Raw genomic sequence first — 144,179 nt, 5'->3', positions numbered from 1 at the left:
CTATCCACCCACGACTTCAAAATGCATTTCTTAACAAGCATGGTGGCAACCAAAATGAACTTGCACTGCGCCTCTCCCAACCCCTGCTTTTTAAGTGAGACTATACTACCCAAAAGCACACAGAATATGACCACTCAAATGTACACTGTACAACGCTTTCTATGGCCTGCAAAGCGCCTGTCCAGAGTGCTGACAATGTGGGACACTCCAAGAAGGAATGTAGGAAAGTTCCCACATGCGCTTGGCATTTAACACAGACGTCATCAGACCACAGTCCCATTACTTTCCCCTTTTTTGCCTAGTAATATGTACTCTATGCAAAACACAAAATTCGATATCCTGCAGCGCCACATTAGGCGTCACCGAATGAAGCTCCCCAAACACAACCCCTAGGGACTCCTGCGTCACAGGGTCACTTGTGTCCCTACTCCAAACTTCCGCTAGCTGCTGCAGATATGTAGACTTCTTATTGGAAATTGGGAACCTTCCATGCACGCCAGACTTGCTCAAAGGAAGGGAAATTCTCTCCGCCCAACTGCCTGAGATGTCCTATATACCTGCACCCACTCCCCCCCCCCCCCCCCCCACCGTCTGAACACGGATGCCCCCATTCCAGCTGGGAAATCCTTATTACCCGTCAAAGTTGAGAAGGGTCCCACCCCTTCAAATGCACCTCCTAAATCTCTCCACCATCTCCAAGCACTTCTCAGCGCCAATAGGTAAGGGTTCCCCCTAGACTCTCCCAAACTTCTAGTACCCCTAGACTCTAACATAGCAAAGGGGTCATAAGGCCCACACCAACTTGCCCAAAAACCAGCCGGAGAGAAAAACACAGCCCCAGTATGAATCTCATGGATCCAGCGCCAGGGGTGTAGCCAGACAGCAGATTTTGGGTGGGCCTAGGCAAGAAGTGGGTGGGCACCAAATGTTTTCTCCCCCACCCCCACATTAAAAAAATATCTCAGCTGGTAGGAAAATGCTTCTATCCAGTCTCCACCTTGGTAGTCTGCAGCAGGCATGCGCTGAAAACTGAGCATGCGAAGGTGCCAGTATTGTGGAGAGCAGCATTTTCATTACCATGTGCTACTGTTGAATGGGCCTGAGCCCTAAGTGGGTGGGCCCCGGCCCACCTAGGCCCACCTGTGGCTACGCCACTGTCCAGCGCATAGTTTTATTGCCTTCCTTAAGTGAAATGCAACCTGGAACATGTTCTATCTCATTTCTGCATCCTAGCAACCAATCACCAAGGTTCTCTGCACCTGGAGGAGGGGAAGTGGCTACCCTTGCCTCACTACTGAAGGAGGACACCTTGAGGTTCCTGAAAGTCTATGAGGCCATCACTATGTCACCTGCTTTGTGATGTAATTTGACTGCATTATATATAGCTCCTTGAGACTAGGACACACACATACCTCTTGTCAACTAGGCTGCTGCTTTTGCCTCTGCCATCGGCATAACTTATACATCTTTGCAAGCAGGTAAGCTTTAAAATATTTGCAACTTATCATGTCATTAATCTTGCTTTAAAACAATGGTTATGATCTCTGATAAAAATATATGGGTCAATATTCAAAGCACTTATCCAGATAACAGTACCTGCTATCCAAAGAAGTGCTGCTGATCAGGATATTCAGAGGAACTATCCCCTCTGCATGGGAAGTGGATGGAGCCATGGTGGTTCTGGAACTTATCCCAGATAGCAGCAACATTCAGTCTGATATCCACATAACCTAGGACAGATAGAAGTTTGTCCTAAGGTATTTAGGTGGCAGACTGAATATTGTCACTATCCAGGTAAGTTCCGGCACCAAATATCTTATTTGGATTTCAGCACCAGCCACTAACCAGATAGTGGCACTGAACATCCAGATATTTTTGGACTGCCACAGCTAGTGCTTTAAAAAATGCTGACTGCGGTAGCTGTATACTAACCCAACAAATGCTGACATTCTGGAATGCAACTTGAAAATGCCTCTTAACAATTAATGGGCTCCTCTGAAATGCCATTTATCACTCATCTAAATTTTGTTCAGTCTAAAGGTTTGATTTAGCAAGGATGTTCTTCTTATTGTATGTCTAAGGGAAGAAAAGCTAAGTAAATTGGGCTCTGAATCTGATAATCCTCACTAAACCACTATAAAACTGTGAAGAGACAGTTCAGTAATGACGAAGAAAATATAAAACATAAGGGGTGAGAGAAAAAAGAAGAAATCATGAGACAACAGAAAAGGTAGAGGAAAGAAGGGTGAGAATATATTGAGACCTGTTTAAAGAAGATTTTTTTATATATATAGGGAGAGAGTAAGAAAAAAGCTCTTTCTGAATTATGGCTATTGGAGTCATAACAAATAAAGACTTGCAGGCCAATCTTGAATCAGGTGACCTTAGAAACATAGAAACATAGAAATATGACGGCAGATAAAGGCCAAATAGCCCATCCAGTCTGCAATCCTCCATAACCCTTAACTCCTCCTTTTCCTAAGGGATCCCACCCACATGCTTGTCCCATGATTTCTTATACTCTGACACAATCCTCGTCTCCACAATCTCCATCAGGAGGACATTCCACGCTTCCACCACCCTTTCCATACTTTCTTAGATTCCTCCTAAGCCTATTTCCTCTTAACTTCATCGTATGCCCCATATTCCAGAGTTTTCCTTCATTTGAAAAAGGCTCTCTTCCTGTACATTAATGTCCTTCCTCTCTTCCAGCGTATACATGTTAAGGTTTATATGCCTGTCCTTATATATTTTATGTCCAAGACTGCTTACCAATTTTGTAGCCTCCTTCTGGACCAACTCCATCCTGTTTATATCTTTCCATAGGTGCGGTCTCCAGAATTGCACACAGTACTCTAAATGGGGCCTCACCAGAGATTTATACAAGGGCACCATCAACTCTTTCATCCTGCTGGTCATCCCTCTTCTTATGCACCCAAGCACCCTTCTGGCTTTGACCATCACTTTTTCTACCTGTTTGGCCACTTTAACCTCATCGGACACAAACACCTCCAAGTCCTGCTCTTCCTTTGTACCCAGATGCACTATATTGTACTGTTCCCTCGGATTCTTGTGAACCCAAGTGCATGACCCTGCATTTTTTAGCATTAAATCTTAGTTGCCAAATATTGGACCGTTCCTCAAGCTTTGCTAGGTCCTTTCTCATATCATCCACACCCTCCAGGGTGTCCACCCTGTTGCAGAGTTTGGTATCATCCGCAAAGAGACAAACCTTACCAGACAGCCCTTCCGCAATATCGCTCACAAAGATGTTAAAAACAGCTAACCCTAGGACTGATCCCTGCGGTACTCCACTGATAACATCCTTATCTTCAGAGCAAGCTCCATTTACCACTACCCTCTGTCTCCTTCAGTTCAAACAATTTTTAACCCTGTCAGTTACTCTAGGTCCCATACTGAGGGAACTCAGTTTATTTATGAGTCGCCAGTTCAGACCCGTGTCAAAGGCCTTGCTGAAATCCAAATACACCACATCCAGAGCCCCTCCCATGTCCACCTGTTTGGTCACCCTGTCGAAAAATCAGTCAGATTCGTCTGACACGACCTGCCTCTAGTGAAGCCATGCTGCTCTCTGTTTTAGAACTGTTATACATAAGTACATAAGTAATGCCACACTGGGAAATGACCAAGGGTCCATCGAGCCCAGCATCCTGTCCACGACAGCGGCCAATCCAGGCCAAGGGCACCTGGCAAGCTTCCCAAATGTACAAACATTCTATACATGTTATTCCTGGAATTGTGGATTTTTCCCAAGACCATTTAGTAGTGGGTTAATGAAGTTGTTTTTTAGGAAACCGTCTAACCCCTTTTTAAACTCTGCTAAGCTAACCGCCTTCACCACGTTCTCCGGCAACGAATTCCAGAGTTTAATTACGCGGTGGGTGAAGAAATATTTTCTCCGATTTGTTTTAAATTTATTACACTGTAGTTTCATCGCATGCCCCTTAGTCCTAGTATTTTTGGAAAGCGTGATCAGACGCTTCACATCCACCTGTTCCACTCCACTCATTATTTTATATATTTCTATCATGTCTCCCCTCAGCCGTCTCTTCTCCAAGCTGAAAAGCCCTAGCCTCCTTAGTCTTTCTTCATAGGAAAGTCGTCCCATCCCCGCTATCATTTTAGTCACCCTTCGCTGCACCTTTTCCAATTCTACTATATCCTTCTTGAGATGCGGCGACCAGAATTGAACACAATACTCAAGGTGCGGTTGCACCATGGAGTGATACAACGGCATTATAACATCCTCACACCTGTTTTCCATACCTTTCCTAATAATACCCAACATTCTATTCGCTTTCCTAGCCGCAGCAGCACACTGAGCAGAAGGTTTCAGTGTATTATAGACAACACCCAGATCCCTTTCTTGGTCCGTAACTCCTAACGTGGAACCTTGCATGATGTAGCTATAATTTGGGTTCTTTTTTCCCACATGCATCACCTTGCACTTGCTCACATTAAACGTCATCTGCCATCTAGCCGCCCAGTCTCCCAGTCTCGTAAGGTCCTTCTGTAATTTTTCACAATCCTGTCGCGAGTTAACGACTTTCCTGTGTCATCAGCAAATTTAATTACCTCGCTAGTTACTCCCATCTCTAAATCATTTATAAATATATTAAAAAGCAGCGGTCCTAGCACAGACCCCTGAGGAACCCCACTAACTACCCTTCTCCATTGTGAATACTGCCCATTTAACCCCACTCTCTGTTTCCTATCCTTCAACCAGTTTTTAATCCACAATAGGACATTTCCTCCTATCCCATGACCCTTCGATTTCCTCTGTAGCCTTTCATGAGGTACCTTGTCAAATGCCTTTTGAAAATCCAGATACACGATATCAACTGGCTCCCCTTTGTCCACATGTTTGTTTACTCCTTCAAAGAATTGAAGTAAATTGGTCAGGCAAGATTTCCTCACACAAAAGCCGTGCTGACTTGGTCTAAGTAATCCATGTCCTTGGATGTGCTCTGTAATTTTGTTTTTGATAATAGCCTCTACCATTTTCCCCCGCACCGATGTCAGACTCACCGGTCTATAATTTCCGGGATTACCCCTGGAACCTTTTTTAAAAATCGGCGTTACATTGGCCACCCTCCAATCTTCCGGTACCACGCTCGATTTTAAGGATAAATTGCATATCACTATCAGTAGCTCCGCAAGCTCATTTTTCAGTTCTATCAGTACTCTAGGATGAATGCCATCCGGTCCAGGAGATTTGCTACTCTTCAGTTTGCTGAACTGCCCAATTACGCCCTCCAGGTTTATCATGAAGTCAGTACGTTTCTCCGACTCGTCCTCTTGAAATTTCCGACACCACTATCCCACCCAAATCTTTCTCGATGAAGACCGAAGCAAAGAATTCATTCAATCTCTCCGCTACGTCTTTATCTTCCTTGATCGCCCCTTTTACCCCTCTGTCATCCAGCGGCCCAACTGATTCTTTTGCCGGCTTCCTGCTTTTAATATACCGAAAAAAAATTTTTGGAATGTTTTTTTGCATCTAATGCTATCTTTTTTTCATAATCCCTTCTTTATCTGCGCCTTGCATTTGCTTTGACACTCCTTATTCTGTTTCTTGTTATTTTCAGACGGTTCCTTCTTCCATTTTCTGAAGGCGTTTCTTTTGGCCCTAATAGCTTCCTTCACCTCACTTTTCAACCACGCCGGCTGTCTTTTGGACTTCCGCCTTTCTTTTCTAATTCGCGAAATATGTTTGGCCTGGACCTCCAGGATGGTATTTTTGAACAGCATCCATGCCTGTTGTACAGTTTTTACCCTCTCAGTTGCCCCCCTAAGTTTTTTTTAACCGTTCTTCTCATTTTATCATAGTCTCCTTTTTTAAAGTTAAACGCTAACGTATTTGACTTCCTGTGTATAGTTACTTCAAGGTTGATATCAAAACTGATCATATTATGATCACTGTTATCAAGCGGCCCCAGTACCATAACGTCCCTCACCAGATCATGCGCTCCACTAAGGACCAAGTCTAGAATTTTTCCTTCTCTCGTCGGCTCCTGCACCAGCTGCTCCATAAAGCTTCCATTAGTTTACTCACCACCAAGGTCAGAATGACAGGTCTGTAATTCCCAACTGCCTCCTTCCACTCTCATGCAAAGGGACCACATCCGCCCTTCTCCAGTCCTCCGGGACCACATCAGACTCTAAGGAAGCATTGAAGAGGTCAGTCAGCGGAGCCTCCAGAACTTCTCCAAGTTCCTTTAGCACCCTCAGATGTATCCCATCAGGCCCCAACACTTTGTCTACTTATAGTTTAGCTAGCTTCTCACAAACACTGTCCTCTGAGAATGGGTCTTGGTCTATCATACATCCATCCCCTTTTGCATTTGTTTTCTTCGGTCCTACCCCCCGGGGGCCTTTCATCAGTGAACACAGAACAGTCAGCAAAATTTTCAGATCTGCCTAAATAAAAGTGATCACAATGTGATCAGATTTGTCATCACAGGAGGGAAGACACTTTAAAACTACTGCTGTAGTACTTAATTTTCAGAAAAGATACTATGATAAATTGAAGAAATTAGGAAAAAAGGAGCTAAAAGCAGTTGCCAGCATAGGAGCCAACTTTTCAAAATTTTCAATATTGTATCGACACGGGTGTTATCTACAGATCTCCGGCACAAATGGAGAAGATGGGCAAGGACCTGATAGAACATATTCATAAGCTTGGTATGAAAGGGGAGGTGAATTGGAATGTCCCGTTGGCAGAATCGGAAAGAAGTAGAGAGATCGTGGATGCCTGTCAAAGTGCCTTGCTCAGACAACTGGTGACAGAACCCACAAGGGAAGGGTCAAGTACTCACAAATGGAGGAAGTGTTTCCAATACCTGTAAGGGTGCCTACCTAGGTAATAGTTATCATCACACAATATGGTTTGATGTAAAAGCAAGAGTGGAGTGAGGATGCACAAAACTCAAAGTACTGGATTTCAAATGTACTGATTTTGGTAAAATGGGGGAATACTTGAAGAAGGAGCTGATGGCATGGGTAGGAATTGGAGAAGTGGAAGTGCAGTGGTCCAACCTAAAAATCGCAATTAAAGTAAACAAAAACAAGAGAAACAGGAAGCTTATATAGTTCTCCAAACAAGTGGCTGAAAAAATTAGGGCAAAAGAAGCTTCATTCAAGAAATACAGAATAACACAAAGAGAGGATCACAGAAAAGATTACAAGATTAAGCTTAAAAAGAAGTGAAGAGGAAAATACGGCTAGCAAAAGCACAGGCAGAAGAAAACATGGCTAAGGATGTAAAGAGAGGTGACAAGATCTTTTTTAGGCATATTGGGGAAAGGAGGAAAATAGGAATGGAATTGTAAGACTGAAAGATACTGAGCATTCACTGCTCACTTGCCCTGTCCTTTTATCCTCACCTCTTTATTCCCTTACCCTTAATTGTTCTGTCTGTCTGCCTGTCTTATCTAGATTGTAAGCTCTTTGAGCAAGGACTGTCTTTTTGTGTGGTGTGCAGCGCTGCGTATGCCTTGTAGCGCTATAGAAATGATAAGTAGTAGTAGTAGAATAGCTATGTCGAGAGTGATGAGGATAAAGCGAACATGCTAAACAATTACTTTTCTTCAGTGTTCAAGGACTAGGGGGCATGCGATGAAACTACAGTGTAGTAAATTTAAAACAAATCGGAGAAAATTTTCCTTCACCCAACGTGTAATTAAACTCTGGAATTCGTTGCCGGAGAAAGTGGTGAAGGCGGTTAGCTTAGCAGAGTTTAAAAAGGGGTAGGACGGTTTCCTAAAGGACAAGTCCATAAACCGCTACTAAACGGACTTGGAAAAATCCAAAATTCCAGGAATAACATGTATAGAATGTTTGTACATTTGGGAAGCTTGCCAGGTGCCCTTGGCCTGGATTGGCCGCTGTCGTGGACAGGATGCTGGGCTCGATGGACCCTTGGTCTTTTCCCAGTATGGCATTACTTATGTACTTATGAAGAAAATCCTGGGGAAGGACCGCGGTCGGCTGCTGAGGGAATATCTGGGAATGGAGTGGATATTGTGCCTTTCATGGAAGAAAGCATTTATAAACAGCTTGAGAATCTGAAAGTGGACAAAGCTATGGGGCTGGATGGGATACATCCCAGGATACTCAGAGAGCTCAGAGAAGTCCTGGCGGGACCTCTTAAGGATTTATTTAATAGTTCCTTAGAGACGGGAGAGGTTCTGAGGGATTGGAGCCAAGTTGATGTGGTTCCTCTTCACAAAAGCAGAGACAAGGAAGAATTAGGAAACTAAAGGCCAGTAAGCCTCACAAATCTACTTGGATTTCAGCAAAGCCTTTGATACGGTCCCTCACAGAAGACTCATGAATAAGCTGAGAGGGCCAAATGGGGAAGGTGAGTAGTGGAGTGCCTCCGGGGTTGGTGCTGGGGCAAATGCTGTTTAATACATTTGTGCAAGACATTGCTGAAGGGTTAGAAAGAAAAGTTTGCATTTTTGTGGATGACACGAAGATAGCTATATGGATAGAGCGGATATCCTGGATGGTGTAGAAACCATGAGAAGGAATCTCCAAATGCTAGAAGAATGGTTGAGGGGCTGGTAGTTGAAATTTAATGCCAAGAAGTGCAGAGTGATGCACTTGGGATGAAGAATTACAAATGAGATGTACCGGATAGGAGGGGAGAGATTGGTAACCTCGGCTCAGGAGAGGGACCTTGATGGTGTCTGAAGATCTCAAAGTGATGAAACAGAGCAACAAGGCAGCGGCCGCAGCCAGAAGAATGCTAAGCTGCATAGAGAGGGGTATAACCAGCAGAAGAAAGGAGGTGTTGATGCCCCAATACAAGTCATTGGTAAGGCCCCACTTGGCGTTGTGTTGTTCAGTTTACATCGTGCTAAGGATGTAAAAAGACTTGAAGTGGTTCAGAGAAAAGTGACGAAAATGATAGGGGGTTTACGTTGCAAGACATACATGGAGAAACTTGTGACCTAAACATGTATACCCTGGAGGAAAGGAGAAACAGGGATGATATGATACAGACATTCAAATATTTGAAAGGTATTAATCCGCAAACAAACCTTTTCCAGAGACGGGAAGTTGGTAGAACTAGAGGTCATGATTTGAAGTTGAGAGGGGTCGACTCAGGAATAATGTCAGGAAGTATTTTTTCATTGAGAGGTTGATGGATACCTGGATTGCCCTCCCGCGGGAGGTGGTAGAGATGAAAACCGTAACGGAATTCAAAAAGACATGGGACAAACACAAAGGAATCCTGTTTAGAAGGATTGTATCCAAAGAAGCTTGGAGAAATTAGGTAGGAAAGATGGTGTTGGGTAGACTCTGTGGTCTGTGCCCTGATTGAGGCTGAATAGATTTGAATGGGCTGGAGTGGAGCTTTTCAAGGGCTATGACAACAACTTCAGAAATTTTAGAACAAGATCAGTGCTGGGCAGACTTCTATGGTCTATGTCCTAAAAAAGGCAAGGATAAATCAAGATCAGATATACATTTGATGTCTCACTTCATAGTGGAGGAGTAGCCTAGTGATTAGTGCAGTGGACTTTGATCCTTGGGAACTGAGTTCAATTCCCTGCTGCAACTCCTTCTGACTCTGGGCAAGTCACTTAACCCTATTGTCCCTGGTACAAAATAAGTACCTGAATATATGTAAACCGCTTTGAATGTAGTTGCAAAAAAACCTCAGAAAGGCAGTATATCAAGTCCCATTTCCCTTTCATATCATATATGATGAGTTTATCTTGTTGGGCAGACTGGATGGACCATACTGGTCTTTATCTGTTGCCACCTACTTTGTTACTATTTTTTTGTGGCCCAGGTCAGTCAGAACTGAGCTGGTCAGTGAGACCTGTGTTAAATAAGGATAAGTACAAGCACTAGCAAATTAAATGTAAAAAAGTAATACAGATCAAGAGAGACTTTTAAAAGAACCTTTATATAGATGCAAGAACCAATACCAAAAATGTTTTCAAGTACAGTATGATTCCGATTATTCGGACTATCCTCAGCAAGGATACTCTATATGCTATTTTATTAATAAATCTTGTTTCCATTTACCACTGATCTGCTTCGTTGTTTTCTACCTTGGAGTTTGCGGATCATTTGCCTTGCTGTTTCCTTGGACCCACCCGTATGTACTCCATAGGGTGCTGATCCAGATAATTGGACATCCGGTTAATCAGCATTCGGAAAATCAGCATCGTACTGTATATCTGAAGCAAAAAGCCTATGAAAAGAGTTGATTAGACTGCAGGACAACAACATGGTAAAAGGAATGTTCAGGGAGTACAAGTTAATAGCAGAAAACCAAAGGGCCCTTTTACTTAAATGTGCTGAAATCTGGGCTTAGCGCATTTTAACCCAGGATTTTTCCCCTTGCTAAGTCTAGATTTAACTCGGCACTTTTTAAGGGCTTTTTTCTTTTATTGTAGGTTGTGTGCTATTGTCATTAGCACATAAGACCTGCCAAAAAGTGGATTTGTGATGAGATCGCTTGGGTATTACTCTGAAAAAGACACTCAAAGATCCAATATAGCAGTGAATAGTGCAGGAGTGGAGGAGTAGCCTGTTGTTAGTGCAGTGGCCTTTGATCCTGGGAAACTGGGTTCAATTCCCACTGCAGCTTCTTGTGACTCTGGGCAAGTCTCTTAACCCTACATTTCCCTAGGTACCTGTATATACTTTGTAAACTGATTTGAATGTGATTGCAAAACCCATAGAAAGGCAGTATATCAAGTTCTATTTCCCCTAAAGGTTCTGCCTCTGCCATTGCAGACTGTGAGGTACATGATTGTGGAACTCAGATTAACATACTAGTCATTTATGGTTACATTACTGAATTCTGTTTGGAAGCATTTTTATAGATTCCCCCTAATTCTATAAACTTGCATGCAGAATTGTACACTTAGTGCCTGATAAATGGAAAAAAAATAGGCACAGAGAATTTGCTCCGGACTCAGCACTCTTTATAGAATAGCACTTAGCTTATATTTCGGCGCCAACTTTGGATGCAAGGACTTAAGCCAACTAAAATCTGGTGTAAATTCTGGTGCGCAACTTTGGTGCACAGCCCCCACATTCTGTAATGTAGAACTGCACTGCCTCCATTGTATGGTGAATAGACCTCATGCATATTCAGAAATCCTGAAAACCTGACTGGGCTGCAGCTCTCAAGAACCAAGGTTTCCCACCCCTGTTCTAGACTTCCAGTAATGTGCTATAGTTTCTCCAAATCAGAACCATCAAAGAAGGTTTGCAATGTGGGTATGGCCTAAACATCCTCCTCAGTAAACATCGAGGTAAAGAAATTAGAGCATAAGAACATAGAACATAAGAGTAGCCATACTAGGCCAGACCAATGGTCCGTCTAGCCCAGTAGCCTGTTTTCCAAACAGTGGCCAAGCCAGGTCACAAGTACCTGGCAGAAACCCAAATCGTGGCAGCACTCGAATACTACAAATTATAAAGAAGCCACTTTTACTAAAGGGTGTTAAGCCCTTAACACAGCTTTAGCATGAGAAAATAGGCTACTGCAAAATACATTAAAGTGTTTTCCAGTATTTTGCATGTTTTCATGCACTAATCCCCAGATTCTATATATGGCACCCAAAATTGTGTGTTCAAATTTGGGTGTGCGCCCAATTCTTATGTGCAGTTTAATTGAGTAATGAGCTGATAACTAGCAATAAGTGGGTACTAACAACCAATTATTGCAGTTATTTGAATATCACCCTCTTGATAGGCATTTCAAGTGTTTTATGAAAATCAAATTCAACTTTGTCATTTTTATTTCAGAATGTCTAAGCAGCCCTGGGGTACCATTATACCTGCTCCTTTCCCATTGGGTTACCAGACTCTATCTCGCCAAGAAATTCAACAAGCTGTGAATCGACTACATTCAACATCAAGGTGCACCAAGTGTGGGACAAGGACAACTAATCTAATTAGACTGCCTAAAAGCCCAAAATCCCTGAATTCACAAATTCTAGTTAATCTCCTGGAAAAGATTTCCCCTCACCAAAAAGGCAAAGCATCAGATCAGAAAAAAACTGAAAAAGAAAATGAAATGGGCACCGGTGATCGCCTGTGATATTTTTTTCATCTTTCTCATTGCAGCAGGAGAATAAAGCTTGTGGCTGCTAGAGCTCACATAGCCTGTGAGTCTTTTTTTCTAGAAAATACTAATTTTAGACACACAAAAATGACAGATAGACACAAGGCTGAAATCTAGCTATTTTCAAAACATTTAGGAGGAGCTGATTCACTACATTTCATGGGTGCTTACTAGAGTGAAAATACTATTTGTGTCAGCATAAAATACTATTCTATTCACTAAGGGTGCTGTTTACTAAGTTGCATTAATCAGCTAACATGTAGGGGCATAATTGAACGGCGCCGGCCATCTATATGGCCATCTATTTGGCTGGCGCCGTAAAGCGGCGCCCTGACCATATTATCGAAAAAAGATAGCCGGCTATCTTTCTTTTCGATAATACAGTTGGAGCTGGCCAAATCTCAGCATTTGGGCTGGCTTTAGAGATGGCCGGCATTGTTTTCCGGCGATAATGGAAACTAATGCCAGCGATCTCAAACCCGGCCAAATCCAAGGTATTTGGTCGTAAGAGGAGCCATCATTTGTAGTGCACTGGTCCCCCTCACATGCCAGGACACCAACCGGGCACCCTAGGGGGCACTGCAGTGGATTTCAAAAATAGCTCCCTGGTGCATAGCTCCCTTACCTTTGTTGCTGAGCCCCCCAAATCCCCCCCAAAACCCACTCCCCACAACTCTACACCACTACCATAGCCCTAAGGGGTGAAGGGGGCATCTACATGTGGGTACAGTGGGTTTTGGGGGGGTTGGAGGGCTCCCATTTACCACCACAAGTGTAATAGGTAGGGGGGATGTGCCTGGATCCACCTGCCTGAAGTGCACTGCACCCACAAAAAACTGCTCCAGGGACCTGCATACTGCTGTCAGGGAGCTGGGTATGACATTTAAGGCTGGCATAGAGGCTGGCAAAAAATGTTTTTTAAATTTTTTTGGGGGGTGGGAGGGGGTTAGTGACCACTGGGGGAGTAAAGGGAGGTGATCCCTGATTCCCTCCGGTGGTCATCTGGTCAGTTGGGGCACTTTTTTGAGGCTTGGTCCTGAAAATAAATGGACCAAGTGAAGCCGGCCAAATGCTCTTTTTTCCATTATCAGCCAAAGGCGGCCATCTCATAACCACGCCCCTGTCCTGCCTCCCATACCCTTCTGAAACACCCTCTTTAACTTTGGCCGGCTCTGCGACGGAAAGCAGTTGGAGCTGGACAAAATTGGCTTTCCATTATACCGATTTGGCCTGCCATCTCCCGATTTGTTTTGGAAGATGGCCGGCAATCTCTTTCGAAAATAAGCAGGATGGACTCCCAGGTCTACTTCTCCAGGTGCTGTGCGCCAAAATATTTTCTCTCTACAGGTTTTATTTTCTTTCTGCTATTCCCAATAACTCCAGTATAATTTCTCTTCTTGTTATTGTCCCTTCCCAATCTCTATCTCCATCTGAAACCACTGTATAACTCAGGTCTACATTGCCCACCATGTGCTTTCATCACCTCACCATCCCTTTTGTCTTCTTCCTTCTCAGCTCTCAAGCTTCAACATTTTCTTCCATTTATTCAAACATCTCCATTCTGTCTTAGTGCATCTCATCTTGGTTGCTGTCGTCATGCCTCTCCTACTCTTCTCCTTTCTCTCTTGTTCCTCCTCCTGCTCTCTGCTGGGGATATCAGTCCCAATTCTGGTCCTCCAAATCAGCTCTCACCCTACTCATGCAGGTCACACCACAATGTCTCCAATCTAATGTCTGTTCCTCTCCTCTCCCCTTCTTTTCTGCCTTTCTCATGTGCCCTGTGGAATGCCCGCTCTGTCTCCAACAAGCTTTCCTACATCCAAGACCTCTTTAGGTCTCGTACTCTCCATCTACTTGCACTAACTGCAGAGAGCAGGAGGAGGAAGGCTGACAGTCGCTCAAAAGAGCATGGTTCGGGATAAGGTATCTTTCAAAGATATCACCATAACAGGGAAGATAGAGTATCCTGATAGTGAGGTTGCAAAAGAGATTGTAGTAGATCGGGTATCTTTAAATAACAATAAAAATCAGACAAAAGATTGCCAATTAATACTGTCAAGTACTAAGCATGATGTACTTAGGAACAACAAACATAGTTTGAAATGTCTATATGCGAATGCCAGGAGCCTAAGAAATAAGATGGGGGAGTTGGAATATATTGCACTAAATGAAAAATTAGATATAATAGGCATCTCTGAGACCTGGTGGAAGGAGGATAACCAGTGGGACACTGTCATACCGGGGTACAAATTATATCGTAGTGATAGGGTGAATCGGATTGGTGGAGGGGTAGCATTGTATATTAACGAGAGCCTTGAATCAAATAGATTGAAAATTCTGCAGGAAACAAAACACTCCTTGGAATCACTGTGGATTGAAATTCCATGTGCAAAGGGGAAAAGGATAGTGATAGGAGTGTACTACCGTCTGCCTGGCCAGGACGAACAGACGGATGCGGAAATGTTAAAGGAAATCAGGGACGCAAACAAACTGGGCAACACAATAATAATGGGGGATTTCAATTACCCGCATATAGACTGGGTTAATGTAACATCTGTACACGCAAGGGACATAAGATTTCTTGATGAAATCAAGGACAGCTTCATGGAACAGCTAGTTCAGGAGCCGACAAGAGAAGGAAAAGTACTAGACTTAGTCCTTAGTGGTGCTCATGATCTAGTGCAGGGGGTAACGATACGAGGGCCGCTTGATAACAGTGATCATAATATGATCGGTTTTGATATTGGCATTGAAGGAAGTGAAACTAGGAAATCAAGTACGCTAGCGTTTAACTATAGAAAAGGTGATTACGACAAAATGAGAAAAATGGTGAAAAAAAGACTGAAAGGAGCAGCTCGCAGAGTAAAAAACTTGCATCAGGCGTGGATGCTGTTTAAAAACACCATCCTGGAGGTTCAGGACAAATATATTCCACGTATTAGAAAAAAGGGAAAACAGACTAAACGTCAGCCGGCGTGGCTAAACAGTAAGATAAAGGAAATCATTAGAGCCAAAAAACAATCCTTCAGAAAGTGGAGAAGAGAACCAACTGAAAGTAACAGGATAGATCATAAGGAATGCCAAGCCAAATGCAAAGCGGAGATAAGGAGGGCAAAAAAGGACTTTGAGAAGAAATTAGCGTTGGAAGCAAAAATACATAGTAAAAATTTTTTTAGATACATTAAAAGCAGGAAACCGGCCAAAGAGTCGGTTGGGCCGCTGGACGAAAATGGTGTTAAAGGGGCGATCAAGGAGGACAAAGCCGTAGCGGAGAAATTAAATGAATTCTTTGCTTCGGTCTTCACCGAGGAGGATTTGGGGGGGACACCGGTGCCGGAAAGAATATTTGAAGCGGGGGAGTCGGAGAAACTAAACAAATTCTCTGTAACCTTGGAGGATGTAATGGGTCAGTTCAGCAAGCTGAAGAGTAGTAAATCACCGGGACCTGATGGTATTCATCCCAGAGTATTAATAGAACTAAAAAATGAACTTGCGGAGCTACTGTTAGAAATATGCAATCTGTCCCTAAAATCGAGTGTAGTACCGGAAGACTGGAGGGTAGCCAATGTTACTCCGATTTTTAAGAAGGGTTCCAGAGGAGATCCGGGAAATTATAGACCGGTGAGTCTGACGTCGGTGCCGGGCAAGATGGTGGAGGCTATTATTAAGAATAAAATTGCAGAGCATATACAAAAACATGGACTGATGAGACAAAGTCAGCACGGATTTAGTGAAGGGAAGTCTTGCCTCACCAATCTAATGCATTTTTTTGAGGGGGTAAGCAAACATGTGGACAATGGGGAGCCGGTTGATATTGTATATCTGGATTTTCAGAAGGCGTTTGACAAAGTGCCGCACGAAAGACTCCTGAAGAAATTGCAGAGTCATGGAATCGGAGGTAGGGTATTATTATGGATTAAGAACTGGTTGAAAGATAGGAAGCAGAGAGTAGGATTGCGTGGCCAGTATTCTCAGTGGAGGAGGGTAGTTAGTGGGGTCCCGCAGGGGTCTGTGCTGGGTCCGTTGCTTTTAATGTATTTATAAATGACCTAGAGATGGGAATAACTAGTGAGGTAATTAAATTCGCCGATGACACAAAATTATTCAGGGTCGTCAAGTCGCAGGAGGAATGTGAACGATTACAGGAGGACCTTGCGAGACTGGGAGAATGGGCGTGCAAGTGGCAGATGAAGTTCAATGTTGACAAGTGCAAAGTGATGCATGTGGGTAAGAGGAACCCGAATTATAGCTACGTCTTGCAAGGTTCCGCGTTAGGAGTTACGGATCAAGAAAGGGATCTGGGTGTCGTCGTCGATGATACGCTGAAACCTTCTGCTCAGTGTGCTGCTGCGGCTAGGAAAGCGAATAGAATGTTGGGTGTTATTAGGAAGGGTATGGAGTCCAGGTGTGCGGATGTTATAATGCCGTTGTATCGCTCCATGGTGCGACCGCACCTGGAGTATTGTGTTCAGTACTGGTCTCCGTATCTCAAAAAAGATATAGTAGAATTGGAAAAGGTACAGCGAAGGGCGACGAAAATGATAGTGGGGATGGGACGACTTTCCTATGAAGAGAGGCTGAGAAGGCTAGGGCTTTTCAGCTTGGAGAAGAGACGGCTGAGGGGAGATATGATAGAAGTGTATAAAATAATGAGTGGAATGGATCGGGTGGATGTGAAGCGACTGTTCACGCTATCCAAAAATACTAGGACTAGAGGGCATGAGTTGAAGCTACAGTGTGGTAAATTTAAAACGAATCGGAGAAAATTTTTCTTCACCCAACGTGTAATTAGACTCTGGAATTCATTGCCGGAGAACGTGGTACGGGCGGTTAGCTTGACGGAGTTTAAAAAGCGGTTAGATAGATTCCTAAAGGACAAGTCCATAGACCGCTATTAAATGGACTTGGAAAAATTCCGCCTTTTTAGGTATAACTTGTCTGGAATGTTTTTACGTTTGGGGAGCGTGCCAGGTGCCCTTGACCTGGATTGGCCACTGTCGGTGACAGGATGCTGGGCTAGATGGACCTTTGGTCTTTCCCAGTATGGCACTACTTATGTACTTATGTACTTATGTACTTATGTACTAACTGGGACTTGGCTTTGCCCTGAAGACTCTGCTTCAGCTGCTGCCCTGTGTCATGGAGGTAACCTTTTCTAACATACATAGTAGCATAGTAAATGACGGCAGATAAAGACCTGAATAGTCCATCCAGTCTGCCCAACAAGGTAAACTCATTTTACATGGTATGTGATACTTTATATGTATACCCGAGTTTGATTTGTCCTTGCCATTCTCAGGGCACAGACTGTAGAAGTCTGCTCAGCACTGTTCTTGTACAAAAGTTCTGAAGCTAATGTCAAAAACCCTTAAAATTTACACTCCAGCCCACCCCTATCTATTCAGTTACAATCAGTGTGTAGACCATAGAAGTCTGCCCAGCACTGATTTTGCTTCCCAATTACCGGTGTTGCCACCCAATGTCCGCTAAGATTCCGTAGATCCATTCCTTCTAAACAGGACTCCTTTGTGTTTATCCCATGCATGTTTGAATTCCATTACCGTTTTCATCTCCACCACCTTTTATCTCCGTATGCCTCGTTTGGTTGGCTGCGGAAGTGGTGTAGGGCTACTACTCGCACCCTCTTGTAGATTTAAACCTCTTCTTCCACCTCAGTGTCACTGCTTTTCTTCCTTCGAAGTCTACTCCATTTGTCTATTCACTCCTCTACCTCTCTGAGAAGCAGTTATTTATCGACCCCCTAATAAGTCCCTTTCTTTCTATTTCACTGACTTTGATCTCTGGCTTTCCTTCTTTCTCGAACCCTCATCTCCTTCCCTCATTCTTGGGGATTTTAACTTTCATGCTAATGATCCCTCTGACTCATGCCTCTCAGTTTCTTGCTTTAACATCCTCCTTCAATCTTCATCTGTGCTCCACTACCCCTACACACCAGCATGGCCACTGTCTTGATGCTGTCTTCTTTTCCAACTGTTCACTCTCCAGTTTTTGCACCTCAGTTCTTCCCCTCTCTGACCATCATCTGATAACTTTCACACTTACAGTTCCATCCAGTCTCCAACTATACATTCACAATCTTCAGGCTATTGACTCTTGCACTGTCACCACCAGTGTTTCATCCCTTTTCTCAATCACTATGTTATCTAAGTCTGTCAATGAGGCTATCTCTTCCTATAATACTCCTCTGCTGTGGATACTCTTGCTTCTCCCATTTTCTGTTCTGTAAGGCATACCAAACTCCAGCCTTGGCTGATCTCTAGAATCAACTATTTACGTTCCTGTGCCCAATCTGTTGAACGCCTTTGGCTGACATCCCATGGCCATGCTGACTTCATCATTTCATATGCTTGCTGTCCTCCTTCCAGTCTGCACTTTCACTTGCCAAACAGAACTACTACATCCACTTCACAAACTCTCTTGGCTCAAACCCTTGGCCTCTCTTTGCCACACTGAACTCTCTCCTTAAAGTGCCTTCACCTTCACCCCCTTCTTCACTTTCTCCCCAGACTATAGCAGAATACTTTCATGATAAGGTTCGAAAGATTAACTTTGAGTTCTCAACCAAGTCACCTCAACTTCTTCTTTCCCCAGTCCATTCTGTCAACCCTCCTTCAACGCCTGCCTCCTTTTCTTCCTCTTCTGAAATCACTAACGAGGAAACTGCACATTTTTTCCGCTTCCAAACTGACTACCTGTTCCTCTGATCCTATTCCCACCCATCTACTCAGCACTATCTCTCTTGCTGTCATTCCTTCTATCTGTCATATCCTAAATCTTTCACTTTCCAGTGCAACTGGATACCTGTTCCTGATGCTTTCAATCATAACATAGTTACACTACTCCACAAAAACCTTCATTGGACCCTACTTGCCTTCCAATTATCACCTCATCTCCCTCCTCCCTTTCCTATCCATGATACGTGAGCATGTTGTTCACCTCCATTGTCTTTACTTTCTTTCATCTCAAGCTATTCTTGATCCACTTCAATCTGGCTTTTGTCCTCCCCTTGCTAAAGTCTCCAATGACCTGTTCCTGGCCAGATCCAAAGGTCTTTATTCTATCCTCATCCTTCTTGATCTATCTGCTACTTTTGACACTGTTCTTCACCTCCTACTCCTTGATAACACTTTCCTCACTTGGATTTCAGGGCTTTTTTCTTTCTTAGTTTTCTTCTTATCTCTCTAACTACAGTTTTAATGTGTGCTCTGGTGGATCCTCCTCCACTTCTTTCCCACTATCAGTTTGTGTACCTCAGGGCTTTGTCTTGGGACCTCTTCTTTTCTCCATCTATATATCTTCTCAATGTACTCTGATCTCCTCCCACGGTTATCAGTATCACCTTTATGCTGATGACTCCCAGATCTACCTCTCCACACCAGAAATTTCAGCAAAACTCCAGGCCTGTCTCAGCCTGCCTGTCTAACATTGCTGCCTGGATGTCTCACTGCCATCTGAAACTAAACATGGCCAAGACTGAGCTGCCTGTCCTTTACCCTAAACCCACCTCTCCTCTTCCCCCATTCTCTATTTCTGTGGATAACACTCTCATCCTCCCTGTCTCGTCAGCTCATAACCTTGGGATCACCTTTGACCCCTCTCTCTCTTTCTCTGCACATATCCAACAGACTGCTAAAATCTGTCATTTCTTTCTCTATAATAGCACCAAAATTCATCCCTTTCTTTCTGAGCACACTACCAACACCCTTATCCACACACTTACCACCTCTCGCTTAGACTACTGCAACTTGCTTCTCACAGGTCTCCCACTAAGCCCTCTCTCTCCCCTTCAAACTGTTCAAAATTCTGCTGCATGGCTTATATTCAACCAGTGTCGCCAAGCTCATATTAGCCCTCTCCTCAAGTCACTTCATTGGCTCCCTATCCATTTCCGCATACAATTCAAACTCCTCTTACTAACTTAAAAGTGCATTCACTCTGCTCAGTACCTCTCCTCTCTTATCTCTCCCTACACTTCTCCTCTGGAACTCTGTTCATGAGGTAAATTTCTCTTATCTGTACCCTTCTCCTCTACTGCCAGCTCCAGACTCCATTCCTTTTATCTTGCTGCAACATATGCCTGGAATAGACTTCCTGAATCAGTACAGTAAGCTCCAGCTCTGACCATCTTCAAATCTAGGCTAAAAGCCCACCTTTTTGAAGCTGCTTTTAACTCCTAACTCCTATTCACTTGTTCAGTACCCATGTATGTTTTATCATTTCCATCTTAAGTAATTCCCTTATCCCTTTTTTGTCCTGTTTGTCTATCTTGATCAGATTGAAAGCTCTATCAAGCAGGGACTGTCTCTTACATGTTCAGTGTACAGCACTGCATTTGTCTAGTAGCACTATAGAAATGATAAGTAGTAGTCGTAGTAGTAGTAGTAGGAATTGGTGTATGGTAACTGTAAGTTTATACTGCCGCTAACAGTTCATGCAACGGCTTGTCAGCTAACATGCACTAATTTCTGTGTTTACTGACATGTAGAACGGGGCAGAGAATGGGCAGAAATGGGTAGGGACTGTGCCTTACATTTGGGGGTCCTTTTATTAAGGCACGGTAGGGCTAATGCACTAAAAAAAAGGCACTACTGCAGGACATGCTGAGGCATCCCATGGTAGTTTTCTGTTCAGCGTGCATTAATCCCACACTAGAAAATATTTTTTATTTTCCAGCGCAGAAGGCGTGACCATGGCGAAAACTAGACAAGCCTGTTCTGAATGGGTAGCACAGGCACATTACTGCACACTACCCAATTAACGCGACAACCTTTATCATCTCCTAAATAGGTGGCAATAAGGGCTCCCGCAGTAATGGCCATACGCTAAGCAGGGGCGTAGCCAGACAGCAGATTTTGGGTGGGCCTAGGCAAGAAGTGGGTGGGCACCAAGTGTTCTCCTCCACCATCAAAAAAAATATCCAAGCTGGCGGGAAAATGCTTCTTTCTCTCCACCTTGGCAGTCTGCAGCAGGCTTGCGCTGAAAACAGAACATGCGCAGGTGCCAGTATCGTGGAGAGCAGCATTTTGGTTACCCTCAGGGGGAAGCCTTCAGCTGGCAGAGCTTGGGATCCCCAACAGCTACCGCTAAACGTGTGCTACTGTTGGGTGGACCTGAGCCCTAACTAGGTGGGCCTCGACCCACCCAGGCCCACCTGTGGCTACACCACTGCACTAATGGGGAAATTAGCGTGCAGCCATTACAAGAAAATATGGCAAGGCAGCAATTTTACTCTTCCGCAGCATGCAGAAAGCCCATGCGCTGACACTGGCCACTTTTTAGTGCGGCTTGGCAAAAGGACCCCTTAATGAACACGTGTTAACTGTTAATGCAGCAGTTATTTTAATATCTTAGTTTAACGCCGAACATTTAATGCCACATCAGTAGGTGGTGTAAAGTGCATATGTGTTATCTTCATGCAGTTAACACACACTTGTCTACATTAACTGCATGGACAGACGCTGAAAATGGCCCCAGGAGTTTATTTTATTTATTTATTTGTAGCATTTGTATCCCACATTTTCCCACCAATTTGCAGGCTCAATGTGGCTTACATTTGCCGTAATAATGGTTGCCATTTCCGGGTAACATAATTACAGATGGTATTGTGTTAAGGTGCATACATACATGGAGGCATACATGGAACATAATATATATGGAACAGATCATGTTAATGCAAATGCTTTGCAGGTGGCCACACAGTAACTGCAAAATGTTATTGCGGTGTTTTAAATACTCAACATGGGAGCAAAGAATCATGCAAAGTGAAGCATTGTTACTTTACCACAGATGACCCTCCTATTCCACCCCATGGCCCTAGAAGGAGGCACTTTCCTAGTTTGCCCATGCTTTGATGTGGCCCTCGAATACAGATGAGTAGACCTGAGTACTTTGTTTAATTACTCATATGTGCTCTGCTTATTTGTAATATGAGCTGGAGTTAAGGACAGTCCTAGAGATTATTCTCATCCACAACAGACAAGAACCCCTGCACTGAACTCATGTTTAAAAGTGAGTTGTGGCTTTGTAGTCATTGATGTCTGTCTCTCCAGCAGCATGCCATTTTCCTCACTGTTAAGGTAGTTTCTGTGCTTTAGTGGTGATAAGGAAGGAGAAGCAGGAGATTCTGTAGCCAGGTGTGATATCTATGGCCTTTAGGTCATCTGGGAGAGCCATCTGACAAAATACATGCTTTATTTCATTTTTCCCTCCCCCTATTGTCCTTCACTGATGTTTTGTCTGCCCCTTTTTAATGTTTATTACTGTCCTCCTGACATAAGAGTTGCCCTACTGGATCACAGTGACCAGAGGAGAGCTTTTGTGTCATCTTGATTTACCATGGGAGTCAGCAACCCACACTATAACAGTCCTGCAGATTGCTGATTACCATGGTAAAAGAATAACTCAGCTTGTGAACCACCTCACAAGCAACATTATTCCAGCAGCCCAGGAGCATCAGGCCTCAAAGCTGCAGCCTGAAGCTCCCAGGCCAAAGTCTTCAGGGCCTGTACCATCTCCCCAACCCCTGATCAAGCCCCACCGCATCTCAAAAAAATATAGTGGAATTAGAAAAGGTACAGAGAAGGGCGGCAAAAATGATAAAGGGGATGGGATGACTTCCCTATGAGGAAAGGCTAAAACAGCTAGGTCTCTTCAGCTTGGTCAACTTCTGAAAATGGCCGCGCTTGCGAGAGAGAGATTGTACAACACTTCGAGGGAGCACCGACCGACGTCTATCTCCGCTCCAGGTCATCGCGAAATGGGCAGAAATGGCCGACCTCCGCCGCACGTTGTTAAAACAATTGGCCAATCGGCCGGCCATCCGAGCATCCAGAAAGGAGAGGTGCAGGGGCGCCGAACGCGAGACGGCAGGTTGGAGAAGAACAGACGAAAGAGGTGGCTCTTGGCGGTGTGAGAGCAGGAGCTGCATCCATTGATTGTAGACTACATGCGCCGGGGTCGCAGCCACCGCCAGATCATCGCTGGATGGGCAGAGACTGCCCCGACCTCCGCCGCACTATAGGATGGAGCCGATTGATCGGACGCCCACTCATGCTGTGGGAGAGCTGAGGTACAAGAGCGTCAAACGCGAGGTGCCAGCGACGAAGGAGAGCGGATGAACGAGGCAGCTCCTGGTGGAGTGGAGAACAGGAATTGCCTCCGAGGACGCTGACCATCTAGTCAGGATCGACTTCAGCATAAATATCAGTCTCTTGTCATTGAAATAATCAGAAATTGCCTTATGTGGAAAAATGTAGGACAGATCTCCTGCTTATTTTACATGGTGTGAGATGTTATGCCATTGCTTAGATCCAGTTTACCTTGAAGTCTGTATCAAGTGCTCTTACACAAAACATCAAGTGGGCAATAGCAGTTTAACACTAACACTTCAAGGATAAAGGTGAAGTACAATAATGCAGGTGAGAACCTGAATCCTCAACCAAAAAGCTCAATCAATGGGGTGCCTGAGGCAACAAGAATAACAAGGATAGTTCTAGACAATAGATGGACTCCCAGCCTATTTCTCTACAAGAGATTCTGATCTTATTTTCATTCTAATTTTAGCTATGTAGAGATTTGCACAGCTTGCATCCCAAATTGAGCATTCAACTGCCTCATTTATCCCGCTCCTGAATACTAATTGTACATGTGGCTTTATTTCTACACTCTTCTCCTTTGAGTCATATTGACCCCTCCTTCCCCTCCCCCATTTGCTAACACACCCATTTTACCTTTAGTACCTTTGAGGAAGGGAGGGGGTTATAGGCAACAAGTGCCCTCACAGACTTATTGCTGAACTTTGATTTCAAACAGACACAACAAAATGATTATCCCCAAACTAATTCTAATAACCTACACACTATCCCTAATTCACCAAACACTAACCACCCCCCTCACAAACACCAACAATATACCCACAATACTTAACCTCTTCAGATTACCCAGGCACAACACACCTCACCAAAACAACAATAATCAAAACAATGAAAAAACCACCCCACGGGGACAAACATATCACAAAGGAAAGAAAGAACATAATAAACCTACACAACAAGAGAACAGACAACTTAAGAAAATCATCACAACTACGAACATAAAAGACCCCTACCAAACAATTCAAGTGGGATACATAAACGCCAGATCAGTAGTAAATAAAGCAACAACAGTAACTGACAGGATTACGGCAGACAATCTTGACCTAGTACTCATCAGCGAAACCTGAATCCACGATCACAAGGACCCCATAATCCTAGAACTCTGCCCCCCCCCCCCCAGGCTACAAAATTACACACTGGACAAGGAAAGAAAAAAGAGGAGGTGGAATAGCACTAATCTATAGATCCCACTTTACCGTAACAACAACTGCTGAGTCTATAACACCAAAACTCGAAATTGCATCAGTTAGAATCCACCATGCTACCCTGCTAGACCATCTAAACGTGGTCCTGTTTTATAGACCACCAGAAAACTGGCAAGAATGCCAGTCAAACTGTATGGATTTTATATCGAATACATGTATATCCAACTCCAACTTACTCATAATAGGTGACATAAACCTACACCTGGAAGACCCTAATACTACTACTTAACATTTCTAAAGCGCTACTAGGGTTACGCAGCGCTGTACAGTTTAACAACAAAAAGGATAGTCCCTGCTCAAAGGAGCTTAAAATCTAAAGGGCGAAATGTCAAGTTGGTGCAGTCTAGATTCTTGAATAGAGGTCTGGTGGTTAGGTGCCGAAGGCGACATTGAAGAGGTGGGCTTTGAGCAAGGCTTTGAAGATGGGCAGGGAGGGGGCCTGGCATATGGGCTCAGGGAGTTTATTCAGGCATAGGGTGAGGCGAGGCAGAAAGGACGGAGCTTGGAGTTGGCAGTGGTGGAGAAGGGTACTGAAAGGAGGGATTTGTCTTGAGAGCGGAAGTTACGGGTAGGAATGTAAGGGGAGATGAGGGTAGAGAGGTAAGGAGGGGCTGCAGATCGAGTGCATTTGTAGGTTACTAAGAGAACCCTAATGCAACCAATACATGGGATTGCAAAGACTTCCTACAATTATGGGACCTTAACTTGCCTAACATGCAAGCTACACATGTCAAAGGACACACAATTGACCTCATCACCTACAAACTATCCTTAGACTCAAACCTTATACTAACAGACACAAAATGGACGTCCATACCATGGTCAGACCACCATAAATTAAACGTAGCCCTACAATGGCGGAAAAAAGACACGCAACCCAAGCAAGAATGCACAACCTACACCACTAGAGGACAGATTGATCCTGTTACATTCTGGCAACAGATCTACAAAAATGAATGGATAGCACAGACAGACTCCAAACACTATCTCCAAAATTGGGACGACAGGTGCAGGAACATACTAGACGAAATTGCACCACTACAAACAAGAACCACATGAAGACACAGCTCAATACCTTGGTTCAACGAAGAATTGAAAAAACTAAAAACACAAGTCAGGAGACTCGAACGCGCATGGCAAAAAACGAACATACACTCAAAGCCTGGAAACAAATGCAAAGAAAATACAAATATACAATAAGACAAACCAAAAGAGCATACTACAAAACCAAAATAGGACCAGACTACAAAGACGCACATAAACTCTACCAACTCGTAAATAAACTAATAGACACCACACCGGTTACCACAGCCAGCACAGACACCCCATCGGCAGACCAACTTGACAAATACTTCAATGAGAAAATCACAAAACTTCGATCCACACTACCACTCAATACCACTGATCACAAAAAATTTATGGATTGCCTGGACCCTACTCCCGGTGAATACCCAGCAGACCGAACCTGGAATAACTTCGATCTGCTAACCGAAGAAACCATCACTCAAGCACTCAACAAATTCTCCAAAACCCATTCCAAACTGGATATCTGCCCCAGTAGTCTAATAAGGTTCGCCCCCAAATGCTTCATAACAGACCTTACGTCACACCTGAACCACATGCTACAACACGGACTTTTCACCAAGGACAAAGGAAATATATTACTTACACCCATACCCAAAGACTTAAAGAAAAAATTAAATGACACAACCAACTATCAACCAGTAGCATCCATCCCCCTGATAGTAAAATTAATGGAAAGTATGGTAACCAAACAACTCACCAATTACCTAAACAAATTCACAATACTACATGAATCACAGTCAGGATTTCGATCCAACCATAGTACTGAAACAGTGCTAACCACTCTCATAACAAAATTTAAACAACTAATTGCAACTGGAAACAATGTGCTACTCCTACAATTTGATATGTCCAGTGCGTTCAACATGGTCAGCCACCAAATACTCCCGAACATCCTAGACTACTTCGGGATTGGAGAAAACATACTAAGATGGTTTAAAGGCTTCTTAACAGCAAGATCCTATCAAGTGATCTCAAACTCAAAAACGTCAACACCATGGAAACCTGAATGTGGTGTACCACAAGGATCACCGCTCTCACCAACCCTCTTCAACTTAATGATGACACCTTTAGCCAAATCGCTATCCAACCAAGGACTTAACCCGTACATCTATGCTGACGATGTCACGATATACATCCCGTTCAAAGAAGACATAACCGAAATCACAAATGAAATCACACACAGCCTCCAAATAATGAACTCATGGGCGGACGCATTCCAACTAAAGCTAAACGCAGAAAAAACACAATGTCTCATCCTGTCCTCACAATACAACACAAACAAACCCAATACCATAAACACTCCAGACTACACACTTCCGGTCTCAGACAGCCTGAAAATTCTGGGAGTCATAATTGACCAAAACCTCACACTCGAAGACCATGTGAAAAATACAGCAAAGAAAATGTTCTACTCAATGTGGAAACTCAAAAGAATCAAACCTTTCTTCCCAAGGGAAGTATTCCGCAGCCTAGTACAATCAATGGTGCTAAGTCATCTAGACTATTGCAATGCCATCTATGCCAGATGCAAAGAACAAATCATCAAGAAGCTTGAATCCGCTCAAAACACAGCAGCCAGACTCATATTTCAGAAAGTGAAATACGAAAGCGCCAAACCCCTAAGAGAAAAACTACAATGGCTCCCACTAAAAGAACAAATTATGTTCAAAGTTTGCACCTTGGTCCACAAAATCGTCTACGGGGAAGTCCCTACCTACATGTCAGACCTTATAGACCTGCCTACTAGGAACGCAAAAAGATCATCACGCACATTCCTCAATCTCCACTATCCTAACTGTAAAGGGCTAAAATTCAAATCCACATACGCGACCAGTTTCTCATACATCTGCACGCAGCTATGGAATGCTCTACCGAAAGGCCATAAAAACAACGCAAGACCTAACCATCTTCTGAAGGCTACTGAAAACAGATCTTTTCAAGAAGGCATACCATCAACATCCATCTTAAATACTAAATAATAACATTATACGCGATCTATACAAAACCGAACTTTTATCGCCTGACTGCTTAACCTCTTTGCTATTAATGATCAAGCACTACCACTTTAAACCTTATGTCAAATAGGGTTTCTCTATAGTCGATGACCTAATGTATGTTACAACCCAATTTATTACTCGGGAACCTTGTTGCAATACCATAATGTATTCTTCTTTACCATGTATGTACGCACATGGTATATATATATATATATATATATATATATATATATATATATATATATACCATGATCTGTTCCATATATATTATGTTCCATGTATGTTACCATAAATGTATGCACCTTAACGCAATGCCATCTGTAATCCTGTTAACCGGAAATGGCAACTGCAATTAGGGCAAATGTAAGCCACATTGAGCCTGCAAATTGGTGGGAAAATCTGGGATACAAATGCTACAAATAAATAAATAAATAAATAAATATGCTAGAGGTTTATAAAATAATGAGTGGAGTGGAATGGGAAGACATGAATCGCTTGTTTACTCTCTCCAAAAATACTAGAACTAGGAGGCACACAATGAAGCTAAAAAGTAATAAATTTAAAACGAATCGGAGAAAATATTTCTTCAATGTGTAATTAAACTCTGGAATTCTGTGTAATTAAACTCTGTAGTAAAAGCGGTTAGCTTAGCGGGGTTTTAAAAAGGTTTGGATGGCTTCCTAAAGGAAAAGTCCATAGACCATTATTAAAATGACCTTGGGAAAAATCCACTGCTTATTTCTAGGATAAGCAGCATATAATGTATTGTACTGTTTTGAGTTCTTGCCAGGTGTTTGCGACCTGGTATTGGCCACTGTTGGAAACAGGATGCTGGGCTTGATGGACCTTTGGTCTGTCCCAGTATGGCAATACTTATGTACAGTGAGGCACCTTGCCTTATAGAATAGCACACAGCCAGATGCACTTGCAAATTTTAATGGGTGCCAATTAATGTAAATAATTGGTTTTTAGCACCCAATTATTGTTGTTAATTGGCTCATTAGCCAATTAATTTGTCCACACATCTCAGGAGCACACCCACATTTTGGCATGCAAATGTAGGTGCCATATAAACAGTCCGTCGGGACCTCTACCTAGGACTTAAAAAAAATTTGCAGAACAAGAAAATTGACGATCATTTGAAGTTCTTTTTATGCCTGCAACTTAAGCTAAGTAGCAATTTTTACTCTATCTAGTTGTTGGTAGAAACTTATTGTGAAATAAAGTTTTAGAGAGTTTTGTCTACTCAGCAACTGTGGAGGTTTTTGCAGACCAATGATGACTTATTTGACCAATCCCACATGCAGGAAGCTATAAGCTCTGTGGTCTTAATGAGGTCTTTTCCTCTTAATTTTTGAGAATTAGGCATTTTTGAGAAACAAGAAAACTTGCTCTATATTTCCTACATATATACCATGTTGTATGTTTATAGAGGCACTCTACTATTTTGATATATGGTATTTAGATCCCTATAATTATTTGTGGTTCACACTTATTATCTTAAACTCTAGAACTCCCTTTACCTTCAAAAAAGAAATGTAATTAAGATGGTTCATACAACAGATCCTTATGGTTATCTAAAGAAATAATACATTTACATGGACATATCTCAATTGAAATTTAGCACCTAAATATGACTCGTGCATAGTAAACAAGGTAATTTTTTCTTCTAGTTTAGAGACATCAGGGAAAAGTTTTACTGATGCAATTGCCTATTGCTCATGTTTGATCTATTCTTACTGTACACCGCCTTGAGTGAATTCCTTCAAAAAGGCGGTAAATAAATCCTAATAATAAATAATAAATAAAATAGAAATCTTTACCTTTAGGAAAATACATTCAGTGCATGGCGCTGCCCAATTATCACTGGGCACACCTCCGGAAATAACGTACAGGAAAACTGGAACTACCACCAGGCTCCTGGGCAAACCCAGTGGTAGGACCGATTTGCCAGACACCAAGCCGACAGTAGCCCTACCCCCCTTTGGTAAAAGGGCCCCATAGATATCTGCAGTGGAGGAAGACCTGTATCCGTATACTTTAAATTATTCTTCAGAAACCTATAAAATAGCTTTTAGGTGTAAGTTAATAATTGAGGAAAATTCAAGGGAGTCGATATTCAATGCGATTTAACCAGCCAGAAATAGCTCATAGCTGTTTGGGGCTAACCGGTCATTTTCAGTGGCACTTAACTGTTTAGCGCTCCTGAAAATAACCTAACACCGACCTCAAAACTGGCTAGGGGCATTCTGGGGGCATAGTCAGCACTTCATCAGTTAAGTGCTGATATTCAGAATTAACTGGCCAAATTAACCCCATAAATAGGACCACATAAAAGCCAGTCCAATCTTAATATGGTAACCCATAGTCAGTTAAGTACACGCTGAATGCTATTCCATTTTGAGTTGGACGCTATTTATAGAATAGTGAGTAGCACCAGGATCTGTGCCCAACTTTGGGTGTGATGATTTACACCAACTGAAACCTGGCGTAAATCCTCACACATAAATTAGGTGTGAATTACCCAAATTCTATAATACTGTATACATGCTTAATGAGTGCCCATGACCCACCCATGCCCCTTCTATGACCACATCCCTTTTCAGTTGTGTATTAAAAGATTTACGCATGCATCTTTATAGAATAACACTTAGCAAAATGCACACACAAATCCAAATTGTTGCCAATTAGCACTAATAATTGTTTGCACCCAATTTTGGCACTAATTGACTTATTACTCAATTAAATTGTGCACGCCATATATAGAATCTGGAGGAATATGTGTTCTTTTACAGCACTTGACAGCACTCTACAATAACAAACCAACCAATGATAATAAAATGTGTGTTCTTTTATAGCACTTTACAAACAGGCTGCATGATTCTTATTGAGGGGTCCTTTTACTAAGGTGCACTGAAAAAATGGCTTCCGGTAGTGTAGGCACGGGTTTTGGGTGTGCACCAATCCATTTTTCAGTGTGACTGTAAAAAAGGCCTTTTTAAAATTTTTGCTGAAAATGGATGTGCAGCAAAATGAAAATTGACACGCGTCCAATTTGCGTCTGAGACCTTACCGCCAGCCATTGACCTAGAGGTAAAGTCTCACGTAGTAACCGGGCGGTTATGACCTACACACGCCAAATGCCACTTGGCGTGCATAGCTGACGTGCGCCAGAAAATAAAAAATATTTTTCAGGCTTGCGTAGCAGACGTGCACCAAAAATGAAATTACTGCAAGGGTCACATGGTAGCCGTGTGGTAACTCCATTTTGGTGCATGTTGGGCACGTGTACACGCCTACATGCCTTAGTAAAAGGGTCCCTGAAAGACTGTATCAACTATGGAAGCATTTAAACCTTCAAAGCCTAAGTCCACACAGATATTACAGGAGATGCCTTGGCTTGGAGAGAAGACCCTTGGCATTGGTTTATCCCAAACTTCCATAGCCACAATTCCACCATGATACCATGTGCATTGTATGTTAATATTGTGCAGAAAAACATAGTGGACCTTTTATTCCCAAATGCTGGAATCGTGCATGATAAGCACTTGCATGACTTTTTATTGGAAATAGTCTTGTACTGAAAGACAGAATTATGTTGGTTTATTTTGATCTTAAGGGAACACTCAAGAGGTAGGTAAAAAATAGAAGACGGATATATCCTTATTACCATAATGCAGCAGTAAAGACTTGCAAACTCAAACACTGGCTCAATTTGATAGGCCAATCATGTTGTTTCAATTTGCATAGATTTGCTGATATCACCCCAGGGATTAAAGTGAAGCTACATTTAAACAGTGGCATAAACTAGTACACCCTCCTTTCCCTCAGAAATTTAATGTGTTTTGCAATTCAGAATTTTCACATTGATCAGATCATATTTTTTAATTGTTTCTTTGATTTTTTTTTGCTTATATTTTTTTCTGGGGTGCACCAGCACAGATCTGTAGACTGGAGCAACAAGATGAATTTTTTCTTACTGGCTCCACTGAAACTATAAAACTTTTCACAAACTTCAGACATTAAAATGTGTATTAATACCTTCACATTTACATTAAAAATATGGAAATACCAAAATCTTTTCTTAAAAAAAGGTTCTCTTTCACATTGTGCTAACCTGTACGCCATACACTTAAACTAAATATTTTCCTTTAGAATTAATGAGCAAAGGGTTAGACGCATAAAGGTTTTTTTTCTCATCCACTGGCTAAAAAATAGATTGATAAATTAGACCTTAAATATCATTAAACACTGATATTAATTCCATGGGACATTCAAAAAGGACTGCATGTATTTTTTGTCTAGAGAGCAGATCTCAACCCAGTCCTCAGGACACACCAAGCCAGTTGGGTTTTCAAGATATCCAAAATGAATATGAATGAGATAAATTTGCATGAATTGCCTCCATGGTATGCAAATCTATGTCATGCATATTTATCATGGGTATCCCGAAAACCTGGGCTGGGTGTGTCCCGAGGACTGGGTTGAGAATCCCTGCTACAGAGTAATTTCTGAATAAGTCTTATTAATGTCCTGCCACCCAGTTAACCTTTCTCCAGACAACTTCTTATCTGGCAAAATTTAGCCAGTTAAGTACAGTAGGGGTGAAAGGTGTGCTGGGGCATGGTTTTAATTTAACTGGATAGTGCAAATATGAAATGTTTTCTGGTTAAAGGTAAGTGGTTGTCTGGTCAGGTGATCAGGGCAAACACCAGTCCTAAAGTTAATTGATATATTTAACACCAATGTCTTAGGAGTCCTTTTACTAAACTGTGTTAGGCATTAATATGTGTTTAATACAGCTTAAAATAGTGTGCTGTGGGACACGCTCATGTATCCTGCAGAAACTGCCAATGTACACATGCTAACTGCACACTAAAAAATACTTTTTATTTTGATGGGGTATGACAGGGGGCAGAGAGTAGGCATTCTTTTGATAATCAGTAAGCACAGCTCCATTATTGCACGCTAACTGGTTAGCATACAGATAGTGCATGAGCCCTTATCACCTACAAAACAAGTGGCAGTAAGAGAACACAGTAATTTTTCAAAATGGCCACATGCTAATGGAATATTAGTACATGGCCATCTTGGAAGCCTTTGAGCCTCTGAAGCAGCTTATTGCGAAACAGGGAACCCATGTTGGGTGGGTGTATGCTGAATAGCCTCTACATTTTATTGTTGATGTTGAAGATACATACTGCTGGTTTACGAGATGGACAGCGTCTTCACTTTAGGAGAAGTACATATTGTTTGTGCTGCATAAACAATATGTTCTGATTATATGGGATGTTGAAGCACTGCTATTTTCAGTTTTTTTTTGTATATTTACATTATTGTTATTTTGTGAGAAAATTGCTTAAGTGGAGTTTTTTAAGAGAGTCCTGTGATAGTTGTTTTAATATGAGGTTGTTTTTCAACCCATGTTCAGCTGAGGACTCTTCCCCCCCCCCCCCCCCCCCCCCCCCCACTTATTTTGGTGAAGGCGTGGCATTGTTCTTTCATTTACCATTTATATTTTGTTATTTTTTCCTTTTTTTGTTTTTGAGTTTTGACTGCTTCAATCAAATTTCACTAATGAACATTAATGCATCAACCCCTTATCTCTCTTGCCTGAACTGAACTGTCTATCCAATTCACTTTATAATTTTCTTCTACATTTATGTATTTAATGTATGTTGTATTTCTCATTCTGGAAATGGCGATTGTCATTACGGCATAATGTAAGCCACATTGAGCCTGCAAAGAGGTGGGAAAACGTGGGATATAAATACAACAAATTAATTAATTAATACAAAAAAGTCATTTTTACAGCTGTAGTAAAAATGGCCTTAGTGCTTGGGAAAGACCTGCATAAGGGTGTACTAAGGCCTCTTTTTACCACAGCCGAGTAAAAATTTCCCCTTAAAAGCTATCTTTTTGAATGTATCGATAAATTTTAATGGGATACGTTATCCAGTTAACTCTAACCGGATAAGCTCCCTGAATATGAGCCCCATTGAGGGCGATTTTATAATAGGATGCCTGGGTCTGGAAATGAAGAAGGCTTCTGTGTGTCTTTATAACACACCCAGATTGAAAGTGCAGACATTATACAGTCTGTCAAACAGGCATAAATATTAGCACATACCTTACACATGCATGTGCATATTTTATAAAATGCTCACGTGAATCTTAAATTTGGCCATGCTCCACCCAAACTCTGACCTGATCACGCCCACTGTACGAGTACGCTGTGGTTCTTACCATGCATACTTTTAGATGTGACCTAACTTGGGGGCCCTTCTACTAAGCTGTACTAGTAAATGGGCTGAGTGCATCCTTATGCGGGACTTTCCCACCTGCTAAGCCCATTCCTAGTGAGGCTGTAAAAGAGGCACTTTTCTATTTCTTGAACAAATGGCTGTGCACTAATGTTACTAATGTTAGCATTAGCACAGCCATTTTAAAAAATGTTTACACAGGAACAGTTACCACCTCTTATTTAACGGCCAGTAAAGGCTCCCGCGTTATGGATGCACTAACCAGTTAGTACAGGGTAATGTCAGCGCACTAGCAGATTAGCACATCCACACCCATTCTCCACCTGTGACACGCTCCCTTCAAAAAATAAGAAAAATAAATACTACGAGCTTAGCACTGTTTAAATGGCAAAACTAACACAGAATGTTTTAGTGCAAACTGTGTTAGGCCATTTTTTGCTGTGTTAGGCGCGAACTAGCACCTACAGTAACACAGCTTAGTAAAAGGGCCCCTTTGCAACTGCTCATTTACTCATGTAAATTGACATTTTACATGTGAAAATGGTTTGTAAAACTGCCGTTACGGTGGTTGCGGTGCCTATTTTAAGCCTATTCTATAAAGAAAAGTAGGTCATCTTGCATTGCTGCTGGTGGAAATGTGCTACTTTCCTAGACCAGGCAACATGAGTAAAATAACCACTATATACACTATATAATGAGAAATAACTGATGGGAAAATAGCCTAGAAATGCACAGTTTCAGTAGAGTACCAAGGGCGGGGCAGTGGGGGTGGTCTGCCCCAGGTGCAGGCAGCAAGGGGGTGCATGGAGCAGTCACACGGCTGTCAGCTCCGTTGGTTCCTTGCCCCCTCTGACGTTACTTCCTGTTCTGGGGCAAGGGACCAGCAGAGCTGACAGCTGCACAACTGCTCCTTGCACCCCCAGGTGGTGAGGATGATACACTTCCATGGGAGAGGTGGGTGATGCACTTTGGGGGGAGGGGTTGATGTGCCAGGAGCATAGCAGCAACCCTCCATGTGTGGCAGCCAACCTAGATATGCCACTGCACAGTTTTGCCATGGATTACCTCCGGAACCAATTTGCAAACTGCACAAGCAGTTTTAGTGCGCATAGATTTCTTGAATTTTGAAAGGGAAAGTACCCACATATTTCCCTCTGAAAATAGGCACATTTAAACTGCCTGTGTACTGGCATCTAAGAGGCTGCAACTAGTCCATGTACTTTTGAAAATGTCATGCATTTATTTATTTAGATTTTGCTCACACCTTTTTCAGTAGTAGCTCAAGGTGAGTTACATTCAGGTACACTGGGTATTTCTCTGTCCCAGGAGGGCTCACAATCTAAGTTTGTACCTAAAGTAATGGAGAGTTAAGTGACTTGCCCAAGATCACAAGGAACAACAGCGGGATTTGAACCGACCACCTCTGGATTGCAAGACCAGTGCTCTAACCACTAGGCCACTCCTCCATGCATGGTGTTTTTCTCCCCTGACTTAGGGGTCCTTTTACAAAAGTGCTGGAAAATGTGGCATTAGTGTGCCCTTGTTGCACGTGCTACTGCCAATTTCTGCTGCTGCAGTAACATGGCTGATTCCCTATTTTTCTAATTAAAGGCCATGCACTAATGTTGCCATTAAGGGGTCCGTTAAAACAAATCAGAGCGTGAGAGAGTGAGCACCTATTTTGTAAGTGATAAGTGCTCACGCACTCATGCTCTAATCAACACACAGCGCACTACCAGATCAGTGCTGGCACACCCACTCTCTGCCCCGACACGCCCCCTCTGTGATAAACCAGAAAGTGATCTTTAGAGCGTCATGTGCATGCGCTAACAGACTTACCACAGGACCTCCTGCAGTAAGGCCTTTTACCTACAGTAAGTGCGCACTAGTGTTTACCACAGCTTTAGTAAAAGGACCTCTTAACGTAGCTAGGATTATGCAGTTTGTGACCCTTATATGTATTTTTAGCCAAATCAAGGAAGGGCTGTTTTCAGATATGCCAATTTGTCCAAGCCGCAGTAAATGGGGCCCTGTGCTAGAAGTGGCGGCCATTTTTGCTGTGCACCAGGGCCCCTTTTACCGCAGCGGATAAAAATAGCCAAAAATGAACTTGCTGCATGACCATTTCGGGGGGGAGCACTTACCGCCACCCATTGAGGTGGTGGTAAGGGCTCCCATGCTAACCTGGTGGTAACCAGGCAGCGTGCGACACTGCCTGATTACTGCCAGGTAACCCCCTGAAGAAATATTTTGTCAATATTTCTGCTAGCACCGAAAATGATGTATACTTGGGGTAGAGCTACCGCTGGCACCTGTATTGGGCCTACGGTAGCTCTGGGTTGCCAAGTGGCAAGCCCACTGCCACGTGGCAACCCTTTAGTAAAAGGGCCCCTTAGAAAATTATCCCCAGACACCTATGTAAAATTATCAACTTCACAACCAAAGAACAAAATAGCTATTGCTCCATGTTGCAACTTTACATTGAGTACTGTGTGCAATTCTGGTCACTGTATCTCAAAAATGATATAGCAGAATTAGAAAAGGTTCAAAGAAGGGCAACCAAAATGATTAAGAGAACAGAACTGATATGAGAAAAAAGCTAAAGAGATTAAGGCTCTTCTGCTTGGAAAAGAGATGGCCTGGGGGAGGGGGATATGACATAGGTCTACAAAATTCTGAGTGGTGTATTTCAAATACAAAGTTACATGATAATACTTTTAAAACAGACAGGAGGAAATACTTCTTCACTCAATGAATAGTTAAGCTCTGAAACTCATTTCTGGAGAATGTGGTAACAGCAGTTAGCATATCTGGGTTTAAAAAAGATTTGGGCAAGTTCATGGAGGAAAGGTCCATAGTCTGCTACTAAGATAAACATGGGGAAGCCAATGCTTGCCCTGGGATCAGTGACGATCCTAGGTTGGCTGCCACCCGGGGCGGATCGCCGATGCGCACCCCCCCCCCCCCCCCCAGGTGCAACACGACCCGCCTGGCGAAATGACACCCCCCCCGGCGCATCAACCCCCCCCCCCAAACCGAGTGCATCTTTACCTGCAGGGAGCAGCCGTGCGGCTCTCGGCTCCACTGGCTCCCTGCTCCCTCTGCCACGGAACAGGAAGTAACCTGTTCCGGGGCAGAGGGAGCAGGGAACCAGCGGAGCCGACAGGCACGCAGCACCTCCCGAGTAGCGTGTACCCGGGGCGGATTGCCCCCACCGCGCCACCCTTGGTACGCCACTGCCTGGGATTGGTAGCATGGAATGTTGCTACTAATTGGGTTTCTGCCAGGTACTTGTGACCTGGATTGGCCACTGTTGGAAACAGGATACTCGGCTAGATGCACACCTAACTAGTTGGATTTTCAGGATCACCACAATGCATATGCATGAGATAGATTTGCATATAATGGGTCACTGCAATATAGAAAATTGTCTCATACATATGCATTGTGGTAACCCTGAAAACCCAACTGGCAAGGTGTGCCTCAAGGAAAGGGGTGAGAAGCACTGCTCTAGTATATGCCTCTTTAGATCCTCACGTCTCATATATTTCTTTTGGTTCAGACCCTGCACCATTTTGGCCTTTTTCTAGACCACTTCCAGCCCTATAGATTATTCCCCAGAACTAGGCACAAGTAGGTGAGATTTACATGCACTGCCTTCTTGGTATGTAAATATCTCTCATGGGATTGGTAACAGTAGAAACTTGTTACTATGTGGGATTCTATCAAGTACTTGTGACCTGGATTGGCCACTGTTAGAAACAGGATACTGGGCTAGATGGACCATTGGTCTGACCCAGTATGGCTGTTCTTGTGTTCTTATTTCTTGCCCTGTTTTTGAGATAATGGGATAAACATCAGCTATGTCACCTCCTGGACTTGTGCTGCTTCCTTCTCAGAAAGTGATAGTGCTGTAACCCGGAAGGTTTGCTCTCTTTGAAGGGCAGGAACAGATGGCTACTCTAAAGAACTCTCCTCCTCCTTTGTGTATTTTGTTTTGTTTCTGCTAAGACCTTGGGGAGGCTCAGCACAAGTTGCTAAGAGCACTCTCATAAACATTTCATCAGAAGTCTAGGGAAAGGCAGCACATCCCGAAGTCTGGTGAGACTGGCAGCAATGTAAGGTTTGTGAAATGTTTTCTTTTTCCAACAGGTCAGTTATAATTATGAACATTATTGTTTGCACCTAAAAATGCTGCTCATCCATAGGTGTAATTTGGGGGAGGGGGCAATAGGGGACATTGCTTCCCCCAAGTCCTATAGGCAAGAAAAGATGGAGTAGCCTAATGGTTAGTGCAGTGGGCTTTGATCTTGGCATCATGGAGTTGATTCCCACTGCAGAACCTTGGGCAAGTCACTTAACCCTCCATTGCCCCAGATTCAAAAACAGATTCTGAGCCTTCTAGGGACAAAGTACCTGCACGTAATGTGTACAGTGCTGTGTACATCTAGTAGTGCTATAAATATGATTAGTAGTACTAGTAGTAAGATGCAATACAATACAGACTTGTTATAATGCCTTTCCAGAAAGTCATCAAACACCACAACAGCATGCAGGTGAATGGGCTATGTTGGCATTACCGCTCGGCTTTGTAAAGATGGGGGGGGGGGTGTAAGTTGGCTTATTGTAATTAGGCATATTCTGCAAGATTCTATATATTGCGCCTTAAGTTCTTTATGTAAATCTATAACAATGTGCATAACTTGTTTAACTAGCTAATCAGCGTTGTCTATTGGATGTTAACAAGCAATTATCAGTACTAATTGGCATTAATTAAGATTTATGCATACAACTTGCTAAATATATTCTATATATTGCACAGACATTTAAACTTATTCTATATAATTTAGGTGTACTTTAGAGAATACACCCCATTTTTTTCCACGCGGAATTTTCAGGCACCATATATAGAATCTAGCCCATTATGAGGGTAGGAAGGACAGACAGACAAGCACAACAACAAGGGCCACTGGGACTCAGAGGATGCACACTGCTCTTGATCTCGTGAACCACACCTCCACTTTGAAACAGGAAGTGCATGGGTAGCAGGAGGAAGGGGGCTGACTAACTGTATCTTTGTGTATGCATGCTGAATCCCTACTGTATGGGCAGAATGGCGAAAGCGAGTAATGCTAATGAAAGGAGAAGGAAGGGGGAGTTATGGGATGAAGAAATGGGGGAGGGGATCAATGGGGGTGGGAAAGACTGCAATACGAGAGCTGAGGGGAAGGTAATAGAGATGGAGGGGCTGAAGAATGGGAGAAAGGAAGAGGAGAAGATAAAAGATGGCAGAGGAGCAGAAAGGAAAGAGATGGGGAAGGGGACAGAAGAGGAAGGTGGAGAGGAGAGATGGAGAAAGGCAAGAGGACAGAGAGGGGAAGAGGGTGGAAAGGGGGAGAAAGATGATTAAAGAAGGGTGGAAAGAAGGTATGGGTGGAAGGGGTATAGTGGGGGAGAAAAGAGTGATAAGTGGGAAGGGGTAGCATTGATGAGAGAGGATAAAGTAGGGAGGTATAGAGGAGAGAGATAAGGACAGAAGGATAGAAGAAAAGATAAGGAAAATAAATGTGTAATAGCAGAAGAAAAGCAATATGTGACATGTAGGAAAGGGTGAGTGCATGAGGTCAGGGCCGGTCTTAGGCAGAGGCGACCGAGGCGGCCGCATAGGGCCCCGCGCCTAAGGGGGCCCCGAGCGGCGCGCCTCAATTCTGCCTCGCCTCACACCTCCGACCTCCACCGCTGGACCGCCGCTGCTCTCCGCATAATCATCATCACCAGGTCCACCATCAGCTCCCAAGAGACTGAGTCCCTGCCTCCCCCGACTAACTGCAGCGAATCCAGCGATGCTAGCGAGCCAGGCCCAGCCCAGGCAGCGACGGCCCCGCCCCCGACAGCGGCGACGATGACTAGGACAGACAGATGGCTCACCTCAGGCTCCAGCTTCCCGCTCAATGTCCCGCCTTCTGAAGTTCTGATAACGTATTTCCTGTTTCTGGACCGCGAGGGCGGGAGTCACTGAGCGGGAAAAGCTGGAGGTGGTGAGGTGAGCCATCGTCGCTGACGCCGCCCATCTCTACTGAGTGCTGTGTGAAGAAGGCTGCTGCCTCTGCTGCTGCTGCTGGAGTGCTGGTAGGTGACTTGAGATTGATTTTTGTGATGATGGGATTGGGATATTAGAAAGAAGAGGCAGGCAGTAAAGAGAGAGTGGAGATGGCTGGGGCTTGAGGAGAAAAAGACCTGATGTGATCATGGACCTTTGGGTTGGCAGGTCAGGTGATTGCACTGATTGGTAAAGAGGTAAAAAGGGAATTGTGAAGGGGTGGGGGAGAAAAATGTGATGGCAGGAGGAGAGAAAAAAGGAACCAAGGTTTGAGGGTAAGGGGAAATGGAATGGGCACTAGGAATTGACAGGGAGAAGAGAAACCTGAGGGTGAGCGGATCAGCAGGGACTCAGGGACTCAGGGACATCTCATCCTGCCTCCAAAGTGAATAGAAAAACTAAATAATCAGACAACAAAGGTAGAAAAAAACTATTTTATTCAGGATTTATTAATTGGAATATGTCAGTTTTTGGAAATCTTTTCATTTCATTTTTATTTTATTCAGTGGCGTACCAGGGGGGGGGGCGGTGGGGGCGGTCCGCCCCGGGTGCACGCCGCTGGGGGGTGCCGCGGCGCGTGCCTGCTCCGAGTTCGCTAAATTTCTTTGCTCGTTCGCTGCAGCTCCCTCTGCCCCGGAACAGGTCACTTCCTGTTCCGGGGTAGAGGGAGCTGCAGTGAAATAGCAAAGAAGTTTAGCAAACTCGGAGCAGGCGCGCGCCGCGGCACCCCCCCCCCCCAGCGGCATGCACCCGGGGGGGGTCATTTCGCCGGAGGGGGGGGTGTAATTTAGTGGGGGGCGCATCGGCGCTCCGCCCCGGGTGCCATCCAGGCAAGGAACGCCACTGATTTTATTGCATATATCTATATTATTTTTGCTTTTATGCTGCTGGATAAACATTTAATTTTATATTGACTACTGTATCAAATTTTCTGTTTAGTTACAAATTAGAAGTAACCCTGCCTTCCTTATGTCCTTCAGCAAATAAGGAGCATATTATGAGTCAAACACAGCGAGCTCGAGATGCCGGCAGGAAATACCTAAGTGATGTGTTGTGGTTTTGTCTTTAATGGGAACCTTGCACTTACTTACCTCTTTTTTGGCTATTTGCCTCTCTGGTTTGATGGGTTACAGAGTAATAGGGGAATTTGAAAGTACTGGATCTTTTCTTAATATTTTTCCTTTATTCTCCTTTGTTATGAGAATTGGAACTACTAATTGTAGTGGACTTGAACTGAATAATTTCTGGGGAGGGGAGGTTTCATGATAGCATTGTGCTTATTATTTCAATCAGGTTTTTTGTACAAGTTTAGCTTCATTTGTCTTTATTGAAATTTCATAAATAAAACATTTTTCTAAAAATTGAATAATCTTATCAATGGGGTGGAGCTAGGGTGGGGCCCCACCAAATTGGTCTGCATAGGGCCCCGCACTTGCTAAAACCGGCCCTGCATGAGGTGGAGGGATTTGCATAAGGAGGAGAGGAGAAAGGGGCGTTCGTAAGAAAACAGGAGAAGAATGGAACAGTATAGATAGGATAAAGGTAAACACAAGGAAAAGAAAAGAAAAGGAACTTAGGCATGACATAAAAAGAAAGATAATACACTCAAGCTCTATGAAATAAATGAAGCTTCTAACACAGGCTCGCACTCCCTGTGTAATTGTGTTGTGGAACCCCCACTCAGTTGTCCCCAAAGCCTTGTCAAATAATCATGATTTAACTTTCTTTCTACAAGCTAAAAGATTTAATTTATAAGGGGTAATCTGTTGCCTCAGAGAAGTCTCAGTAATTGACTCAGCTGAGTTCTATACTAATTACAGGGCTCTAAAAAATAACCTTTGGAAGACCAGTATACATATCATAAGTACATAAGTACATAACATAAGTATTGCCACACTGGGACAGACATAAGGTTTATCAAGCCCAGCATCCTGTTTCCTACAGTAGCCACTCCAGGTCAAAAATACCTGGCAAGATCCCAGAAAAGCTCAATAAATTTTATGATGCGTATCCCAGAAATAAGCAGTGTATTTTCCCAAGTCAATTTAATAATGGTATATGGACTTTTCCTTTAGGAAGCCGTCCAGACTCTTTTTCAACCCCCGCTAAGCTAACAACCATTACCACATTCTCTGGCAACGAATTCCAGAGTTTAATTACACATTACAATAATCCAGAATGGGTAAAAATATGGCCTGCAAATTGTATGAAAATCCTTCACTTCCAACACTGGCTTCAATCTCTGAACCAAATGCAAATGGAAAAATAAGGACTTTAGCAAACCTTTAACTTCAGACCAAAAACTAAAATCAGAGTTCAGGTGAACACCAAAATACTGCACACTTGAACAAAATGTTTTCAAATGTCCATCCAACTTTATCCTTTCCATTTATTTATTTACTTAAATATGCATTAACTGCACTATACACAGTTCTAGGCGGTGTACATAACAACGTACATAATGAAATATAAAAACAAATAAACTATTATAACAAATATCATACAAACAAACAAACCATTACAACAAACATAAAAACACAAAATACTAACACCATAGAACACAAAAGAGCAGCTTGCGTGAAAATAGGTCACTCACGCAGAAATGAAAAGAAAACCAAAGGCCATAATGAACTAGATTCTGTATATGGCGCCTGAAAATTACGTGTAGAAAACAGATAGCGTATTCTCTAAAGTACACCTAAATTATATAGAATAAGCTTAAATTGCTGCACAGTATATAGAATACACTGAGCACCTCTCCACTTGACCAAATTTAGTTGTGGCCATTTATGCCATGTTTTACTTGGCGTAAATCCCGAAGCCTAAATTAGGTACAGAGCAGGTGTATTATATAACAATGTATGTAGATTTTAGAAACGCCCATGCTGATTAACAGGACTGATTAGCTAGTTAAACAATTAAGTTATGCACATTGTTATAGACGTACATGCAGAACTTAAGGCGCAATATATAGAATCTGGTACAACATGTCTAATTACAATAAGCCACCTTAAACCCCCCCCTCCCCTTTTTACAAAGCGTAGTCCATTCACCTGCATGCTGTTGTAATGGACCTAAGTATAACGTCTGAGACTGGCATAGAAGCTGGTAAGTAATGTTTTTAATACATTTTGGGGGTGGGCGTGGGAGGGGATCAGTGGTCATCTGGTCGTTTAGGGCACCTTTTAGTATCTTATTTATAAAAACAGGTCTAGCTCAAAACGTCTTAGTTTTAGCCCTGGATAGTTTGTTTTGTTCCATTATGCCTTTCTTAGGAATGTCTAAATCCCGCCCTTAACACACCCCGACATGCCCTCTTGAGATTTTGATGCACTGCAGATGAACGGCATAGAAAAATATCTTAAAACCAGGTTTTGAAAATACCGATTTGGATGTTTTTGTGAAAAAAATATCCAAATGCTGCTTTATACCATTTTTTTAGACATTTTTCTCTTTCGAAACTGAGGCCCTTGATGTATCTTATTATGCATGCTATCTAATGCTGCACACCCCCTAAGAAATGTGGAGAACCAATCATGGGCCTTGTCTTTAATTCTGACATCTACTAACCCTTTTAATAAAATGTTATGATTATTGAATCAAAGGCTGAAGATAAATTTAAAAAAGAACATTAAAACTACAGTATCTCTCCTTTCCATAACAGGTAATATACTGTCCATTAATGATAGCAACAATGTTTCAGGGTAATAGTGGTCTAAAGCCATGTTGATATTTTTTTAAATCTAAAATATCATTAACTTACAAATAATACTGCAATAACATTTTTACCAACTTTTCCAGCAATTTACCCATCAACAAGATACAGGGCCTGTGGGGATGGGAGGGGTAGGAATTGGGGCCCAATCGGTCCTTCTTCACCTCAGGGATAGGAGGGAGGAGTATCAGGATTATGGGAGAGGGATGGGGGATTCAGAGGAACAGACAGCACCCGCATCCTTTATCTGCATCCTTTATGCGCATCCCAGCTGACATAAAGCCGGGGCCCCCATAAGTGTCCAGCTGAATATTGCCCAGAACCCACATAAGATCCAGCAAACAGCAAGGACTATATCTTTGTGTCATCTTCGCTATGTTCCTTGTTAGAAATGGACTTAACACGCCCTTACATGGGTCTTTCATGCACACTAAGCCCATTTCTTGCACAGCCATGAAAAAGTCTTTTTGCATTTTTTTTTTTGTTACATTTGTACCCCGCACTTTCCCACTCATGGCAGGCTCAATGCGGCTTCAATTGAAAGAGGCTTTCCTCCTGTGCATTTATGTCGCATAGGTATTAAAATGTCTCTATCATATCTCCCCTCTCCCACCTTTCTTCCAAACTATACATATTGAGATCTTTAGGTCTGTCCCCATACACTTTATGATGAATACCACCGGCCATTTTAGTAGCCGCCCTCTAGACTGACTCCATCCTGTTTATATCTTTTTAAAGGTGTGGCCTCCAGAATTATACACTAACACAAGGTGCTTTAGTGCATCCTGCGCTAAGCCATTTTTGCTGCGCTAGGCGTACATTAACGCCTAATGCAGTTTAGAAAAAGATTCCCATGGAGATTTCATTACTATTGGCAGCACACTCTGATGATAAAGTGACTTTTCCCGTTCTTTTTATGTTCAAATCCATTTTAAGAACTATAGTTCACAGCAATTTCCATTGCACTCAATGTATTTTATTATGTCTGCTATTTAAGGCTAGCAATATTGGCACCCACTCTTGCAGTGACACATAGGAAAATAACTCTTATTAACTGCTCCCTAATGGCCCTGTGGAGGTGCATTGTTTAGCCTCTGCTTGAGTGCAGAGCTCCTAAGGAGTTGCCTGAACAATCACACTAGACCCATTCTTGGGATTTTAGCAGTAGGCAGAAGCCAGGGGCTGCATGTCCAATAGTAATCACTGAGTTGTCAGCTTGGCATTCAGCCCAGACACTGTGTTATCCTGAGAGCAGCAGGGTCTCCTAGATTATTTTTTTTTTCTCTGTGTTACAATAAAAAGTGGATGAATGTATTCAAGTAACAATAGTTAGGCTTTTTCTACCTTTTTAACTTAATTGGATGTAATAATTCTTCTGTCTGCTGTTTTCTGCCATTTCAGCGCTGTCCCACTGCTGCTGGCATCATCACCAGCCAATGTACACCAAATATTCACTTCCTCCCCTCCGGCTTCCTTATGATCTCAAAGCAGAACACAGCAAGGGGGCCTCCACATAAGGCTGGCACACAGTCAGTTCCCTTTGCTCATAACAATAACTTTTATAAACCCAAGCAGTGATTTCATCCTAATAATAAATAAAATGGGTTGTATAGAGCATTACTGAGTTAATGATAAAGGCTGATGAGGTTTCCAGAACTCTGACTACTTGAAGAAAATGTAACATAATACCAAAAGTCTTTTTACCTCTTGTGGGTATGTTTTTCTTTCCCAATACTGCTGATTTAGAGGCCCTTTTACTCAAGGGTTGGCATGCAACAACAGTCTTGCTGCTTGCCAATCTGAAACTACCGCCGGGCAACCGCAGGAACCTGGTGGTAGTTTCAACCCCCAGTGTGCATCATTTCCGGTGCTACAGGAATTTTTCTGATTTTTGACACGCCAGAATTTAACCAACGGTAATCGGACAGCGCCTCGTGCTGCCCAGTTACCGCTGGGTTAGAGTGAAAGCCCTTACCACCATCTCAATGGGTGGTGGTAAGGGCTCCCTACCGAAATGGCCATGCAGTAAGTGGTCCACTTACCGCATGGCCATTTCTTTTTGCCAAAATCGGACAGACTTTTACCCGCTGTGGTTAAAGGGGACCTCAGTGTGAGTCAAAAACATGCACTGATGCTACTGCAGGCCCTCTATTACCACAGTTTAGTAAAAGGGCCCCTTTCTGAAGGCTTTCACATGCATGAAAATGTATTTGCTTTCTAACCCCCCCTGTTTACTAAGCCGTGCGGCAATGGGCTGTGTCGGCATTACCACGCCAACAGCCGTTAGTGCAGCTTAGTAAACAGGAGGGTAAGTCTCCAACTCCTGTTGCCTCCTATGAGGTCACAAAAGTCAAGTGACTATGACATCACTAATTGAATTCAGAAGAAAGAGGACTGAGAGTGCCCAGAAGCTATTAATATGGATCCAAAGCTCTAGCAAATGAGCAATATTTTAAATTTGTTTCATTTAGGCAGAAGTTTGTGATGTCTTCCTAAATGAGTGCTTGCCCATAAGCAGCTCTAAAGATTCCTTTCACAATTTATCTTGTTCTGATACTGTTTAGAAAGTTTTATTCCAGGCATGTAAGGGAAAGGAAAAGGGAAAGGGAATGGGATTTGATATACCGCCTTTCTGTGGTTACAATCAATTGTTTATGTTTATTAAAATTTGATAAAATTGTCTTTGTTGTGTGGCAAATCAAAGCGATATACATTGCAAAAATCAGTAAAAGTAAGACAAGAAAGAACACCATTAAAATATAGGACAGAGACGAATCACACAGCACAATCACAAAAAGGAAATTGGTCAAAAACTACAGAAAAAAGTTGTGCTTTCAGCCTTCTTTTAAAACTAACAAAAGATGTTTCTAACCTTAAGGAAAAAGGAAGATTATTCCACAAAAAGGGGTCAGATAATAGAAAACGTCTTTATGGGTTGATTCCCAATGTGCTTGGAGTGGACTGGGAAGTGTAAGTCTGTGGTCATTCAAACAGCGTAGTAGCCAAGCAGCAAAACAAAGAATGGTAGATCTGGCTAAGTACTCTGGAAGACCAGAATAAAGGGCTTTGGACTAGATTCTATATACCATGCCTAAAAAATCGGCGCCAAAAATAAATACGCCTAGGTGTATTCTATAAAGTATGCCTAAATTTAATATGGGCATACTTTATAGAATAAGCCAAAGTTTCTATGCAGTTTATAGAATACACTGAATGCCCATCTGCGTGACTAAATTTAGTCGCAGGCAGTTGCGCCAAGTAAAACTTGATGTAAATGCTGATGCCTAAATTACACATAAACCGGGTATAATGTATAACAACGCATAAAGATTTTAGAAACACCTACGAACCTCCCATTCCATGTCCATGGCCACGCCCCCTTTTCAACTATGCTACTTAGAATCTACATGCATCACATCATCAATACGCTTAGACAGTTCTGAACGTAAATTCTAATTAATTCCAATTAGTGTCAATAATTGCTTGTTAAGTGGCAATTATCAGCACTGATTGACTTATTAAGTTATTAACTTGCACGCACAAATCCAGAATACAACTGGATTTACACCCATAACTTAAGTCACGCTATATAGACTCTGGGAGTTTATGCGTTAGGGGCAAGATTTTAAAGTGAATCCGTTGATTGATTGGAAGCCAGTGCAGCTGGCTTACAAAGCATTTTACATATAATATACAGGTACTTATTTTGTACCTGGGGCAAGAGAGAGTTAAGTGACTTGCTCATACATGAGGTTCCAGCAAGATGAACATGGGAAAAAAAAGTTTGGATTAAGTTATCGTGCATGTTATCTGGTGGAGGGCCCATAGGAATAAAATGGATCTTGTGACAGAAAACATCCGCTAACCTTTAGTAAAAGACACACTTAAGGCCCCTTTTACCAAGCTGCGGCAAAAGGGAGCCAGCGCTGGCATTGACACATGTTTTACACGCTCGCCAAGGCTCCCTTTTACCGCAACTGGTAAAAGGGAAGTCTCGCCTTCCTGCAGAAAATGGCCATTCGGAAAGTAAAGCACTTGTCTCGCAGCCATTTCGGGGGGAGCCATTACCGCCACCCATTGGTTTTAGAATTGGAGTCACATGATTATAATGTGATCCACCTTTAATTGCTCTTGCTATAGAATTTTGAACAACCTGAAGAACCCTCAACATATTACATGAAATTCCTATTAACAAACCATTACAGTAGTCTAACATTGGACAGACTACGGATTGAACAGTCTTACAAAAAGTTTTCACTGTAACCAAAGGCCTAATACGTCTCAACATCATTAGTTTATAAAGATCAACTTTTGGTGATCTACCAGGTACTTGTGGCCTATACTGTTCAAGCTCGGAGACAGGATGCTAGACTTGATGGATTTTGTTCTTACTCAACATTTTTCTTATGTTCTTATGAATCCAGAATGTTAATGTACTTTGCTTTGTATTGATACATTATTGTATTAGGATGTATTTATTTTTGTTGAATGTTACTATTTGAAGCACACTCTCATGTTTGTCAAGAACTGTGGTATATAAACATAACACTACATTAGTAATGATAAGGAAATGATTTTTTGATTTAGTTCATGCCATATTCAGCAATTCTAGGTTACTTATATTCAGGTTCTCAACCCACTGCTCTAACCATTAGGCTATTCCTCCACTAATAGTAATGATGCTAAATTATGTTACATCATCTTTTTCAACCATGAATTGATACTTCAGAGTACTTTCTCTGGGGCATACACCTTAGCTCTGAATTTTTGACGTCTAATGTTTGTGAAAGAGTATAGAAGTAATAGAATAGCTGTGTAAACAGATACAAAGAGATAAAATGGTTTGTCTGGGCTCACACAGAGTCAGAGGAAAATGAAATTAACCCTGCATGCTAGTGTAATCCCTAGCCAAAGCTACGGCCTCTAGGGCACCAGGCTTGTTTAATCACTTTGGTAAAAGTGGACCTAAGGTGCTTTTGTACTCTGCTATGGATTTCTTTCCTTCTATTATCCATTCATTTAGTGAAATTCAACACAGTAAGCACTTCTCTTGAGGTTCAGACTGTCATTTATTCACACATGATTTATAAGATTTCATAGATAGCAGAAAGAATTACTAATACTGATTCTTCAGCACAGATTATTTTTGAAGCTATCTAATAACACTTTGCAGTTCTGGTCACCTCATCTCAAAAAGGATATAAGGGAACTGGAGAAGTTGCAGAGAAGGGTGGCAAAAATGATAAAAGGGATGGGACAACTACCCTATGAGGAGAGGTTAAGACGGCTAGGACTCTTTAGCTTGGCGAAAAGGCGGCTGAGGGGCGATATGATAGAGGTCTACAAAATAATGAGTGGGGTAGAGCGGACAAATATGAAGCGTTTGTTTACACTTTCTAACAATAATAGAACCAGGGGACACAAGATGAAATTAGAATGTGGTAGGTTTAAAACAAATCGGAGAAAGTTTTTCTTTACTCAGCGCGTAGTTAGATTCTGGAACTCATTGCCAGAGAAGGTAGTGACAGCAGCTGGCCTTGCTTGCTGAGTTTAAAGGGGGTCTGGACAGGGTCACACTCGGGGGGCGGAGCTAAGATGGCGGCACGCAATTCACTTGCCTGAGAGCTTTTCTTTCACAATCTGGAAGTATAGTTGTTGCTTCTTTGACCATGCCGCACACTAAACGAAAAGGCTTGGTTAAAACCGGGGCCTCAACGGTTAGAACCTCGTCGCCTTCTCAGATGAGTATTGAAAGGTTCGTGGTGAAGACGCCCAGCGCGAAAACCGGGAGTGACCCCGCTGACTTAGGAGAAGGAGAATCCTTCGTCCAGGGGCTAGATGTTACTCTTTCTCCCCCGGAAATCAATCCGCCGCCTCCACCCGCAGCATCCCCGTTGCAGCTGAGGTCTTCGAACCCCGAAGTTGGACTAGAATGGCCTCAGGTAAGAGGCGCTGTTGGGGGAATTGCATGCGGAGGCCTGGGTCAACAGGCCATTACTAGAACTAATCCACCTAAGGAGCCGGTTACTTTGGAGCGAATATGGCAAGTTCTCCAAAGTTTAGATACTAAACTATCCAATTCAACGCAAGAAATATCTGTTCTAGTTGCAACGGTTGATTCATTAACAAAATCGCTAGAATCATTTAAAAATGAATCTTCAACTCAGATATCGATAGTAAAAGACGATGTTAAGAAACTCCAAGAGTTCTCTGTAGCGACTATAAAAGATAAAACTATTCTTCATAGAAAACTGGAGCAAATAGAAAATTACAATCGCAGATTGAACTTGCGAATTTTAAATTTTCCTAAATGCCCGGGATATGCTCCTATTGATATCTTTAAAAAATATCTAGTGGAAACTTTGCACTATTCTTCAGAACACATTCCCCCTATAAATCGGATATATTATGTGCCTCTTAAAAAGAATCAGGACGAAGAAACTGTGGAAAGGTTTTCTACACAAAAAGATTTAAATGAAAATGCTTTGAATATAACAGAGATCTTGGAATCCACAATAACAGAAGACACTGAATGCCAAACTTTGGTTATTTCATTTGTCTTTGAACAAGATATGGACGCTGTTAAGAGACTGTTCTTTAAAAATTCACAATCTTTATTTTATGGTAAAAAAGTATGGTTATATCCCGATGTAACTAGACAAACACAAGAAAGAAGGAAAGCTTTCTTAGCACTGAGAAAAGACACTTTAGAGTTAGGTGCTTTTTTTTACCTAAACTATCCGTGCAAATGTGTGGTTAAATATTTAGGTTTGAAATATGTCTTTTTTCAACCAGAACAACTGAAAGCTTTCATTAATCATAAAAAAGTGTTAAAGTAGTTGGTAGTTTACTGTCTAATGATAAAAGGATTGTATAATAATATTATGCTGAGCGTTGTGCTATGCTAAATTGAATTTCCCTTTTCTTATTTTAATAGATTTCCTCTCCTGGAATACGGTCTCTTCCCCCTGCTAATGATTTTGTGGTCTAAAGAGGGAAATATGTACTTAAGTTTTATAACTTGCCTTATTATTATTTTTCTTATTCCTGTATTGCAAATTTCAAGTGTATGCTTGGTAAAAAGGTAAACTAATAAATATAATAAATAAATAAATAAATAAAAAGGGGGTCTGGACAGATTCCTGAAGGAAAAGTCCATTGATCATTATTAAATTTTGGGTTTTTGCCAGGTTCTTGGGGCCTGAATTGGCCGCTATCTGAGACAGAGTGCTGGGCTTGATGGACCTTTGGTCTTTTCCCAGCGTGGCAGTGCTTATGCTTATGCTTATTTGGCATGGGGTGAGAGGAGGAGACAGTAGTAACCAAGGTATTTTGGCACCCAGAACGTGCAAACGGAACTGCACTTTCCTGCCACAGCTCTGATCATTCACCCCACCAGCCCTTGCACACCAGTGCCAGAACAGCCCTTTTAAATTGGGCTTCTAGGGCAAAACAGTCATCCTGGCCTAGTTCTGACCCTGGGAAGAGAGGTGTGTAGGCCACTGGCACCACAGTCACTTCCACATCTCCCTGGAACACACTTTTCCATGGTGATTTCTTGAGAAATAGGACGAGTCAGATTTTGCAGCTCCTACCACAGCCTGAGAATTGTTAGAGAGTGGGGGCCCTGACTAGAGTTAGTCTGCCGACTAGTTAAGCTAGCCCTGGCTGTTACCACTGCTGATCTTCCAACCCATGAAGATCTCAGCTATTCCTACCACTGTGTTGATTTCACAGCATGCATGAACCTCTTAAATAGATTGTTTTTATTTTCCTGCAGGTTGGAAACCCCTGTTCTAGTGCGTCCTTTGAAGTTTTCTTTTTAAAATACATCAGAAGTATTGCAGTGTATTGGTTTATGCTAATAGAAAACTGAATTTAGTCTTGTGGGACTTCATCATTTATTCCTCTTATCACTATTATATTTTTTCCTTATCAAGTAAAGGATCTTAATTATTTTCCTGCTTGCATAACAGTGTTCACCACTGTAAAATTGGATTTACTTGAAAGTGTTATCATGGAAATGCTAACTCTACTTGGATCATTTCAGAATTACTATCGTAGAAAAAGATCTCTCATTTATGTGTACAAAGCTAATGAGTTTCCCAGGTAGCGACACAGCAAATATTACAGGCAATTTGAAGGCAGTCTTGTCATTACAGAATGTTATTTGAAAATACTTTTCAGCAATCTTTTTATTGGAAGCAAAGTCAGATAGCATCATGGATCTGACTTATCAAGGATTTCCCATAGGTGTAAAATGAGAGAAAATGACTTGCAGCCCTTCTGCATCTCCTCACAGCTGTATCCGGGGTGACTCCCAGGTCCACTCTGATCCACTCAGGGCCTCCGCTCTAGGTGCCCAGTGCTCCCACCAGGTGATGTGCAGCCCTTCTGCATATCCTCACAGCTGTATCCAGGGTGACTCCCAGGTCCACCCCGATCTTCCCAGGGCCCTCACTCCAGGTGCCCAGGGTTTCCAGGTGCTTTTTGGCTAGGATCAGGTGACCCTCAGGGGGAGGAATGCTGTCTTCGGCCTAACCCCTGGTAAGCCTTTCCTCGGCTGAGAGGTGCCCAGCTCTACCACCGGCTGCCTTTCAGGTGCTGTGGAGGACTTGCAGCTCATCTGCATATCCTTTACTGCCTTCTCCAGGGTGACTCCCAAGTCCACTCCAATCCACTCAGGGCCTCCGCTCTAGGCATTTTCTCTTTACATTTATTTTTCTCCCAGTTACTACTTATGGCTCCAGTACACTTTTTCTTCTTGGTACTGTCCCTTCCTAATCTGTTTCTCCATCTGAAACCACTGTACACTGCAGGAACAAATTGTCCACCCTCTGTATTCATCATCTCACCATCTCTTTTTTCCTCTTCCTTTTTCTCAGCTCTCAACCTTCAACATTTCCTTCCTTCCATTCATCCATCTCCTTTCTATCTGAGTACATCTCGCCTTTGTCGCTGTTGTCATACCTCTCCTACTCTTCTCCGTACTCTCTTGCTCCTTCTCCTGCTCTCCGCTGGGACATTAATCACAATCCTGGTCCTCCACATCAGCTCTCATCCTATTTGTGCAGGTCACACCGTGATATCTCCAATCTCTGTTCCTCTCCTCCCCCCTTCTTCCCTGCCTTTCTCTTGAGCTCTTGGAATGCCCGCTCTGTCTGTAACAAACTTTCCTACATCCATGACCTCTTTATCTCTCGTACTCTCCATCTGCTTGCCCTAACTGAAACTTGCTTTACCTTGAAGACTCTGCTTCAGTCGCGGCCCTATGCCATGGAAGTTATCTTTTCTCCCATACTCCTCGCCCAGTTGGCCGCAGAGGTGGTGTCGGGCTACTACTTTCACCCTCTTGTAGATTTCAACCTCTTCTTCCACCTCAGTCTCACTGTTTTTCTTCCTTCGAAGTCCACTCCATCCGTCTATTCGCTCCTCTACCTCTCCGAGTAGCAGTCATTTATCGACCCCCTGATAAGTCCCTTTCTTCCTTTCTCACTGACTTTGATGCCTGGCTTTCCTTCTTTCTTGAACCTTCATCTCCTTCCCTCATTCTTGGGGATTTTAACATTCATGCTAATGATCCCTCTGACTCTTATGCTTCTCAGTTTCTTGCTTTAACATCCTCTTTCAATCTTCAACTGTGCTCCACTGCCCCCACTCACCAGAATGGCCACTGTCTTGATCTTATCCTCTTTTCAAACTGCTCACTCTCCAGTTTCTGTGCCTCAACAACTCTTCCCCGCTCTGACCATCATCTGATAACTTTCACACTTAAACACCCTCCTCCCCAGTCCCGTCCAATCTTAACCAACACATTTAGGAATCTTCAGGCTATTGACCCTTCTACTCTGTCCTCCAGTGTTTCAAATCTCTTCTCTACCACTATGTTATCCAAGTCTGTCAATGAGGCTGTCTCTTCCTGTAATACTATTCTCTCCTCTGCTCTGGATACTCTCGCTCCTCCCATTCCCCATTCTGTAAAACATACGAAACCCCAGCCTTGGCTGACCTCTAGAATCCGTTACCTACGTTCCTGTGCCCACTCTGCCGAATGCCTTTGGCTGAAATCCCGTGCCCATGCTGACTTCATACATTTCAAATTCTTGCTGACCTCCTTCCAGTCTGCTCTTTTACTTTCCAAACAGGACTATTACATCCAGTTGACAAATTCTCTTGGCTCAAACCCTCAACGTCTCTTTGCCACACTGAACTCTCTCCTCAAAGTGCCTTCACCTCCAATTCCCTCTTCACTTTCCTCCCAGACTCTGGCTGAGTACTTTCATGATAAGGTTCATAAGATTAAACTTGAATTCTCAACCAAGTCACTTCCACCTCTCCTTCCCTTAGTCCATTCTCTCAACCCTCCAACCCCTGCCTCCTTTTCTTCCTTTTCTGAAATCACTGAAGAGGAAACTACACATCTTATTTCCTCCTCAAAACTAACTACCTGTTCCTCTGATCCTATTCCCACCCATCTACTTAACACTATCTCTCCTACTGTCATCCCTTTTATCTGTCATATCCTCAATCGTTCACTGTCCACTGCAACTGTTCCTGATGCCTTCAAACATGCCGTAGTCACGCCACTCCTTAAAAAACCTTCATTGGACCCTACCTGTCCTTCCAACAATCGCCCCATCTCCCTCCTCCCTTTCCTATCCAAGATACTTGAATGTGCTGTTCACCGCCATTGCCTTGACTTTCTTTCATCTCAAGCTATTCTTGATCCACTTCAATCTGGCTTTCGCCCCCTTCATTCAACTGAAACAGCGCTTGCTAAAGTCTTCAATGACCTGTTCCTGGCCAGATCCAAAGGTCTCTTTACTATCCTCATCCTTCTCGATCTATCTGCTGCTTTTGCCACTGTTGATCACAGCCTACTCCTTGATACGCTGTCCTCACTTGGATTTCAGGGCTCTGTTCTTTCCTGGTTTTCTTCTTATCTCTCCCAGCGTACCTTTAGTGTATACTCTAGTGCAGTGATGGCGAACCTATGGCACGCATGCCAGAGAGGGCACGCAGAACCCTCTCCATTGGCACGCACGCCATCGCCTCAGCCAGTTCCCCCCTCCCCTCCGAAATTTAAAAGTCATACCTGCTCAGGGTTAAGGCGGCGTTGGCAGCGACAGCAGCAGTGAAAAGCGTGCTGGCTCGGCGCACCTTCAGCCTTCCCTTCTGTCTCTCAAGCTCTGGTCCCGCCCTCATTTCCTGTTTCCGCAAGGGTGGGACCAGAGCTTGAGAGACAGAAGGGAAGGCTGAAGGCACGCCGAGCCAGCATGCTTTACACTGCTGCTGCTGTTGCTGCCGACACCGCCTTAACCCCAAGCAGGTATGATTTTTAAATTTCGGAGGGGGGGGGCGGGCGGCCGACCTGGTGCTCGGGCGGCCTGGTGCTGGGTGGGAGGGTGGGTGGGAGGGATGCCTGGTGCTTGATGCTGGGTGGGAAGGAGGGAGGGAGGCCTGGTGCTGGGTGGGAGGCCTGGTGCCTGGTGCTGGGTGGGAGGGAGGGAGGGAGGCTTGATGCCTGATGCTGGGTGGGTGGGTGGCCTGGTGCCTTGTGGGAGGGAGGGATGCCTGGTGCCTGGTGGGAGGGAAGGATGCCTGGTGCTGGTTGGATGGGGTGCTGGATGGGATGCCTGATGCTGGGAGGGAGGGGAAGAGGAGGGTGGCTGGAGGGGAGGGCAAGAAATGAAGAAGAAAGGAGGAAAGTAAAGAAATAAATGGAAAGGAAGCCCTGGAAACGGAGTTAAGAGAACAGATAGAGAGCAGCAGAATCAGAGACTAGGACCAATATGGATAGAAAAACAAAATCACCAGACAACAAAGGTAGAAAAAATCATTTTATTTTCATTTTAATGTTTGGAATATGTCCAATTTGAGAATTTACATCTGCTGTCTTATTTTGCATTGGGTATACTGGAGCTGTAACAGCTTACAGAAATGATTTATAATGAAAAAAAAATCATGTTATTTTTTTCTCCTATACTAGTATAATATTTTCAATGATGTCTGTTTATATGCGCCATGGCTGGTGTAAGGAGTGTGGCTATCATAGGGGTGGAGTCAAATGTGGTGACCCCGCCCATAATGAGTACCGACACCTGTTATTCAGGTTAAATTGCCCTGTTGGCACTTTGCGATAAATAATTAGATTTTGGGTTGCTGTTTGGGCACTCGGTCTCAGAAAGGTTTGCCATCACTGCTCTAGTGGATCCTCCTCTACTTCTATCCCACTGTCAGTTGGTGTACCTCAGGGACCTGTCCTGGGACCTCTTCTTCTCTCCATCTATACTTCTTCCCTTGGTACTCTGATCTCATTCCATGGTTTTCAGTATCATCTTTACGCTGATGACTCCCAGATTTACCTCTCCACACCAGAAATCTCAGCCGAAATCCAGGTCAAAGTATCAGCCTGCCTGTCTGACATTGCTGCCTGGATGTCTCAGCGCCATCTGAAACTAAACATGACCAAGACTGAACTTCTCATCTTTCCCCCTAAACCAACTTCTCCTCCTCCCCCATTTTCTATTTCTGTGGATAACACTCTCATCCTTCCTGTCTCATCAGCTCGTAACCTTCAGGTGATCTTCGACTCCTCCCTCTCCTTCTCTGCACATATTCAGCAGACTGCTAAAACCTGTCGTTTCTTTCTCTATAATATCAGCAAAATTCGCCCTTTCCTTTCTGAGCACACTACCAGAATCCTCATTCACACTCTTATCACCTCTCGCTTAGACTATTGTAACTTGCTTTTCACAGGTCTCCCACTTAGCCATCTCTCTCCTCTTCAATCTGTTCAAAATTCTGCTGCACGACTAATATTCCGCTAGTGTCATTATGCTCATATTAGCTCTCTCCTCAAGTCACTTCACTGGCTTCCTATCTGCTTCCGCATACAGTTCAAACTCCTCTTATTGACCTATAAGTGCATTCACTCTGCAGCTCCTCAGTACCTCTCCACTTTCATCTCTCCCTACATTCCTCCCCGGGAACTCCGTTCACCGGGTAAATCTCTTTTATCTTGCTGCATCTTATGCCTGGAATAGACTTCCTGAGCCGATACGTCAAGCTCCATCTCTGGCCGTCTTCAAATCTAAGCTAAAAGCCGACCTTTTTGATGCTGCTTTTAACTCCTAACCCTTATTCACTTGTTCAGAACCCTTATTTTATCATCCTCACTTTAATATTCCCTTATCTCTTGTTTGTCCTGTTTGTCTGTCCTAATTAGATTGTAAGCTCTGTCCAGCAGGGACTGTCTCTTCATGTTCAAATGTACAGCGCTGCGTACGTCTAGTAGCGCTTTAGAAATGATAAGTAGTAGTAGTAGCAAAATCTTGGATCAAAGTAAAGTGCTTTGTTTACTTTTTCATAATGATTTTTCAGCAAATGTAATTATTTTGAAAAGAGAAAAGATTAATAGTACTGGAAACCATGGCCCACCATTTACAGGACAATTTCAAGCACAGATAGCAGCTCTGCAAACTTTCTCACATGACCTGTCGATGTGTTTCAGCACCGTTCTGAAATAAAGCAGCTTGTAATTCACTTTCCATTCTGTTCACGCTTTGGCCCCTCTGCTAAAACTATACACAGTGGTCCCAATTAGTGTTAAACTATGATGCAGGGTTTTATTTTCAGTCTGAGGTAAAAGGTGAGATATTTAGATCGAGAATGTTTTCAATCATGTCACCCATATGGTGGAAGTCTACACAAGGAAATGAGGCTGAACAATGCTAATTTAAAAAGATGTTGAAAACTTGGCTTTTTATAGCCTTTTATATTGGTAAAGTGATGGAAAGGAGGTAGGAGAGCAATGTTAAGCCTATTAATACAGCATTCTCAAATGATTTCATTTTCATCCTTTTACTGGGCAATGGTTAAATATTCAAGCTTAATCCCACAGTATTCATGTGCCTGGAAACTACAGCTCAAGCCAAAAACTGAGATACAAAAAAGAAACCTGCAGCTATATGTCAAAGACAGGTTTTTGCATTCCATAATTCCACGTACAGTGGAGACTGCAATGTCCCTAATGCCCAGTGAAGAGACCGAGAGAAACATCTGTCTGCAGGAGGATAGGGCATATCAAACAGTGGTATTTGGAATGCACCAGTCATATAGGGCCAGATTCAGTAAATGGCACCCAAAGTTAGGTGCAGTTAAGATACACACAAAGCACCAATTCTCTAAAGGTCACTTAGCGCTAAGCAATCTTTATAGAATAATGCTTAGCACGGATTCCCACGCCCAACTTTGTGCATGAGGACTTATGCCTGCTGAAATCTTGTGTAAATCCTCGCACCAACTGCAGTCAGTTAGGTGTGTAAATGATCCTATTCTATAACACTGCGCCAAAATTTTGGGAATGCCTTGACCTGCCCTGGCCACACCCTCTTTTGAGTTGTGCATGAAACAATTTAGACACGCAGTGTTATAGAATAGCACATAGACAAATCCGCATGTAAATCCTAATTAGTGTCAATTAGTATTGCTAATTGATTGTGAATGGCTCATTAACAAATTCATTTGGGCATGCTTTATAGAATCTGGGGGATACTGATCAATTCTATCATGCTTTGCCAAGCAAACTGGGTACTTTGGGGGAAAAATGGAAATACAATAAATTCTGGACTTTTGTATTAATTCTTTGTTGAATGTCTTTTATTCCCTAGGATAAAATAGCACAGTTGCCATGTTAGTCTGCTTTAAAGGTAACAAATAACAATAAAAATAATTTAAAAAAGAAGATAATACCTTTTTTAAATATTTAATGAAGATTTTATTGGACTACCTTAATACATTTTTGACTAGCTTTCACTTCTGACCTGAAGAAGAAATCATTGCCTTTGAAAGCTAGTCGAAAAAATGTACTATACTAAGTTAGTCCAATAAAATGGTATCATTTTCTTTTTTTTTTTTTTATTCTGTTTATTGCCTTTTATTCCCTAGAGCATGGTTGTTTATTGAAGTATTCCCCACCACGGTTGGCTAATCTCCAAGTTTCCATCAATATAGAACAGTAACGTATACATTCCAGTGCCCTTCTTCTTGTAGAAAAAGATCCTCACTAGTAATAAACGAAATGTAACAGTTTTTCGGTGACTGATGTGTGATTGATAGCTGTCATAAATACAATTAAATGCATAACAGGTATTCACAGAAAACAGGCCTGGAGGACTGCCAGTTCTTGGTAAAGATACATAAAGTTGGTTGATCCTACGCCATTAGTGAAAGAAAGGGTTTATAAGGAATCAGCAAAACTACAAGTAGACAAACCTATAGGACTGGATAATGAGAGGTACAGCCATCAGAAAAAAGGAAGTGATAATGTTTCAGTATAGCTCGGTGGTTTCTAACCCAGTCTTCAGAGATCACCTGGGCAGTTGGGTATTCAAGATATCTACAATTAGAACATCAGAATAGCCATACTGGGTCACACCAATGGTCCATCTAGCCCAGTATCCTGTTCCCAACAGTGGCCAATCCAGGTCACAAGTACTTGATATAATCCCAAATAGTAACAAGTTTCTATGTTACCAATCCCATGAGAGATATTTACATACCAAGAAGGCAGTGCATGTAAATCTATCTAGGGATATCTCACCTACTTGTGCCTAGTTCTTTGAGAATAATCTATAGGGCTGGAAGTGGTCTAGAAAAAGGCCAAAAATGGTGCAGGGTCTGAACCAAAATAAATATATGAGACATAAGGATCTAAAGAGGCTTATACGTACTAGAGCAGTGCTTCTCACCCCTTTCCTGGAGGCACACCTTGCCAGTCGGATTTTCAGGGTTACCACAATGCTTATGTATGCGACAATTTTCTATATTGCAATGACCCATTATATGCAAATCTATCTCATGCATATTCATTGTGGTGATCCTGAAAATCCAACTAGTTACGTGTGCCTCTAGGAGAGGGTTGAGAAGCACACCCCTATAGGAGAGGAGAGACACAGAGATAATAGAGACAGTCAAATACCTCAAAATGTATATATCACACATAAGAATGAGTGGTCACCTATGAGCCAGATTAGAGGGTATAGCAAATTCTAAAGAAACATAAAGCTCTAAAAGACTTATGAGCAGCATCAGAAGATATTTCTTTATTTAAAAAAAAAGTGTAGGATATACAGAATATAAATATTATATTAACCATAATTATTTTGTATCCACAGTTCACCCTCCGTTTATAAATGGCTTCTACTATGGTATCTTCTTCAGTTAAGGACGATTCTTTCAACCAAGAACTGCTTATCCAGACCGAAATCCAAAGTCTTTCTAAATCTGCAGCACAGTCTTTCGACAATGATGACATTTCCCAAGCTTTACGGATGTTCAAAACAGCTTTTTTACTCTCTTGCAAACTGACAGAGAAGCAAACACAGAAGGCGTGCTTATTTAATCTAGGTGCTGCCTACATATCTGCAGGGAAACCTCAAAAGGGACTGAAATGTCTACTCAAGTCTAAGGCGGAGGGATCTGAGGCGACAGATGCCAGTTTATACTTTAACATTGCGGCTGCCTACGATGAAATGAAGGAGCCTACGAAGGCTGTGAAGTTCTATGAAAAAGCAATTAAGTCATATGGACTCAGTGAAATAAACAACATTGCAGATGCTTTGATAAAACTTAGCTACTGCTCTGTGGTGACTGGAAACCTTCCTTCAGCTGCACACACTTTTAAACTGGCAGGCCAAGCATATCAGAAATTGAAGAAGACTGATGATGCAGTAATGGCCATGAGAGAGGCAGCTAACTATATGATACAGAGTCAGAAGTTCTCCAAACTGGAAGTGCTCTCAACTTTAAATATATGCGTACAGTTATGTGCTGGAGTGACAGATAAATCATTGCTGGGTGAGTCAACCCCATCTTCAACCAAGCTATAAAAACACTAAGGGGGTGTTTTAATAAGGTTCACTAGCGTTTTTAGATGGCATTTAAACGCTGAGATGCTCATAGGAATATAATGGATGTTTCAGTGTGTTTAGCGCCAGCTGATTTTTAGTGTGATTTTCAGCTAGTAAAAGAACTCCTGAATATAATTGCTTGTGTATCACCTCTTTTACCATAAATGCATGCACCTAGTTCTTTCTGTCTGATTTGTTCTATAACAGAGATCAAACTCTAGTCATTGTCTTCTAGAAACACCTGTTGCTTGATGTTTTTCCCCCTTGTGAAACTACTATTCAGTTTATTCTTATTTTTTATGAAGGGCTAAATTCAGACCAAATCATTGAATTTTCTGTTATTGCTACTACATCTGCCACTTGTATCCTGCTAAAAATCTATTCTCACATGAGAAGTAAAGATGGGTGCAAAATTCAAGGTCAGAAACAATCCAGGAGAGTTTCAGCACAATAGAATTTTCAGATTTCATAGGGCAACTCCATTACTGTAGACTTTACACTGGCTCCCGATATCAGCCAGGATATGCTTTAAGATTTTACGTTTTATTCACAAGGCAATTTATGGTTTTGCTCCTGATTCTCTGCTTGATCAACTAAATTTTATTGCCTTTTCTATGACTAACAAAGGTCACTCTAGGAATCGATGTATATTGTCCTCTCCTCTGTTGGGTTTAAAATATAGTAGACATTGGAAAGCCTCTTTTTCTGTTTCTTCTGCTGTACTCTGGAATGATCTTCCTTTGGCGATTAGGTTAGAATCTTCTTATCTTGTCTTTAGGAAAAGTTTGAAAATCTACTTATTTGAATTTTTTTTTTATAATGTATATATTATTTAATTTTGTTTAGATTTTTATTGTATGTTAATTGTGATATATTTATTTACTTATTTATTTATTGCATTTGTATCCCACGTTTTCCCACCATATGGCAGGTTCAATGTGGCTTACATATTGCTAAAAAGGCGGTTACAAAATTTTGATTTGTAGAAGTCTAATACATAATACAGAAGTACAATAAACGCTTAGGTTGATATATTAGCATATTGTGAGAGAGGTTAATATTATTGTTTTCCATTTTTGAACTTTTTGTGACGTATGGTGGTATGGGATTAGGCAGATCCAGGGGGGAAAGACTTTTTGAAAAGACGTGTTTTCAGGTTATATTCTGAATTGTAGGTAGTTTTCTGTGAGTTTCATGTCTTTGGGTAGTGAGTTCCAAAGTTGTGTGCCTATAAATGAGAGGCTGGCAGCATGTGAAGATTTGTATTTTATACCTTTGCAATTGGGGTAGTGAAGGGTTAGGTAGGTTCTTGCTGTTCTATTTACATTTCTTATTGGTAGATCGATAAGTTCTGGGACAAGAGAATGAGACATTGGGTTTTATCTCTATTGAGTTTTAACTTGAATGTCGATGCCCAGGATTCCATGATGGCCATGCTGTTTATTATTTCCTTGGTGATTTCTGTGGGGTTCTGTTTGAAGGGAATATAGATGGTGATGAAACCTTGCTTAGTTGGTTTTGATTATTTTTACTTTGCTTTTTTAATATTGTCAGCCGCTTAGGACCTGTTCGGATTCTGTGGTATATAAATACCTGGATTAGACTAGATTAGATTAGATTGGAAGAGTTTGGGCAGAGCACAAGCAGAATCTTGATTTACATACATAGCTTATAAAATATATACGTATCACAGACTTAATGCGCTAACATCTATGCCTGCTCTGAAGTGTTCTGTCCCCTCACTGGGTGATTGGCATGCAGTTTAAACCAGAGTATAGGACATCACTATGAGAAAACTCAGAACTCTTGAACCAAAGTCTTCTTTAATGCAGTAATCAAACAAGAAAAAATAACTTACAGTTCAGATGTGCTACACAAGAGTTTTTGCCTTGCAAACTGGGAGTCTGGTCTCTTCTCTACTAGGTCTCTCTCTCAATAAAAAGAGAAGCTGGAAGTAATTCAACAACACACTGAGTAGTGATGCTGTTTATACTTTTGCACTGGTAAAATCTTGATAGCGTCACAGTAGCTTGAAGGGGGTCATACAGCAAAATACAGCATAGGCAGTTTCAGTTCACAGAGGAAAATGCTGCAGACTAACTCTTACATACCTGATGGGAAGAGAAGGGGAGCAACTAGCCCAGCATGCACAGGAAACAAGGCAAACCAATAGAAAGAGTCCCATAAGACACAGGGAGCAGGACATGTACTCTGAAATAGCCTATTACAGGGAACTACACAACCCAACCCAATTCCCTGCTTCCATGGAAATGGGGGTAGAACATATAATACATTACAAGAAATACAGTATCCTTTAATGACCTTTCCTTTTCTCTAAATAAGCTACAAATACAGCAAAATGATTTGTATAATATGAATAGCATAGCACTATAAGGAAAACTTAAAACATTAAAATATCTTATTATAGATACAGAGTTAAAGTGGGATTTGAGCCTGGATTTCTTGGTTTAACGTCTACTGAACTAACCACTAGACTACTCCTCAGACCTGCATACTACTGTATTCAGAATGCCTATAATACCTGAAGTTGTCACAGAGCCTGGTATAACTTTCCAGATTCACTTTCAGAGGAGAGGGAGTGGGACAGCAACCACTGGGGGATTAAGAAAGTTTCATGCCTTAATCCCTGTAGTGGCCAACTGCTCACAATCAGAGCAACATTTTGTACCCTAGAAGTGACTGAAACAGGTCTAACTATGAATATGCTTCTTTTTAGACTTGTTTATTCTCATTTGGTTATTGCTGTTGCTTCCTGATTTGGGGCCCTCCCTAGTCTCACCCAAAACATGCCCACAACATGCCCCTTGCTATTCGGAGGAACTGCAATGTTGGATGTCCCTTTTCTGCCTTTGCAAAATCAGGATTTGGATATTTTAAGCACATGGGCATCCATTTGGGCATTTTGAGACATCCATATGCTTTGAAAATAAGTGCCATAGTATCAAACTTTTTCTAAGTAAAAATAGATCCAGATGTTCACATTCTCACTGGAACCAAAACTAAAGGTACAGCACTCTGTGGTATCCTTCTGAATTTCACAGAGTGTAGTCAGCACATTATAGAATGAACAAATGTCTACTGAAATATCTGATGCATTTCACTAATGTGGAGAACATTTTGCTCTCTTGAGCAGGAAAGCTCTACAATCACATTGGGCTGCATTATGCTGAAATGAAGTGCTTTGGTCAGGCCAGGCAGTGTTTTGCAGAAAGCCTGGATACCTGCAAAGGAACAAGCTTCTCTATACGCAAGAAGGCTGTGCTACTCCAGAATCTGGGAGCCATTGACAATGCTCTGGGCCAGTACGAGACATCACTAAGATGCCATGCAGAGGCAGCTGATATGTATGGTAAGATACAAGAATCACAGTACTGAACTCCAACTAAGAGATTACAACTGTTACTAGCCCTTGATAACAGCTAAAAAAGCCTGGGTCGACCAAATGACTTAGTTTGGACTTTTCCTGTGACTAAAACTCTGGTAAAAGACCACATATTAGCTGCACAAAAAGTTAGGAATAGGTGTTCAGCCAGGAGTGATGAGCATTTTGTTAGCCGTCAGTGTCTTTCCAAATATGAAAAAGTAACACCATTGTTTTTTAAATTCCATTGGCTTCTGGAGAAAGCGTAAATTATTTTCAAAGCTTGCTCTTTAATCTATCTAATTCTATATGAATTAGTTCCTACATGTATGTATAAATTGGTAGATCTAATCAATGTTCAATAGCAAAGAGGATAAAAGAATCAAATATAACAATATTTTTCAAAATACTCTCTTGCATAGTAAGCCAAAAGTACTTTCTAAATTTCAAAACATACTCGCGGAGTACAAAAAATCTTGAAACGGAAAAAGCTTCAGTACCCTCACTTCAACCCATTGCAAAAGCTTTACAGAGTGAAAAGGATTTAACCAGGGTAAAGCGCTGAAGTTTGGTCATGGCTTGAGACAGCTTTATAGTTGGCCATAGTTGGTGTGATTCATAGAAGTGGAAGAACACTCAGGTTTTTTTTTTTTAATTAACTTGTTTGACTCTTTCTTGTTTTTTGTCACTTTTAAGTTTGTTGATTCAGAAATTGTATACAAGTGGAGTTTTTACAGTCTCTTTGAAAGGGTTTTTTATTCCTGTGATGTGAGTTTACCCTGTTTAAGTCCTTTTTGCCCTGTAAAGCTTTTGCAAGGGGTGAAGATGAGGGTACTGAAGCTTTCCCCTTTCAAGATATTTTGTACTCCACGAGTATTTTTTGAAGCTTAGACAGTACTTTTGGCTTACTATATGAGAGAGTGTTCTGAAAAATAAATTGGTATATATGCCATATAGAAATTGCAATCCTTCCGATAGATCATACTTGGTTTTACATTACTCTCATTCAAAAAAGATAAAATGTAAAAGAAGATTTGCTAGTCAGTTCTTGTATAAAGCAACTTCTTGGTGGAATTCTTTACTGGTGGCCATAAGATCGTCACAGAATTATAAACCTTTAGAAAAATGCTTAAACGCTACCTTTTTGGAAGATTTGTAAATGCTTCTTAAATTTTAACAATTTTCCAGATATTGTGTTTTCCTAGGAATGCCTAGTTACTTGTTTGTAAACCACATAGAACTCTTGGGGGTAAATGAGGAATAGAAATGTCAATTGTGTTGTACTGTACTATTCCCGGATATTCAATGCTAGACCATGTCCGGATTCCGGCACTGAATGTCTATGTTTATGTAGCCAGTTATCTCTTATGCGGTTAAGTGCGATATTCAGCACTTAACCTACTAAGTGAATAATACCACTTAACTGCACAGGTGCTGACTCCACCTCCGGATCGACTTTCACTTTAGCTGTGGTTCACAAAGCTTTGCAAAATAATGGCCTTTAATTTTGGCCAGTTCTTTGAAGATTCATATATCAGCTAGACCTTTGAGATCTAGTGATAAATTACTTTTGGATGCCCCTTCTTTTTGACATGTTAGACTGGATAAGAATCATTCTTCTATATTTTATAATGAAGGACCAGTCCTCTGGAATGCTCTTCCTGAGGTTTTGCATCAAACTTGTTCTGTTGTACAATTTAGGAAGTGTTTAAAGGCTCAGTTGTTTGCACAAGCATTTGTTACTATTTAAAGACTAAAGTATGTTTTATTTTTCGGCATTTTTTGTTATATCTTGTCTAAATGTTTGAATAAAAGTGTGTTATTTGTTAAATTTTTGTGTATGCATTTTGGAAACTGCCTAGAATTGTAAGATACTGCGGCCTATAAATTTTTTAAATAAATTAATAATAAATAAACATGATATCCTGCAGCATTAACCAGCTACATGCCGCTGAATATCAGTGGATAGCCCTGGAGAAGCCATTTTACCAGCCAGGAGTTGTTTCTGGCCAGTTAAATCACTTTATAATATTGACCCCCTTAATAACTGACCCATTGCATACTGTGCATAAAAGTCGTGGTTGAAGTAAACTGTTTGTTTTTTGTTTTTTTTTTTACCAAAAGATGCTTTGAATGACCATTCTACCTGCTATTATTTCAGACAGTTTTAATTACACATTTTTTGTTTTGCTACTTTAGGGACCTTAGGAGAAAGACATGCCCAGGGACAGTGTCTGTGTAATTTAGCCTTTGCCTACAGTCAGCTGAAAAACTACAACATGGCCGAATTTTACTACCAGCAGGCACTTTGTGCATTTTCCGATGTAGGTAAGAACACTGAGCGCTGGCAGAAGCAGAAATTTACATATGAATCTCTACTCACAGCATTGTTATCCTGAAATAAACTGTGTGATTGTTCTGTAATGTGACAAAGTGACAAGTTTAGATGTGCCTGATGTTAAGCCAAGCAATCGAAATTACAGGGTTCATTCATTTGAAATTCTTCATTCAGCTTTTTCAGTGACTTTCCATGTTTAAAGTACTAATACTGACACAAATGATTTCCACAAATTAGCTTATGTTAGAACAAACTAAATTATAATCACAGCCCCTTTTCTGACAATTGACGTTTAAAGAGATATTGATGTTTGAATTCCTTCTCATTAATTGTCCCTTCTTTTAAGGTCCTGTGCAATTAGGGGTGCTGTTGTAGTAGTCAACTTAAAGCAAATGTACCATCAAACTTTTGAACTTTTTTCTAATATGTTGGTTGGCGATTAAACAGGACCACTGAGATCCAGTCAGCCATTTTGCTACAGTGAAGAAAGAAATTAATTTTCTTAAAAGCTTTTCCTACCTTTAACAATAACTACCCTCATCAGAAATGCCATAAAGGTATGGGAAGGGGCATTTTTGAAATGTCGTCTAAGTCTGATTTTGAATGGTTTGTTTAAAACATCCAAAAATCAAGTGGCGAGCATGGACATTTTCAAACATGAAAAATGTCTATCTTTTTGTTTCGAAAATGGACATTTCTGGATGTTTTTAGACATTTTATGCTCAGTGCATTTTCCTTTTGTGACCATTTTTGGAAAAAAAAGTGTCCAAGGGAAAAACATACAAAACCAAGCCATTGGGATATATGGAGGACTAGCATTCTTAGTAGAGTGACCACACAGATATCCCATCAGAGCAGTGGAGCACACTAGGAGGCACTGCAGTGGACTTCACATAAAAGGTCCCAGGTACACATGTCGCCATTTCCCCCTTATATTGTAAGGGGAGTCCTCCAAAACCCACCAAAAATCTACTATACCCAACTGTACACCACTACAATAGCCCTTATGGTTGCAGGTGTCACCTATATTTATTTATTTATTTATTTGCTGCATTTGTATCCCACATTTTCCCACCTATTTGCAGGCTCAATGTGGCTTACATTGTTCCGTCATGGCAATCGCCATTCCAGAGTGAGAGATACAAGTGGTATTACATAAAGATCATAAGTGACATGAGTAGATTAATCAAACAAGTATAAAGAGATCACAATTCGGGATAAGAGAAAGTAGTATTGATTTAAGGTTCATATGATGGGTCGTTACGGTATGCCTTGTTGAAGAGGCAGGTCTTCAGTGATTTCCGAAAGTTGGTTAAATCGCGCATTTTTGTCACGTCAAGTGGTAGTACATTCCATAGCTGCGTGCTTATGTAGGTAAAGCTGGATGCATGTGTTAATTTGTATTTTAGTCCTTTGCAGCTGGGGAAATGGAGATTCGGGAATGTGCGTGCCGACCTTTTAGTGTTCCTGGGTGGTAAGTCTATGAGGTCTGACATGTAGACCGGGACTTCTCCGTAAATGATTTTATGAACCAGGGTGCAGACTTTGAATGTAATACGTTCTTTGAGTGGAAGCCAGTGTAGTTTTTCTCTTAGAAGTATGGCACTTTCGTATTTTGTTTTACCAAATATGAGTCTGGCTGCAGTGTTTTGGGCTGTTTGATATATGTGGATATATGTGGATACAGTAGGTTTTTGGTTGGTTTTGAAGGGCTCACACTTTCCACCACAAGTACCCTAGTTAGAGTGGGATATGGGCCTGGGTCCCCTTCACTACAGTCCACTGCACTGACCACTAGGCTACTCCAGGGGCCTGCTTGCTGCTCTAATAGGACTGACCATAATATGTCAGCTACCATAATATGAAGCTGCCATATGTGCAAACGCAGATAAGTAGTCGCTAATCACTTGTTCTATTATGGGTTGCCAGTTTCATGGTTTGGTATCAATCCACACCTAGCAAATGCCATTTTTATTTCTTTGTTTTTCAATAGTTACTTCAGAGCACATGTTAATACAGGGGACTTTAATTGAATATAAAAATCATCTTAATAAAATTACCTACAGTAAATAATAAAATTTGTATATCCATAAAGGTTTTGGTTCTGGTTTGGCAAGTGATTGATATCAAACAGTAGGCTCAAGGGTTTGAAATAACTGAGCACTATAGGAGACCTAATAGCCTGGCCACTGGTTAATATCTAATGCCACCGGTCCCTTTTTTCCTCTTAAGATAAAAAAAAGAAAGAATAAAAGTCCACATCACAGTCTCTTTTGTTCCCTCTTTTGATAGTAGGTGATTTCTGAGGAACATTAGCATATTTTTCATTATTGCCCCCCCCCCCTTCTTTAATTGATGTACTGTTTCTTTCACATCTTTGGGGGGTGGGAGGGGGGTCAGTGACCAATGGGGGAATAAGGGGGTCATGTCTTAATCCCTCCAGTGGTCATCTGGTCATTTAGGGCACCTTATTATGACTTACTCATGACTGAGAACTCTTTACAAAAGCCAAGGGACATCCAAGCGTAAAAACACTCTCTTTCTTGGTGACAAATGAAAAGACTCGACACGGCACCATGTTTCATCAAGAGGTGCCTGCTTCAGGAGTCTTATACTTAGAGAAGTGTAAGTGTAAGCACTTATACTGCTGTTTGTGTACATTGTATTTAACACCAGCGGGTGTTATATTAACGGTCTTTTGTAGCCCAGTGCGGACAAATCTTCATGACAGTATATCACACTTCTTTAAGTATAAGACTCCTGAAACAGGCACATCTTCCTGAAACATGGTGCCGTGTTGAGTCTATCACCAATAAAGAGAGTGCTTCTACACTTGGGTGTCCCTTGGCCTTTGTGAAGAGCCGTTATCCATTTCTGAGTCTGCCTTTTCTCTGTGTTTGCCTGTGGGATTTCTGTGTTCAGCTACATCTGTGCTTCCTGTTTGTTACTCAAACAGGTACAGACCAAAACGTCCAACTTTTAGCCCTGGATGTTTTTGCTGTGTTCCATTATGGCAGAAAAATGTCCAAGTTTCATCTGACATGCCTCCTTGTGATTTGGACACACTAACTGCATAGAAAAACATCTTTAAAATGTGTTTTGAAAATAGCGATTTGAACATTTTTACAAGAAAAAACGTCCCTCTGCCACTTTGTACCACTTTTTGGATATTTTTCTGTTTCGAAAATGAGCCCCTCAGTTATTTAAAAAAAATGGCAGGGCACTAAAAAGGAAGAGATCGAGAATAAGACAAATGATGAATTAACAGGGCCAAAAGAAAAAACAAAGCAGTATTTTGCTATTAATTTATGACTGCAATATCATATTCAGGAAAAAGAAAGCAAATCTGCAATACCAGCTCATTTAAAGAATCACTAATGAGTTCCATTCTTCATCATTTACTTTTATTGTACCTTGCCTTCATTCTAAATTGTTTTGGTGCAAAATTTATTATCAGATATTTCATGGTATTTGCATAATCTATTTGTTCTGATTTTATCAAGTATGCTTTATAAGAAAACACTGTAATTAAAATCTGTTATATCAGTATCCAATATATTCAAGGGAGGGGAAGTAGGGGGAAACAATGAAAGATCAAATACCTACAGTGTGTAACAGATAAAATCAAATCCTCTAAGCCACAGCGTATTTAGAATAATACAGATTGAACCTCTGGAGCGGCATTTTAGAAACAGCATCCAACTCAGAATATGGACGTCCAAGTCAGTATGTCATAAATGTACGTCCATCTCACATGGACACAGTCCGTCTGAAATACATGTGAGATAGACATCCATGTGCTGGAAATGTCCAGCATGAACATCCAGTTCGTAAACTGAAATGTCCAAATTATGAACGGGGAAACCAAGGGATATAGACATCTGTGTGGCAGTAAAGGAACGTCCATCTGATAAAATGGTCACACAGATATCTATATAGAGTTGTGGGGTAGCCTAATGGTTAAAGCAGTGGGCTGAGAAGCAGGGGTTCCAGGTTTGAGTCCCCCCTCAGTTGTTTATGTGTTGTTGTTTTTTTTAATTGTGAGTCTTCCAGGAAGAGAAAAAGACCTACACTCCCTGAATATACACCACTTCAATAGCCTTCAGGCTTGCAGATGTCTTACATATTCAGATGCAATAGGCATTTTCTGTCCCTGGAAGACTCACAATTAAAAAAAAAAAGAACTAAAATGGGATTGAACCGGATCCTTCGGTTTTCAGCCTACTGCACTAACCATCAGGCTACTCCTCAGATTTGCATACTGTTTTCTTAAGAATCTCCATAGTACCTGAAGCTATCCTAGACCTTGGTATCCCTTTCTGGTTTCACATTCAGGGGAGAGGAAGGGGGAGAGCAACCACTGGGGAATTAAGGAGATGTCATGCTGGGCAATCGAAGCAGATTTCTATAACCTGGGTATGCCAAGTGCCAGGTCCATCAATTTATACATGGACATCCCATTCCCTTCTGTGATCAGACCAGTGGCGTTCCTAGGGTGGCTGACACCCGGGGCGGATCGCCGATGCGCCCCCCCCCCGGGTGCAGCGCAACCCCCCCACCCCCGGCGAAAGAACACCTCCCCCCGGCGAAAGGACACCCCCCCCGGGTGCATTTTTACCTGCTGGGGGGGTGCCGCACCCTGTTCCGGGGCAGAGGGAGCAGAGAACGAGCGGTGCCGACAGGCGCGCGGCACCCCCCCCCCCCCAGAGGCGTGCACTTGGGGCGGACCACCCCCACCGCCCCCCCCCTTGGTACGCCACTGGATCAGACATCTATATTTCCCTCCACACCCCCCCCCCCCAGTCCTATCCAAAGCACACAGTGTTAGACATCTTTATCCTGGATTTATATAATCAAGATTTGGAGGTCCATGCAGTATGGATGTCTAAATGCTAGTTTTCAGACATCCAAAACAAGAATAGATCTTCTAAAATAACCACCGCAGTAGTGTTAGATCTAATTATGGGTTGCAGTTATGGTTTACTAAATTTTGATACACAGCTCATCAGCAGCTATTTATTTATTTATTGGGATTTACTAATAACCTTTATGAAGATTCACAAGCAATAATGAGCACTAATTGGCAATAATTAGAATTTACACGCACAGCTCGCTAGCCGCATTCTGTAATGCAGTGCACCTAACTTCTAACATGTGCAGGCAAAAAGGGGTGTGGTTATGGGTAGGGAAATGGGCATTTCATGAGTATTTCAAAATTTACATGCGTAGTTATAGAATATGGCCCAGTGCCCCTAAATCTATGCACCTGAATTTACGCCATGCTTTCATTGGTGTAAATGGAGGCATGTAGTTTTAGGCGCTGAGATGTCAACTAAGCATATTTTTATTTATTTATTTATTTTATTGCATTTGTATCCCACATTCCCCCACCTATTTGCAGGCTCAATGTGGCTTACATAGATTAATATACCACACTTAAATCTAGGTGCCGCTTATAGAATATGTTTAGTCGGCATTGATTTCTGCGCCAATTTTTTTAGGCGCCATATATAGAATCTCCCCCTCTGCTTCATTAGAAAGATTATATGGACAAAACACCACCTGCTTATAAGGCTTCATCTGTCTATCAACTGTAATAACGAAACTACAAAACAAAAGAAACAAAACCATTTTTATCTCAAAGCAAATTCTTAAGTAAACTTCCAACAACATTCATAAATAACTCTCAACACTTTAGTGATCTACTCTTAGAGGCAGATGCACTAAAGCTAAATGAGCCTTTAATGACCCTCCAACGAGGAAAATTTGATCCGTTGCATGCATCAAAGGGCTTTTACCGAGGAAGCCAGCAGCTAACGAAAACGGAATGGAGATGAGCAATTAGTGTGAAAACCCCATTGAAACGACATGCACTAACCTTTTCCGATTGCCTTTACGCAGGAAAAAGGCAGGAAAACTAACGAGAGGTCTGGACCTCTCGTTAGGACAGCTCTGTGCCAGGAAAAATCATTAAGTGAAAAAATAAACAAACTTTGAGCCAATCCCAGCGCATTAGCAGAGCTAAAAGCGCTGTGATTGGTCCAAAGGACGTCAGAAAACACATCAAATAGCGTAGCGTCAGAAGGAGGCGGGGCCTAGGCCAGGGAAGAAGAGACGTCATGGAGACTACAACCAACACAATAGATCTTCCTGCCCGTGCAGCGCTTCTGAAAGAGGTGAGAGGCGCTGCTCGGGTCGTTAATAGGGAGGGGGGTCTCGGTGGAGGGGGGGAGCGGCGTAGTCGACCTCAGGGGGGGCAGCGGGGGCGGGGCACGGGGCAGAAGAATGACTGGAGGCGGAGTTAGCTCTGTAGAACACAGGAACAGGAAGGGAGGGGGACCGGGGCAGCTAGCATTTTGCTTTTTCGGGGGGGGGGGGGGAGCGGCGGAAAGTGGGGAGCAGCGGGGGGGGGGGGCAAGGCCGTCCATACAGGACGCTCCTGATGAGCGCCCTTGCCCCCTCCCGATCCTTTGTTTTTGGATTTTGCTGACCCGGTAGCCACGTGTATTTGTTGTGGCTTTTTTTTTTGTTTTGTTTTTACGTTTGCAGCATGCGCAGAGCAGCCAGCAAAACGCTTGGCTGCTCTGCGCATGATTTAGGGGCCGGTTACCGATGTGTATTGTGATTCTTTGATACATTGTACGTTTGAATACCGATCTGAGCATGTGTGACTCTTTTTTTTGGTGCATTCTTCGTTTTTTAAAAATCGTTAGGGACTTTAACGATTTTGATTTTTTTACGTTTGGTTGCTGCACCTGCCTCTTAGTTGCTAAGGTATCCAACGTATGATACTGTTGTTTCACACAAACGTGCACAGATAGGATGCAGAAAGTATTTACACATAGAGTTAAATGTCACTGTGCTAGCTTTAGGTCAGTTTTTCTTGATCATAGCTCACCTTTCTTGGAATAATACTTCCAGTGCCTAGATTATAAAAATAAACAACACCAGATGAATAATATTCTGCTTCCCATCATATCTCCCAATGCACTTGTTGCCAGTACCTTAATCTAATCATACAAGTTTCCTGAATCCCCAAAATAAGTTAGTTTCCATTGCATCTCATATCTGCAGCATGGTTTTTTGGTGGGGAGGATGCATTTGTCATTTCCTCCTACTGTTCCTTGAGATTTCCAGCTGAATCTGAACCAGCCTCTATCTAGGGGGTTTCCCATCCCCTTATACAGTTCGTTCATCACAGTAACTGCACATTCCTCCAGGACCCAATATGCTGGCCATTATTATTGTCATATGAGATTCTCCTACCTCTTCCCCTCTCCAGCCCCCCTCCCCCACCCCACATACACATTTCCTATTGGGTATGAATGCTGCCTTCATAGTACATAGTATTGCAATATATAGTACATATATAGTACATAGTATGGCAATACTTATGTACTTAAGTATTGCCATACTGGGACAGACCAAAGGTCCATCAGGCCCAGGATCCTGTTTCCAACAGTGGCCAATCCAGTCACAAATACCTGGCAAGATCCCCCAAAAAGTACAACATATTTTATTCTGCTTATCCCAGAAATATTTCCCCAAGTTCAATTTAATAATGGTCTATGGACTTTTCCTTTAGGAAGCAGGGCCGTAACCAGAAAACAGCTGGTGAGAAAACGCTTCTTTCCACCTTGGCAGTCTGCAGTAGGCATGCGCTGAAAACTGAGCATGTGCAGGTGCCGGTAGCGTGGAGAGTAGCGTTTTTTTTACCATCGGGAGGAAGCATCCCCACCAGCTACCACTAAATGTGTGCTACTGTTAGGTAGGCCTGAGCCCTTGGCTACGCCACTGCCATGTACAACATGAGATGGCAGAGATAGCATATGATTACATGTAATTACCAGAGAGCTACATACATATGTGTAACATGAGGTGGCAGAGACAGTGTGTGATTACCATGTAATTATCAGAGAGCTACACAAGTGTAACAAGATCTGGCAGAAATAGCGTGTGCTTACCATGTAGCTATTTGAAAGGTACAAAGCTGCAGCTGCAGATTCCTACCCCTCTCCTCAAGACCCTTCACTGGCTCCCTATCCGTTTTCGCATCCTGTTCAAACTTCTTCTACTAACCTATAAATGTATTCACTCTGCTGCTCCCCAGTATCTCTCCACACTCGTCCTTCCCTACACCCCTTCCCGTGCACTCCGATCCATGGATAAATCCTTCTTATCTGTTCCCTTCTCCACTACTGCCAACTCCAGACTTCGCGCCTTCTGTCTCGCTGCACCCTACGCCTGGAATAAACTTCCTGAGCCCCTACGTCTTGCCCCATCCTTGGCCACCTTTAAATCTAGACTGAAAGCCCACCTCTTTAACATTGCCTTTGACTCGTAACCACTTGTAACCACTCGCCTCCACCTACCCTCCTCTCTTCCTTCCCGTTCACATTAATTGATTTGATTTGCTTATTTTTTATTTTTTGTCTATTAGATTGTAAGCTCTTTGAGCAGGGACTGTCTTTCTTCTATGTTTGTGCAGCGCTGCGTATGCCTTGTAGCGCTATAGAAATGCTAAATAGTAGTAGTAGGTAATATAGCGTTTTGGTTATATTTCCCACTCCTCTCCAGTGGCATGCAAGGGCAGAAGTCACAGAAACCATGATAAAGGCACGTTTGCAGTCTTTGGCCTCTGAAAGTGGCTTATCTTTATAACTGTCCAGCAACCAATCCAGCTGTTCGAGGAACTCCATTTCAGTACTGAGGAAAGGCATTTCAGGCTCAGAAATTGTGGAGTATTCCCTGCTACCTCCTTAATGACACTTTAAAAGCACAAAACTAAAGTGCAAACAGCATACCCTTTATATTCCCAACCTAAGCTCAGACAATATCTCTCTCCTTCTCCTTACACAGACACATACATATTTGTCTCCCTCCCTGCAGGGCCAAGCTGAGGCTCGCACAACCCTGCGAGCGTGCATGTGGCCATGTGCACCAATTTTTTTTAGCCTGCCCTCCCTCAGACCACATCACGAATGAGCGGAGGAGCCAAGTGGAGTGAGAGCGAGGCTGAGAGCACGCCGCCATGCACAGCCACGTCCAGGTCCGCTACCGCGTAGGAGGATGGATGTGTAGATAACTATGACGGCGACGCACTCTCTCTGCCTCTCTCTAAGCCTGAAGGTAGGTGGGCTGAATCTGATCGATCATCGATGATGATGTCTGAGCCTGAGCACGGGTGCCCGAACCCGTGCCAGCGACGCAACATACGCTAGGCTGTGTGTGTGCGCGCTTGGGTGATGGGCGGGCCTGAAATCAGAGCCTGTGGAAAGGAGAAATCAGCTGCCAGAGCACCGCGGGTGCCGTCTCTCCCATCACGTTAGTCTGCTGCGCTGCTGCTACAGTTGTGTGTCGCTTGGGTGGGCAGGCCTGGGCCGAAATTGGGTGGGCCTGGGCCCACCCAGGCCCACCTGTAGCTACGACCCTGTTAGGAAGCCATCCAAACCTTTTTTAATCTCTGCTAAACTAACTGCCTTTACCACATTTTCTGGCAACAAATTCCAGAGTTGAATCACACTTTTAGTGAAGAAAGGTTTTCTCCGATTCATTTTAAATTTAGTACCTTCAGCCATGGTGACCTCAGTGTCAAAAGACATGCTTGGAAAAAACACCTAGAGCATCTGGTTGGCAACATGCAGCAGTGCCACAAAGCCACCAGGCCAGTCCTTTGTAAACATTAGAGATGAGCATAATCAGAAAACAATTCTTTGCCATTTTAAACTACTAACTGTGAATCCTATCCAGAGCCTGTGAATGAGCTGGTAGAATTGCAAAACCAAAATTAACCACAGTTCATTATTTGTGAGGTTCAAAAATCACAATCACAGTAACTATTTTTGATTTTTATTACCTGAATGGCCAAATTATTACCAGAGGTTATGATTTTTGGAGATTATTATTTTACACAGTCATATCAATATCCTTCTGTTTTTGGTTGCTGCAGCAGTCCAGGGGCTGTAACAATTCTCAGATCAATCAAACTGAGCATTATTGTGCTACCATAGGTACTGGCCAAAGAAGGAAATCAGTGTTTTCAAGATAAAATCCCCCAAAGTGTGAGCTTACATATCACTTAGAGTCAGAGTGAGTGCTCTGACTGTATGATTTGTCCTTTTACTTATATATTTCAAAAATAAATACAAAGGGCCTCATGTATCCAACTCATGCTGGACCAGCAGATATTGAAAGCCTCTGAGGGGGGTCTAGGAGGCTTCCAGTTCAGGCCACAACGTGGCATGAGGACCCTTTATTTTATGTCACCTGCCACTTGAAAGAGACAACTGCTTTCTCCTAAGCACCAAGAAAATAACTAAACACCTAGAGATGCAGTTTGGTTTCTTTCTTTCTTTCTTTCTTTCTTTCTTCTTGTGAAAATGAACCTACAAAACCTTTTTTTATGTGCTCATTTTCACTAAGCATGAAGTTGCATCACAGCAGCTCATTAATGATTGTAAACCACTTTTAAACTTTGGGAAAAGGCAGTATATAACATCAATATATCAAATTTAAATAAATGTTGGTGCAAAATAGACTTTGACTGAAAATTACTGCAAAACACATGGAAACATGCAAAAACAACAGATTTTAGGCATTATGCATGACTTTTCACTGAAGTGGACTTTTGTGAAGTCACTTTGCACTTTAGTACACAAAAGCTCTATAATTGGAGACATAATCCTTTCCCCTATTATTACAATTATCATATCATGAAACATGGTCTGTGATCCAAATTTTGAATCCTAAAATGGAATCACAAAAACTTAGACTGAATTACACTGGCTCCCAATCAAAGCAGAATAACATTCAAGCTATGTACATTTGTTTTCAAAACTCTATATGGCTTAACCCTTGATTATATGCAAACTTTAATTGATCTCCCCCTTTGCAACACTCTCCTTTGTTTAAGAGATTATCTAACCCTCCACTATCCCAGGATTCTCTTACCGCTGTACCAAATGGTGGAATTCCCTCCCAAAATTCATCAGATGGGAACCTAGTTATTTGATATTCTGGAAATACCTTAAAGCCTCTCTGTTTAAGCAGTTTCTCACAGATGATCATAATTAATTTAAACCCCTAACTGTACAATTATTACATTTCTCAGTTCCATTCTAATTGTGATTATATATGGATGACAATAAATTGTTACCTTTTTGCGTCTAGCATTTGTTTCCATATTATATATTGTAATTCTGAATCCTCATTTACTTTGATATTACTATTTAATGTATACTATCCGGCATCACTTTTTGTACTGTTAATCACAATACGTTTTTAGCCACATTGAACCTGATCTATTGGGATAATGTGGGATATAAATGAAATAAATAAATTTTAGAAAAGATCATTTCTGAATGCGGGTCTAAGGTAAGACCAGCAGCACTATCTGCTTTCTATGATTTTACAGATTATTGGGGTTATTCTATTCCCAGGTGAAATCCACGGGCAGTGGCAAGCCTGTGAAGGATTGGGTGCCATCCATTTTTGTCTTGGCAACAAGGATCAGGCCATATCCTACTACAAACAAGCACTGAGTTTATTTGGAAAGTCAAAGGTACATTCTGTTTGTTCAACCTATTTGCTTTACATTGTACATAAAAGATAGAGAAAATAGCTGTTGCTGTCAGAACATAGAAAAAAAATGACACTACCTTTCTGACTCCTATCTCAGTCTCAACCATTTTTTCTATGCCCCTTATGGAGGCAGATTTTAGATAGAAGGCTGAGAGAGGCATTCACACATCCAAATTAAGACATGGGGAATTCCCATACTACTTTACAAAAGGTTCTGCCGTACATAGAATTTTTTTGTTAAAAAAAAAAGAAAAAGAAAAAAGAAAAGGTGTAGGACTGCATGTGGAAAAATAAAAATATAAATTCCCTCACCCCCCCCCCCCCCCCCAATATAGATATGGGAGAACCTTCTAAAAATTGCTGCTTCCCCTATTAAGGGCTCCAATCCTGCAATCCTGGCATTGGCAGCCCTCCAAATCAAGCATCATCTCAATGACAGCTTCCCCCTGCCACTCCCCCCACCCTCAAGTTTGGGGAAGAGCCTGACATATGGCAGCCTCCACCAGGTTAAAGAAGAACAGAGCCCAAGACCCTCAATGCATCCTTCCTTCAGCAGGTCCCCACACCCTACTCCCTTCTTCAAACTATTCTCTGGGCTTACCAGGAGTCCCAAGTTTCCAGTGGGATGGGAATGATGATAACTCCTTCCTGCTTTGTGTCTTGGCCAATCCAAGCTGGTCGCTGAGACCTCTAGCTATAATAACATGGTATTACCACTGGGTGTCAGACTTTCAAATATGGGCAAGCTCGTATGTGCCTGTTATTAAAAGGAAAAGAAGCACAAACACCTTTATTTTGCACTGAGAAACTGTTTCCAGCGGGATAACCAAAATTTACCTATGGTTGCATTTGGTTATCCCTTCTGGTGCTCCCTTCTGAGCGGACAGCAGGACAAGTAGTTTGACATTGCTGTTTATTCTTTGAGCAGTGTTCTTCATTAGGGCGTCCTTCCCCTGACGAAGTCTGTGATTGGTGAAACAGACCATTGGGGAGGCCCGATTTTGAAGCTGCCATAAGATAGGTTATTAACAAGCTCATTTTCAAAGTACTTAGCCTCCCAAAGTTCCATAGAAACCTATGGAACTTAGCCTCCCAAAGTGCTTTGAAAATATGCCTCTATGTCTGCTTTTTATGTCCTGAGAGGGTATATGTAGCACGTTTTGTATGAATATGATTACAAAAACAAATATTGTTTAATATCTAGGGAGGTGGTGGGTCGAGGACCAGTGATTAAAACATGGTGATGGTGCATATGTGCATATTTGCATTTTCGCATGAGTAATCCCATTAATTTGGCTGCATGCCGCCAGTCTGAGGTCTCTCTTCCCCCCTTCCTTTATTTTTTCCATTGTCATGCATTTTGTTTGACTCTACCCACTATTTTTTGCTGCATTTGGTTTTGAAAATACCATTTACCTTTACATAACTTACAACATAAGACTCCTGAAGTAGGCGCTTCGGTGCCGAAACACAGCAGCTGTGTCGAGTTGTTTGGTGACTTTTAATAAAAATCATATTTTTGAACAAGCGTCTGCTTTGCTGTTTTTTGGAAGAGCCAGCCTACCCTACTTTTTGGACTCTCAATATGTGATTTTACTACTAAAGAGTTTGGCAGACATTTTTGATTGGGCCAAGACACAAGGTGGGAGTGAGTAAGGCTGGGGAGTGTGTTAGGATTGGGGGCAGCGAGGCCTGCTGCAGGAAGATTGCTTTGAGGGCCTTGGGCCTTGGGGTTTTTAACCCAGGTTAAGTTGTTATATGTCATCCCACACGTGGGTACTTCCCCTCCTGTAGAGGATCCTGCTTGGATGGGATTTGAGTGCTATGAGGGAACCCAATTGTGTGTTGGGTGCTGCCAAGGGGCCTGTTTTCTTTGAGGAGTTGTGCTGCCAGGAATTGGGTGTACTGCTGTGGGCATATATTATGCTGCTGGGGGAGAGGGTGTACTGATTGCCAGGGGTTGAGTATGCTACCCCAAGATTGAGCCAGTCTGGGTTTTACTTCCATTGCTTTCAATGGAAGCAAAACCTGGACTGGATCAATGTGTCCTCCTTTTTCTGGAGCCATATGGTAACCCTACCCCCAGGGGAAGCTGGCATCTGGGTGAGAGCTTGAATGCTGGGGATGCTGCATCATGGGGACCCCAGACATCAGTGGTTACAGCTGTCTCTACAGCAGGCACTTAGACATTCTTCAAGGACAGGTGTAATTCCATCTCTCCTACACTTAAAAATCACTGTAGTCAATATTCAGCCTGCAGTGGTCAGCACTTTTTTTTAATGTTGACTGACATGGCCAGAATTAGCTCTGGATATTCAATACTGGGTCATGTTCAGGCACCAGCACTAAATATGCAGGGCTAATACTGAGCTGGTTGCTATAGCTTATGTAGGTCCGGACCAATATTTAGCCAGGGCCTGCATAAGACAGATGTGTGGGCCCTAGCTGAATATTTGCTGGGACCCACATAAAGGGAAACAGGTGCTCATCCTCTCCAATCCCCCTCCTCTCTCCACTCTGGTCCTGATCCCCCTTCCTCCCCCCATTCCCAGAAGCAAATGCTGGGACCGTCCTTAGCCCCTATTCCCCACCCCCAAGGTCTCCCAGGCATACCTTGAAGCTCCTTGATAGTCTAGGGGAGTATATGGGCAGGAGCGATGCCCACTTGCTCTTGCTCATTGTGGATCTGGCCTCAAAATGGTGCCACAACCCCTAATGGAAGCCTCACTTTACTTGTAACACATTGTTTAAAGCTCCACTGCCATTGGTTGATATTGATCATTTGAAAGTTGATTTGCTATTGGTTGGTTTTCATAACCATATGAAAATTTCCCTATCAAAGTCAGAACTTAGGCACCACAGAGTGTTCACACACCCTCTTTTTTATGATGGGTGGAGTCTTTAGCTGCAAACCCATGTACACAATGGGGTAAAACTAGGAAATGGATTAACACAACCTGAATAAACAATAGAACCAATTGGTAACTTAGTGCCCAATATTCAGCCAGCAGTTTGCTGACTGCTGCCAACGTTATTCCCAAAAATTCAATGCCAGTGGGGGCTCTGGCATTGAATTTCATGGTATATGGAGATGGTGAAATTGCGATATTCAGAACTTAACCAGCTATGGTTAGCCGCATAAAGATAGAACTGCATTTTATGTGGTCCTATATATGCTGTTATCTTAGCCAGTTAACTCCCAGAATCTATGTAATGAGACTTGAGTTGTGCGCTCAAATCTGGTTGTATTCTGGATTTGCGCGCTCAACTTAATTAGCTTAAGAAGCCAATCAGTGCTGATAATTGAACTTAAGCAATTATTAACACTAGTTAGCATTAATTAGAGTTTACACGCACAAATGTCTAAGCGTATTCTATAAAGTAATATGCATAAATTCTAAGATGCAAATCTGAAAAGGGGGCATGGCCATGGGCAGGTCATGGGCGGGTTGTGAATGTTCCTAGAATTTATGTGCACTGTTATAGTGCTCTGTTATAGAATATTGAATATGTTATAGAATATACGATACATTGTAAGCCACAATGAGCCTGCAAAAAAGTGGGAAAATGTGGGATACAAATGCAATAAATAAATAAATAAATATGCCCATTCCACGCATATTTCAGGCGTTAGCTTTTATACCAGGTTTTTATTGGTGTAAATGGCTGTAACTAAATAGAGTAATAGAAAATAGGTGTGGGAGTATTCTATAAACTAAGCCTAGATTTAGGCATATTCTATAAACTGTGCCTAAATTTAGGTGCAGTTTATAGAATATGCCTAGGTGCTTTTTTTCAGCACTGATTTTTTAGGTGTGATATATAGAATCCTAGCCCTAAGTGCGAAAAACATCACTTAACTGGCTAAATGCTGACTCAGCCCTTGGAATGCCCACAAAATAGCCAGTTTCAGCTTGGGATAACTGGGTATTTTCAGTGCCACTAAAAATTCTCAGTTAGCCATGATGCTGCCAGGACGCAGAATCAGATGCCCGACATGGCCATGTTTCCTCAGAAGTACAGGCTGCGTCTGTTTCAGACAGACCTAGGAAGACACACATTGATCTGCACTAATGAAGTTTTTAGGTTTCCACCAACTAGTTTTTAATGCCCCTGACGCAGCCTGTGCTCTTGGCGAAACATGGCCATGTAGGGAATCTGATCGTGAGTCCTTGGAGCATCAATACAACTCATTAACGACTGTGTTTTCTCCAATAAGGTCTGCTTCTTTTCTTTTGTTCTACCGCGGATATCAGGGCCGTGCCAATGCAGTAAGCGGGGTAAGCACCGCAGGAGGGCGCCCACCTCTGGAGGGCGCCGCCGCGGTGCTTACCCTCGCCCCGCGCCGCCGAGGCCTTTAAATCTTTTACTTGCAGTCGCAGCAGCGTCTGTGAAAGCGGAGCGCTGCCGACGTCTCCCTTCCCTTCGCGCTGTTGGTTCCCTCAGTGTCCCACCTTCTTCTGACGTCAGAAGAAGGCGGGACACTGAGGGAACCAACAGCGCGAAGGGAAGGGAGATGTCGGCAGCACTCCGCTTTCACAGACGCTGCTGCGACTGCAAGTAAAAGATTTAAAGGCCCCCAGGGCGCGCCGCGATCATCTTCACGAGGGGGGGCGCGCGCGCACGCCAACTGTTCATCTGCGGGGGGGGGCGCCAACTGTTCGTCTGCGGGGGGGCGGCACAGACCCTTGGCACGGGCCTGGCGAATATAGTAGACTGCCTTCTTGTTTCCTCACCCCAGTTGAAACATGGCACAAACGTACATGCGTAAATTAGGCACATATCCCCCTTTATTCTATAATAATGCACATAAATGCTAGGAATGCCCCATTCCATTCATGACCCTCCCATTTCCGTGCCCCCCCTTTTTACATATGTGTAAAATTTAAGCACGGATCCGGCACCTAAATTTACACATATAAATTTCAATTAAATCTAATTAGTGCCAATAATTGCTTGTTAAAAAGCCAATTATTGGTGCTAATTAGCTTGTTATTCGATTAAATCACACTTTTAAATTGGGCGCATGCCCAAATTTGTATGCACGGTTTTTGGCAACTTTTATAAATTTAGGGGGTATATATCAAGAGGCTATAAGAAGCAGGTTTTACTATCTCAAGCTTTAAAGCCTTATTCTTTTGCCAAAGCTGGAAGAGGTGTTCTCACTCTATGGCAGGGGTCCTCAACCCAGTCCTTGGGGCACATCTAACCAGTCAGCTTTCAGGATGTCCACAATGAATATGCATGAGATAGATTAGCATAGAATGGAGGTAGTGCATGCAAATTTACCTCATGCATATTAATTGTGGATATCCTGAAAACCTGACTAGACAGGTGTCTACTGAAGACTTGATTGAGAACCCCTGGTCTGTGGGCATCAAAGACCAACAGAGGTTTATACAGCGCTCCCCAGGAAAGGAAGCATGAATGATCTGCAACAGTGATAGTATCCAATTCAATATGACAACCCAAAGACACTCTTATGTCAGCTTCCCTCCAGCAATTCATAGCATCTCTCAATGCCACATTTTATCACCCTGTAAGTGAATACAATCCATTATTATTCCTATCCTCACTTCCTTGCAAACCATGCAGCAAAACTGGGAGCTAAACTTGCTGGTGCAGCATGGCTACATGTGTTTTTCTGATGGATTTTAATAGTACAGCACATTGAAAACTGATTAGAAGAAAATGCTGCACACCTGTAAAATATTATACAGAGAGAAGAGTTAGCTGTGGCTTGTTTTAATGACATTATTAGTTTCAGGAAACTGAACAACTGTGAACTCTTTTTCAACTGCACTCATCTTCTTTTATGGCAGGAAACATCTGATATCCTGAGAGAGAGGATTCTGGGGAAACTGGTTCATGTCATTGAACAGAAAGCAATGCACCAGCATCCTGTTTCATGTGGAAAGAGCATTCCTGGCACAAAGGCAGCTATCTTCGTTTTCTTTTTCACTTACTTCAAAGCAAAATTTTATAAGAAAACTATCTGGAAAAAAAACATTTAGCAAAGATTTTATTTAATGGTATCTCATGCTGTATTGAACTGCCCCTCATCTAGTCTGCTAGAAGAGAAAGATGCGTATTTTCAAAGCACTGAGACTTACAAAGTTAGATAGGAACCCATGGAACCCAAGTGCTTTGAAAATAAGTCTCCAAGAGGGGCATTTTCGATATGACATCTAAATCTGATTTTGGATGTTTCGTGAAAATGTCTAAAAATCCAGTAGCGAACGTGGACATTTTCAAACCAGAAAAACGTCCAACTTTTTGTTTCAAAAATGGCCATTTGCTTGATGTTTTTGTGCTTAGTGCATCTATATTTTAGGACCATTTTTGGTGAAAAAAACTTCCAAGGGAAAAACACACAAAAACAAGCCAGCTGTAATAGGAATGGTCTTCATACCTGAGGCTGTCATGGAGCCTGGTATATACTGTCACACCTTAGGGGACTGGGAGGGAGTCAGTGACCACGGGGGGAGTAAGGGGATTATGTTTTAATCCCATCATTTAGGGCACCTTTTGGTCACTTGGTCATTGAAACAGGACTAGCAAAAAACATCTCAATTTTGGCCTTAGATGTTTTCATTTTGTTCCATTATTGCCAAAAAACATTTGTTTTCTGGTGTCGCTTATGTCCAGCCAAAAACATGCTACCAACATGCCTCCTTGAAATTTAGACAAATTGTGGAGCAATACGTTAAAAACTGGGGTGTCAAAAATTGCAACTTGGACGTTTTTCAAAGAAGAACATCCTGCTGCCACCTTTTGACATTTTTGGACATTTGTTTTTTATTTGGAAATGAGCCCCATACTATGTAGCAGTGTACTTCATAAGTGCCAGCTCTGTGGGTGCAGTGGATGCTTGAACATCTACAATTTTAAGCAAACTCTTGTTCTTTACCCAGGGAGATTTAATCTGTGTTGTATTTAGCACCCCCCCCCCCCCCCAATCATTCTGAGAAGTTGGCTTCTAGCATGGTATACTTTACTTGAGATTCTAGAAATGCCACAAAGTAGAATACACTTCTGTCATACCTAGTAGGCGAGCAAAAAGAGCACAACGGGCCTCCAAGAGTAGGTTGACAACCAGACTTTATTGAAGGTCTCGACATGGGTCGTGTTTCAGCAGAATGTCTGCATCAGGGTTCTATTAAACACTGTGTCAGGTAATTCAATACAGTTTGGCTGTCAACTCACTCATAGAGACCCATTGTGCTCTTTTTGTTCAGCTTCATTTTCTGTGCTTTCGATTCCCTGTCTCCTGATGCCTGGTAGGTGGCTAGAACATTATAATATGTAACATTGCAATATTGCTAAATGAATAAGCCCTTACTGACAGGACAAGCCTTGTGCCATTCACATGGCAATTTGCCTTTAATTCATATACAGTAACAGTAGAGGGAATCAGCTAAGTTTAACAAAGTCCATTTGCTTATACTTAGACTGTATGGTTTTTAGGGCTATTGCCCTGATTGTGAAAATTAAAAGGTCAAAGATTCAGTTGGCACATACCTCATTTATTTTTAAGTTTGAGATCAGAGCAGATGAATCTAACTACTACCATTAAATTCACAATGATGTGTGATAAACAAAAGAGCTTATTTATGAGAAAATCAACTTTCCTTCTTTTACAGCTATCTTCACACAAAAGCTTCATTGGTGATTTGAAATCTGTTATATCCACCGAGGACCATGGCATGAGGTAGGCTGGTGCTATGCTATATTGTAGGAAGGGGATTTTATCCTCATTTTCTTTGAATGGAATAGAGTTCATTCCCTGAGACTGAGATGTACTTCCCAAAATGAACCTGTGGATGGCCCAAGTCCTGACGTTAGCTGTAGCTGGAAGACAACTACCCAACTGCATTGCTACTAGTAGGGGGTGGTGTTTCAATATTGTGTTTTCAATCGCTAGGGGCAGGTAGGTTCCTTGGAGTGCTGCAGAACTTGTCTATCCCTCACTATTCAAAATGTGATAGAGAAACAGCACCTCCCACTGGCAGAACTGTATGTGGAGGACTCATGCTCAGTTTAGAGGGAACAGTGATAACTGGGCATAATTTTGCTGATACTGCCCAGCATCTTCATGCAGCCCAACACCAACACAAACAAAGCTGCATCTTTTTTAAAAATCTGGTTTCTCTTATCATCATGGTTAACCATAGTGTTCTATTAAACATCCTCGAATACTTTGGACTAGGTGGAAACGTATTGAACTGGTTCTACAAATTCCTAACTGTAAGATCTTATCAAGTGATATCCAAGTCGACTGTATCCTCACCATGGAGACCTGGATGTAAAGTACCTCAAGGCTCGCCGCTTTCACCAGTTCTTTTTAATTTAATGACATTACCACCAGTGGCATACCAAGGGGGGGCGGTGGGTGCGGTCCGCCCCGGGTGCACGCCACTGGGGGGGGGGGTGCCACGCGCCTGTCGGCTCTTCGTTTTCATGCTCCCTTTGCCCCGGAACAGGTTACTTCCTGTTCCGGGGCAGAGGGAGCATGAAAATGAAGAGCCGGCAGGCGCGCGGCACCCCCCCCCAGTGGCGTGCACCCGGGGGGGGGGGGTTATTTCGCCGGGGGATTGGGGGTTCTTTCACCAGGGGAGCGTTTGTGCTGTTCCGGGGGGGGGGCGCTGCACCCGGGGGGCGGGGCGCATCGGCGATCCGCCCCGGGTGTCAGCCCTCCTAGGAACACCACTGATTACCACCAGCCAGATTATTATCCAATCAAGGCCTAAATCCCTATATTTACGTGGATGATGTCACAATATACATTCCATTTAAGAGCAACGTATCAGAAATTACAGATAAAATTCATACCAGTTTCCAAATTATGAACTCATGGGCGGATGCCTTCCTACTTAAACTCAACGCAGAAGAAACCCAATGTCTTATCTTATCATCGCAGTTTAATAAGACTAATTACGCTAATATAAACACATCATCCCACACTCTCCCTGTTGCGAATAACTTGAAACTCCTGGGTGTTACTATTGATCGAAATCTCACCCTTGACAGCCATGCGAAGAATGTGACAAAGTAAATGTTTTTGCAATGTGGAAGCTAAAAAAGAGTGAAGCCTTTTTTCCCAAGGGAAGTATTTCGTACGCTGGTGCAATCATTAGTACTGAGCGTAATTAGTCTTATTAAACCAGGTTCAACTCCCTCTACAGCTCCTATTGACCCTGGGCGAGTCACGTAACCCTCCATTGCCCCAGTACAACCAGAAGTACTACTTAGACTGTGAGCCCACTAGAGACAGACCCAGTAGCTGTAAAATGAAACTGTAAACTGCTTAGATCTAAGTGGTATATAAATGCTTGAATGAATGAAAAGTTAGGCATGGGATTCATGCCTAAAATTTACGCATGTTCCAAAAATGGGAGAATGGAAATGGTACGTGTTTTGGGACGGAATGGGAGCATGGCTTTGAGTTACGATCATAATTACAGAATAATGGTGTTGTGTGCATACATTTAGGTACAGGCATTTGCACCACATTTTCATTGGTGCACCTGGCTGCACCTAAATTTATGCGTGACTTTCCGCTTAAGTGTGTATTCTAAAAATTGCGCTGAAGTTTAAGCATGGCATATAGAATACTGCTTAAGTGGGGGTTTTTGGTGCTGATTTTTTAGGCGCCATTTATAGAATTTACTCCTAAATGGTTAGCACTGGGATGCCCACTCTCTGCTGCTGACACGCCCCCTCAAAAAAAAAATAGAAAAATTTTAGCACACTGTTAGCATACGCAGATTTCAGAGTTACTACAGGTACTCCACGTTTGCTGCATTAGGTACATGTTAGCACCTAATGCAGCTTAGTAAAAGGACCCCTTAGGTCAGTGTTTCCCAACGCCTTCAATCCAAGTACCCCATACTCTGAGCAGCAGAGATTTTGAAATTGACATTCTATTGTTAAACAGTTAACTAACTAGGCATCTAGGACCTGTTAATAGGGATTTTGTGACTCAGAAAGACTTTTATTAGATTAGATTAGATTAGATTAGATTAGGTCACTGCAACTGGCATTCAGACCAAGACAAGGTCTGCATGATCTATTATATTTCAGTCATATAAATTGTTTGGCCCCTTGACAGTTGGTGTGTTTTTCTTACAAACTGAGTAAAAATGAACAATGACATTTAGGCCCCAATGAACCAAAGCAGCTTACTATGCACATACCAAATTAAATTTAAAAATAAATAGCTCATAGCAATGACACAGAAGAAGAAACTGTCTTCAGAATACACAAGTAATGCAACCACAGCCAATTAAAATGAAAGTGTGAACCATCTTAAAACATGATAAAATATAGGCACACTGTTTTAATAGGAGATCTGGGCTTTTTGGATGAAATAAGCATTCTGAATCTTGGTTCCAGTATACTGACAGGGCTGCCAAGAGGGGGAGGCAGGGGTGACAAAATTCCCCGGGCCCGGTGCTGGGGTCAGGCCGCCGGCGCTGCAGTCCCCGGTCTCACCTGCCTGCCTTCTCGGCTCCAGGCCTCCTGCATTCGAAGTGGCAGCCACAGATCGCCTCCCTTCAGGCCTTCCCTCCCTGTGTCCCGCCCTCGCGGAAACCGGAAGTTACATCAGACGAGGGCAGGAAGGCCAGAAGAGAGGCGATCTGCGACTGCCGCTTTGAATGCCGGGGGCCCGGAGCCATGGAGGCAGGCAGGTGAGACCGGGGACTGCAGCGGCAGGGGGAGTAACAGGGAGAAGCAGCGGTGGGGGGAGTGACAGGGGGCGGCAGGGGGAGCGACGGGGGGCGGCAGAAGCGGGGCAGCCTTGCCCCGGGCCCGGCCTAGTCTCTCGGCGGCCCTTTGTACTGATTTCCACAATCAGATCACTTTCTGGACAGAAGTGGTTTGTCATTTTACATTTGAGAACTGTTAGATAAGAGAAGTTGCTTTCTCATAAGTATATTGAAGCAAAAGGAAAAAGTTCTGTAACAGCCATTTTTGATAGCTGTGAGTATTCCCTTTTCTGTATCTGCCAACAACACAGTATTTCCTAAGCCCTCATTTTGCAGTGCTTCAGTGCAGCAGAAAGAAAGTCGCAGAGTGGCCAGAGGCAGCAATTGAATAAAAGCAGATTGAAATCTCTTTCTCTTTCCCTCTTTTTCTTGTCCAACGCTGCTGCAGACCTCTCACTCCCAGTGCTGCTTCAAATTGACTGCTGAGAGTTCAAGCGGCAGCATCACAAGACTTCCACTGAAGCCTTGCGAGGTTACTGCTTGAATGCTCGGCAGACATTTTGAAGCTGTGCCAGGAGTGAGAGGCTTGCGGCAGCACTGGACAGGAAAGAGAAGGTTCTTTCCCGCCCTGAAGAGGCCACTAGACCGCCAAGGCATGACGATAAGGTACAGGAGGGAAGGAGAGGGGATGTGAATGGAGTCGTGGGTGGAGGAGGGAAGGAGCTGTAAAAATAAAAGTAGGTGGAGGGAGGCTGGAAAAAAGACTGGGGAGGGGACATTCATGGGGGAGAGGGAGGAAATCTGGCTTTCTTGGGGGGGTCAAGGTGATACTGCGGTGCGGGGATGTGGCAGGGAGTGGGGCAGGGGTGTGACAGGAGGCAGGGTGTAATGGGGGGATGGCTGAATTATATTTTGTGTCCTCTTTTTTTGTCACAGCAAATATGGTAACCCTAACCTCAACACATATTAACTAAGCTATATTAAAGTTTTGATTCCACCTCAGTAAGGCCAACACACAACCCTCCACTGCAAAACACTATGCACAAACTTGTGCAAAAAAATGATTTGGAACTTTACCATACCATAACAGCACTAACTCCCAAGACTCAAAGAGCAAAACCTTATGTGTGGAAAAAATAGCACTGTAAATGTTACACTAGGTCCTAAAACACCACCTAGTGAGAAAATAGAACAAATGGGATATACAAGATCTCTACACAAGAACTACATGCAAGCAGAAGACCACACCCTGGTCACACAATCAAGACACAGACAAACCCTCAACATATATGAAGCAAGAGACCACAGATATGAAGGCAAAAAACTAAATAAGAAACCTCAAGGAGTCAGAGCCTGTGCACATTCAGCAAAACAGAAATGGAAATGCAAGATATCAAAGATGTTTATTTCCCAAAGCTGACATGGTCCAATTGATACATTTTTTCTACCTTTGTAGTCTGAGTATTTTATTTTCCTTTCGATTTGGTCCATGTTTCTTCTGCTTTTCTCTATTTTTCCTGCCTTTCTAGGATCTCCTGTCCATTTGACATATCTTCTCTCTATATATCGACCATCCATCTTCCCTCTGTGTCCCTGTCTCTCCTGTCCAGCATCTAACCTCTGTGTCCTAGCCCGTGGCTCCCCCTATATTCAGCATCTGCTCTCTGGGTCCCTATCCCTTCTCCTTTGATCAGTATTGCCCCTCTGTGTCCCTATCCCTCTCTGTACAGTATCTCCCCTCTATGTCTCTGTCCCTATGCTCCCTACATGCCCAACCTCTCTTCTCTATGCCGCTTTCTCTCTCACCTCTCTTCTTTTCCCATCTACAACCCTGTGGCTAGTATCTCTTCCTCTCTCTTCCTTTCTCTCCCCCTGAAATATGCATCTCTCCCTCCCCCAATTAAGTCTCTATCCCTCTCTCTTACTCCCTCCCCTGCCCCAGTCCAGCAGCACCTTCCCTTCTCAATCCCCCAAGTTGTAGAAGCATCCCCCCAGGTCCAGCAGCACCTCTCTCTCTCAAACCCCCACCCACACACAGACCAAGGTCCAGCATCACCTCTCACCCCCCCCCCCCCCATCCAGCAGCACCTCTCTTCCTCTCACTCCTCCAGATCCAGCATCACTTCTTCCTCTCACCTGCCCCACCCCCATCCAGCAGCACCTTTCTTCCTCTCACCCTTTCAAGGTCTAGCATTTCTTCCTCTCACACCCCCTCCCCAGAAACCAACAGCAGCTCTCCCTTTCTACATCCCCCCAATCACCACCATCAGCAGCTGTTCTCCATTTGAACCCCCCCAACTGAAACAGGTGGGAAATCAGGAGACGAAAGTGTTGGATTATTTGTAGTAAATAATTAGCAGATTTTAGTACACACAGCTTCAGCTTTAGAAATGTTAATTTCTTTCTTCATCTCTCTCTCATACACCCCTGAATAATTCACTGCTGAGTCACTTTAAAGTTGAAGTAACAAAACATCTGTTTACTCACAGTTTGCAGTTAGATTATAATCAGACAGGCTTATATATACATATTACTATACATTTGTATTATCAGCTCCTTCCATGTGCTTAGATGGTAATGGATGCTCACACCACCATAGATCCTCTCAGGTTAGGAGAGATCATGAGCTCCATGTGCTCCATGTGCTGCATGTGCTGCATCTAACCCCCACAGGAAGTTGCATAGCTGTGTGACCTCTCTAAGTAATTCACATCAGAGGTCACAGAGTAATCACAGAGAAATAATAGGTGACAGGCAATGCATGTAAAATACAATAAATTCCAACAAACCCCTTCTCATGCATAACTGTCATGCAATTATTTATTCATACAAAGTCCAAGCTTTATACGCAGATTCACAAAATGTTCTCTGGGTAACGGTTTGGTCATGATGTCAGCTGTCATCTCACTGGTGTGACAATAGTGTAGACTGATGACCCCTTCTTTTGCCAACTCTCGCACGTTGTGGTATTTCGTTGCGATGTGCTTGGTGCGTGACTGAACCTTGTCATTCTGTGACAGTCGGATGCAGCTCTGATTATCTTCCATTATCTGGATTGGTCTCTGTTCAGCTATACCAAAATCCAGCATAAGTTTTTCAATCCACATCAGTTCTCTGCACGCTTCCGATACAGCCACATATTCAGCTTCTGTAGAAGACAGACTCACAATACTTTGTTTATGACTGGCCCATGAAATTTGTACATTTCCATACATAAACACATATCCACTTGTGGATTTATAATCAGAATGATCCCCTGCCCAATCTGAATCACAGTAACATATTAGTTTTGGATTACTATTGGCTGAAATCTTTAATTTACAATCAATGGTACCCTTTAAATACCTTACCATCCTTTTAACTGCAGTCCAATCTGATTTGGTAGGTGAGCTGACCCTTCTGCTCAAAATTCCTACTGCATTTGCTATATCAGCCCTGTATGTGGTAGCTAGATATAAAAGCTTACCTATGGCTGATCTATATTGGATGTTATCTGGTAAAGGTTCTCTTACTGTTTCATCCTTCAGAAAATCAGTGATCATGGGAGTGCTTACAACTTGGGCATCTTGCATACCTAAACTTTCAATAAGCTCATTTATTTTCTGCTTTTGGCTTAGAAGATAAGAACCATCATTTTGTTTCTCAATTTCTATACCAAGATAGTATGACACATTACCAAGTTCTTTTATCTCAACATTGAGGTTTAAACACTTTACAATGTCCTTGTACTCTTGCTCACTTTTGCTTGCAATGAGCAGATCATCAACAAAAGCTAAAATGTATGCATATTGTCCATTTGTGCACCTAGTGTACAAGCATTTATCTGCTTCACCTTGCTTAAATCCTAAATTTGTCAATATTTCATGCAATTTATCATTCCAACATTTTGCACTTTGCTTTAATCCATAAAGACCTTTGTTTAATTTACACACTAGCTGTCTTTGTTTTGTATTTATGAAACCTGTTGGCTGTTCCATGTACAAGTCTTCAGTTATATCTCCGTGAAGAAATGCTGTTTTCACATCAATGTGGTTGACTTGCATGCCTTTTGAGACTGCAATGCTCAGAAGTGTTCTGATTGTCGTGTGTTTCACTACAGGTGCAAACACTTCATCAAAATCTTCTCCATATTTTTGAAGATATCCCTTTGCGACTAATCTTGCTTTATACCTTTCCACTTTTCCTTGTGCATTCCTTTTTAACTTGAATACCCATTTGCATCCTATAGCTTTCTTGCCAGGAGGTAATTTTGTAAGAATCCAAGTATTATTTTTATCCAATGCATCAATTTCTTCTTGTGCAGCTTTATGCCATTCAGCAGCTTCTTCTGCTGGCATTTTCTCAATCTCATCCCATGTTAAGGGCTCTTGAGCTTCTGCTGACTTTGTTAGGTAAGACAGTCTTGGGGGTGGAACACCTTTGTTTTCCCTGGATGAGCGTCTGACAACAGGTTGGTCTGACCTTTCCGCATCCTCTAAATCTGAGAGTTCTTCTCCAATTGATTCCCCTTCTCCAACTGTACTGTCTTCTTCAATGATCCTTTCTGTGTCTGCTTCCTCTGTCTGTTCCTCGTTAGATACAGATGAGTTGCTTTCAGACATCTGCCTTGGTATGGCATTTATATACACTGGCATGTCTATTATGGTTCTAGTTTCATATTCTGGATGATAAGGCTCATCTGGGATAATCCAGCCTTTATCAACCCTTTTGTTTTCATCAAAATATGTAACATGTCTTATGCCAACAATGCCAGTTTTCAGATTCAAAATTCTATATCCTTTGTGTCCTGGAGCATAGCCAACTAAAATGCCCCTTTCTGTTGTGGAATCCAGCTTACGCCTTCTTTGCTTTGGTATATGAGCATATGCTGTACTTCCAAATGTTCTTATGTGTGACAGGTTTGGCTTCCTACCATGCCATGTCTCATGTGGTGTGCGCTCAGCGCCTTTAGTTGGCATTCTGTTTTGTAGGTACACTGCTGTGAGAATTGCTTCCCCCCATAGTCTTTTAGGGAGATTGCTATCTGACAGCATACATCTGGTCATTTCCACAAGTGACCTAAATTTTCTCTCTGCAACAGAATTTTGCTCTGGTGTATAAGCTACTGTTGTGATATGCTGAATGCCTTCTTGTTCTAGAAATGTGCGCATGCTTTGTGAAGTGAACTCACCACCATTGTCGGTCTGAAGAACCTTTGGTTTTCTTTCAAATTTATTGCTCACCATGGCTACGTATTTCTTCAGCATGTCTGTGACTTGACTTTTCTCTTTCAGCAAATAGGCCACACAATATCTAGAGAAATCATCCAAGAATATTAGCACAAATCTGTTATTTCCCAATGATGGGATATTAAACGGTCCACATAAGTCACTGTGTATTAAGTCCAGTACTTTATTACTCCTATTTCCTGTGTATGCAGGAAATGAGGGTCTCACACCTTTTTGAGTAACACAGTCTATGCATTTCTCCATTTTACCAGCATCTGCACTTATCTGAATGCCGGTGGCCAGTTGCTTACTGTAAAGATCCTGGATCACCTTAGAATCACGATGTCCCAGGCGGCGGTGCCAGATTTCCAGACTACATTTACCATCATTCTTCCTTACTTGCACCATATGTGAGGCTTCACCTGAAATGCTCAGCTTATAAACATCATTATGCATAAAAGCTTCAGCATACACTTCATCATTTTTAGAGATTGTGCACTTACTGTTTTCAAAATGAATCGCAAATCCCTTCTTATCTAATGTAGATACACTAAGCATATTGCAAACTGCTTGGGGAATATACAAGACATCACTTACAGGAATTTCTTTAACTTCATTAGACACTTTGCATTTTAAGAATCCAATACCTTTTGCTTGGATCTTAGCAGTCCCTGCGTTTGCAGTTTTAAGAATTCCTTCTTCTGGACACATTTCCTGAAAGAAATCCTTACAATTGGTTAAATGGCATGTGCTCCCCGAATCCAAAATCCAAGTACTTTCATTTGAATTATTATTTACCATAGTCAAAGATTTTTCTGCCATTAGAAAGCCCTTGTGTTTATCTTTGTCCTTCATACATTTCCTGGTTTGAAAATTCTTTAGTTCCATTGGCTTAGGTGAGCTAGAGGGAGTGTTTTGTGTTTCCTTACACCATTTAGATACATGTCCCTCCTTTCCACATGAGTAGCAAATCAGCTTGCCCTTGGGTGGAGTTTTCCCATAGCTCCGCCTTCCTCTGTTCTTTGCCAAGAAATTTGTTTCATTTCTCTCTGACTTGCTTTGAGAACACATCTCCTCAGAATCATTTATTATGCATTCCTGCCTTAGTTTTGATGTTGCCTGTTCAAAAGATTGCCCTTCAATTGCCTCATTTACAGACCTAAAAACATCAAACTTCTTTGATAGTGAGGTAAAAAGAAATGCTCTTTTCAATGCATCACACATGGGAATTCCTGAAAGTTCTAGCTTTTGAAATGAAGACATAAGATGCATAATGTGATCATTACATTTACTTTTATCCCTTAATTTGGTTTCATTCAACTCTGCTAACCAAATTGGTTGCTGCTTTGCATATGTAGTTGCATACATAGTTCTCAGTTTATATAAAATGTCCTTTGGTGTATCTTTTCCCTCCACTAATATGGCTTGTTTCTCTGAGAGAGCTTCCAAAAGCATGCACTTCACATAATAGTTTGCATTGTCCCATTCAGCCATATTTTCAGCTGTTCTGTCTTGGTCTAAGCATATATTTAATCTTTTTGCTCGAAGGAGACATATGAATCTTAGTTCCCACTGCTGATAATTAAACTCAGTTAATTTAGGCACCTTGAGAGAATAGAACAATGGTGAATTTCTTCCCTCAGCCATTTTCTTAGCCTTCTGTCTGCTGTGTGGGGGGAGAGAGAGACAGACTGAATCTTTCCTTTAAAACTTAAGAGAAAAAATGTGGCCTTTTTTTCTGCCTGGTAATATTTCTCTTCTTTTTCAATTCCTGGCCCTGGGCCCATAACCCTTTTGTTGGATTATTTGTAGTAAATAATTAGCAGATTTTAGTACACACAGCTTCAGCTTTAGAAATGTTAATTTCTTTCTTCATCTCTCTCTCATACACCCCTGAATAATTCACTGCTGAGTCACTTTAAAGTTGAAGTAACAAAACATCTGTTTACTCACAGTTTGCAGTTAGATTATAATCAGACAGGCTTATATATACATATTACTATACATTTGTATTATCAGCTCCTTCCATGTGCTTAGATGGTAATGGATGCTCACACCACCATAGATCCTCTCAGGTTAGGAGAGATCATGAGCTCCATGTGCTCCATGTGCTGCATGTGCTGCATCTAACCCCCACAGGAAGTTGCATAGCTGTGTGACCTCTCTAAGTAATTCACATCAGAGGTCACAGAGTAATCACAGAGAAATAATAGGTGACAGGCAATGCATGTAAAATACAATAAATTCCAACAAAGGCAAACTTTGGTTCCAAACAAGGCAACTTTATTGCTAGCAAGTGAACAGCACCGAGTAGTCTCGGGACACTGTGTGTCATAAATCATCTGACACTTACATTTATACTTCCCCACTGGGCCTGCGCATTTGGCCCCTTACACATCACTACTGGCATGCGCAGTAAACATTTGTAGTTCTTACAGTACAAAATTGTAGTCCCAGTACATACTCACGTCATAACACTGAAATGATACTGGCAAGAAAAACGAAACTTAGCAGCTTATTCTTCACACACAATACTCCTTTCTAGCACAGGAGATAAGGTTCGGCTCAGGAATGCAGGGGGTGTCAGCACCCTCCAAGGTCGCGTTGCTACATGCAAGCTGGTCTTGTATAGGCCTTGCAAACTACTGTTACAAGCTATATGTCTAATAGTCCTGCATTCTGTCCTTACATTAGTAGTAAACAGTAAAACTGGATAAGGCACAAATGTCCAGTGCAGTAGTAATAAGGTGTGGCTAACCAGCCAAAAGCAAGAGGTAGAGTGCATAAGTATAAGTCCATCAGTAGGCACAAAACATGAGGTTGTCCTGTAGTTCAGCAGTATTTCAGCAGTATTCGGGTAGCATTAGGCGTTCCACTCCTTCATTCCCCCCTTTTGATACTTGAACATCCATTCTGGTGGAGAGTATCACCTCCATGAACCCTGAAAAGGAAAGAAAGGACAAGGATAGTCAGCGAGGGAGGCAACAAGTGAGCCCTAAGCCCTTGCGCAGCCGTTGGTTGCTTCGCCGGGGTTGAGACGGAGGGCCCCTAGTGGAATCCCCCCCCCTTTGTATCCGGTCTTATGCTGACACAAGGGTAATGGCCCCTTAATTGACTTAGGAGGTGGTGCACGTCAGCCACAAGGTGCTTCATCGTCAGCTTCATCAGACTGGGGAATGGGGGAGTACATCTGGAGAGCCATGAGCTGGGCAGCAGCCCGGCGGTCAGCAATGCTCTCCATGGTGGAGCGGAGACACCTGAAAACAAAGGGAAGAGATAAAGGAATTAGTAAACAGGACAACAAAAACAGGCCACCCATGACAAGGAGGCCTTGCAGGCTCCCGGAGGTTGGCAACCAGCTGGTTAGGGAGGAAGTCCAATCCCACGCACTGTTCCAGGTCTGGACGGGGACGTGGGCTAGTTTGACCATCCGGTCAGTTATTTCTCTGATGACATGGCTCTGGTCATCAATTTGTAAGCAGCAATTACTGAGGTTAAACTTGCCACACACCCCCCCCTCCTGGGCTAAGAGGTAGTCGAGAGCCAAGCGATTTTGGTAAACGGCGGTAATGAGCTTAGTGTTCTGTCGAGCTAGGATATTGAGGGCAAGGGCCGAATCGTTAGTAAGGATTTCGAGTACGGCCTGTAGGCGAATAATGCGATTCAGCATATAGATAGGGGTACGGTACCCGTATGTACCATCTTCAGCCCATGTGGCCGGTCCATAGTAATGAATGATGCGTTCAGGCGGCCACTCGTTGTCTTTCCAGTCTCCAATTTGAACTTTGGGCTTGGTATCTAGGAAGGACCGTTTACGTCTGGCCGGGTTATCTGGCCCCTTTTCCACGTATAGGGGGATACCCAAAGTTTCGCCAACTCGCAGGGGCAAAAGGAAAAAGCTAGGTCGAACAGTGCCCAAGAGACAGGTACCGTACCAGCGGGCCGGGAGCTGTTCGTAGGCCCTGCGCCCGCAGATATAGTAGTAGCCCTCCGGGGCTACCCACTTGAGGGAAGCGTTTCCTCCGTATGTCCATGTCGTGTTCAAGGTGGGTTCTGTCCAGATAGGCTCCGGGGCGGGCAGGTTATCCGTTTGCCACCAGGTTGTCCGGCTTCCATTATACTGTAGGACCCCCGTGCAAGCAGAATCTCCCACTGGTACAGAGTACCGCTTCGATGGCGCTCGACTAGCGCAGAGGGTGCCTATAATATTTGTTCTTAGGGCCCATTCGTACGGCTTCGGCCGTTGGGGAAAGGTAATGTTAGTGGTGTTGAGTGCATCCCATGTGTGTTGTCGGATCTCTCTCGCTTCCCAGGGCCATTGTTCACCCATGTCGGTGCCTCCACAGACGAAACAGTTGGCAATTCCGAGGGAGAGGGCAATGTTTTCAGCCAAGTTGAGGAACATATTCCGGGCTTCTGGGGAAATGGGGAATTTAGTCTCGGTCTGTTCAGCACGAGCGATTTCATCGAATACGTCTTGGTAGCCGACGACAGTAGTCTGGTGGTGCGTAGGAGGCTTCGTCTCGAGACTCTGATATATGGTAATATATGTCAACGGATCCATTCCTCCGCCGTCAATACCGAGGCCCCACGTCCCTCTCCAGGGCATGTCGTGTCCTCGAATGGGCCAGTCTATGGACACATAGTTACCAGAACCTCGACGAAACTCGCCCAGGCCGGTACATCCGGCATATCCTCCTCCCGTATAGGCACATACTCGGTCCCAGCCCGAGGCTCGAGTGTCGCCAGCGCATGGGAGCCACACCCACGGGGAGCAGCATCTCATGTCTGGACTGAAGGGGCAGATATACTTGTGGTCGTTAACATATGCCTTACGCCAACTCTGGCTGCCACACTTGCGAGACCAAGGGTGTTTGTCCATGGCGGCACAGACGTCGAAGGTTAAGGTTGCTATAGTTTGGATGCCACCGACAAGGATGCGAGTGGAATTTATGTAATACAGAATGCCATCTCCCTCGACTCCCGGAGGTCCGGCCACATACGCAGGGAGTCCTATGCTGAGGGTGACATTGTAGTATCTCGGCTTGGTAGGGCTATGGCAGATAGTGAGATTTCCTTGGAGGCATCTGTGGAACTGTTGGAGGCCATTCGGAGTGATGAGGGCACAAGTCGGGAGAAGCCGACAATCACCTTCCGGGGGCTGCGTCTGGTGAATGAGGGTGGTGACTAGGTGATATCCTCCCTCTATACGATGGCGCACGAGGCGCAAACATTCAGTGCAATTCAGGCTCAGAGTGGCAGGATAGCTCGGGACTGCACACAGGAGAAGGAAGATGGTCAGCATTATATATGTGGTGGGAGGTATCCGAGCTTTTGCAGCAAGAAGATAATGAGGCCCACGATAAAGGCTGCGATAAACAGAGAGCCAAAAACGCAGTGGGTCCAGAAGCTGATTTCCTGTTGTTGGGCAGGCATGAATCTGGTGGTTCACGTCTTTCTCAGAGTCAGCCGTAATGGAGCGTCAGGATGTTGGTGCGCAGTCCAACGCTTCAGGGTGCTGCTAGTGGGAGCAGCAGGTTTCAGTCGGGTCCAATGTATCCACACTGGGCTTCCTGCAATTTTAACAGCGGTTGAGGTCGTTAGAAGAACAAGGGAGGGCCCCTTCCATTTGGGCTTTAGGCAGTCAGATTCATCCCACTCTTTTACCCAGACCTCGTCTCCCACCCTGAACCTGTGCGTAGGACTGGTGAGGACCAAGGGAGCTACTCTTTCAGTGTATTGCTGGATGTCTTGCACTACCTGGTGTAAGGCTCTCATCTGTTTCACTAAGGAACTCTCACCCTGTATCTGCAAAGAGTCGGGAAAGGAGGGTAGTGGTGGTGGCCTAGCATACATCATCTCGTAAGGAGTAAGGCCGGTAGCCTTGGGGGTACACCTGAGATGCAGCAAGGCCAGTGGAAGCAGGTCGGGCCATTTGGCTTTTGCTTCTTGGCATAGCTTGGCTAGCTGGTTCTTCAGGGATCGGTTAGCCCTCTCCACTACTCCACTGCTTTGGGGTCTCCAGGCACAATGCAACTTCCAATCGAGGCCCAGTCTGGTACTGAGCTGTTGTGTTACTTCGCTGGCGAAGGCGGGACCGTTGTCAGAGTTTATTTGCTTGGGGAGACCGTATCTGGGTAGGATTTGATGCAGCAGTAGGGAGGTGACTTCTTTAGCCATTTCCGTTCTAGTAGGCTGGGCTTCAATCCATCCGGTGTAGGTACACACGGCGACGAGGATAGCTTTGTAGCCTCGCGCCGGGGGCATGTGTGTGAAGTCAATCTGGCATACGTGGAAAGGGCTGGTGCCTCGGAGAACATGTCCTGGCACAGGACCGGGCCCCGTTCGGGGGTTGTTCCGGGCACAAGTTGCGCATCGGCTGGAAGCGTTTTTGGTCCACAGGGATAGTTTGTTGATATAGTAGGTCTTCTCAAGTAAGCGCCCCAGGGCGTCCCTGCCCAAGTGGGTGCGGTCATGAGCCTCCTTGGCCACCGTCCAGGCCAAGGCTTCGGGTATCCATATGCGCCCATCCTGTAGTATCCACCAGCCATTGCGTGACTCCAGACCCTCTTGTTGGGCCCACTCCGTTTCTTGGGGGGTGTAGATAGGGGTCTCCGTAGGGAGCTGGACGACGAGTACGGGGTCAGAAGGGTGAGAGGAGTGGGGGAGCTGACTTGCCCTTTTTGCAGCGTCGTCTGCCCGCTGATTTCCCCGGGCGATAGGGTCCGTTCTCCCGGTGTGGGCCCTACAGTGCATCACAGCCACTTTCTTCGGTTTCCATACTGACTCGAGTAACTGGCAGATCTCAGCGGCATTGGCAAGTCCTTTCCCCTCAGCTGTCAGAAATCCCCTCTCCTTGTACAAGGCTCCATGCACCTGGAGGGTGAGGAAAGCGTATTTGGAGTCGGTGTAAATGTTAACAACTTTTCCTTCAGCCCACAGGAGGGCTTTGGTGAGGGCGATCAGCTCCGCTTTCTGGGCTGACGTTCCGGGCGGCAGGGCCATAGCCTCGATCACATGGTCCTCAGACACGACAGCATAGCCAGCTCTTCGAATTCCCCCTATCACCTGGCTGCTTCCATCGGTAAAAAGGGTGATGCCCCCTTGCCAGGGTTGGTCCTTCAGGTCAGGTCTGCTCGAGTGCACAGTGGCCATTACCTCCTCACAGTCGTGGAGTGGTGATTCAGGGGCCGGAAGGAGGGTAGCAGGATTAAGGTTGGTTGTGTCCAGGATCCGCACCTCCGGATTTTCGCACAGGAGGGCTTGGTATTTGACCAATCGGGAGTTGGTCATCCATCTGGGTCCGTGGCTCTCGAGTAGGCCGCGGATGCTGTGGGGTGTGGTCACAAAGAGCGTCTGGCCAAACGTGAGTTTATTGGCCTCGTGTATCAGCAGACAGGCCGCCGCGATGCTTCGGAGACAGCCCGGCCATCCTCGTGCCACGTTGTCCATGCCCTTGGAGAGGTATGCTACAGGGCGTTGCCAGGTGCCGACCAGTTGGGTGAGGACTCCAAGTGCCAATCCCTTCTTTTCGTCGATGAACAAGTGGAACGGCTTAGTCACATCTGGCAGTCCGAGCGCTGGTGGGGCCGCAAGGGCATCCTTAAGGTCCTGAAGGGCTTTCAGTTCGCTTTTCTCCCACCGGAGATCTTGGCCCTCGAGTTCAGGCCCCTTCAGTTTGGCATACAAACTGTGGGTCAGGATAGCAAAATTGATGATCCAGATGCGGCAATATCCCGCGGCTCCGAGGAGTGCCCGTAGTTCCTTCTTATTTGCAGGAGTGGGTTGGTTGCGGATAGCTTGGGTTCGGGGGATACCGAGCCTTCGGGTTCCTTCTCGGAGGCGGAAACCCAGGTATTCGACTTCGATCTCGCATATCTGGGCCTTCTTGCGACTGGCCCGGTACCCCTGGGCTTCCAGGGTTTTCAAGAGGTAAAGGGTAGCTTCTGCACAGTCCGTGTATGTTTCACGGGCCACCAACAGGTCATCCACGTATTGGACGACCGGCCCGTACTCGTCTTGGTACGTTTTCAGGTCCTGGGCAAGCTGGTCACCAAAGAGGGTGGGGGAGTTCTTGAACCCCTGGGGAAGCCGGGTCCATGTATATTGCTGCTTGGTTCCCGTCTGTAAGTCTTCCCACGTAAAGGCAAACAACTTTTGACTGTCGGCAGCGAGAGGGATGGAAAAGAAGGCGTCCTTCAAATCAATGACACTGTACCACTTGGTCTGGGATGGCACTTGGGCTAGGATGGAGTAGGGGTTTGGTACGAGGGCAACTATGTCGGCTACCTGGTTGTTGACTTTTCTCAGGTCCTGGACGGGTCTGTATTCTGATGTTCCTGGCTTCTTGACGGGCAACAATGGGGTGTTCCACGCGGATCTAGTCGGTTTAAGGACCCCTTGTTGAAGGAGTTTCTGTAGGTGAATTTGCATACTATGCCGGGCCGCATAGGGGATATGGTATTGTCCTTGGGTGACAACTTGAGCGTTCGGTTTGAGCTCAATCCAGATGGGGATAGCGTTAACGGCCAGTCCTCCGGGGTTCACTTCTGCCCATACATCAGGCACTTCATCCATTATGGCTCGTCTCTGCTGGGCAAAAGAGGTATTCTGGTCGTAACGGCAGCTGCCAGGCCCTACAGTTGGGGGAGCGTGTAGTCTCCATTCTTCTCTTACTGGGCAGATGAGTGTCACTGGCCGATCTTCAAAGCGAGCTTCCACCTCACCCGTGGTCTTGAACTTCAAGGTGGCCTGGAGCTTACAGAGTAGGTCTCGACCAATTAAGGGGACTGGGCATCCAGGGATGTGTATGAACTGATGGGACACCATCGTCCCTCCGATCTGGACTTGGCGCTCTTTGAGGAGGGGGGCCGCAAGGGATTTCCCGGAGGCTCCCACAATTGGTATAGTTTCTTTCGTGGCTGGGGCTATGGCGGTGGTGATAACAGATCGCTGGGCCCCCGTGTCTAGTAAGGCCTTCATAGATTCTGTCCCCACCCGAATTTCCACCAGAGGGTCAGTGGGGACTCTGCCCTCCCGGTTTCTTCATGCTGTGCTGTCTCGGGTAGCGTCCACAGCCATCTGCCATTCCCTCCGGTCATCCCGTCCTCTCTCTCTTCGGCCCCTTCCCCGGCCTCGCCTGGGGGCCCCCGTACGGTCGCCTGTCTCCTCCTCTCTCTGCCGGTCCCATGATTCCTCTTCTCTCGGGCTGTCCCGTATCTCCTCTGGACAATCAGCCCACCAGTGTCCTTCTTGTCGGCAATTTGCACACTGGTTACGCCCTATGGGGGACCGCGTTCCTCTTGTTCTCCTGCCCCTCCCTTTTGGTCTAGACCTCATTCGTTCTTCCAGCACCGTGGCCAACACATCTGCCTTCTCCCGCATCCGCCTGGTCGATTCCTTCCGGGCCTCCACCTTCTCCTCCTGGTCGCGATATCCGAATACGCGATCAGCTATAGCTTTCAGTTGGCTGAGGCTCATCCCTTCGAACCCCTCCGTTCTCTGTAGCTTTCTTCGTATATCCGGTGCTGACTGGCTAACAAAACTCATAACCACGGTTGGGAGGTTCTTAGGGTCTTCGGGATTTATCGGGCTGTGCCTCCTGAATGCTTCCATAAGTCGTTCAAGGAAGTCCCCTGGACTCTCGTCCTTTTGTTGGACCACACTGTGGATTTTCCCCATGTTGGTAACCTTCTGCTTTCCCTTCTTTAAGGCGGCCAGGTACGCCTGCTGGTATCGGCGGATAAAGGTTTGGCCTTCAGCGGTTCGGTAGTCCCACGTAGGGGCAGCGATGGGCGCCTCCGTTTCTATTAGGTTCTGTAAGTTGGCATGGGCCGGATTAGCATCCCGGATGGCTTGCTCCATATTCTGTTGTAAAAGGCGGCGTTCTTCAGTGGTCAGGATGTGGGCGCTCAACTGCCTAAGGTCTGCCCAAGTCGGATTATAACTGTATATAATGCCTTCCACCAGCTCTACCAACTGCTCGGGTTTCTGGTCGTAGGACGGCCCATGGAATTTCCAGTTATACAAATCGGCACTTGAGAAGGGAACGTGGCTATAAACTGTTGATTCAATGGGCTGGCCCCCCCCTTCCGCCGGGTTAGGGGTATAGGTGGTAGACTGTCGAACTGGGAATAAGTGGGAGGTTCCCCCTCTTCGGCCGGACGGGAGGGCCTGATGCGGACTCGATTGGGGGAACCGAGTAATGTTCTTCACAACCCGTTTACTCTTCCGTGTGGTTGCGGGGCCAGGTGACTCAGGTGAGGCTGGGTGGGACGTCTCCCCGGCATCTGACTCTGACCCGGAAGTCTCGGCGTCAGCGGGGCCTTCTGCCAGGCCCGTAAGGTCAGGGTATATAGGGGCATATGGCGGCGGCGCAATGTCGTCTTCGTATGCTTCCGCCGTAGCAAGTATCGGGGCTTTTGGAGTCTTCTTCTCGGGCGAACCCTGAACTTTCCCTGCGGTTTTCTTCGGGGGTTTCTTTCTAGAAGGTGTGTTGGTATTACTGGGCGTGGTTCCTGCCTTGACTATGGTAGCAGGGGGCGTGGTCTCAGTGGCTTCAGTGCTAGGGGCGGTAGGCCGTATGGGGGCGGTCCCTGCGGCCTTCGGGACGGCAGCGGTTGCCGAGCTTTGGAGAGCGAAGGCATGGGTCGGCAGGGTTCTAAGTTTAGTTTTCCGGCCTTTTCTCTGCTTTACCAACATGAGGGCGGCCTTTTCTACCTTCCGTTGGGCCCAAGCCGGCGGATCCCGGACTACATCCAACCACGCTTCTATGTATGGAATGTCCTCGGGACAGCCTGGGTTTCCCTCAATTATAACAATATTCATGACCGCCGCCACTTTTGCATACTCGAATGACCCTTCTGGGGGCCATCCCGCAATACCTAGCCCCGGCCACATAAATTGACATCTCTGTATCATCCCAGCCCTGCTACATTTATCTAGGTCGAACACTTCGCTAAAGTGTTCCGTCATTAAATCTAACGGTGAAGACCCACCCCCGCCCATCCTAACCTGAGTGCCAAAGGACAGGTGACGGACAAAAGGGGAAAGGGACGGTGGAGGAGTAAGGGGTCTCGTTCCACCAGACACAGAAGGGTCAACACTCGGCCTGACCAGGACGCGGTCGCCCGGCCTGGAACTGCAAGCCCATTCACACACTTTCATACGCCACAAGAAACCCTCCCGTTCGCCGCTCGGTTTCGTCGTCGGAGCCTAGTGAGTTTCGGGACCTAGTCGGATACCAATAGTCCGTATTAGTCACTGGCTAAAAGAGGGTGATCACGCCTCTTCTTCGGTCCTTACTGGGCCGGTCACTACGTAGAGTATACTCGCCTGTCCGCCGGGGTCGCAGGCTGCGCCGTCGTACGCTTCTTTCTGAAATAGAAAAGGTGCCTTGCCGGAACCACACAGCCCCCTCTACAGTCAGGCGGAGTTGATCGACCCTCCTCCGGGAGATGGACGCTGAAATCAGCGGTGGCCACTCACCACCTTCTCGGGTGGGGATCGATAACCCGACTCGACCGCAGCGGGGGAGGGGAAGAATATAATCCGATTCCCCTTTCTACTTCTGTCCCATCTGGGTCGCCAATGAAACAGGTGGGAAATCAGGAGACGAAAGGCAAACTTTGGTTCCAAACAAGGCAACTTTATTGCTAGCAAGTGAACAGCACCGAGTAGTCTCGGGACACTGTGTGTCATAAATCATCTGACACTTACATTTATACTTCCCCACTGGGCCTGCGCATTTGGCCCCTTACACATCACTACTGGCATGCGCAGTAAACATTTGTAGTTCTTACAGTACAAAATTGTAGTCCCAGTACATACTCACGTCATAACACTGAAATGATACTGGCAAGAAAAACGAAACTTAGCAGCTTATTCTTCACACACAATACTCCTTTCTAGCACAGGAGATAAGGTTCGGCTCAGGAATGCAGGGGGTGTCAGCACCCTCCAAGGTCGCGTTGCTACATGCAAGCTGGTCTTGTATAGGCCTTGCAAACTACTGTTACAAGCTATATGTCTAATAGTCCTGCATTCTGTCCTTACATTAGTAGTAAACAGTAAAACTGGATAAGGCACAAATGTCCAGTGCAGTAGTAATAAGGTGTGGCTAACCAGCCAAAAGCAAGAGGTAGAGTGCATAAGTATAAGTCCATCAGTAGGCACAAAACATGAGGTTGTCCTGTTGTTCAGCAGTATTTCAGCAGTATTCGGGTAGCATTAGGCGTTCCACTCCTTCACAACCAGCCGCAGATCATCTCCCTTTTGAACCCCCTAACTAGAAGCAGCTCGTGTCCCTTTTAAATCCCCCAACTCTAAGCAGCAGCTCATCTCACTTTTGAACCCCCACAACCACCAGCAGCTCACCCCCCTTTTGAACCCCCAAACTCTCATCAGCAGCAGCTCATCTCCCTTTTAACCCCCAACCCCAACCAGTAGCAGTTCATCTCCCTTTAGACTCCCTCCAACCAGCAGCAGCTCATCTCTCTTTTGAACCCCCTAATTGTAATCAGCAGCAGCTCATCTTCCTTTTGACCCCCCCAACTCCAACCAGAAGCAGCTTCTCTCCCTTTGTCTAGCAGTATCTTATCCTTTCTGCAGCTCTTCTCCCTTTCTGCCCTCCTGTGCTCTGTCTTTACTTGCCTGGAACCTGCCAATATCAGCAGCGCAGCAATTCAGCCAGCCTGCCTGCCTCTGGGTCTCTGCTAGGCCACATCCTACCTCCAAGAAAAGAGGAAGCTGAATCATCAGAGGCAGGGTATAGTCTAGAAAGGCCCAGAGGAATTGCTGCGCTTCTGCTACTGACAGCGTTCCAGGCAAATAAAAACAGACCGTGGAAGAGAGAGAGCTGTTCATCCAGGAGGAGAAGGAAGGAAGGAGAGCGGGAGTCCTGCAGTGCCACATATCCTCTGCTAGTGGATCATATACCCCTTGGGGTACATGTACCACATGTTGAGAACCTCTGCCTTAGGTTATGTGTAAAAGTACACATGGTACAAGCCAGTATGTTCTTGTTGTATACGGAAAGGAGTTACGGCAAATCATGGGTAGAATTATGATTAATCTGTATTTTTACAAAATAAGCTCATGGAAGCATAAAGTGCTTGCCAGCATTTAAATAATATCCACACCTTCAATCTAGGCACAGTTTCTGCAGGATTTGGGCTGCAGAGTTGCCTATCTACTATAATAAAACTCACCCTCAACGTTCTGAGGACACTGACGTCAGTGAAGCCAAGCTCTGACTTCCTTCAAAAAGGTTCGAAGGTTCGTGGTGGTGAAGCCACCAAAATCACTCCAGGCCCCGCCCTCGAGGGCGGAGCAATGGCAGAACAACGAAGGGGTTGGCAGGGAGGAAGGCAGGGAGGCGGGGGGTGGGAAATCACTCCGGGCCCCGCCCTCGAGGGCGGAGCTATGGCAGAACAACGAAGGGGTTGGCAGGGAGGGAGGCAGGGAGGCGGGGGGGTGGGAAATCGCTCCGGGCCCTGCCCTTGCGTCAAATCTCATGATGTTGGGGGCGGAGCAATGCCAGAACAACAAAGGGGTTGGCCAGGGAGGGAGGGAGGTGGGTGTTGGCCACGAAAACCTTGCTAGCGCCCGTTTCATTTGCTCTGAAACGGGCTTCTTTTACTAGTCTGTCTATAAAATAGACTGAAAATAGGTGAGCCCCCGTCTTATTAAAATAGGCACCCTGTTATAAAGTTACCTCCCAGGATCTTGACATCCTAGGAATAAGTGAAACCTGGCTAGATGAAAGTGGGGGTTTATCACTTGCTGAACTATACCCAACAGGTTTCAACATCCAACATCAACCAAGACCAGGAAGACAGGGTGGAGGAGTAGCAGTCTTGATTCGGGATACGATCAAACTACGCAGAATATTCATCCCCCAGCTACATGAATCAGAATCTCTTTTAACTTGAAGAGGAGAAACCAATCTGGCTACTCATGGTATACCGAGCACCTCGTAACAACACATTATCTGTACAAGAACTCCTAGACCTGATTAGTCAAGTGACCCTGAATTATCCTAGGCTGGTGATCATGGGAGACTTCAGTCTACACATCAAAACCCCAGATACCACCACAGCTGCCTTTCTGGACATGATGACAGCACTAGGTTTTACACAGGTGATCAATTCTCCAATCCACGAAAAGGGTCACATACTAAACCTGGTATTCTACAAAGGGGTGGATATCCCAGAATTATGGGATAACAGTATTAAAATAACACCCCTATCATGGTCAGACAATTTTCTAATTAAAATTTCCCTAAGTGACCACCTGAAACAAATGGCACCTCTCAGAGTTTGGAAGGAGATCAGAGACAAAAAAAAAAAAAAGCTGACCGCTGAGAATTTCCTAGAGGCCCTGGACTATCCACATGTAGATGAAAAGACAACTACAGTGTCAGAACAAGTTGACATCTGGAATACACACTTAGCGAAGACCTTAGAGAAAAACAGCACCACTAAAAAGGTCTTATGCCACACTCACAACAAACGCTCACCTTGGCTTTCTCCAGAACTTCGGATCCTTAAACACGAAGGATGGAAACTGGAAAGGAGATGGCGTAAATCTCACCTGGATGAAGACAGGCTAAACTGTAGGAAGCACACGGCAAAGTACAGCCAAGCCTTAACAGCAACCAAAAAACAGTATTTTTCTCAATGAATTGCACAGGCTGCCAATTCAACCAAGCAGTTGCTCTGTACAGTAAACTGCCTACTGCAACCCCCACAACAGAACCAGCCTGCCCAGTCTAAACTGAACTGCAATGATTTTGCTGCATACTTTGCCAACAAAATTAAAAGTCTCTACCAGGATTTACAAGCAATTCCACCCAGTCCCCAACCAGTTAACCAGGGGTGCACAAACTCACCCCCTCCTGACAGACAGAGGGACACTTTTAACCCAATGACAGAGGAGAGCCTTCACAAAATCCTAAAATACCTTCAACCAACTGCCTGCTTCCTCGACCCCTGCCGATCAAAGATAGTGCAGCAGGCACGTAAGGGCCTTATAGAAGGCGCCACAAATAATTGTGAACGCCTCTCTTTCTAATGGGCAACTACCAACAGCATTAAAAAGGGCAGTAGTTTGTCCTTTCCTAAAGAAAAACAAGCTTGACCAGGACAAACTCAAAAGTTACCAGCCAATATCCAACATCCCATTTCTAGGGAAACTCATAGAGCAAACAGTCTGTGTTCAACTTAATGATTGGCTAGAAGAGAGAAATTTGCTAGATGAATGTCAATCTGGGTTCAGACCTGGTTATGGAAAAGAAACAGTCCTCGTACCCCTACTAGATGATCTTCGCAGTAACCGAGACAAGGGATTTGCCTTGATATTAATACTGCTGGATTTATCAGCAGCATTTGACAATGTGGATCATGATATCATGCTAGTACGACTGACAGAAACAGGTCAATGAAACAGTACTTGCCTGGTTCAGATCCTGTCTATCAGACAGGCAACAATCCATAATGTTTGGCAGCAACTCATCACCACCATGGACACTGACCTGTGGGATACCACATGGATTGATACTGTCACCTATTCTGTTCAGTATCTACCTCAAGCCACTAGCTGAGCTGATTTGGTCAATGGACACTCAGTTCTACATCTATGCAGCTACTCAACCCCATTGAACCTGACTTACCTACAGCCTTGAATAAACTGATTACATGTCTAACATCAATTCAAGAATGGGCTAAACACAACAAACTTTGCCTGAACCCAAGTAAAACCGAGCTTCTCTGGGTCCCTAACACAAGTGGATACATATCTAACATCAAAATCCCTTTTGGGAAGTACAAACTCCTCCTCAAATCACAAGTCAGGAACCTTGGAATACAGTTAGATTCAACACTTACTCTGATTCCTCAAATCCAAGCAACCTTCAAGATCTGCTTCTACTATTTGCAACAGCTACTCTGCCTCTCTCCTTACATCGAGAAGGTAAATCTTATCCCAGTTGTGCATGCCATGATAACATCAAGACTGGATTACTGCAAAGCACTATACAATGGTCTGACTACAAAGGGCCTGCACCATCTCCAGTTGATTCAGAATGCAGCAGTAAGACTCATAAAAGGTTGCAAGCAATGTGACCACATCACACCATTTTTGCAAAAACTTCATTGGCTACCAATACAATACAATACAGGGCTAAATTTAAAACTCTATGTCTGATCTTCAAGGCTCTCAAAGGAAATGGCCCTGAGTACCTGAAGAATAGGATGATTCTCTACACACCGCCAAGGACACTAAGGTCCTCTCAAGGACTATCACTAACCACACCCTCTCTAAAAAACATTACACGATGTGATACTTGCAAGTGAGCCTTCTCTGGAGCAGTGGCTTAGCCACAGGTGGGCCTGGGTGGGCAAGGGCCCACCCACTTAGGGCTCAGGCCCACCCAACAGTAGCACATGTTTAGCAGTAGCTGGTGGAGAGCCCAAGCTCTGCCAGCTGAAGACTTTCCCCTGATAGTAACAAAATTCTACTCTCCACAATACTGGCACCTGCGCATGCTCAGTTTTCAGTGCATGCCTGCTGCAGACTGCCAAGGTGGAAAGAAGAGATATTTTTTTGGTGGTGGTGGGAGAACATTTGGCACCCACCCACTTCTTACCTAGGCCCACCCAAAATCTGTTGTCTGGCTACGCCTCTGCTCTGGAGTAGCCCCCATACTCTGGAATGCTCTACCTGAAAGATTCCACTTAACACAAGACTATCTCTACTTCAACCAAGCCTTTAATGGAATAAATAACTAACTTGTTAGTCTCACTCACACACACAAGGATTGACTCAGGCTGCACATACTACAGCAGGACATGTTTATCTACTCCTACCCTAGCTGAGATAATATTTAACCATCTCTCTGACCTCATCTGCAACTTTCTTTAAATCAGTCAACTTACTCTCTAATGCTTCTTACTCTCTTACCTATCTATAAGTTACATCTTTGCTTTACCCTTCACTATCAATTAAAATGTTCTATTACGTATTGTATTGGCATTGTAATAGTATACTATGCCATACTTTGTATTGTTATTTGAATATTTTTACTGCTGTAATTAAATATTGCTCATGTTTGATCTATTCTTACTATGCACCGCCTTGAGTGAATTCCTTCAAAAAGGCGGTAAATAAATCCTAATAAATAAATAAAAGTCCATATTATCAAACCATGCATGTGACTTGCAATAAAAACACAGTAGAATGGCACATGCTCCACATGCTTTTATTCCAACACAACACAGTCCTGGGAAAATTACACCAGTTCTACTTAGGGAGGAAGACAACAGATAGAACCTCTGCATAATTTATGATAACATCTCAAGGCTACACCCAACCAATAAAGTTATCATAGATTATCACTCACACAGGGCTGACTGATTCCTGTACAATCTTGTCTAGCGTATCATGGAAAAGACTTCTGTTGTGAAATCGGAAGGTGGGGACATTCTTATAGAGAAGAGCAAATCTCCTTGGGACAGAGCAGAAGAGCCCTTCAGCAAGTGCAAATATGTATTTCTACCTTATGATAAAGATGCTTCAGGCCAAATAAATCCGTGTGTTTGGTTTCTAGTATACTGGAACATTTTACAAACTACTTTGTTTCAAAGTGTTCTGCTTGGTTTTTAAGTATTTATTTGGTGCCTGTCCTGAGGACTTATTGCAAAAGCTTAAAATCTTAAATAACTGTTTTACTTCTCGGTCATGTCTACATTTTATTTAGCGTTTACATCTGTTAAGCATGTTAGATTCAAATCAGTTCTTATCCAATTCTTTCTGTTTCTTAGTTGTTCAACTCTGGAATGGTCATCCTGTCCAGATTCATCATTTGAACAACGATTTAATTTTTCAGAAGATGCTAAAGACACATGTATTCTCTATCATCATTGCTAGCTTCTGTCGTTGTAGTTTTCGTCTTTTGATGGTATTTGTTTATTGTAATTCCTGATGAATGTTCAGCTGTTTTTTTAACTGTTACTTTGCCTTGAATCTCATATGGGAGAGTTGGCAGGTTATAAATACCTTATAACATATAACATAACTTGATGGATTAACTGGGGAATATTATTTATTTCAATTTAGCTCACACTTTTTTCAGTAATTGCTCAGTGTGCAGCAGCGGCAAAAAAGCAAACAGGATGCAAGGAATTATTAGGAAAGGGATGATGAATAAGACCAAAAATATTATAAGGCCTCTGTATCGCTCTATGATGTGACCGTATCTTGAGTTCTGGTCGCTGTACATCAAAAAAGATGTAATGATGGGAGATATGGTTGAGGTCTACAAAATCCTGAGTGGTGTAGTACGAGTAGAAGTAAATCATTTTTTACTCGTTCCAAAAATGCAAACACTAGGGGACACTCAAGGAAGTTACATTTTTTTTTTGTTACATTTGTACCCCACGCTTTCCCACTCATGGCAGGCTCAATGCAGCAATGGAGGGTTAAGTGGCTTACCCAGAGTCACAAGGAGCTACCTGTGCCTGAAGTGGGAATTGAACTCCGTTCATCAGTTCCCCAGGACCAAAGTCCACCACCCTAACCACTAGGCCACTCCATGGAAATACTTTTAAAACAAACAGAAGGAAATATTTTTTCACTCAATTAATAGTTAAACTCTGGAACTCTTTGCCAGAGGATGAGGTAACAGCGTATCTGGGTTTAAAAAAGGTTTGGAGAGATTCCTGGAGGAAAAGTCGCTAGTCTGCTATTGAGACAGACATGAGGAAGCAACTGCTTTCCCTAGAATTGGTAGCATGTAATGTTGCCACAATTTGGGTTTCTGCAGGTACTTGTGACCTGGCTTTGGCCACTGTTAGAAACAGGATAATGGGCTAGATGGACCATTGGTCTGACTCAGTATGGCTACTCTTATGTTCTTATGTTCATTTAAGTACATTAGATATTTCCCTGTTTCCAGAGAGCTTACAATCTCATTTTGTACCTAAGGCAATGAAAGGTTAAGTGACACACAAGATCACAAGGAGAAGCAGCAGGATTTAAACCAGGCTTCCCTGGTTATCATCCCAGTGCTTGCACCACGAGGCTACTCCTCCTTCTTCATAGTTTTTTTCCCCCTCAAATACATTTATTGAAAACATCGGGGCCCTTTTACTAAAACATGGTCTGCTTCCTTGGGAGCCCCACAGCTTATTTTTTTTTCCATGCTGTTGCAAAACCTTACAGCTTAATACCATGCCTATTCAAGCTCTCCATCAAAAAGAAACAGAAGCGCTCTGTAGAGCTACCTGCTGTCAGCATTTGAAAGCTAAGTTGCCGTTTTGTAAAATTTTACTAGCTCTAAGGATTGAAAGTTAAGAAGTATAACATTTTGATAAAAATATTTATAATACAAGAAAAAGAAGAAGAAAAACAGTAAAGTGTTAGTTAAGGAGGATTTTAGACTTATGACAAAGCGACCCAGCAACAAAAGAAATATTTAGTTGTGTTTGGAGTTGATAAAGCTTACAAGCTTCTGAAGTCTTTTCCTCTGAAATCACACAAAAGCTTAAAAGAAGTTGGCGAACTATTATAAGCAGTTAGGTTGTTTAATTTTCTTGTGCATTGGAGAGGATTGGTATTACATGCACTAATGTTGTTGTCGTTAGCACACAGTCATTTTTTTTAAAAATTAGTGCATGAGCACTTACTGGCACCTGTTTTGTGGATGATAAGGGCTCAAGCGATTGTCCTGAGCTAATCAGATAGCACGCAGTAATGTAGATGCGCTAAGGGGTCTTCTTACTAAGGTGCACTGAAAAATGGCCTGCGGTAGTGTAGGCGCGTGTTTTGGGCACGCGCAGAATCATTTTTCAGCGCACCTGTAAAAAATGCCTTTTTAAAAATTTTTGCCGAAAGTGAATATGAGGCAAAATAAACATTGCCGCACGTCCATTTTGGGTCTAAGACCTTACTGCCAGCCATTGACCTAGCAGTAAAGTTTCACACGGTAACCAGGTGGTAATGAACTATGCGTTTCAAATGCCATGTGACGCACATAGCTGAAGCGCGGTAGAAAATAAAAAATATTATTCGGACGCATGTAGCGGACACCCACCAAAAATCAAATTACCGCAAGGGCCACGTGGTAGCCGGGTGGAAACACAGAATTGGCACATGCTGGGCGCGCGTAGGCCAGGGGCGTAGCCAGACACCCAATTTTGGGTGGGCCTGGGCCCAAGATGGGTGGGCAGAACCCCGCCCCATCCCACAGGTGATTTGGTCTCTCCTGCATGCCATATGGTCTCTCAAACATCCCCCCTCTCTCGCATCTTTTAAATAGCAGATTTTCACCAGCAGCGAGCAGCAATTAATGCACACGGCTCATGTTGGCCCCACAGCCTTTCCAGTGATGTAACTTCCTGTTTCCGCATAGGCGGGAGTACATCAGAGGGAAGGCTGTGTGGGCGGTGCGAGCAGTATGTATCAGTCACTGATTGCTGCAGGCGAAGATCTGCTATTTACAAGGTATGCAGGAGGAACAGTTGTTGGGAGTTTTCAGCTGGTGGGACTTGGGAATCTCTGCCAGCCACATCATAAGTGTGCTGCTACTGGATGGGCCTGAGCCCAAAGTGGGTGGACCTGGGCCCACCTAGGCCCACCCTTGGCTACGCCACTGTCATAGGCACTTACGTGGCTTAGTAAAAGGGCCCCTAACTGATTAGGGCAGAAATACCCATTCTGCAACCTCCCCATACACACACCCTCCACAGAAAAATTAGAAATATTTTTTTGCGTGAGGTTTGCACATGCAGATTAGGAATATACCACAGGATGCCTGAGTGTGTCCCACAATAAGTCCTTTTAAACTGTGTCAAGCACGCACTAGAACTTACTTCAGCTTAATTAAAGGATTCTTATGATGGTAGAGAAAATACCAAATATTTATTCATTTATGGAAAACTCTATTAGATTATAAATCTGGCAGAAGCTAAACAGTTAAATTATACCCAAAATGTTATTTATTTTCATTTGTAGCAGACATGACATTTGGTACTTCCACTGATTCTGTGTTCACACATACATACACATGAGAGAGTAATAAATCACAATTACAACTTCTTGACATAAATTTGGCCAAGCTCTATTTAACAATCAAACATCAAGGAACAAATATAACAAAACTCTAATCTCGTCCCACCTCTTCTTTCAGAGCAGCCTTTCATCTCAAGTTATTGGCTAGCTGGTGACAACCTAGCCGCCATCCATAACCAAACATGTGCCAATGTTCAATAACAACACAAGTTGCAAGGAAGACTTGTGGTGATGTTAAGGCCTCACCTCCACTTGCAGCAGTACACCCCACATTTCCTTCCACTTTTATTCTCTTCACCCCCACAGTGTTGGCCTTCTGGAATAAAGCCCTTTTTTCTTTTGAAGCAGTGATATCTACACACCATCTCAGTACTCCAACTGCATGCCATCTCACACTCTCCTCCTTCCTCAATGCCCTCCTCCCACATCTATATAGGGAGGGAAAAAGCAGGAAATCAAATTCCCAAATCCCACCAGTCCTCACAACACCCCTTTTCCCAACCATAGCCACCACCCAATAACAACCCAAAACCCACCAAAACTAAGGTTCAATAACCTCTCTCCCACCACCACCTTACCAGCAAACCAATGCTGATCATTATCCAGGCCACTTTCCTCACCCTTCCATAGCAACACAGCTCTGACATGTTCAATTTTATCAACTTCCCTCACGTCATCCTTCTTCTCTCCCAGCCCTCCCCTACTGATCGCCACAAAAATGTCCAACTTGACAGTGGCTTGGCCAATGTTATTAACTCACAATAAATCCTGTTGGCCATCCTAATTGCTATCCATTCAGAGGGTAATTGTATAACAGGATAAATATACTCTGAAAGTACATAGGTTTATATATTGTGCTTAATATTAAAATGTGCCTTGAAAAATTGCCTCCCCAAAAGATCCCACTTATAGTTACACCAGTTCTGAGGTAGGACTAAGTTTTCCTTCTAGGTTAACATGGATAACTAACAACTCTAAACCCAGCTCTGTTCAATTTCCACCCCAATGAAAACCTAGAGGAGCAATTCTATAAAATGGCGCTTAAAGTAAGGTTGAAAAAACTAGAGGAAGGGTACCCATAGAAAACAAGACGAGAGGAAAAAGTGGTGACAAACAGTGGGAGGAATAATGAATGACTAAGGAGTCCACCAGATTTGATCATTTATTGTTAAGGCCCAATAAGATAACAAATAATTAAAGGTGTTCACAGAGGCTTCTGTGGACTCCTGAGTAGTTCATAATCCCTCTCACTGATCGCCACTTTTTCCTCTTGGTGGCACAAAGGGAGTGCTCTTAGCGTCAATTCTATAACAGCATTAGAGCATGCCTAACCTGTAGAAAATACTAGCACTAATCCGAATTGGCACACTGAAATTATTTGAGTAAGACCACTTACACCAGGTCAACAGCTGAGGCAAGTTGGTGCACCTATGTGCACTTTGCAATGCGTACAACTGATAGGATTCTACACTGCAAGGAGAACACCTATTCAGTCCAAAACAAACAGCAGAGATGACCAAAAAACAAAAAATAAAAAAAGGATGTTCCACACCAAGGATACTGCAAAGTTTATTTCATCTTCAAAAGACTCAACACGAATCATGTTTCAGCCACAAGGGCCTGTGTCAGGAGTCTAAGAACAATCACAACATATTAAATACATAACTAAAAACTAAACCAAATACAGTATAAAAGTAAGGCAAATATGATATAAAATTATAGGAAATAAAAGTATGTAAAATAAAGTGAAGAGAGACGTCTCATGATCATTACATTAACCGATAAACCTAACGTAATACAATAAAATGCAATATATTTAATGGCATCATTAGATCAATACTGTGAAGAAAAGTGTCTAATGAAAAGTATCATTACACAAATACTATGATGGAAAGAGTCTAATGAAGGGTCCAATTGACTTAAATAAGAATAAGCATAAAAAATGAAAGACAAACATGTATTTTAACATAAAAAAGTGAACATTGTAAGAAGATACGAGACATAAAGAAATTATAGAAATACCACCACCTTCAAAAAAGTGAACTCGGATATTCATCTTATATGTTTTTTAAAAAGTGGATTAGAGACTATGGGGCTCACTTTTGAAAGAGAAAAATGTCTAAAATGTAGTATAAAGCAGCATTTGGCCGTTTTTCTCACAAAAACGTCCAAATCAGTATTTTCAAAACCTGTTTTGCAGATGTTTACCTGTGCAATTTGTCTGTAGTTCATCCAAATCACAAGGGGGTGTGTCAGGGGTGTTTTGGAGGCAGGATTAGGGCATTCCTAATACATGGACATTTTACAGCCATAATGAAACAAAACGAAAACATCTAGGGCTGAAACTTCAATATTTTGGTCTAGACCTCTTTTTAGAATGAATAAGGCACAAAAAGGTGCCCTAAATGACCAGATGATCACTGGAGGGAATCAGGAATGACCCCCCCCCCCCTTACTTCCCACTTCCCAAAAATGTGAATAAAAATATTACTTACCAGCCTCTATGACAGCTTCAGATGTAATGGCCAGATCTATTAGAGCAGCATGCAGATCCCTGGAGTAGTCTAGTGGTCGATGCAGTGCGCTGTAGACAGGTGGACCCAGGCCCATATCTCCCCCTCCCTGTTACATTTGTGGTGGAAACTGTGAGCCCTCCCAAACTCACTGTACTCCCTACACCCCCTACACCCATAAGGGTTGTTGTTGTGGTGTACAGTTGGGGGCAGTGGGGTTTTGGTGGGTTTTGGAGGGCTCAGCAGACAAGATAAGGGAGCAATGGTGAGATGTGTACCTGGGAGCATCCGTGATACCCTATCACACACCCTCTCTTCCTTTCCCTCGTCAGTCATCTCTTTCTCCCTCCTGTGGCCCTTGTCTACTGTACTTTATGTTATTGTATTATGGTTTGTTTATTAACTATTGTACGCCACATTGAGCCTGCCCATGGGCGGGAATATTGTGGGATATAAATGTTATAAATAAATAAATAAATAAATATGAAGTCCATAGCAGTGCCCCTAGGGTGCCCCATTGCTCTCCTGGGGTGTCTGAGGGACCAGTCTACTAAAAATGTTGGCCCCTCCTACATCACAATGGCTTGATTTTCTATGTTTTGCACTTGGACTTTTTTTTTCAAAAATGGACCAAAAAGATAAACGTTTTGAGAACAAAACATCTAGAAATAGCCATTTTCATAAGAAAAAAAAGATAGACATTTTTCAGTTCCTAAAATGGTTATATTCCCCACTAGAATGTTGGACATTTTGAGCAAAATTTCCAAAGGTGGACTTAGACGTCATATCAAAAATGCCCCTCCTCCACCTTTAATCTGAAGTATGTTCAATGATCTGTATTTCAGCACACTGTGTTTGATATCACAAAACCTTTTAGAAGTTGTATTTATGAATGAGCAACGGAAAATAAATAAGGTCAAACCAAGGCTAGGCTCAGATTTTAAACAATATTCATTGCTCCAAACATTAACCCTTAGAAACGTGACTGAAAATGCCACTGAAAAAGCACTGATGTTTCTAAAACAGAGGTAAAAACCAGATTTAAATACCAAAAATACAAATTGTGCATTACATAGAAAAATGTGTACCAAACAATGAGCATGCACTAAAAAACTACCTATGACAAACTCGTAATCTGCCTATGGGTATGGCCCATTTGCGGTTATGTCCTAAGCGACATATGCACTAAGTTTATAGACTAGCATCTAGCACTTACAAGTATACCTGCCAATTTATGGTGCCAATCATGTGCTATTCTATTAATCTGGCATGCAAATGTATGCCTTATGGTAGGTATGCCTTATAGAATTGCCTTTTATATATGTACTGAATGAAAGCATATGCTATGTATTGGCAAGACATATTTTTTTTATATGTGTAATTGTATAAGGTACCTTTATGCATGCATTTAAAAAACTGCTTTGTTCACAAATAGAGCTTATAGAATTAACCCTTTAAGGTCATGGAAAGTCTAAAAGGACTTTCTATTTGTGGCAGAAGTATGATTATGGTTTACTCATTTCTAACCTGTCTGGTCCACAGTGGGAAAACAACTTGCACATACATAATTCTCAAAACACATAAAATCATACAATAATAATCTAAAATACACCACAGTAGAATCAAAAATTCCCATCAAAACAAATACAGTTACACAAATGTAATACCAACATAACTTGATTACTAACATTACTAAATTTAACCCCAAAGATACATATTTGTCAGAGGAAATGTAAATAAATGAAACAGAATTTCAGTATTCCTGTGCCACTGAGAATATATATCCACTCCGAATCAAAATTAACCATTAACATGACCACTAACACACACTAACCACTGGAGTGGAGGAGTGGCTTAGTGGTTAGAGCACTGGTCTTGAACTCCAGAGGTGGCCAGTTCAAATCCCACTGCTACTCCTTGTGATCTTGGGCAAGTCACTTAACCCTCCATTGCCTTAGGTATAAACTTAGATTATGAGCCCTCCTGGGACAGATGTCCAGTGTACCTGAAGGTGTGAGCAAAATCTATAAATAAATAAAAATAATGGTCAATGCAGTACCTTAACAGGTAAAGCTCCATCATTTCCATGCTAACACAAAATGAGATAGAGCATGTGTGGGGGTTACAGTAACTTATTACCATATAATGGACCCTTTTCACTAAGCCACTGCCCAACTACCATGTGGCTCTTACAGTAATTTCATTTTTGGCATGCATCCGATACACGCATCTGAAAAATATTTTTACTTTTCTGACGCATAGCGAACGCACGCCAAGTAACATCTGACCCGCATAGGTCATTACCACCCAAATTCTTTACCGCTAGGTCTATGGCTGGCAGTAACATCTCAGAACCAAAATGGGCATGCGGCAATTTTGATTTTGCCGCATGTCCATTTTTGGCAAAAAAAGTCCTTTTTTACAGGTGCGCTGAAAAATGATTCTGCACGCTCCCAAAACCCGTGCCTACACTACCGCAGGCCATTTTTCAGTGTGCCTTTGTAAAAAGGACCCCAATAACTGTTAATGGAGTAGATAACACTGTGCAGCTAATGCCACCTGAAAAGCTAACTGCATCGCATTATCTTCCATTCCGTTAGGGGCCCTTTTTCTAAGCTGCAGTAAAAAGAGGGTGGTGGTAGTGTGGATATGTGAAATTAGCGCACGCTGGGCCATTTTTTACCATGGCAGGGAAAAAAGGCTTTTTTTAATGGAGGCAGTAAATGGCCGAGCGCTTGGTAAGGGCTCACGCTCTACTCACATGGTAATCATGCAGAGCATGCGCCAATGTGGCCACACTGCCGATCAATGCTGGGAACGCCCCCATGGTAGAAAATAGAAAATTATTTTCTACCATGGGAAACAGCACGTGCCAACTTCAGAATTACTGCCGGGCACCCGCGCTACACTGGCAGTAGTGCCAATTTGGTGCGTGCTACCCGCACATTAGCCCTACCGCTGCTTAGTACAAGGGTCCCTAAATGTGCAGTAAAGAACTTTTCTCCGCATTAACTGAATGGCAAAACACTGGAAACACCCCCAAAAGTTAACACAGGGCTTTGCAGTTACTGCTTTTGGTCATTAATCCCTCTGCAACTGCATAATCTTACAGCAGTTTAATAGATAAGTCCCTTGGTGTTTGGGCATTTCCTGGAAAACGTACAACAATGTTTCAGTGCCATATATCACTATAAACTGCTGGGCTCCAAGACAACTCAAGGAAAACAGAAGGAGGATAAAGGTTGTGATTACTAGGAAATTATGCAATAACTTAGAATTAAGTTATCAAAGAACATACGACAAATGAAGTAGGCTAAATCATGCTAGAGTTCAGTGCTTCATCCCATAAAGAACGCTGTGACACTGAATAAAAATAATTCTTACGTGTGGCTTTTAGTATAGGGTTTTAAGTATGTTTTTTATGCATTTCCTTAGGTCATTTTGGATGTTTAGTATCATTACCAGGGCAAAGACTGAGAAACCCTGGTTAGGTATGTGCCCCATATTAGACCAATGGTGTCTCTTTCATTGCTTTTACTTTAGACACTTTATATGTGTATATGTTGGTAATTTTTATAGTATGTTACTTACATGTATGATTTTTACTCATGTGTTTTAATTAAGATTTATCTTTTTTATGATTGTTTGCTTAATATTTTTGGATTTTTACATACATGTTATTATTGTTTATAGAGATGATTATGATCGTTTTTATTTGTTTATTTCTGGTTTTCTAATTATTATATTTTTATGTTTTATTTTTTACTAGTTGTTTATGTTTACCCCTGATGCAACCTTTTGGCAAAACATGGCTACATCAGGATTTGCTTGTTTTGGACTTCACAGTGTCTGCTTGGGCATTTTCTTATGGGATTTAGATGGTCAGCCTTACAGCATCCAATTATTTGCTCATTAATATCTCGTTAGACAATTAATTTGCACACACATCTCAGAAGCATGCCCAAATCCCGGTAAGCGCATGATAATTTTTTTCCTAATTTTTTGAAGGGGTGTGTCAGGGCAGAAAGTGGGCATTCCTGCACTAACCAGTTAGCCTCTCTACATTACCACGTGCTAAGTGATTAGTACACAGTTAATGCAAGAGCCCTTACTGTCTACAAAATAGGTAGTGCTAAGTGATCCCAGATTAATTTTTGCAAATGGCCACCTGCTAATGCTAACCTCAGTGCCACTGTTCCCTCTAAACTGAGCTGGAGTCCTCCATCTACAATCCTGCCAGTGAGGGGGGGGGGGGTTGTTTCACTATCAAATTTTCACTAGTTCGGGGCAGGTAAGTTCTGCAGGGCTCCAGGAAACCTGCCTGTCCCTAGCGATTGAAAACACAATATTGAAGCACCACCTCCTAGTGGCAGCAATGCAGTTGGAGGACTTCTGCTCAGCATTGAGAGAACAGTGATCAGTGCATGGCCATATATTGAAAAAATGGGGAAAAAAGCCCTTTTTCACAGCTGAGGTAAAAATGGCCTAAGGACGCAGGAAAGACCCATACAAGGGCATGCTAAGGTCATTTCTTATCACAGCTCTGATAAAGGACCTCTGATTTACATCTGACATCCAAATTAAAAATATTGAAATAAGACCAACGAAGCCATAATCTGTATAAATATAAATATAAATATAGTATATCTCCTATCAAACTGAGCTCTCTTTTTCATCAAGCACTGCCATTTCCTCCCCTCCCACTCCCCACTGACAGTTTGAACTTTGTGGGTGTGGCTTGGATCTCTTTCAGGGAGAGAAAACTAACAACTTATAGCAGCAGCAGCTTCAGAGAGCATTTTCCATCTCACAGATAGGCTGCAGAGAATACCTTCTCCTGCTTTAGACTTAGTCCCGCCCACCCTACCCCTCTACCCACCCACCCCTAGACTGACATGTCTTATATAACCTCCCTATCAACCCACTCATTACTTTTACCTCACCCATTTCTATTCTTCTATCACCTTCTCCCACTACTCCAACCAGAGTTACACCTAATCACACTGACCACCCTTCAACATCTTCAGTCCTTCTGTGACTGTTCTCTTGTGCTTGACTGCTTAAATATTAAATGCTTTACTTTTTGTCTATTTAGATTGTAAGCTCTTTGAGCAGGGACTGTCTTTCTTCTGTGTTTATACAGCGCTGCGTACACTTTGAAGCGCTCTAGAAAATATTAAATAGTAGTATAAAGGAACCATTTATCAATACCACATAAATAAATCTTAGACAATAATGTGCAGTAAAAATAATTGCTGAGAGATTCTTCCCAACAGGACACAAGGCAGGAAGAAAAAGAGAAAGATAACAACTCCTCCTTGGAAAAAAATGCACCAAGTTAAAAATAAAACCACTATGTGCAGAGACGTGATGATAGATGAATACCTCAGAGGAACAAGGATGCCAAAAATAATGAGGAAACTAGAACATCAAGTTGAAACATATCACGTTAATAAAAGACCTTAAATTCATACACTCCTATATCACGTCCACATTGCACACACCAACAGCCAGTCCACACGAACTGATCAGTTATACAATCCCTTTCTTTTCCCTCAGTGATCTTCTGTGTTTGTCCCATGCTTTCCCGAATTCAAATACTATCCTTGTCTCCACCACCTCCACTGAGAAGCTGTTCCGTATATCCAGCACCTTTTCTGCAAAGACAGAGGGGCCAATATTCATTGGGGGATAACCTTATCTCCTGCTGACCTGATGATCCCCAGATTTTCATCAGCACGTAACCAGATAGTACTGGTGAAAATCCATGGAGACTGCCACAAGACTATCCAGTTTATGCCAGGGCGGAGTCAGGGCAGAGCCAGGATTTACCAGGCACTACTGATATTCAGCAGTAGTACTGACATAATTATCCAGTTAATTTAAGATAGCTAAGAGGTTTTCCTAAGTTAGGGGGGTCCTTTTAGGAAGGTCTTTCCCATGAGCTAAGGCCATTTTTACTGCAGCCATGAAAATGGCTATTTGTACTTTTTGTATCAAAGACATTGTGTTAATGTGGGAGTACTAAAGTTTGAACAATTTCTTTGGATGATTTTTGGAATCATTTTCTTTGCTGCCCTGATGAATTCATGTTTGAACAGCTTCCTTCACCTGGAAAATGAAGTTAAGATATTCCTTTCATGTTTCTTAGAACTTTGAAGCATATATAAAATTATTTGAGATGGGTTTTGGACATTATCAAACAAGTGGAGTTTTTCTGACCAATGATGGTGATTTTTTACCAATGTTTTTAATTACTTCAGGCAAATTGAGTGTTTCACTGAGGTCTTTTCTCCACTTAATGAATTAATGGTTTTCTTCCTTTAACAATGAAAATGTGTTTGCTTAATAAGGTTCTATTGCACACAGATTGAGTCATTTTTTTGGAATTACTTCCTGTTTCCTCTCTAACTCCGCTAACTCCAGACTCCATTCCTTTTATCTTGCTGCACCATATGCCTGGAATAGACTTCCTGAGCCGGTACGTCAAGCTCCATCTCTGGCCGTCCTCAAATCTAAGCTAAAAGCCCACCTTTTTGATGCTGCTTTTAACTCCTAACCCTTATTCACTTGTTCAGAACCCTTATTTTATCATCCTCACCTTAATATTCCCTTATCTCTTGTTTGTCCTGTTTGTCTGTCCTAATTAGATTGTAAGCTCTGTCGAGCAGGGACTGTCTCTTTATGTTCAAGTGTACAGTGCTGCGTACGTCTAGTAGCACTATAGAAATGATAAGTAGTAGTAGTTATATCTTTCAAACGTGTGTTAATGCTTCCATAAGCACACAACCATTTTGAAAAATTACTGTGTGTGCGTTTATCAACACTAGTTTTGTAGGCAGTAAGGACTCAGATGCTATCTGTGCGCTAACCAGTTAGCATGCGGTAATGTAGCTGCACTAACTGATTAGCACAGGAATGCCCACTCGCCATCCTCTGACACTCCCCCCCCCCCCCCCAAAAAAAAAAAATATATATATTTTGTTAGCGTGCAGTTACCACAGGATGCCTGAGCACACTCCTAGTACATCATTTTAAGCTGCATTAAGCACATGTTAGCATTTAATGCAGTTTAGTAAAAAGGTCCCTTAACTAGGTAGTTATCCAGGTACTGCCATTGAATATTGGAGGTCCTGAGTAAATCCATCTAGGCTCTGACTGCCCAGTTATTCCATGCAAGTACCCAGATAGGTGGTGGCACTGAAGGAGAGATGCTTTAAACTTATCAGGCAAGCAATGTGCTTTTTTGACCAGTTCCATCCGGTTTACCGAGCACGTTATTCAGCGGAAGATGCACAAAGGCGTTTTGTGAGCTTTTTAACATTTGCGGCGGCAGACAACAGGAATAGCATGCTAATTTATTTAAATGAGATGATCAGTATCAGTGGCGTAGCAAGGGCGGGGCGGTGGGGACAGTTCGCACCGGGTGTCAGCGGGTGGGGGGGGGGGTGCTCCGCTCCTGCTGATCCCACCCTGTCCTGCCTTAAAAAAAAATTTTCGAAGCGCCGGAGTGGCAGGCAGCGCCTCGTGTCTGCCCTGCTAGTAAAAATCTCCTCGACGTCATCATCGGGTCTTCCCACATTGAGTTCTGCCCTCCTCTGAGGTAATTTCCTATTACCGCAAGGGCAGACGGGACTCAATGTGGGAAGGCCCGACGACGACGTCGAGGAGATTTTTACTAGCAGGGCAGACGCGAGGCGCTGCCTGCCACTCCGGCGCTTCGAAAAAAAAATTTTTTTAAGGCAGGACAGGGTGGGAGCAGGAGAACGGAGCTGGTAGGTGTGTCGGGTCGGGTGGGAGGGGGGACTCAGATGGAAGAAGGAGATTGGGGAGGGGTGGGGGAGCTCAGAGGGGTGCTCAAAGAAGAGAAGGGGATTGGGGAGGGTGGGGGAGCCCAGATAGGTGCCCAGAGGAGAGAAGGGGATTGGGGAGAGTGGGGGAGCCCAGATGGGTGCCCAGAGGGGAGAAGGGGATTGAGGAGGGTGGGGGAACCCAGATGGGTGCCCAGAGGGGAGAAGGGGATTGGGGAGGGTGGGGGAGCCCAGATGGGTGCCCAGAGGGGAGAAGGGGATTGGGGAGGGTGGGGGAGCCCAGATGGGTGCAAGGGGGGAGCGTGAGGGAGGGCAGACCCTAGATGGATGGGAGAGGGAGGGCAGACGGATTGAAGGGGCAGAGAGAAAGGGCAAATGGTGGGTGGAAGGGGGAGAGAGAAAGAGGGCAGACTGGGGCAAATGGTGGATGGAAGGGGCAGAGATAGAGGGCAGATGTGGATGGAAGGGAGAGAGAGAGAGAGAGAGAGAGGGCAGATGTTGATGGAAGGGGGAGAGAGAAATGGCAGACTGGGGCAGATGGTGGATGGAAGGGGCACAAATAGAGGGCAGATGTGGATGGAAGGGAGAGAGAGGGCAGACAGTGGATGGAAGGGGCAGAGAGAGAGGGCAGACAGTGGGTGGAAGGGACATTAGAGAGACCAGACACTGGATGGCAGAGAGAGAGCGAAGACAGATGCTGGATGGAAGGAAGACAATGAAAAGAAGATGAGGAAAGCAGAAACCAGAGACAACAAACTGTAAATATATATTTTTATTATTTTGCTTTCCTAAATATTGTAGCTGTGTTAATAAATGTTTATAAATAGAACATGTAAATAAGGTAATCTTTTTATTGGACTAATTTTAATACATTTTGACTTAACTTTCAGAGAACAAAACCCCCTTCCTCAGGATAGGATAGGATACTGTAACAGCACTATACTGTATTGACCTGAGGAAGGAGATTTTGGCCTCTGGAAGCTAAATGTATTAGTCCAATAAAATTGTATTATTTTATTTATTTGTTTTATTTCTATTTGTTAATTTGTAAAGTGATTGGTATTTGTTAGTTTTTTCAAATTTACATCTGCTGTCTTTATATTTTGCACAGCACTAGGGGACATTTTCTGTTTCTGTGGTATTGCACTATATGCAGAGTCTGGCATCTTGGGGGTTCAGTTTAGTTTTTGTCTAAATAGAAAGTTTATGATTACTTATTCTATAGTGGATTAGGGTGTATCTGTGTTTGTGAAAAAGACATGGCTTTCAGTTGGCATTGACTGTGCAGGATCGAAGATCTGTACTACTCTGTCTGGTTTCGTTTTACAATAGGTGAATTGATGTTCTAGTGCTCACTGTAGTGTTTAAGATGCTTTCCTTTTCCTTGTGTGACTCGTAGAAATGACTGCTTATGGTATGGTAGAATTGCTCTATAGGTCCTGAGTGTTTTGTATTCTCGGTGTGCCTAGTACTGGATTTGGGGGGGGGGGGGGGGTTAAAAAATGACCGGCCCCGGGTGTCAACTACCCTAGCTACGCCACTGACCAGTATTCAAATTTGCATTCCGAAGGATGCACAGCCATTTACGAGTGATACACAGAAAGGCCTACCTACCTTTACCAAGGGAAATTTAACGGGAAGTCTGGAGCAGACAGTTCTTCATTGTTACTGGCAAGTTCTACATTGTTCTTGGCTGTCCTGGGCAGGGCTGCTGGCAGACTTTGCAGAGGGCCACAGGCAGGAGCGGACTGACCATTCAGGCAACCGCTCAGTGCCCAAGGGCCCATAGGCTCTGCTTGGTTGTCGGCCACACTACAGCCACCCCCCACCCCCCCCCCCCCCCCCCCCCCGGGGCCATGGTGGTCTAGAAGACGCTGATGCTATTCTCCCAGTACCACCATGTTTTTAAAATGGCTACTGAGAATCCCTGTGGCAGTCTTGCGAGACTGTTGAGACCTGCGAGGCTACCGTGGGAAGTCTCAGCATCCATTCTGAAAAGACAGTGCCTGGCAGAGTAGCGGCAGCAGGCAGGCAGGAAAGAATGGGGTTCTTTCCTGCCCCTAAAAGAAGTCACTAGATCACCAGGGCCCTTCAAGGGTGGTAGGGTGTGGGGGGGCAGTAGTGTGTTGGGGAGGACAGCGGTACTGTGTGTAGGGGTGGTAGTAGTGTGGGGGGGCAGTAGCAGTGTGTGAAGGTGGAGGTAGTGCAGGCAGTGTGGGAGGGACCCAGAGTACTTTCACTACCCGTGGGCTCACAGTACTCTCAGTCCGCCCCTGGCCGTGGGAGACCTTTAGCCATGGGTGCTGACAGGCAGCAGCTAGTGTGTAAAAGGCGAAAGCAGAGTAACTAGCAACCCAGAAAGTGTAATTCCCACATACTGATAAGTGCCTTCATCCTCTAATACCGTCTTCCCTTTTTGTTTTTGCACCACTTCACCCTTCTCCCTCCATCGCGACCATCTCCTCCTCAGGGCTGGGGCAGCAGCTTTGTGCGTGTATGAAAGCCATGTGTGAAAAAAAGCTACACACGGCTTTCATACATGCACAAAAGAGGGACATAAAAGGCTTCCATCCCTCACAAGAGCCTCTGGGAGAGGTAATTCGCAAATGCCAGGGCTGAAAAAATAAAATGAAACAACCTCTGAGGCATGAAAACTGAAACCAAAATGGTCACCATAGAGCTACGTCCATAGCACACACTGTTCAGGGCATGCGCAGAGCAGCCACACTTAGCGAATGGATGCTCTGCGCATGCCCTGCCAATTTCCCTACCAAACTGCATGGTAAAAGTCTGTGCAGCTCATTTGCATGCGATTTGTTTTGAGAATCGCTCGCTACTTCGACCACGGTAATTTTTACAGTGGTGGACATGGTGAACGATTCTTTCAGGGGACTTTTGTGCATCAGCCTCTGAATATCCAGGCACAGTTCAGCTGGCAGTGACCAGCGTTTTAAATACGGGCTGATCACCACCTTGTGAATATTTTCTTAGGCTATCCCTTTTACTCTCATCCCTTAACCCCTCATTTAAGAGTTTCATTTTAATAGAAAAGACCTGCCTCTTGTGCATTTATACCATGTTGGTATTAAATGTGGCTATCATAGCGCCCCTTTTCTGCCTTTCCTTCTTTAAGTCTGTCCTGCCTTGGATGAATTTCTTAAAAAAATGCAACAAATAAATCCTAATACATAAGTAAGTACCTAATGATTAGGTACTGTGATATTCAAGTGATGAGGTTACACAGCAGAATTGAATCTGGTGCTCAGTTATTGAAAAAAAAAACACAGCTTGCCATGTTCTCTTTGCAGCTCTGAAATCATGACATTATCCTGCTTTAACAAGAATAAAAATTCTTTTCTGATATTAGCAAAGACAGAGGCAAATGTAACCAACATTTCAATCAGGGAATTGCATCAGAACAGTGAAAGGAGCAGTATGCACTGTAAGACCTTGAACTGCAGAAAAAGCTAAGGTTTTAGAAATAGTTCTAAAACATTGACTATTGAAATGAAGGTCTCAAGGCTTGTACTTTTTACACGATCCATGCACACATTACTGACTCGTCTATCTTTTTCAAGTTCATAAAACCTTCCTCACTTAAAATTCCATGGACTCAATTTACTAAACTGTGTTAAAACTGTCCACTTTCAACGTGCATTAATTGCTGTGTTCTTCACAAACTTGCAGTACATAAGTTCATAAGCATTACAGTAAGGGGCTTCTTACTGTCATGAATGTGTAGGTAAATAGGCACAATTTTGAATTATGGTGTTGCTGGGGCAGGATATACACCAACCCCCCTGATTCTAAAAAAAGCACTAAAAAAAACACACAAATTTGGACATGCACCCAATTTACACATAAATTGAATTGAATAATGAACTAATTAGCACCAACAATTGGCTTTTATCAATCAATTATTACCACTAATTTGCTTCAATTAACACAGTAACATGGAGGGGCATAATCGAACGGCGCCGGCCAAATAGATAGCCGGCCATCTATTTGGCCGGCGCCGCAAAGAGCAGTCCCGAACCATATTAGCAAAAAAGATGGCCGACCATCTTTCATTTCGATAATACAGTTGGGGCCAGCCAAATGTCAGAGATGGCTGGGTTTGCGATGGCCGGCATTGGTTTTTGCCAAATCCAAGGCATTTGGTCGTGGGAGGAGCCAGCATTTGTAGTGCACTGGTCCCCCTGACATGCCAGGACACCAACCGGGCACCCTAGTGTGTGCTAAAGTAGATACACTAAGGGGCTCATTTTTGAAAGATGGACGTCCTTCTCCCAGGGACGTCCAAATCGGTATAATCGAAACCTGATTTAGGACGTCTCCAACTGCACTCCGTCGCAAGGACGGCCAAAGTTCAAGGGGGCGTGTCGGAGGCATAGCGAAGGTGGGACTTGGGAGTGCCTAACACTTGGTCATCTTTGACCTATAGTTGAAAAAACAAGGACGTTCCTGACAACACTTGGATGTTTTCATCAGGACCTGTTTTTCTTATGACTAAGGCAAAACAAAGGTGCCCGAAATTACCAGATGACCATCGGAGGGAATAGGGGATGACCTCCCATTACTCCCCCAGTGGTCACCAACCCCCTCCCACCCTCAAAAAACATCTTTCAAAACATGTGGTGCCAGCCTCTATGCCAGCCTCAGATGTCATACTCAGGTCTGTGACAGCACATGCAGGTCCCTGGAGCAGTTTTAGTGGGTACTGCAGTGCACTTCAGACAGGCAGACCCAGGCCCATACCCCTCCCTACCTGTTACATTTGTGGAGGGAACAGTGAGCTCTCCAAAACCCACTGTACCCATTTATAGGTGCCCCCCTTCACCTATAAGGGCTATGGTAGTGGTGTACAGTTGTGGGTAGTGGGTTTTGGGGGGGCTCAGCACACAAGATAAGGGTGCTATGTTCCTGGGAGCAATTTCTGAAGTCCACTGCAGTGCCCCTAGGGTGCCCAGTTGGTGTCTTGGCATGTGAGTGGGGACCAGTGCACTACAAATGCTGGCTCTTCCCACGACCAAATTGCTTGCATTTGGCCGCTTTTGACATGGACGTCTTTGGTTTTGAAAATCGCCGAAAGTCAGAAATGTCCATTTCTAGGGATGACCAAATCTAGGGATGTCCAAATTTAAGGATTTGGACGTCTCTGACGGTATTTTTTAAATGAAAGATGGACGTCCATCTTGTTTTGAAAATATGGGTTTCCCTGCCCCTGGATTGCGCAGTTTTGAAAGGACGTCCAAATCGCAACTTGGACATCCCTTTCGAAAATGCCCCTTCACGTGTTGAGCACAGGAATACCCAGTCTCCACCCCTGTCCCAAAAAATATTTTTTAGTGCCCTGATTAGTGTGTGCTAATTTGGCATTTACTGCAGCACGCCACAAAGTTAGGTGTTCTTAGGTTTAACTGCTGTCTATATATAGTTTATGAGATATGGTTCCCTTCATGAAACATTCATAACAAAATCTGGAACAGTAAGAAACGTAGCATCTCATTTCCCATTTTCCTCCCAGGTTGATATACATTTTTTTCCATCCAGTTTGATTTTATTATAAAAATAAGTGAGTGATACACTTTCTGAAAAGTGTGTGGCAAAGGAATTGAAAGCTGCAAAGAGGAAAATACTATGAGCTAGAATAATGAAACTTTGATCTGGGAAAATGTTCATTGCGAGCATAGTGTGGTAATGGTTTTCAGTCTGATACTTAATTTGTATGTCTCTGTCGATGCCTACTGTTAACTTAAAAGATGGCATGTGAATTTAAGACAAGCACAGATCTGCTTTATACTCAAAGCACATGCTTCCTTCAAAGTCTTAGAAATCACTCTCATGTATTAAGCAGCATTCTATAAATTGTAAAGATCCTGGAGGGAAATTGGATTTCTCCCAAGTTTGTGATAATTTTTATTTAACCAATATAAGAATTACATCTTTGGATAATTCCTGCTTTAGTTCAATAAAAGATTTCACAACCTGCAAAGAATGGGGAAGACAATATTCAAAGAGATCTGGATGAGTAACCAAGGAGTTATTTCATTTAATTAGAAAGAGCATTTATATTCTGCTACAAACCTCACAAGCTCAGAGTGAATTACTGACTCCCAACATCTGGAGAAAAAATATACAATTCTAAAATAAAGCAGCATAAAATTATATGCATCGTCATATTCAGCTGGATCAAAGGATTTGAACATTTCTCTCCTCAGAATACATAAATATAGATGTGTAAAACCCAATTTTAAGGAAAAGGTGTGCAGATGGAAATTGAGACATCCAGCTCAAGGCATGCACAGTTCACCCTGTATTTTATTAAGGCTCTGCCAGATACAGAGCCTCTTGTAAAATACAGGTAAGGATGTGTAGAACAGCATGTCCATGTTTCCTCATGTCTGGCAGAAGCATCAAGTTTAGAAAGCTGCACATGGGAAAAAAAACATGCTATTATACCCCTCATGGTTAAAAATAGAAGGCTCTAAAGGGTCCTTTTACTAATACACGCGTCCGAAAATAAAAATTAGTTTTCAGACACATGTATCAGACACGCACCAAAAATGAAATTACTGCAAGAGCCACAAAGTAGCCGGGCGGTAACTCCATTTTGGTGTGCGTTGGGCATATGTAAACGCTTACACGGCTTAATAAAAGGGCCCCTAACAGAGGGTCAGATTAGTATTGTTTCTCTCTCAATGTCAGAGAAAAAAGAAGTTTAAAAAATGTTTAGGCTCTGTGGCTGTCTCCAGACTCAGAGGGATTGAACAGTGCACTATAATATACAAGAAACCCAAACAGTACAGAGACAGAAGGTAGGCAAAGGAAAACAATTATCTACATCTTATCATTTCTAAGTGCTACCAGGCATGTGCAGCACTATACCCACAGGGGCCCTTTTATTAAGCTGCATAAGCAGTGGCGTAGCCACAGGTGGGCCTGGGTGAGCCGGGGCCCACCCACTTAGGGCTCAGGCCCGCCTAACAGTAGCAGACGTTTAGCAGTAGCTGGTGGGGATCCCAAGCTCTGCCAGCTGAAGATTTCCCCCTGATGGTAACGAAAATGCTACTCTCCACAATAACGGCACCTGCGCATGCTCAGTTTTCACTGCATGGCTGCTGCAGACTGCCAAGATGGAAAGAAGCGTTTTCTTACCAGCTGAGATATTTTTTGGGTGGTGGTTTGGGGGGGGGAGAACACTTGGTGCCCACCCACTTCTTTCCTAGGCCCACCCAAAATCTGTTGTCTGGCTTTTCCCCAAGGGCCTACACGCGTACAGCGTGTGCCAAATCGGTACTACCACCTGGCTAGCGCATAAGCCGGGTGGTAATTTGGTGCGCGCTGAATCCCATGGTAGAAAGTAATTTTTTATTTTCTACCGTGGGCCGCTTACCCGGCAGTAAACAGCAGTTGGCGCGTGCTGTATGCTTACCGTGTGGGTAGCGCATGAGATCTTACTGCTAGGTCAGTGAGTGGTGATAAGGTCTCAGGCTGAAAATGGACATGTGCTGGTTTCAATTTTAGCGCACATCCATTTTCCAGTCCCTTAAAAAAGGCCCTTTTTCCTAGATGCTGTAAAAATGGCCCAACATTTGCAAAAGATATGCTCACACTACCATAGGCCACTTTTTACCACGGCTTTGTAAAAAGACCCCACAGTGAGGCAGTCCCTGCTCCATGGAGCTTACAAACTGGTCTGACTCAATCACAATGGTTGGAAGAGGTAGGCTTGAAAATGTTAGTGCTCATTAAAAGCCCTCATTAAATATCTACCTTCAGCGCCAGGAAAAATATTGGGAACTTTTATAAGGAATAAAATTACGGAACACATAGACAAATGTGTTTTAATGAGACAGAGTCAGCATGGGTTCAGTCAAGGGAAATCTTGCCTCACTAATTTGCTTCATTTCTTTGAAGGCATAAATAAACATGCTGATAAAGGTGAGCCTTTTGATGTAGTTTATCTGGATTTTCAGAAAGTTTCTGACAAAGTTCCTCATGAGAGACTCCTGAGAAAATTAAAAATTAAATAGGAGGCGGTAAGAACTCACACGGTAAATGACCAGGTGCTAATTTTGGATTTAGCACCTGGCCATTATTGCCGTAAATAGAAATTCAGCTTTTTGGCAGATGCACTACAAGATAACCTGAGCGTGTTGAAAAATCACCTGCTATAAGTAGTACAGGCCACTTTTTAGCGTGTCTTAGTAAAAGGACCCATAAAATAGAATGTTACAGGAAAAACATACTGTGAATTATATCCAATTAAATAATTATGCTAGATCATTCTTATTAAATTATTGATTTATTTCTCCTAATTTCTATTCCACACTATCTATTCAATTCTAGGCAGATTGCAGCCAAACATACATAATAGCAAAACATCATCAAAGAAAATAAGCTAAAAATATGGCAAATGGAATAAAATGTTAAAAACAAGCACATCAGATCATTATAAATCAACAAAATTAAAACACACAAGCTGAAGTCACTTAAAATTAAAGGTTTTGCTATTATAGGGCAGTCATATTTCAAAGTACTGAATGCTCCAGTGGCGTAGCCAAGGGTGGGCCTGGGTGGGCCCAGGCCCACCCACTTTGTGCTCAGGTCCACCCAGTAGCAGCACACCTATGATGTTGCTGGCAGTGATCCCCAAGCCCCACCAGCCGAAAACTCCCAACAACTCTCCCTCCTGCATACCTTGTAAATAGCAGATCTTCGCCTGCAGCAAGCAGCAACTGATACATACTGTTCGCACCGGCCCCACAGTCTTTCCTCTGATGTATTCCCACCTATATGGAAACAGGAAGTTGCATCAGAGGGAAGGCTGTAGGGCCAACATGAGCAGTATTAGTTGCTTCTCGCTACTGGTGAAAATCTGCTATTTAAAAGGTATGTGGGGGAGGGGGATGTTTGAGAGACCGTAGGGCATGCAGACGAGAGAGGGAGAGATCAAATCACTTGTGGGACAGGGAGGAATTCTTCTACCCACCCATCTTGGGCCCAGATCCACCCAAAATTGGGTGTCTGGCTACGCCCCTGGAATGCTCATCTTCAATTTACAGGAGTTACTAATATTTATATTATAAGCCTGTTAGAACAAATAAAATTTTAAAGCAATCTTAAACTCTCTCATGTCCCTCAATCTTCCTTTCAGTGGTACATAAAGACAAGGATAAAGCAATTAGATAAAGTGCTGGAACTTTTTCAAGATATGGTATCAGCAGTTAGGTTTGGACAAGTTCCTGGAGGAAAAGTCCATAAACCTCTATTAAGCTAGACATGGGGAAATCCATTCCTTATGCCTGGGATGTTGCTACTCTTTGGATTTCTGCAAGGTACTTGTGACCTGGTACTTGGAAGCAGGATACTGGGCTAGGTGGACCATCAGTCTGACCCAGAATGTCTAGTCTTATGTTCTTAAATAAAGTTACTATCCATTCTTTTCTAAGCATCGGTTCAGTTTAGCAAAATTACTTCATTTCTTGGAAGTGTTTTGTTTTTTTAGGCTGGTTCTTTTCCTTATCTTTCTGCCTTCAGATTCTTTGGCTTTAACATGTTTCTCTCTCCTACTTTAGTACACAGATCTGTGTGCCGCAGATAGACTTAGCTATAATCACTAGGCTCTGAGTCACAGAACCAAATGATCTTCTTGGTTTTAATTAAAATCCCCTTCAATGCCAGAAGGAAGCGCTTATAATTTGATCAGCTACATCAGACTGGAAATGAGCCGAGTCGGCACAGAGGAAGAGAAGGGCAAGAGGGAAGTAAAGCAAAGCCTGCAAAGGATGGATAAACCAGGAAAGGGAGACCCACAGGTGAACATGCAGCTATTCTAAGCAACCCTTAAAAGAACACCCTCAACATGTACAGGTTTATTTTTCTCTCTGGCAACTATCCAAAGGGACTTACATGTTTAGCAATGGCCACTAACCTCATAAGGGGGGATCACATACATATTTATCGTGGAAATTCTAAAAACTAGGCTGAGTTGTGGACCCTGAGGTCTGGAGGTGGAGTGGCCTAGTGGTTAGGGTGGTGGACTATGGTCCTGGGGAACTGGGTTCAATTCCCACTTCAGGCACAGGCAGCTCCTTGTGACTCTAGACAAGTCACTTAACTCTCCATTGCCCCATGTAAGCTGCATTGAGCCTGCCACAAGTGGGAAAGCACAGGAAACAAACGTAACAAAAAAAAGTTTTTTGAGGATCTCTGCTTTATAGAATAGACTCATACTAGATACCCTCTAGGCACCTTGTGATGGGGTTTATAGGACACTGCCCCTCACCTTTAAGAAAAGTCCCTCTTTAATTAGCCTCCACCACCTTAAGAGTGCAGATGCCGCCCCACGAAGAAGTAAGCCAGGAGGGGCGGAGTCACTACTGGGAAGTTCAAAAGACAGGGCCACGCAGAAGTTAAGGAGGCCCAGGGAGGAAGGAACTGAAGTCCAAACCTATGCCCTTACTGAATAGGTATAGCTGCTGTGACTTGGCTGAGGTAAACCATTGCTAATACTGAACTGAATATTGCACATTTGCTTTGAGGTCTGGCTGAAGCCAGACCTGTACCTCTGAGAGAAGACAAGAACTAAAACGCTGTGTTTGGGGCATGGCAACCCTGGCAGTCACAAACTGCCAGAGGTATAGCTAGGTGGGTCGCCAGTGTAGCGACAGCTCCCCCAAATGGATTTCCGATGCCTATTTTTCACACAATATGTCGCGTGAAAAATAGGTGCTGATGCCATCAACAGTCCGCTCTCCATTCTCCCCGAAGCCTCAACCTGGCTACGCTGCTGCTAGAGGCGTGCTTGATAACTGTGTTTCCTGAACCGCAGAAGTTTACCATACAATGTCTTGGGCCCTGTGAAGGAACAGGCCCAGGGAGTTCTATAAATACATACTTATTTTGTGTTCATCCTGTTTGTCCGGCTGTGATATTTCATGGGGTCACTCCCAACCCTCACTCGGGGTTTCACGCTCCTATTTATATGTGCACAGATATAGACTTGTTCATTACAGTGAGACATAATGATGCATTTCCCCTTTCCTCAGCAGAACTTGGCTGAAATAGGCATGGTAAAGTATGTCCCAGTTGGATAGCAGGGGATATGTGAATTCGTGTCTGGGTGGGTGGACAGCATGAAGGTAATTTTATAACAAGGCATCTACTAAAACCACCCTTTAAGGCTTCTATTTTAAGCCTAGTTGGTACGGTACATACTTTTTTTTTATAAAATACTAGTGTAACTGTTCAAAAATATGCTTTAAGTCACAATCACTTATAGCACGTAAATATCAGCAAGAACGGGCACAGATTATAGCAAAGCTTCTTAACCAAGCCAGCCAGCCAGCCAGCCAATGAATATGCATAAGACAGATATTCAAATTTATTTCATGCATAATCATTGCGGTAATCCTAAAAACCTGACTGGCTACGTGTGCCTCCAGGAGAGGGTTGAGAAGCTCTGTATCATAGTATTTTATAATGTTCACACATACTTGTACTCTCTGCCTACACTCCACCCAAACTCCACCCATGCACCTGCAAACAACGTGCACACTTTTGTACTGGTCAAACTTTTATAAGAGGTTATTTAAAAGCATAAGTGCCCTGGGTGCACTTCACTTCTGACCCTTTTCCATTTAGATAACTGATCTTTCTTTTTTTATTTATTGGTATTTGAAATACCACCTTTCAATTTTGGATTTTACACACTGAGCTATTTTACTACTCATTGCCACTGTTTCCTCTAAGTTTAGCGGGTGTCCTCCGACTGCATTGCTAACAGTAGGAGGTGATGTGTTTTCAGTTGCTATGGACAGGCAGGTTCCCTGGAGTCGTGCAGAACCTTGTCTGTCCCTCACTATTGAAATTGTGATAGTGAAACAGCACCCTCCATTGGCAGGACTGTAGGTGGAGGACTCCTACAGGGTTGTCCAACCTCAGTCCTAGGGAGCGCAATCCAGTCAGGTTTTCAGGATTTCCCCAATGAATATGCATGAGATCTATTTGCATGCACTGCCTCCATTGTATGGAAATAGATCTTATGCATATTCATTGGGGAAATCCTGAAAATCTGGAGAGGGCGGAAGTTGAACACCCCCTGACTAAGAGGGAACAGTGCTCATGACCCATGATTAGAATGAAATATCAGGGAGAAAACACAGGAGTAGACCTATGTATCATAACTATTTAGAATGCCCTCTGCCCACATAGGACCAGATTCAGTAAATGGTGTCCAAAATTAGGCATTGTTAAAATCCGTGCTGTCAATTCTATAAAGATCGCTTATCGCTAAGCAACCTTAATAGAATAGCACTTAGCATGGATTCTAATGCCCAACTTTGGGTGTGATGGCAGTTGGGCACCAAAATCCAAGGATTCTATAACGTCACATCTAATTTCTGGGAACACCCCAGACCCACCTATGCCCCACCCATGGCCACGCCTCCTTTTGAGTCACAAACTATGGAATTTAGGTGCCCAGTGTACAGAATAGCGCATAGGGAGATCTGCAAGTAAGTCCTAATTAGTGCCAATTAACTTCAATAATTGACTCATTACTTTCCATGTCCATCTGGGATCCATGCCAAAATTTAGATGCCCAAATTTTGGCAGCCTATGTAGGATCTGGGAGTTAATGCCTATAGTCAATGGTATAAGCCTCTCGTGAGTAATGACAGTTCACAGATTCTCTATAAAGAATATTAAAACAATATCAAAGCATTACATAGTTCCCAATTTATTTTTAAATATTTATTGTTCGATATTTCTCTCTTTTTCAGTGGCAAGCATTCAACCAGGTGTGAAGAAGAATTTCAAAAACCGGACAAGTCCATGGGAACAACAACATCCAGGATTTGCTCTCTCTCATAACAAGATTGAAAAAGTGAAGAAGAGCTCATGTTAAATACAAGGGGTCTCTTGTGCAGAACCGTCAACTGACTCAGTTTCTCTGGGGAAATAAGAGGTCATTTTCAGCTTTATGACACCCTGCTTCTGAAAATCAGTGATACCTGAGGTGCATATTTCAACCAAAAGCAGCAGGAACGTAAAGCATCTGGCCTTATGTTTAAAAATAGACCTGGCTAAATATTTCCCTCCAGAACCTGGATTATATGACAACTCTACATAAAAGACCCATCATATCAATACACAAAAGTAGATTACCCTAGTGGAAGATTAGTAAGAGTAGCCATATGTTGCTAACTTTGACATCATACAGTTGATGCTTGATAAAATTCAATTTCTTTCCTAACCCTATTTTCCCTTTTTCCTATTGAATACTGGTGTTAACCCTGCCACATACTGTACATTTTTTCTATCATAAACATTACTTTTCACACTACGTTGTGTTTATTATTGAATTACTTCTTGGGCTGTGAAGGAGGAGCCTAATGGTCGAAGCAGTAGACTGAGAACCATGGAAGCCAAGCTCAGTTCATATCCTAATGCAGCTCCTTGTGATCTTGGGCAAGTCATTTAACCCTTCATTGCCTCAGGTACAAGATTAGATTGTGAACCCTCCAGGGACAGGGAAATACCTGAATGTAACTTGCTTGAACAAGTGAAAAAGGCAGGAGCTAAATCGAAATCCTGTCTACTGGGCAGCTTGGTAACTTTTGTCTTTCAACCATTATCAAAACAAATGACAAGGACATTTTGGACTGAAATTTGCTATAGTAAGCTTGGAAACTGGGCAAAATACTGCTCAAAGAACCTCGGGGAAAGACAGACACTTCATACAATTAAAATCAAATAAAATAAGGAAGGGAAACACCATGACAGGCCTGGATTTTGGCATGGCCAATGTAGGTAAGTGCCTATGGCTTTAAATTTTGAAGGTACCTGCCAGTATCTAGCCTGTCATCAACATAAAGCATATAAACTCTGGTTCACTGTGCTCTTGAACCAGCACTTACAGCAGCAACAGCTTCTTAAACCTGCCTATATGAGCCTGTATGGCAGCCTTGCCTCTCGTACAGGTTTCCCTAGTAACAGGAAGCCTATGTGGAAGGAAAAGGCAGGGCCACCACAGAGTCTGTGAGTATATGCAGGTTCATAGGCCTTGTGCTTTGCTTTGTTGTTCCTGCTCCTGTAGATGCCACATCATGATCTTGAGGAAAGGGGGGGACATAGGGGAGGGGGTGGAACTGGACTGAACCACCCAAGGAGGTGTCCCGCCACCTCCCCCCCATACCCCAAATCTCTGACTGCATATGCCAAAAAGGTGGACTCTGTAGGAGAAAACCCTATTCTTCTCTTTCATTCTATGTGACGGGGTCTAAAATTAAAAATAATCTTCTTCCCCTGAAAAAACACAGTCATCTCTAGCTCAAGAAAGTAGTGTGATCATTCTTTTGCATTGCACTATATATTTCTCTAAGAATAAAGGACACGTGCTGTCCTGCCACTGAATATCAGCTTCTGGAAGGATGTAACAGGAGAGGCATGGAGCAAGAATAGACAAGTACATTGTGTAAAGAGTTTCTTTCTCCCATTCTTTTCCTATGATAAAAATAAGACTGAACATGTTTAATGAAGACAAGCTGTTGCATTTTCAGTGCCCTGCTTGGTGTTATTTGAAAGCTGTGATTCTTAGCCTGTAATCCATGACAAGTACAAACGTTAAATCTAGGTTTCTGCTGAGCCATTAACATTTGTGCTTCTCCACATGTGCTCCATTACGCATAAGGGACTAGATTCTATAAAAATGTAAGTGCTGAGCACTATTCTGTAAAGGATCCGCATTCTTTATAGAATAGCGTTAACCCCTGGATTCTATATCGCACGCCTAGAGTTATGTACGGTTCTACACATAAATCTAGACATATTCTATAACTACACGTGTAGATTGTTTTAACAAGCTGTTAAGTGCCGTTAACAGCTCTTAATAAGCAATAACTCTACAACTGAACATAAAAGCTACCACTACCTTTTTATCTTTTCAAAAACTCTATGAACATCCACACAAACTATAGAGGCCCTCTCCACATTGTGCAGCACTATTGTAACTCCACCACAATGTAAATTGTAAGCCACTTTGATCTGAAATTTGTCTTTGGATAATAGTGGGATACAAGAATGCATAAATAAATAACAAGTACTAATTGGCAAAAATTAGAATTTAATCCACAAATGAACCTTTTTCAGAGATGGGAAGGCGGTAGAACTAGAGGACATGAATTGAGGTTAAAGGGGGGCAGACTCAGGACTAATGTCAGGAAGTATTTTTTCACGGAGAGGGTGGTAGATATGTGGAATGCCCTTCCGCAGGAGGTAGTGGAGATGAAAACAGTAATGGAATTCAAACATGCGTGATATAAACACAAAGGAATCCTGTTTAGAAGAAATGGTTCCGTGGAAGCAGAGATTGGGTGGCGACGCTGGTAATTGGAAACAAAACAGGAGCTGGGCAGACTTTTACGGTCTACACCCTGATGGTGACTGAATACATAGGGATCGGCTGGAGTGTACATTTTAAGGGGCTTCGATATTAGCTTCAAAACTTAGTACAAGAACAGTATTGGGCAGACTTCTACGATCTGTGCCCTGAGAAAGGCAAGGACAAATCAAACTCAGGTATACATATAAAGTATCACATACCATGTAAAATGAGTTTATCTTGTTGGGCAGACTGGATGGACCATACAGGTCTTTATCTGCCATCATTTACTATGTTACTATGTACATTGCTAAGAGTATTCTGCAATGTACTGAGCATAAATTCTAATGTGCACAGGCAAAAAGGGGTGTGGTTATAGGCATTTTGTGGGTGCTCCAAAATCTACGTGATTTGTTATAAAATATAGGCCAGCGCGCGTAAATCTACATGTAGGGATTTACGCCAGCTTTTCATTGACGTAAATGGGGATGTGCATAGATTTAGTGGCATGAACTAAGCATATTCTACATACCGCACATAAATCTACACACGGTATGTAGAATACACTTAGGTGTGATTGCCTAACATGTATTAATTTCAGGCACCATATATAGAATCGGGTCTTAAATGCATAAAAGATGCCTAACGTTAGGTGCCAGTAATTAGGCCTGCTGAAATCAGGTGTAAATGTTGTCACTTAAGTTAGGTGCTGATCAAGTCTACTTTGTAACAATGAGCATAAATTCTTGGAACACCCCTGGAATGCCCCCGAAACTCCCCTGTCCATGCCCCTTGAAATTATACACTAATCCTCAGATTCCATATAGCGCATCTAGAGATTCACGCTGAAATCCAAACATATTCTGTAACAACATGTGTAACTTAATTGGTCTAACAAGCCAATCAGCATTGTTAGTACTTAACAAGCAATAATGAGCACCAATTGGCAATAATTAGAATTTATGCACATAACTCGTTCAGCATATGCTGTAACTCACGCATGGTTATGGGTGGAGAAATGGGTGTTTCATGGGCATTCCCAAATTTACACGCACTGTTATAGAATATGACCCAGTCCATGTAAATCTATGTGCAAGGATTTACGCCATGTTTTTATTGGTATAAATTGATGCACGTAGTTTTAGGTGCTGATATATCAACTAATCATATTCTATATAACATGCCTAAATCTGATAGAAGACACTTAGGAGCCATATATAGAATCCTCCCCTATAGGAGTTCCACACACAGAGTTATAGAATAAGATATGTGTGCAACTCTCAATTAATGCCAATTGATGCCAATAATTGGATGTTAGCAGCCAATTATTGGTGGCGATTGGTTCATTAATCGATTAAGTTGTGCATGTAAATTGGCAATGCGTACTGATTTGCATGTGCAAATTTAGTCACCATATATAGAATCCAGGGGAAAATGTTATGCCCTTTATACCGAATGAAGCTTCCTTTGAGTGGTGGCCATACTATTTTATGTTTTCAATATATATATATATTAAAATTAATTGTACTCAAGAAAATATTTTAGAAATGTCAAAACGTTTATTTCAGCATTGAAGATTTATATACTGTAAAAAATGTTTGTTTTCCTAGAGATTTCTATTGGAAAATCTTTGATGCTATATCTCATCATCCCAAAGTTGAATGCTGAAACCCAAGAAATTTATATCTGCCCAAGAAACACAAGACATTCATGAGATACATCAGTACAAATTTAGGTTATGTGGCATTACAGCGGCTGGATGGGCTACTGCAGGTGAAGAGATGTCAGCTTCTAGGGTGACATGGGTCACCATCATCACATAGACCTCAGATTGTTGGCTGTGTTGTGCTCTCATGGAAGCCATGTGTGCCATCCATAGCACACAGGAGTTTCAATGAATGAAATGCATTGCTATTAAGGCAAGACAAACACTTTCACTATCCTAACTCCCCAAATTGTTACAGTTACATAAAATAGTTTCACGTTATTTATTTATTTAAAAGTGTTCTACTCTGCACGTCTACCGTTCTGAGCGGAGAACAACATAGATTCATAACCATAATTCAAATGCCATAAAACCACAATGCAAACATCAATTCATATAGATCATATCATTTCTTTTTTAAAAAAAGGAAAACTAGGAATGGGACCAAAAGAGTCATATTAATATTTTGAAGACATCTGCCAGTTCTGCTGTTCTCTTGTTCAAACCACAGTCCTTGAAAAATGAAGAAAAGAGCTGAAAACATCATAGATGCAATATCACAGTATAATGTCTGGAATTGTACCAGAGATTCATTTTCTATGATGTGTGGAAATGATAAAACTGCATAACCTAGAGCAAATTTTAACACAGATTCTATGACCAGCAAGCATAAGATAACATCTGATATACTATTACAGTTCTTATGGGATTCATTGTCAAAACAGACAAAAAGCAGCAAAAAGCAGGAGATGGACTTTTTTTCTTTTTTTTTTTTTTTTTCAAAACATCCAAAGCACTATTTTTTAAACCCATTTTAGACTGTTTTCTATGCAATTCATCTAAATCTCAAGGGTACGTGTTGGAGAAGTGTTTTGGGTAGGACTAGGGTGGGCTTATGATCTAGATGTTTGTCTGCGATAATGGAACATTGTAAAAACATCCAGGGCAAAAAATATGATGTTTTAGGCTGGACCTGTTTAAATAACGAGTAAGTGCCAAAAAGGTGCCCAAACTCAAAAAACACTAAGATGGAGTCAGCAGTCCAGCAGCGAGAGGGGTGCTATCCAGTCTTTTGCATTGAGTGTCACATGTATAATTATCTCCCAGTTGGTGAGATGTCATATGTTTGCGCCTGATGCAAAGAGCTCCTAGCTTTTAGAGAATGTGTCCGTTCTCTTGAGGCTAGAGTAGCAGACTTGGTGGAGCTCAGGGAGACAGACAGGTACATAGAGGAGACCTACAGGGATGCTGTAGAGAAGTCCCACCTCCAGTCTAGTAGCCCTTGTGCTAGCTTGGAGGAGGGAGGTCTCCTAGAAGGAGAGCATCACCCTGTTGAAGTAGGAAGTACTCCTGTAGCCAGGACCTGCCCACCAGGGGATGTACTATCCTCTCGCATCGAGGATATGTCTCCAAGTGCTGCCTGGGAGGGAAAGGTTAGGATAGCTGTTGTAGTTGGTGATTCGATCATTAGGCATATAGCTAGCTGGGTGGCTGGTGGACGTGAGGATCGCCTGGTGACTTGCCTGCCTGGTGCGAAGGTGGCGGACCTCACGTGTCACCTAGATAGGATTCTAGATAGTGCTGGGGAGGAGTCCGCTGTCTTGGTACATGTGGGTACCAATGACATAGGAAAATATGGGAGAGAGGTTCTGGAAGCCAAATTTAGGCTCTTAGGTAGAAAGATCAAATCCAGATCCTCTAGGGTAGCATTTTCTGAAATGCTACCTGTTCCACGCGCAGGGCCCAAGAGACAGGCAGAGCGCCAGAGTCTCAATGCGTGGATGAGACGATGGTGCAGGGAGGAGGGTTTTAGATTTGTTAGGAACTGGGCAACATTCTGGGGAAGGGGGAGCCTATTCCGAAAGGATGGGCTCCACCTTAACCAGGGTGGGACCAGGCTGCTGGC

The 144,179-nt window shown here is 43.1% G+C and overlaps 1 protein-coding gene across 3 annotated transcripts; it reads left to right on the top strand.

Annotated features, from left to right (window-relative positions):
- Window positions 1-37,910: 37,910 nt before the first annotated feature.
- LOC115458991 (tetratricopeptide repeat protein 24-like) lies at window positions 37,911-138,519 on the top strand. 3 transcript variants are annotated; one of them, XM_030188855.1, is made up of 8 exons: window positions 37,911-37,969; window positions 59,840-60,521; window positions 63,729-63,944; window positions 66,156-66,284; window positions 77,733-77,854; window positions 83,697-83,810; window positions 85,518-85,585; window positions 137,969-138,519. In XM_030188855.1, the coding sequence occupies exons 2-8, from the start codon at window positions 59,858-59,860 to the stop codon at window positions 138,057-138,059; spliced, it is 1,404 nt and encodes a 467-aa protein (XP_030044715.1). In that variant the 5' UTR covers window positions 37,911-37,969; window positions 59,840-59,857; the 3' UTR covers window positions 138,060-138,519. The 3 variants fall into 3 exon arrangements, with proteins under 3 accessions (XP_030044715.1, XP_030044726.1, XP_030044720.1); XM_030188860.1 differs by having other exon boundaries at window positions 37,932-37,998; XM_030188866.1 differs by lacking the exons at window positions 85,518-85,585; window positions 137,969-138,519 and having other exon boundaries at window positions 83,697-84,031.
- The last annotated feature ends 5,660 nt before the right edge of the window (window positions 138,520-144,179 follow it).

Source organism: Microcaecilia unicolor, chromosome 1, assembly GCF_901765095.1.
Source record: "Microcaecilia unicolor chromosome 1, aMicUni1.1, whole genome shotgun sequence".
Classification (NCBI taxonomy): Eukaryota; Metazoa; Chordata; class Amphibia; order Gymnophiona; family Siphonopidae; genus Microcaecilia; species Microcaecilia unicolor.
The sequence above is the reverse complement of the archived record's forward strand: the minus strand, read 5'-3'. Positions and strand labels throughout refer to the sequence as shown.

Bases quoted from the DNA above. Each gene is read 5' to 3' on its own strand.
- LOC115458991 (XM_030188855.1), top strand. From the start codon at position 59,858: ATGGCTTCTACTATGGTATCTTCTTCAGTTAAGGACGATTCTTTCAAC. The intron at 60,522-63,728 runs GTGAGTCAACCC...TCTCTTGAGCAG, and splicing joins GACAGATAAATCATTGCTGG to GAAAGCTCTACAATCACATT. The intron at 85,586-137,968 runs GTAGGCTGGTGC...TCTCTTTTTCAG, and splicing joins ACCGAGGACCATGGCATGAG to TGGCAAGCATTCAACCAGGT.